We start from the raw sequence: 144179 nt of genomic DNA on the forward strand, positions 1-144179 counted from the left end.
AACACACACACAAAGTTCTATCAAAAGATATTAATAAATTCACAAAGGATTCACCCGGAGTGAAACTGATTCATTATTTAAGTAAAATAATGCTATCACTCTTTTAAAAGTATCACAAAGTATAGTCTTATAAAATGTTATAAAAGTTGAAGTTGATATTCTACAGTCTGTTGGGGTTTAAATCTTGCCTCTGGCCTCCTGTGTTTGTGTGCGTGTGTGTTTGTGTGGATTGCTTAAACTGTACTCTGGTTTCCTCCCACAATCCAGAGACATGCAGTGTAGGCTGATTGGCGTTTCCAAATGACTGGGTGTGTGATTGTGTGTGATTGTGCCCTACAATGGGTAAGCACCTCATGTAGTTTGCCCTGACTGACCCTGCCCAAAATATGTTGTATACATGATAGATGGATGGATGGATGGATGGATGGATGGATGGAAGATGTTCTGCTGAAATTGTGCACTTTTTTGCCAACAATCTTCAAAATCCTAAATGTTCACGCAGATGATGACAGATAATCAGGCCGGTGATTAGTATACTGGTGATGCTAAATGCTAAGTGGTTGAAACAGACGAGAGGTCACTGCTGAGGTTGTTACATAAACAACCAAATTTAAAATTGTATTTTTAGCCACTTTGCAGCCTGTTGCAGTAAAACATTTGTTCCCATTTTTTTTTTTTAATTTATAAAAAACAAATAAAATATAATTATTACATACAGTATAATGCCGGGTGTAGTGGTTAGCACTGTGGCAAGGCACCTCCAACGTCAAGGGTTCGAGTCCCACATTAGGTGTGTGTGCATGGAGATTGCATGTTCTCCACGTGCTGGGTGATCTTCCTCCTGGTGCTCTGGTTTCCTCCCACAGTCCAAAGACTATGTTAGTGTTTCCAAATTATCCATAGTGTGTAAATAAATGTGTAAATGTGTCCTTATGCCCCACCTAGTACCCCTGGGAAAGGCATGTACATGACCCTGTACAGGATAAGCGGTATAGAGAATGAGTGAGTGAGAGTGAGCATACTGCTCTGTATGCAATATTAATACACTTGTTTTAATACATTATAGTTTCTATAGTAACGGCTTACTGGACAGCACAGAGATTTACGATCTCCATTTCTTCTATGGGTTTATGGAACTTTTATAAAGGGCGTCTCCAGTATCAGCATTTGTAACAATAAGTTTTTGACCCCCTGTGAGTTTTTTTGATGACATCATATTTTCAGTTGCTTAGGGACCAGATAAACTGGCAAGCGAGAGTGTACACAGCTTTTATAACGTAAGGGGTAACATGATAACAATTTAACTTTTCTTAAGTTGTATGAAACTTAACCTAACATGGTCACTTATGCACTTATGTCTTTATTTATAACAATAATAACTACCTTATGCATCCTTATGTATTTCTATTGTTAATTATAACATCACATTACTATACCTACATCAATACATAGTTATACTTTATATTTTTAAATTTTGCACATTTGTACTCTTATTTGCGTAATTTTATTTTTATTATTATGTACAATTTATTCTATTTTTTGTTTTCTACTTGCGACTTAAAATTGATTTTAGTGCGTATTTGTTTCATCTATCTTGCAGGTATTTAAATTTTTTCTAGCCATTGACAGTCATGTAAGCATTTCACTGCACATTGTACTGTGTATGGTTGTGTATGTGACAAATAAAATTTTAATTTTGCATGATTAAAAAGCCTGAATTTTCATTATCAAACCAAAGATCATAATTGTTTGCAAATCGCGGTGGTGTAAGTGGACGTAATAAAGCAAAGTAATTCACTTATGATGTAATAATAATCACTCCAGGTTATGTCCAGCCCATCACACCACATAACTGTATGATTCGCTGTGTGTTATTTCGTACTTATGAATGCAAACAACATATAAAAATAAGAGTTCTATATTTGCTGTTTTTTGTTGTTGCTGTTTTTTTTTTTTCATTAAACAGCGATGAAGCTACGCCTCAAAATTAGGTCGAGAGTCTTTTGATTATGTATCAAAAAGGCATGAACAGAAAACACAAACACTACAAGCACACACACACACGCAAAACTGACACACTATCACAATCTCCAGAGAGCTAACATAGTTTATCACAGTATGATGTAATCCCCATAGCATTAAACACACACATACACACTGACACACACACACACACACACGATTATACACACATTCAATAAAGAAAAGCATCATGTTGCATATCACTTGGTTCCATTAAAAAGAGGTCTTTGTGTGGTTCGCTAAGCTATGCTGCTTGAGGCATGATTAATAAGGCTGTCTGTCAGAATAATTAATATTCAATGAACTCAGAGTGGATGTCTCTGGGCCTCAGCGACTTCACCAGGGATAGGCCTGAACAAGGAAGCCCTCTGGAAAATTCCTGCACATCACGCACTCTCTCCCACACACACACACACACACACCTACCTTGCACATCTGCCGTGTGTTTTGGAGTGTTACACTGGTTGACTTTTTGACAGACACAGAGGGATTGACACCTCCATGTACCCAACCAATCTGACTTTGCTAAAAAATAGGTACTTACACAGATGGACAAAAAGATAAGACGTAGAGGGGTCTACAGAGAGAAAGACGTGAGCCATTCTCCCTATTCTCTCTATTTTGGCAATATGACTCTGTGATATGTGAGCTGTGTTTTGCTGCATGAGAAATGGTGTTTAACAGCATAGGGAGCGTTGCCTTTTTTTTTCAAGACTATTGTGTTACATTTTAAACTGCTCAAAGCAAAAACATGTCACTGTAGCTACCGGCATCTATTATTTATTTACTCTTACTGTATAGTGTTACGGATATATTGTTATTAAGATATCACTATCTCTGCTTTGCTGTATTTACAATACAGCTTAAAATACACATTTGGGAATTTTCATTTAATTTTTTTTGTGCACGTTTTCCATTCATTCATCTAGGAACCTCGGTAGTCCAACTAGGGGTCGTGGGGTTTATTCCTATTTTTATGACCTCTGGTCAACATTCACATGCACATTTACACACTACGGGCAATTCAGGAACGCCAATTAGCCTAACCCGCATGTCTTTGAACTGTGAGAGGAAACCGGAGAACCTGGCCAAAAAAGTTTTTCTTTTGCTGGTTTATTATGTACTCCAATCCTGTACCTAATATACTGGCAATATACTGTATGGAAAGAAAAAGTCATAACAGCCTACAGCGAGTCGCCATGAAACATTATATACATCAACCTTTTAGCTACACTCTTTTACCATTTTTAAAAATTTACATCTGCATGTTGCTCTCAGCCTGCTCATCGCTAGATGTTTCCAGGAATATGCAATATGTTATATGGTTTGCTGTTATAGAAGATTTTATACTATCAGGTGGTGTGATGCAAAGCAACATTAAGCTAGCTTGGTTTTGCTACCAGCCTAAACCCAATTATTTTAGCCTTTAGTGTGATTTGTCAGTTATTGCATATTTTTTTATTTTATTTAATTCATTCAAGAATGTCATACATAAACCAGTTATAGTTATATTGTGGAGCTGTCTCACCTAGTGCTAACCTTATTGGGTGACAAATTTCTATATCAAACATAGTGGCAGCAGGTTATCATAGGCGGCTTGCTTAGTTTGACGCTAGCTGTTGTGAGGGCTACCGTTGGCTTTAAAACAGAAAGCTTCTTACAATAATAACAACATCCTTCATTTTCAATCTCTCTAGGAATGTGAACCTGCTCGTTTTCTAGGGTTGTACATTGGGTGAGCTTTATTTTAATTACTTATTATCAGTATTTTTTGTCATATGTATATTATAGGCGGCATGATGACTTAGCACTGTGGCCTCGCACATAGTGGGTTTCCTCCGGATGCTCCGGTTTCCACCTACAATGCAAAGACATGACGATTAGGCTAATTGACGTTCCCAAATTACTTGTAGTATATAAATGTTGACCTGAGGTTCTACCAAAATTGGTGTTCGGCTGCTTGGCACAGGTTTTACGCTGGATGCCCTTCCATTTTTTATGCATCCAGTGGCTGGAGTTTGGGCACTGGCTGGGAATTAAACCTGGCCCTTTCACATGGCAGACGAGACACCTACCACTGAGCCACCAGTGCCCCTGTCAGTGCCCCACAGTCCCGAGTTGGACTACAGAGGTTTCTAAATGGATGCATGAATGGATGTATATTATATACCAACACAGTGAAATTCCAAGGGGTCAGAGTGCAGGGTCTTCTTCTGGAAGTACTGTGTCCTCATCCATACAACACCTCCGTTTTCACTAGGTGGATTTTATTCTGGAGTTTAGCCTCAGATCTGTTGTAAAAGGTCTTTGCTTTAATATGATCCAAGACAGTGTTTGAAAAATGAATTTCAGGTTTGCTTTGGCATTACGCAAAATGGTTTAAATGCCTGGCACGATCTAGAAACGAGAGCATACTTCATCAAGATTTACAACTTACCTTGGAAAATATGATCTGAAACGCTCTGTAGGATTACTCAGAGCATTCACCGAATCCATAACCTGAAGCAAAATCATATTACTCTTTTACTGATCTTTGAATCAGGGCTAATTATAACCACATTACCACAAATGTCAGAATGCCATTTTAAAATGCAGCTTTAAGGTGTGATAACTACAGTATAACTATAGTTCACACTCACTACTCACTGTCACCTCTGTTTCAACTTGTCAACAGTCTTAAGTTTGTCCTGGTTCAACGTTAACTAGACTGATTTCTGTCTTTAGGCCGGGTCAAAGTTGGAGTGAATTCCTTTTGCAGCCATGTTTATGCATAAACATGTCCAAAAGTTCATAAACAAGGCAAAGAGACATCTTACACCTTTGCAGCACACACCAGGCAATTACAGCAAACCGACATGCTCAGAGGGATGTGATGAGAAGAATTGCGGTGAGACGGGAAGGCGAGGACAGCTGAAGTGGAGGCGCTTGAGTTTTGGGGAATGATATGACAAAACACAACACTCATCCTTCACCTACTGTTTATCGCCTCCCCCCTATTGACATTCCAGGCCTATGTGCCCCAGCAATCCGTGTCAATCCATGTCAACGGACACAGAACCCATTTCTCTCTCTCTCTCTCTCTCAGTCACTTTCTCAGTCACTCTGATGCAACCCTGTCATTACACAAAATGCTGTCTCGCTAGTTTGTTTGTATGTTTGATTGCAGCTGAATGTTGTGTCTCTCGCACAAGTCTACGTATATTAAAACAGTCTCAATGTGGTATAATCAGATACTTAACCACTCTCAGGGCAGACAGGCCTCGCAGCAATGCCACAGGAAATTGTTGCCAGTTAGCATGATTATCCAGTAACCGGAGGACTCGAGGCCCACTGTACAAACACACAAACAAACCCTTCTAGAGAAACTCAAATTAATGGTCTAAAGCTGAATGAAGTAGATTTCTGTATGTTCCGTTAGAACCAAAAACTATCATAAATCTTTCGACTTTGCGTATACTTTCAATTGAAATATTGTAGGGTGGCGCGATGGCATAGCGGTTAGCATTGCCGCCTTGCACCTTCTGGGTCCAGGTTCGAATTCCTTCCTCAGGGTCTGTGTGCATGAAGTTTGCATTTGCTTGGTGGGTTTCTTCCAGGTATTGTGGCCCCCTCCCACAGTCCAAAGAGATGCAGATTAGGTCAATTAGCGTTCCCAAATTAACCATTGTGTGTGCACCCTGCAATGGATTGGCACCCAGGGTGAACCCCGCCTCATGCCTTAAGTTTCCTGGGATAGGCTCCAGGCCTCCTGTAACCCTGCATACAGTATAAAGCGGTTTAGATAATGAGACAGTGAGTAAGAAAATATTGTAACTTACAGTTTAGTATTCTGTACAAAAAACACAGCTTTGGTATTAAAACTTAGCGCTGGGAAATAAAAGCAAAGTCATAGTTTGCTTGTAAAGTCTTGATATGTGGCGAAAAAGGGTTTTTATTAAAGAAAATCTTAAACTACTTTAGTATGAGCTACAGATGTTTTGTTTTTAAATAGAAAAGTGAGCTTATTTAACTAAAAACACACTCTACATGTCCCCTACTTGTCGCCATCTGGTCCACTACACACTGCCAGATCCAGTACTCGGGTGTGTAGGAACGTGTTCCTGTTCTCATCTTTTCTCATGATCTTAATGGGCGAAGGCACACAATAAGAGCAGCCGTGGAAATAATTAAAGATAGTGTAGGATAATGTGTTCAGTGGCGGCGCTTGCTACACCACTCATTTACTTTACTCTAATGACTAGGGGAAGAGCAATAAAAAAAGGAGAAGGCAATAAAGAACGAGGCACAGAGCGGCAAGCAATATTGTTTAAGAATTAAACGCCCCAAATATCTTCGGGAAATAAGATTGTTTTGCTGCGGATGGAGCTTAATTGACTCAGTCACGGTGGTTTAACGGGAAAAAGGTTTTCATGCTTTAGAAGGCTTGGCTCCATTTTTCTTTCAGTGATCATAGTAGAGAATAGTTTCTGCTTTTTTTCTCTTTCTTTTTCCTTGACAGGACCAAATACACAAACATAAACAGTAAAGCTTCTGCATAATAAACACACTTCAAGTATACTTTTTTTGTTAAATATATTTTGATAAATGTACTATGGGTAGTAGTATAATTTTTTATACCTTTACTAAAAAAAAAAATTTAACTGCCATTGCTTGTTTAGGGTTCCACTTTGTTTTGTCCACTTTGTACAGAAAACATGCAGGCAGGCTACAGTAGAGTGAATGTAGGTGTGTGCGGTACAATGCAAAAGACAGGAGTCACATCTACGGTGAATTCTCTTATCTTGCACACTGGGTTTTTGGAATTGGATTGGGATTCACCATCACCGTAACCAGGACAAAGCAGTCACAGAATGATGTCCTTAATGACCTTATGCCTGGAGCATGGATGCTAGTTAACCACATTGTATATTTGCAAATTCTATGCAAAGTATAAAACACTACTACTACTTCTATTACCTCTACTACAGTAAGTCCCCTGCGTACTAACGAGCTTCATTCCGAGAGCTCATTTGTAAGTCCAATTTGTTCATAAGTCTAAAAAACATTGTCCAGGTACTAGGATACTAACAACAGGCTATACACAGTATAAAACTAACATATTCTATGATCTTGTCCTTGTTCTTTAGAATCGTGCAGATGGTTGAACATTTTAAAAGAATGTTAAAAGAATGAGTCATCTTTTCACCTCACTCCATTCTCCGAATCATTTTCGCTCTTGTCTCCATCATGATTGCTTGGTGCTTCTTAGCAGTACCAGCTTCAACGTTACTGCTTGTACGCCTGCTTCCAGACATCCTGGACTTGTATTCCACTTGCAGAGGATGCAGGCTACATGCATGTGAACATGTATGCCAGACATGGGATCTAACTTCCGTGATTAAACCTGCGTGAATGCATGTTTGTATCTTAGAAAGTTTGTAACTTGAATGTTTTTATGTAGATGACTTACTGTACAACTACTACTACTTCTTCTTCTACTACTGATAATATTATTATTAATAATAATAATAATAATAATAAGAAGAAGAAGAAGAAGAAGAAGTTGAAGAAAGTGCAATACTGCAAAATAAAATTATTAAGATATTAATTAAAATAGCTAAATAGGCAAGTTTCCCCCCCCCCCCCAACCCTAAATTATTCATAATTCAAACGTGTAAGACTGTACTAAATAAGTAAAGAGGGGGGAAGGGTAGGGTTTGAGTTAGCCACCAATTATTAAACCCTACAGTGTTGTATGATTGGAGTTGTGCGTTATTGTAATAATGTATGCTCTATCAACTGAAAGACTACCCCGCACTTCTGAAAAGAAGCTATTGGACAAAGACAGCATGATATTTGCACACAAATGGCCTGTGTTATATAACAGCTGAATTGATGGCTTGTCCTTCGCTTTATCCAGATAAAAGATGAGTCACTTAGTATCAATTACAGAGTCTCGTCTACAGCCAGGGGCAACTGCGTAATCCCCCTTAACCCACACTCCCACCATACACACACGGACAATGACCGTGTGATACACAACACACGGCTACAAAAGGAGGCAGAATGGGCAACCCCGCACCACCCTGCCACCCTGCAGCCATGCTGAGATTCAGCCTTCTCCCTGCATCTCAGATATCCCTATACGTGTGTGTTACTTTAAAAAAAACAAAAAAAACCCTGGGTGTGTTTAATGGACAGGTGCATGCTATGATATTTGATGGCTACAGGTGGCACCAGTGGGGTGTCTGGACTAGCTGACTCCACCGAGCTTGAAAGGGTGGTGAAGTGGTTTCGGCAAGCCGTATTATATCTAGAACGGAACAATGGCCACTGTGACAAGGCATATAATAAGTAATTGGGACCGTGAGCCGGGATTTTCTTCATCGGGATCATTAGGCCCGGCTCTTGATTATGTTTCACTCAGCACATCCCAAAGAGTGCACGCTCTGAGCTTTATTTAAAGGCTTGAGTTCTTTTTTTAAGGCCCTTAAATTGCCCAAAGACTCCGTTTCAGTTTACTTATGACATATTGTACAAGTTCACCAACTCTCCAGTGTCCCATCAAGCTCACCACACACACAGTCACACACACACACACACACACACACGAGGCTAGGATTTAACTTTGCTTTCTGTGCTCTGGAATTTACATTATGTAAAAGTGGATAAAATACAAACTCGGCCCTGTAAATTTATAGCTCGCTGCTCTCTGCCATTAAAAATATGACTGTTTTCAGTCTGCATGCTGAAACCGGAGTAAGAAAATAGAGCAGACCACAGAGTTTACACTGCCACACCACAAAAGCAGCAAGCTCTCAGCAAGATTGTGCTAACACACTCACACACACACACACACACACACACACACACACACACATATATATATATATATATATATATATATATATATATATGTATATATATACATATATACACACACACACACACATACATACACACATATATATATATATATATATATATATATATATATATATATATATATATATATATATATATATATATACAACTTACAGTATATAGTGATGAATGTAGTGATGTGGAGCACGCTCTTGCTCTCTCTCTCTCTCTCTCTCTCTCTCTCTCACACACACACAGACAGTATCACACAAATACAAACATGGTCAGGCAGCTGCATTCCTGTGTTTTCTAGTCTCGGATGCTCTACTAAGTTTCTCCCATTTTTCCCTCACATACCAGCATGAAAAGTCATTCAAAGGAAATAAAAGTCTCTTGTCTGTCCTTTGATGTTATTTGTACATTTTAAAATACTTTCTTTCTATAATGTGTGCTTAGTCTATCAAGTTCTGTGCTTCATACTTTCTAAAAGCTGTTTTTGGGAACAAAGTAATAATCCACTTGATTCTCCTTGATTATACCCATGACTGTATTTTAATTGAGATTAAGACTAGGTAGCGTGACACCCACCTGAGTAAGCACCAGGCACGACTGGTACTGATAGGCTGCACAAATCTCAGAATGAAATCAGCCTCAGCCTTACTTCTAGACCATTTTTACCATTCTGTGTATTTTTCTTACCATCATTAATGGTCCTGTTTTACTCAATTCCACAATACAACATTTTTCCATTTTAAGACAATATTTAAAAGCAAAAAAAAAAAAAGAAAATCTAACATGGATGCCAAAACTATTTAACCACACACTCATAATTTCTTTGTACTTTGTTGTTGCTTTTGGCTGTATTAAGCCCTAGTATATATTATACCACAATAACTTCTCTGAAATCCATAACAGCTTTAATGATTATCAAATGTGTCCCTTCATTCCTTTGTGCCGTTGTCATTCATGTCTCCTAATCATAGCCTGGTTTACAAGATGTTGTCATTTTTTTCCATCTCCTTTACCATGATCTGTCACTTTTTCCCCTTCATTTGTCTTCTCCTCCATTGCAAAAAGACGGCCGCTCTTCGGAGGAGGAGAGCAACAGCAGATAATCTGCAGCTTCAACTCGCTCAGTGAGAAGAGCTTCGTGTAGCTACATGATGACTCAACACAGTAATTCTGTCATTAAGAGCTAATGCGCCCATGGTCTTCACTTTCTCTCTCTCTCTCTCTCCACACACACACACACACAAACTCATACAGATCGAGAGCTGTGGTGGTTCTAAGGGCTGACTGAGGGCAGACACAGGGCAGACTGGTGCCAGATCCCAGTGTAAGCGAAAGATACTAATCAAAGTAGTGGGTAGGACCGATGTGGTTGCAATAACTTTCTATATAAAAAAAAAAGCAGAAAGACGGAAAATCTGATGTTAGAATGGCTAGCTTTTATCTTTCAGTAATAAATAAAGCTCGCAAAGTCCTGCACATGCTAATATATTAACATTAAATAAATTGTCCACACAATCAGCCATGACATTACATTTGAGCATTTGGCAGACGCCCATATCCAAAGCAACTTACATTTTATTTTATTTTTTACTGTACATCTGAGTAATTGAGGGTTAAGGGCCTTGCTCAAGAGCCCAACAGTGGCAACTTGGTGGTGCTGGGGTTGTACCTGGGACCTTCTAATCAGTAATCCAATCTTTGAGCTACACCTGATGACATTAACGCCACCACCAGGTGGATCATTAAATTATTTACCAGTAATCTGGTGGCAGTATTCTGCGCACCCAATTCCCATCTGTTCCAATGGGGACCAAAGGCCAACCTGCCTGGCCAAACCACACAGAAAAGCCAATATAGCAAAAACTGGCCATGCCGAAAAGGTATCAAGAGACCCAGTGCATCACAGCCTGCCACGCAAAGGGATTAGCAGGCAAAGAGTTCAAGGATGTTAAAACAGTCTCCAAATTCTCCAGATCCCAATCCAATTGAGCACTAGTGACACGCTGGACAAACAAGTCCAATCCATGGAGGTACCATCCCACAACCCACAGCACCCAATGGATTCCAGACATCACAGCTGGCAGCACAAGGGGAACGTAAACCTAGGTGGTTTTAATATTAATGATTTTAATGTTAAGGCTGATTAGTGTATAATTACAGTGTTTAAAGTATTTGACGTTACTGGTTGTCGGCCACAGTAACAAGAGTCACAGGAGGAAACTGCTAGTGTAAGTACAATAGTGTTTAATACTAATTCAGCGTTTTCCCAGTGACATCATTGATAAATACATCGTTGATGATTAATTCAGTGTCAAAGTACTTTAAGAAAGTTAGCTTGATTGGCTTTAATTGTTTAGTTTGCTTAGTGAAAAATTGAAAACAAAATTAAGTTTGAAAGTATTTTTGGTAGATATCAAGCAAGGGCTAAATGTCCCTAAATCAGTGGCATTATGGGTAAAGTAGAACAATCATAGTGAAACCAGACCAACATGTCAACATCACATGTTAATTATAAAGATTATGTGGATGGATGGCTGGCTCTTTGTGATCATTGTGTATAATAATAATAATAATAATAATAATAAACTGCATGGGTGGAATAAATGTTTGCTTTGACTCTTAGGAAGCTATGGCTACACCTGCTAGCTTTGTGAGCTAAAAGAGCAATCTGGAAACATGTATGAAACACGAAAGTGTATTCAAAGCAATGTGTGTTCTACACTGGTGGGACAAAGAGTAGTGAAAAACGTTTAGCTCCTCAGGGGGAAAATGAAACGGCTTTTGATTGAATTAGAGAAAAGGGTTATGGCTCTCCTCACAAAAAAAAAACAAAAAAAAAAACAGCATGGTGAAGAGAGAAAAAAGGAGCGTGAGCAACTGATAAAACATGCCTCGGCTTGGTTCACACCTGTCTCTCTTAGAACATAACAAACCCACATAATTAAGACAATTTAGACTTGCGAGTTATGTTCCCAAGACACCCACAAAGACAGGCCCTTTAGGCTACATGCAGAGAAAGCGAGAGAACAAGGAGGAGAGAGAGAAAGAAAGAAGGAGAATTAGCTTTGAATGTCAGACAGAAAGTTAGCATAAAGGAAGGACGCACTTTCACACGAAATGTATTATGCATTGCATATGTTTATGTTCAGGAGGGATTTAGCTAAGATAAGCTCATCTGTAATCCAAACTCTTGTAGGGGATCAGGTTAAGGCACAATCCAATGCACGCACACACACACACACCTGTTGTCGGACAGCTTTTATGAGTAACCCATGTCAAACTCCTTGACTGATTATGAAATTGACTGATGGTTGAATCTCACCTGTTTACCTGCAGCTATTCTGCTCCTGTCACTCCCAGGAACAAGGCCTGTATCCTGCTCCGCATCCACCTGCAGCCCTGGGGGAAAGACTCCACGCTCCGTCAAGCCCTCAGATAACCTCACAGCTAAACACACATTCTCAGACTTTAAAAGGAGATACGATAAACACGAGTACATTAGTGTTTTCAATCAATCAGTCTTAGGCTGTGATTTTTAATTCATCTGCCAAGAACGTTGATATTGTTACTAAATCAGCCTCTAACATATCATTACATTTCCATAAGGACAAAACAAAAAAAAAGGGGCAACATATTTAGAAGAGGGCCTGGAGACCTATTTCAGGATTGTTCTGACATTGCTTCAACAAGTTCTGATGAAGACTTTAATGAATTTAAGCAGGTGCGGCAACGTATATGGTTCGAGATGGCAAAAAAAACAGGTTTGCCACTCCCTTACAAGGAAATACAAAAGAACATGCTTCATCAAGCAGAAAGCAAAAATGTTTATGAGTCGTCTGGGTATAAATTTAAATTTGTCAAAAAAGTTCCAGATCTCATTTTCTACACAGTTCTCCAGAATCGTTTGCTACTCACTGGAAAAAAAAAAAAAATCAGAAGATATAGCTTTTCATTTATTTACTTATCTTTGTTTTTTTTCAGAAGCTATGATTGAAGGCAGGAATTCTCAAAAGCCCAAGTCAGACAAAATGAAAAATAAAAACATCCGTCTCGCTCAAAGCTATGTCTGGATTCCCTTCTTGGGCAAAATCAACACATTTGGTGACATCAAAGGCAAACCTGATACCTTAAGTATAAGAAGATTAACACTTGAAGTGATCTACAGCTTAAAAACCTGCAAAGAATTTTTGGCAGATAGTGCCAGGAGGGACAATCGTCAATGACTTGGCACTACATTTATTTCACACAGTCTCGTATGATGCGTGAGCCAACGTCTCTGAAAAGGTGATTCAAGCCACGGCCTGGCGGTATAGCTGCGCTAAAATATGGGGAGAAGCCCAACCAGAACGAAGCTGCATGAACATGCTAGCAGGAAAAGAAGGTGTAAAAGAAAAAGCGAGTATAACAACGCTTACAAAACACTATTGTATTGCATTCAACTTGCTTTTCTACCTCGTGTCATTTTCTTTTTTCCGTAGATTATGTCAGATATAAGTGCAGCAATCATGCTGTCAAGCGCCTGTGGCTCCAAGGAAACAGGTGTTGTGTTTTACAATACATACAAAGACTGACGAATCAAAACTACGTCTTTGCTAATGCTCTCGATGTAGTTTGTCAATTTTGTGCTTGGTTCATATTGTTGTTATTCTGCTGAACATATCAAGTCTGATTAGCGTGTTGAAAAATACAAAAAGGTGCAGACATGATATATAATCCCTCAAAAGCTAGTGTCAATTACCAGTTGACAAAATTGTCTGGAAGGTTTGAACCCATAATTTTAAATGCTTTAAACGCCAGTGGAATTGCGATTTAATTTTCTAGACATTTTCTGTGTTCTTTTTTTTTTTTTTTTGAAAAATCCAGGTCAACCCACTTAAAGTAATTATTTACCTTATCCACATCTGTTTAAGGTTTTTTTAAAAATAATTTTTTACAGTGTAATCATCTTTGACCTAATAAAACAAAACAAAACCAAAAAAAAAGGATTACTAATATGCAACACACCCACTAATTGCTCATACAGTTATTGGGTGTGTTACAGGTGATTTAAAAGTAACTGGGTCGACAGTATCATATGTAGAGAAGGATGAGGAAATTATGTAGTATGTAATACTTCTAAAGTAATCTGAAACATCCCACACTCATGATAATTATAAGTCATAAAGACATCAGTACACCTAGACAAGCTGTTCGTAATATAGTTTGAACAATTAAACAATTAAAAAAAAAAGAGTTTGGATCTAAATGTTCTGTTCTTGCAGGCCGCTTGGGTTTGAACTTGTAAGGAAATCTAATATGTAGTGTAATATTTCATTTTCAAGAGTTATTAAGAGTACAACAGTTTGGATTTTGCAAAACCTGTTCACATTTTTGAAATACAAGGTATAATGACCAAAAAGTAAACAAAACTGCACAAGAACATCTAAACTTCCATTTTACACATCTCAGTCATGCAGACCACAATAACTTGTGATTGGTCTGCCTGGTAGCAACACATTTCTGTTTTTTACTACACTTTCATTTTTGACTTGAGTTGAACATCGTACTGACCAACTCCTTCAATAACTCTCATTTCGGCATTGCAGTCATTTTGGTAAAAGTCACTCCTCAATTTAATTCGCAGTTGTTCGTCATACATTAAAAAAAAGAAGGGAAGAAGCGTCTCAGCACAGTGGGATGGAAACCCCATCACCAACTAGGGGTTTGGTGGTGTAATTGCAGAGGGACACAAACACACCAGCAGACACGCTCACAATGCCGTAGGCCACTTGCATAGCCTACAGCATAGGCTCCGTGTAAACTTGTTGCAGAAGCATAAATCAGGTTTAAGCCACTGTGCAGCCTAATGTAAGAATTTTTTTTTACTTGAAATGTGAAAACATTTTTATTAAAGCAGTGTGGCTGTTTGGTAGTATTCATATATAACCATATATAACCATTCCTGAAGTCTGCAGCAAAGACACACTGGAAGCGAATCTAATCTATATGAATTGACACTAAAATGTTTTTTTTTTCTTAAGTAGAAACTTTCTAAATTCTAGTAAGGCAAAATGCATGTGGTATTTTGGTCATTCGAATTGACAGAATCCTCTGTAGACCCTGGTAGTTCATCAGCTTGCTACTCCTAGACTGTGTAGACCTATCTTCTTAAATGTATCACAACTCTAGTGCCACTCAACTTCATTTTCAACTAAGCCCGGTTTTCCAAAATGACAAAAAAAAATATCCTTTTATCTAATCATGAGTGACAGAATGTTCGATATGATGCCGTTCTCTCAATTCTTTTAGGAAAACCACCACAGATTAGGAGAAACCCATTTTCAGACCTCATTATATTTTAAAGCACCAATGGAATTCAGCAAATTGACCAGTATGGAATCACACCCACACACTGCAAAAATATTACATTCCACCTGCATCCACATTGTAGAAATGCGAGGATGGTCCACTAGGTGATGTCCAGAAATGTCTATCGTCTTGTACCTGTCATCTTACCGGCAATGTGCTAAAAAAAATGCGTGTCTTTGTGTAGGTGACCAGAGTGATTCTAATCCTCTCTCTGTCTTATTCTGTCGCAGGTGGGAGTAGACAGGTGTTAGAGCAATGCTGTCACCCTGCATCGACCTGTTCTGTGCCAGACACTATGGGCTCATGGGAAAAGAAGAAGAAAAAAAATCAGCTTCCCTCCTACATAGAGTGTTAGTGTATCTCAAGTGTGCGGATGAATAAAGTACCCTAAGGTAAAAGTATGCTTGCATGAGGAAGAGCGCAAGAGAGAAAAGTATAGAAAAGAAATACAGTACAAGACAGAAGTAGAATCTCACATTATACACACACAGTGAGTGTGTGTGTCTTCTAGTTGAGTGAAGTCCAACTAGAATATTTACATGAATTTCAGAGTTTTCTTTGTCCACAATCATCAGTGATTGCACTATATGATCATGTAATTTTATTCTCTTTTTTTAAAAATTAATATTACAACTAACTGGTGCAAATTATGTACATTATTTTCTTATTATTTTTATTTCATTAATGCATATTGTTTTAACCCCGTTAATTCACCTTAATGTTAATTCACCTTTTTGTGTTATTTTTTTTTAACCTAGCCCAAATATTATGCTTTTATGTTGTTGTATAATCTGTGAACTGTGTGCTTTAACATAATTTCTTTTTGCAATAAATACATTTATCTAGCTAGCTAGCTAGCTACTGTAGCTCTTTTTATGCTTTAATTACAGGATGCAGTGCGTTTGAACTGGCCTGGACTCCACAAGTTTGTGTTAAAATAAAATCTATGATATATCTTAACATGTGCTTGAGTAGGAGAGATTAAGGATATGTAAAATATTTTGTTATATAGCTTGGTCAAAAGCACAAATTTCCTTACATTAAAATAGAGAGATAGACATTGTGCAGGATCTTAATTATTAAGTAGTCAGGGGATATGTTAATGTTAATTATAGAATTCTAAAACTTTCTTAATTTCTAATGTAAAATTTTAATTGTATTCATATTATATATTATGTATGTTATTGTACACTATATATATATATATATATATATACTTACACACACACACACACACACACACACACACACACATATATATATATATATATATATATATATATATATATATATATATATTAAGTATATATATTATTCATTATTAAGTACAAACAGTATTAAGCTTAAGTACAAAAACATGTCTGATTTCAAACATCAGTATTTCAGTAAGATAAAAAAAAAAGTGACAGGGCAAATATCTGTATGCTAGAAAAGAAAGCAGCATTTAAAAAGACCAAATTTTTCATTTAAAAGAACACATTTTAGACTAATACATTTTTAAGCACATGTTAAGATCCATCATAAAGTCCTCACAAAGCCTGTGGCTAGTGGTTCTGCGGGATGTTTAGTAAAACTAAGAAATTATTTATAAAACTGCACAAATTGTACCTAAGACTATGTTACAATTAAGTAGTTCAATAATTGACTTTCTGCTTTTTATTGTATTTGTTTTTAATGGACAAATTGTTTTAAAGACAACCTTACTTTCCAACAGTCACCTGCATGTGCCCAAGACTTTTGCATAGTATATTCAATACATATACAACAAAAAGTCATCAACACTCCAAATCTTTTATTGTACATCCAATCATTACGAGCATCTTATGGTTTGGCACACTTTTCAAAAAGAAGTAAAACAAAAATAGTGAGGCATGAGATATCATAAACATTTAGAATACAAGTGCAGGTACAAACAAAAAAAGACAGTAAAGACAGACATTTAATATTATTATTAAATGGGGAGAAATAAATACAAATGCTACATCTTGGAGTGTGTTTTGAATAAATAATTATAAGATATATGCATCTTATCAAATAGTGTACTGAGGTGTAGAATACAGATTGATTACTAGGCTAAGGCAGAATATTATTTAAAATAGTAACAACATAAAATATAAACAAAAGGTTGTACAAAAGTGCAGTAAATTACAATGAATACATAAATAAATCAATGCTGTGGAAGTTGGGTGGACACTTGGAGTTTATTTACTTTAATTAGTCAAATTAGGTGTATACAAATTCAAATTACTCAAATTAGTTGTAAACTTTAATCTTGTTTAATTTAATTACGAACATTTTAAAAATCGTTTACGTTGATTACTCAGATTAGGCGGACACTTTAATCTTGTTCAATTTAATTTGCGTAATATATAATCTAAAGAGTAGTATAACTTACACTTGGGTTATGAAAATTTTTGTGATTACAAATATCTAATCATTAGGAACATTAAATGTTACTTAATTTACAAATGACATCAAATGCCTCCTTAAAATGGCAACCAAACACATGATGTGCACAAAATACAGAATGGAAACTTCTAACTTCTAAATTTCTTTAAAACACGATTAAAACTTCTTTAAAACTTCTTTAAAACTTTAAAACAGAAGAGTCCCTTAAATATCATGGAACAAAATCGTTTTTAAAATAAGAAGAAACTAAATTTCTTTAGAATATGACAGAAACCCCCTTTTTTAAAATACATTAATGGAAACTTAACACCCATGAAAAAAGACTGGATTTAGATACTGAATTGTTAAATTATCAACCAATTCATGAATTGCTTAAAGTACTCCGACATGCTTGCTGATCAGGAGAGAAACACACACATGATAGTGTCTGAATGTTCTCTAGTTTATTTACAGCCATTAACATGTTCTGGTGAAATTCAGCAAAATTAAGAGACAAAATTTACCATCATCTAGGGAAAATTTAAGGAGACATTAACCAAAACATAACAACTTATTATAAAGAAAAAAAGCTAGATATACTTAAGATGTATTTATTTAGTTGTTGTTGTTTTTTTAAAGTAAGACATTGTAAGCTCACAGAAAAAAAAAAAAAAACGTTAAGATCTCCTGGTGGATGAAATGATTCATCTTTTAAAATCCTTATTTTAAGGACACAGGAAGTATCAAAGTCCAATTAAACTTTTCAAGCTATCCACAGGGACATAAAGCAAAAAGACTTCTTAAGACTTGATTCATAAAATATTTGGGGAGAATGAAACTTTTGACAATCCCAGATAAAAAAAAAAACAAAAAAACAAAAAATAAAGTCTGGCATCATGGGAAAACATCTCTATGCTCTGATTGTTTTTTTTTTTTTGTTCTCTCCGGAGTCAGTCTGTCAGAGCGGAATCGCGTATCAGACCTGGAACAATGTTCTCGTTTGATCACCACTCTCCTGCTTTCATTCTGTCTAAAAGACGACGGAGGTTTAGTCATTATTTATCAGTCATTATAAAGAAGGAGCGGTGATGAAAATTCACTTCACATCAAACACTCGAAGTTGCAACCCACAAAAAGCACATGCTTAGCAACTCTGGTGATAGCTTGTTCGTTGCTACTGAATGAAAATTAACAAAGTCACAGTATGAGCTTGACAGCACTGATGCCTGTATTAGCATGAAAGTTTAAATGTTGGATTCTGATCTGTTTTGATAATGTGTCCAGATGAGGAGGTGAGTCTCACAGTCTGTTAGCTGTCCACGCTGTGTGTGGGCTGAAAAACAACTCTGGTTCAACAGCCCTGGAACAACAGCCCTGGCTCTGTTAATTGGAGACAAAGTGGTTAAGACCACACTACAACACTTTATTAGCCAATCGGCAACAGCCAGCATATGTGCTTGATAATATTTTATATTGATATTGGTCATCTACTACAGTAAATTACACTGGTGCCAGGACTAGTCATGGGGTAGTCAAATGGTACAGTGGGGAATGCATGATAAACAAATTAAAGCCAAAGTTTAAATAACAGCAATATTTCATATAATGATGTTTAAACAAGCCAAAAAAAAAAAAAACATGAATCAAGTATGCAGCTAAAGATCACATGCTCTTATGATGCATTTTTTCCGTTGTGGAGGATAACTGAGAAAATCATGGCAACCCGACACTTGTTGAATGGTTAAATGTCACAAGTGTGACAAAAACACCATATTATTTAGCAGACATGAAAGTCAGAGGCTTGGAGAAAACCATATCTTAGTTGGGTTCACATAGACATTACAGATTGTGCGGCGTGGGCGCGTGTTTAAAAACGTGTTTATATTCTCAGTGTGGTAAAGTGTTCACATTCCTACCATTAAATATGTTTGTGAATGTCAGTTCAGATCTTCATAACTTTGCCTGCATGTACTGTACACACATGGGCGTGTGTTAGTGTGTTTGTGTGTGTTACACAGGGCTCTCAGACACCTCATTAAGGCAGAGGCCGCCCCAACCGAAACAAATTTAGAACTATCCCGAAACTTTGGCTGGGATAAGAAAAGGCTCTCTTATTCCTCATGGGGCTTTGACAGCTCCGTCCTGCTCACCTCATCTGTTAGACTCCTAAACAGTATGTGTATGCTTGAAAGTGTGTGTCTTGTGTATGTGTGTGTGAGAGGTTTGACCCAGCATTCTCTCATTACTGCTCAGCATACTCCTCATACTAATACACTTGTGATATAGTCTGGCTGCTCCTTTTTCCAGCTCACATGCAGTCCTCCATCTGTTTCTTTTATAGCTGTTACCAAGGCACGATTTATTGATTCTAATTTCGACAAAGATAACAGTGTGATGCACTTATCTGTATTTGCATCTGTTTATTAATCTAAATATTCACATCTTTATTATGTTTGGATTTAAACAGAACTATAATTTATCAACAACAATAACCAGTTATTAATAAGTGTTTAAATGCAGATCAAAATATAAATATACTGTATATATTTTTTTTTAATGGGCACTGGTGGCTCAGTGGTAGGTGTTAAGCCTGCCATGCTGAAGGCTCGGGTTCGATTCCCAGCCAGTGCCCAAACCCCCCAGCCACTGGATGCAGTGCCAGTCCCAAGCCCAGATAAAATAGGAGGGTTGTGTCAGGAAGGGCATCCGGCGTAAAACCTGTGCCAAGTTGTTGTGCAGACTGGATATCCCGCTGTGGCGACCCCTTGCCGGGAGCAGCCAAAAGACCAACAACATATATTTTTTTAAATGATCATGTATGATTTCCTCTTAACAACAATGCAACATATAATTGCATAGCAACTATGATCAGCCCAAGCACTTGTGCCATTACCACCTGGGCACACCAGAAAGACAGTGGGCACCGTGGGGACATGCGTTTCTAGGGGAAATTTGCCATAATGTGATATAACAGAAGTTTATACAGTTTTATACTGTTAACAGAAGCTCATAGAATTTTTATATACCTTAGTAAGTTATTTTCTACTTTTTTTTGCATAAAATTAAGGCATCACCAAGGCACCGGTTGAGCCATGCCCATGCCAGGTCCCAGCCGACTTCAACCTGTGTGCTGATTTTCATAAATTTGTGAACATGTTTAGACCCCCCAAAATCCCTGAAAGCTAGAAAAAAAAGCCTTAGAAGAACCATCCCTTCGTGCACTATGATGTCATGGTGCTTGTGCCCTAACTTCGAATACTATGATGTCATAGTGCTTGGGCGTTAGATATTGCTGGTTTGAATCCTAGCAGTGACTCTTGTGATGCTCTCCTGTTAGTAACTCAAATGGTTAAAGCTTTGGATTACTGATTAGAAGGTTGGGGTTTCAGTAGTGCTATATCCTGGCTGACCCTGTGCTTTGATCTCAGCTTCCTAATCAGTATAAGGTGATATGCCAAACAATACTTTCAAGGTGCACGTGAACAATAATTGAATCTTAATCTACCAACTTTCTCAATGAAAAAAAGAAAGCTTTGTTGTTGTTTTATGCAAAGAAATTGTAACCCACTTTCTCTAGGTGCTGGATTTAATTAGATTACACTGGATTTCTCGTCTACCTGGTACAACTGTTTGCAGAGTTAAAGGATTTTTTCTTACATTCTTTCTTTAATAGGCTAAATTTAACACAACAGCATATGAGTTTGGAATGATTTTTGTTTCGGGTAGCCAGAAACATGATCTTTGTGTTAAAATTCACAGATTGGTGCCAAGGAAGTACTCAGTGCTGGGTAGCTTGGTAGTTCCGAGACATAAGTAAGATAGATGTATAGAAGGACAGATGGATGGAAAAACACATAGATGGAGGTGAGGTTGGAGAAAGTAAATGGGCCAATGGGTGGATGGCTAAAAGGATTTCTGAAAGGAGAGATTAAGAGTGAGTCAGGGTAGAGGACAGGACATGTCCAATTCTCTGTCTCTTTCAGGTCAATCATGCTTCTTCTTTTCATTGGTCTCAATCTCCACAGTGCACCTCTTCATCACCATCCACAAGGGCAGAAATTAACCTTCAGTCACAATTACACATTTAACACTTCACCTTAAGAACAATTACCCGTGCAAAGATATCCTGCTTCAGCTTCTATTAATTGCTGCTTGAAGTAAAATGTCAGTGCATATGGATTTTCTGCCAGAAGGAGTCTGTGTAAGTGTCTTTCTCTCAGCAGAGAGGGGATCGCTCTTTGAATTATTCATTACGGCTATGAGAGGAGGACACGGTCAGTGCCAGCGCAAAGAATTTACCAGCAGTTGTGTTTTCTGCAGGTAATCCAATCAAACTTCTGGCACTGGAGAATTGCATTCTTGTTCTGATAATCATTTTTATGTAGAGTGCGCAGTATGTTTCGGTATGCTCCTGTTAAATCCTGTACAGAAAATGGTTTCTTGACTGCTACTGCCTTCTTCACGGGTGGCCAGCAGTTTTCTATTGGGTTTAGATCTGGAGATGACCCAAACCATGGCTTCAGAAGATAAATACCATTGAACTGGTTCTTCACTAGTTTTCAGTTAGCTAGCACTCTTCATCCAGATAGACTCGAACTAATTAGTGACATTATCTCTTTTGTGCACAGTTTGCTTATATATGTTCTCCTGATACTTTTGGCCATCACTGTATATAGAGGATATTTAAGTAAGCATGCAATAATGATCCAGCACAAGTTGCACAGCCACAAGTCATACAATAAGCATTACAGTAACTTTCAGATAAAACTAGATTTTTTTTAAAATAGGAGGTCATGTGCTCATAGAAACTTTGGTTCAATCACCATTTATGCATACATAAAGAAAGTTATTGGTAGATTGCTACTGTATGTAGGGTGAAAATGTGTCTCGTCTGAATAGAACTTTTAATCCACTGAGCCAGTAAAAGTCAGTGCAGGGATGTCAGAGGTTAAGTGCTTTGGGAAGAGCCAGAGACTTTGCACTAAACTTATTCAGGCTGACTGATCTGTTTTGTCAGCTCATAGACACACACACACACACACACACACACACACACACACACACACACACACACACACACATTTATTTTTTTTCTCTATGTTACCATTTAATGTAACTTTACATGGATAGAAAACATAAAAATATATAAATAAGTACTAACTTTTTATCTATTATAACCTTTTTTCCTGAATCATGTTTTTAAATTGATTACGGAATTAAATTTATTTTAGCATATACAAAGCTGCATTCAAGTAAAATCATAATTTTTCATAAATAAAGGCATAAAAATCAACTGACATTTACAGAAGACTTCATGAATTCAAGACTTCACATTCAAATGTGGAATGTCTGATTTATGAAAACTGATAGACAACTTGTTATTAACTTGTGAAAGAGACACATGTGGCTATGGAAACTGTACACACAATCATTTATAAACACCACTTGCACATTACAGGAACTCAGTTGGGAGTTATTGCCACATTCCCTGTGCAGCCATTTCGGTATTTTTGGGCTGTTAAAGGGAGTTCCTGGGGGGCCATGGCTCCAGAGGTGAAGCAGGCAGTCCGATCATGGCTCCGGCGTACTGAGAAAACTTTCTACCTTAATGATATCCAAGCACTAATGAAAAACTAGGATAAGTTTATTAGTGTAGCAGGAGGATTATATAAGATTATAGAGAGAAATAACTGTGTTCTGTTATTCGGCGTAATCAAAAGTCCCGGTTTGACTTAAACACCCCTTATATATCTTGAAATTTCCTTCAGGATCAATAAAGTATCTATCCATCCATCCATCCATCCATCTTTCTATTCCTGCTTTCTACACTTGCTATAATCTATTATCTATTATCTGTTCCCGTATTCAGTGACTCAGTCACATCCCTCATCTCATGTATTAATGACATGATGCTGAGTCAACTGGCTGTAAAAATATTAAAAGACAAAAAAGTTGTTATGAATTTTGGAGGTTGAATGGAGAGAAGACTAAAGCTGGACAGTCATGCAGTTAGTGACGAGAAAGGTGACTTGAAAAGTCTCGAAAGTGGTTTTGTTAGAGAAAAAGACAAACAAGCAAACCGAAACACACATACACACATGAGTGGTAAGATGAAAAGGAGAGTGAAAAAGAGCTTTGAGGGTGAGAGGAGGTGAAGTATTGATCAGCCATTGACAAACACAATAGAAATTTTATATGTGATGTGAGAGGCCCATCCATAATTTATCAGAGGGCAAATGTGAGCGAGGAAAAGAGGCAGTGGATGGGGAGAGAGGACAGGGAATAGGAGCTATTGATTAGAGTAAAGAAGTGCAGGGGCACGCTGCTGCAGCCAGGAGAGACTGCACAGGAAAGCCATTAAGGATAGCAATGTTACCAGACACGGACAGATGGAGTGATGGGGTGGTGGAGAGAGAGAGAGAGAGAGAGAGAGAGAGAGAGCAACCCAGCCTCAACCCCTTTTCTCCTGTGCCACCTCACGGATCAATATGGCCATGTCAAAACAGAAAATGCATGCTTTTGCTCTTAAGTAAAAGGTGTCTAAGATTTTTAAAAGCATTGATTTGGAACGGGTCGATGAAAATCAGTGGAGATTTTCTCCCGTGCAAAGAGGGGGCAATAACACTCAGCAGATAACTGAGCAACAGAAGGATGGTGGCCGAGGCAGAGGAGGGGAACTAAGAGGAATGGAGAGGGGAAAACACTGCACAGGTTAACCGGAAAGGTCATCAGGGTCAAGGATTCACCTACGCCTTAACTGTCCCCAGTGGAGTAGGATATTCATTTAAGACAGGACAGAAGGAAAGACTGGGGGAGAATTACACACAGGTGCCAGAAAGAGAGAGAGAGAGAGAGAGAGAAAGAGAGAGAGAGAGAGAGAGAGAGAGAGAGAGGCAGACAGGCATTTTGCACATTAAAGAACAGACTTGTCTAGACACTAGCACTACTCTATATTCTCAAGAGACGCTGTAAATGAATTAAATCTCTTTCACTTTGGAATCTTGGGGCAGTCACTCCAGGAAAAAAAAAAGCAAAAGAAAGTGTTAGCAAAAGAAGTGTATAATATTATATAGTTTTGTTCTGAATTTGTAAATGAATCAACACATTACATGTGAATATACACCAGTTGCACCACAATATTTCTAGGATTAATTTTGAGCATCATGACAACAGAAGCTGTAATGCAAGACAAATAATCAGCAATATGAAATACACAGTAAAGTCAGAGCCAATATACACACAGTAAGTCATGGCAACTCATGGTCAGAAGATTTCGCCAAACTCGGGGGAGTTTGCAACGTCATAAGTTCTCTTAGTCTTCATGAACATTAATAAGAATATAAGAATAAACGGGAATATATACGCCTTCCACCTTCAGGTCCTGGGTTTGATTCCCACAACAGATCTGTGTGCATGCAGTTTGCATGTTCTCTGCATGCTTGGTGGGTTTCCTCTGGGTAGTCTGGTTATTTGTCACATCTTTACTATTATATAAAAAAGTTGACAAAGCTAGAAAGTATTTTTTTCATCACATTTTATCTTGACTCCTGGTGAAAGCAAATTAGTCAACGCAGTCTTATTGGAATACATACTTTCCATTTAGGTTCATGTCAGCCATCATGAAGCGTTTATTATATGTACTGTAGGGCTAAACGTAGACTGCATGCAGAAGGTCCAAAAATGAACCAGAAAGATGTCCAAGTAATTGCCTACATCAAGAAATGATGTAAAAGTTTGCATCATTTGATTAAGGAAAGATCTCAAGAACCATCAGATGCGAGAAAAAGCGAGCAGAACGAGACAGAGTGAATCATGTCTCGTAATCAGAAACAAATATCTCTCTGGCCACAAGAAGAGTGACTTCACTGTGGATCCTGCAAGTTTTATTCTCAGATTGGTTAGCCACTGGTGCGGCCGCAAGACAACGGAAACACGACGATGATTAGCAGAGATGGGGTGCGGTCCCGGCACACAGCCCAAAATCCCAGTGCTACCCAGAATACATGCTATTTGTAAGCTTTAATAAAATAAACATTCACAGTCTTCATTTTCAGGCATTCTATTTCAAGACAAGAAAATCAGAAGCGAAAATCAGAACCAGATTACTGAGTTTGTTTTAGTTTCCCGGTTTCTAAAAGTAAATTACATGACAGAAGAAAAAAAAAGAGATTAAAAAATAGCGTTTGGTGGTTCTTCTGATATATACAGTACAGTAAGTACAAGTTACTGACTCGCTCTTGTCCTGATTCGATTGCTACCTCAGAAAGTCTTGTATACTCTTGTTGGCCATTAGTTAATAGTGTCAGATCAGTTTGCAGATGGAGAAAGAAGACGATAGATGTGACTGAAAGACGCCTGAGTGCTCTCCGAGTGTTGTCTGTGCTACTTGATCTGGGCAGGAGAGAGGTGATGACAGTGTGCAATGGCACCGGGTGATATTTGAGGAGAGGCCTGATAGAAAGGTCACAACATACCCTGGCTGTGACAGAAAGAGAGACAGGGGAGGCTGAAAGAAACAGCAGGGGGCAGTCTGGACTTCCTGTGACACTTCCTGTGGCTGATTTCTTTCTAGGAGTAAATAATAATTCAGTCAAAGAATTTAACGCAGATGCTTCGGGTAGTCAGGAGCTACATTACAAAAACACATTCTGTAAATGTTCAAGTCTTGTAGGATTGAATGATTTTACTCTCGGGCTGCTATTAGTGTTCCACTGAGGACTTGTTTATGTAACAGACTGTGTATGGAAGGAGTCTCCAGTGTCAGCACAATCTATTGATTTTGTGTTTCCAGGTTTCTTTGTAACATGACATATGAGGTTTTTCTGCCTTATCAACTATAAGAATGAAAAGATAAATGCTTGTGAGTAACTATAGTTTGTATGTGTAATGATGTAAATGATCTAACTTGTTTCAAATACTTGTTTCTTTAAGCTTTAAGTGGATTTGATGATATTGGATTTGATTTTAAGTGGATTTGATGATATTGGATATTATTCTTCATTTAATAAAAATGGCATGAATCAATAAATCACTAAAGGTTGGGCAGTTCATAGAAAATATTATGCTTTGGGGGTAATTATTGTGGTTGAGTTGCAACATAGTGGTTCATAGTGGTTCATGTAACATAGTGGTTCAATGTACAGTAGATTTTAAGTTGGCCAAATGCCTTAATTTCCCTGTATAATAGAGTAACCTCAAATGTAACTAAAATGCAACAAATGAACTTGGATTATATTATTTATGTCTATTTGAACCGACTCAGTTATGAGTGCTAGCAAAAATTATATATATTATATTTATATATATATACTCTGTATTTTTTAAACAATCTTCTTCTATTAATTATTTCATTTATATTTATTGACATACATATCAATATCAGGAGTGAGATTTATGAATGTCCAAAAGCATACTCGGAAAATGTGCATTTATATTTATATAATGTATAAATATACAATATATATATATATATATATATATATATATATATATATATATATATATATATATATATATATATATATATATATATGTATACTTGAGTCAATGCGATAGAGTAGATTTCCAAAGATCTACAAACCTCAGTGCACCCCAGAAACAGCACTCACTACTTTTTAATAAGAAGCCTTGTGGCATGAAAGTTCCAAACCTAAGACTCACTATTTAAACAAATGTAGGTTTGTGGTATTAAAAATGAAACAAGATTTCCACAAATACATGCATATTAATAGCTTTCCTCTCAGCTGCGGCTGAGTATAATTGTCCAGAGATGTTGGAGTGGCTGTGCACACAGCTCCAGGCAGCTCCCGGCATCATAAATGCAGATGTTAGAGGCCTGATTAGATCTTTGTCCTAACATATGTTTTCAGCTGCCCCCTTTCATTAGTGCCGGGCATGATGTATGCAGAAATCAAAGATTATTACAGAAATTAGGATAGGAAAAAAACACCCGATAGCACAATTAAGGAAATTAAATTGTATACATTAGAGTCAGAGTGTAATAGAATAAGTGAATCAAGTTGTAATTGAAATGCACTTAAAAAGGATCATGCTGACAAATACAATTGTATCAAGGCAGTAAGGGAGCACCAGGACACACACACATGCAACAGCACCTTCCACTAGATTTCCTTGTTAAATCCAATGGGAGTGAAACCCTTGACATGCCGACTTAAAGAACCAGCATGCATCAGGGAGCCTCAAATGCAGATAATCTATTTACAGTCGGCTCGTCACCCGGGCCCCTTAAAGAACATTTGAGGATCTGAATGTATTGAAAGAGGTAAAAAATTAAAGGGCGGTGTAATCATTATAACCTCATCAGTGAACAGTCTCAGGAGACAAATAATTTATTTGGCTGTCCTTTGGAACGTATAAGATTACCCATAATCCCTGAGTGGTTGAGACTGTCTAATAACATTTTATCATGGACAGATCATGGAGAGTATTTATGAATGCTATTTGTGCTGCGTTTGAGTACGTTTGTCTGAATGTAGTAATTTATACCGTATGTTTAATGTGATAGCAGCTGCTTACTTACTTACAAAAACATTTATTTTTAATTCCTTCTTATTTTTTTACATGTGTATTATTTTATTATTATTATTATTATTATTATTATTATTATTATTATTATTTAAATTTGTATGCGTGTGCTATTTTTAATGTGTGTGTTATTTAATTAGCAATGTGTTATTAAATTAATTTAACATAATTTATGTTCTTTTGTGTTAAATATCACCTGGAACAAGACAAACGAAAACCATGTCTCTTTCTCTAGCTTTCTTTTTCATGCTGACCTTCCTTAATTTGTCTAATATTTCTTGCAGGTTCTCTTAATCCCTGACCTTTAAATGTTTTAGAAGGTTTTTTCACCTTTAGAGGACAAATAAAGTCATTGAAGATAGGCAAGAATATTTAACTATCAAATGAACCTCTAACACTCCAGTCAAAAATGAACTTATGGGTGACATATTGGTGCTATGTGTAGTGCTGGAATCCCACAACTCCAGGGTTTTGGATTTGATCTTGAACTGCTTTCCATAGGATTTTCATTCCACCTAAGTAAATCTGACTCCATGTCTGTTTTGTCTCAATCTGCAAATCTATATTATACCAAAGTCTAAGGAAATAGATATATTAATAAATAATTATAAATAAATAAATAAATACATACATACATAATTAAATAAAATCCCCTTAAATATTCTGCTTCGAATATGTTTTACAATTGTTTTAATGTTGCCTTAAAATGATGGTGGGACAAGACCAGTTTATTTATGTCTCATCCCAGTAAACATTCTTAAATCCTTTATCTCAATACAAAGTACAAAGATCTATAAACCATCTGTAACCTTATACATATACCAGTGCATAGATTTATAATCACAATAGACAATCTCAGACATGGATCACACTTCTGATGTGCAGTTTACTGGTTCACCACTAGAGGCACTCTATATCACTTTCAACTTTCTGTGGAACAGATATGAGAATTAAACATTCATCATTTGCCTGCTGCCCTTTCTCTCTCTCTCTCTCTCTCTCTCTCTCTCTCTCTCTCTCTCTCTCTCTCTCTCACACACACACACACACACACACACACACATTATCTCTTCATGAACATTATCTCTTAATGAATGCCACTTACACTTAGTCATGAAACAAATTAATGTTAAATTACTCATAGGAATGAAAATGTCTACAATGTGTTTTGCCTTGTGACAAGGGAACAGTTTTCTTTTTAATGAAGTACAGACCACATTCTGCCCACATACAACCCCAAACATTTTTAGCACCAACATCACACTGTTGCATGCAAATAGACACACACACACACACTGCTATGGAACACATGCACGCATCAATTATGCATTACGAATCTTGAGATATTTAAGTGCTTTGTAGAAGTTCAGTCTCTGAGTTGTGCCGTGTCATTCTGTGCTCTCTCATTACGGGTTATGGGTGTCACAACTGCATCTTCACAAAACTGCTGGTATACATAGATTGTGTGTGTGTGCCTGTGTAATGCTTCAGCTGGTGCCATCCTTGCAGTAAGTTCACACAACAAAAGCACATCTACTATGAAATTGTTTTTTTTTTTCTAAAGATTGCAAAAACCAAAATGAATATGCTTAAAGCGGTGTAATGACAATATAAGTGACTAAGAAGTTTAATGGGAATTTGAAGGAGTTTACTTCATAGGCTTAGAGCAAACTTTGTGAAAAATACTACACATGCTTCCTTTATCACCAAGCTACACATTTCCAAACTTGTATATGCATTTCAATATATGTAAATTGATCTCATATAAAGGAAATATATACTAACATGCATAGAAGCAAATAAGCCAAAATGTTACAACTTTTCTATTAAACACGCAGAATAAAATATTCCTATGATATAAGAAAACATTCTTGTGATATTTTATCATAAAAAATTTGAACCTACATTGGTAAATTAGTAAAGCTTTGAGGGCCAGTTACATCATAATTTTCACATATTCCAGCCTCGAACCTGGGTACCTTTACGAGAAGGTTACAATTTGACTATTGACTCCAAAATACTGCAATACCTAACTTTGGTACTGGCTATGTCGGTCACTGAAATTAAATTGCATTAAATTACAATAAATATAACCAGACATTAAAGGCAGTAAGTTTAGGACTGTATTTTTGTTTTTAATTACATGTTATTAAAATGTCATCATTATACTGTATATTCATCAAGCCTTAATAGTCAGGATCTCAGTGGACCTCCATGCCTTTTATTATAACATATTTATAGTCAACATATTACTGCATGAGTATATATATATATATATATATATATATATATATATATATATATATATATATATCGTTCTAGCAACCTCAGTAGTCCAATTAGGGACCGTGGAGGCCAATTGTGATCATTGTATTCATTCCAATTTTCACAATCATAGTAGGACCTTATTAACATTCACACATGCATTCACATACTACGGCCAATTCAGAACTGCCAATTAGCCTAATCTGCATGTCTTTAGTGTGTGGGAGGAAACCGGAGTACTCAGAGAAACATGCACACAGACCCCAAAGGTAGGAATCGAACCTGAACCCTGGAGGTGCAAGGCGTATACATGTTACATGACTGTTGTTACACACAAAATAGATTTGTTTGTACGTTTTTATTATACTGTATTTCACCATCAACTTGACTATAGTTTAAGGTTAAGTTCATTTTCAGTTACATATAAATATAGCATTGAGATACAGTATTTATTATATAAAAACCAATAATGTACATCATTCACATCAATATCCAGACATTAAAGCTCTACTAACAGAAACAAATGGGAGTATTTATGAGATAGATTTGGTTTGCGTGTGTGTGTCTGTGTGTGTATATGTGTGTGAGCAAATGCATACTAAGTATGTGTGCATGTTCGTAAAATTGCTAAGCCGCAGACATTGCAGGGTGTGAGTATGTATTTTGTGAGTCTGATTGAGGCGAAACATAGTCTTTAATGTATCATTTCAAGTGAACACAGAAGCCAAATGAAAACACACACACCTACACGTTGCGGCCTAATTGAAGACTGCAGGTTGCCATGCTGCTGGTTTTACAGGCACAAGAGTACTTTTGAAATCAATATTCACTCCAGGTTGTTTTTCTATCTCCAAATTAAAGCTGCCACTTACAAAGAGCTGACGCCAGACAGAGAGAAAGAAAGAGAGAGATCAGTAATTATCATGAAGGTTTTATAGCACTTCTTTGAAGATGATCATAAAAAAGGCATCTTTTATGTTCATAAAGAACAAGCTATTAGTTAATAATACCACCCTGAAGAGAACTGATCAAAACAGCCAATTAAAACACACTGATAGTGCGATGTAATAGTTGAAAAAAGGAAAGAAAAAAACCCCACGTAACTAAAAAAGTAACAAGTAAAAAACTTAGGATCACACGGTGTACCAAACGTTTTATTTTTTATTTATTTATACATACTCATATTGCTGTGTTCAGTAGCTTTCATTGCTATTTATGTCTTTTGCTATGTCTGCCACATAACATGCAATTACACGTATTTAACAATGTAACTATAACATACAATTTGCACGCCACACACCCTTTCAAACCCACCTTTGACTCTACTTTACTAAAGATGCCATTGACCATGAACAAGCTTAAGCCTCTCAATTTGAAGTCATCAATATTTCATTGCGAAAGCTCTTGTCAGCCCGACTCCTGTGCTCCACTCACTCCCACGTACAGCAGCTGATATATTTAATTGGTGGCCCGAAGCACTGGAGACAGACAGGACTCTGTTTGCTCAATAATGGATGCCCCAGACTTGTGCTAAATGCGAAGGCTGGCACATAGTGCTTGACTGAGATGGTAGGAGACTTCATCAGCTCCTGGGTCTAAGTAACAACATTTTAAATGAATACATGAATATATAAAAACTTGGAACATCTGTAGGAGGCAAGTTGTGCTAGTGATGTGGTTTATGGACGTTTTTTTGACTATATGAGGGCGACCTAGCTTCCAGGGTTGATCCTCAGGGTTTCCCCTGGGTTCTCCAGTTTCCTTCCACCTCTCAAATCCTGGAAAACTATATAAAAAAAAAAGACTGGGTAAGAATAAAAGAACAAAAGTTTATTGTTTATTTCTACAGGAGGACCCGTCTCCGCTTAGAGATAGGTGATTCTTTTTATACTCAAAATAATCTACACCCAGTATGTCCTATTCTCATAGAGTTCATTTTCCCATCTCTCTCCGAACAGATTTCTTTATCTTATCATTCACATTGGTGGCTACTTTTTCTATCTTGTTCTGGGATCATAGGCCTTGACCATCCACATCCAGCAAGCAAGCTTAATGCTTCTATAGTCTATGTGGCAAATCTCACCAAATTAATGGGATTTTTCATTACAGAGTGTGTGTATATATATATATATATATATATATATATATATATATATATATATGTGTGTGTGTGTGTGTGTGTGTGTGTGTGTGTGTGTGCGCGCATGCCTGAAATCATTTAATATTCCGAGATTATCTGTTAAGCAGTTAAAGTAGATGAATGAATGAAACAAATAACGAACAACTTATCAACAAATTTATAATATTTATAATTAGAATAGTTAATACTAATAACCACAGGCTTAAATTATTAGTCAATCTAAACACAATGCACAATACGCTCTTATTTAAATCATGTTGTTAAAGACTGTTATCTTTACCTAGAATTCATTGCAAAGTAAATCTTAAATCTACAGATATTTGCTTTTCCTCCAGGATAATTATTTATTTTCCTTTATTTTTTGCACAATTATTTTAAAGGGGACTTGGTGTAACAATTTTTACTTTTGCGTTTCAAGCATGCATGTGAAAACATACAAAAAACTAAACAAAAAAAACCCACGAAAAACAAAATAAATCCCTTCCTTTTTGACCAGTTGGTCCCTCACTTTCTGTTGAATTTATCTTGACAGGAGAGGCAAAATGCTCCAGAGAAACTATAAATCCCATCTTCTGCTCTAAAGATTATCCCATGGTTTAAAATTTTTAATTAGCTGGTACTGAATACTCCTTCCACAATTGTTAATTAGCTCTTCAAATCTTTTTATTATTAGGCTATTAGATAATGTACAATCAGACAAGTTGGTCTTAATAAGCTTTTCCAACATAAACATTCCTACAATAAAATAAGTGGTATAATATAAACCCTTGATTTGTGCTATAGAATTATAGTTTGCATAATAAAGATTTTGACAAGACAAGTCCAAACTTCCACTTAAGTTTTCACTTTTTGGACTGAGAGCAAACACACCGTGTGATGTCTACAGCTACTTTTATTCCCGTGAAAACGTACTGTAACAACCTTTTGAGGTCATGTCGAAACAACAGGGTGTGTGTTTGTGCATTCTGCGAATTAGAGGCAAGACTAAAGACCTGCTCGTGTATATCATTGCATTTGTCTGATTCGGATGTGTCCTAGTTAGGAACTGCAATGGGACTCATTTAGGTTGGAACAGAAATGGGCCGCTATTTAATTTATTAATGAATACAATCAGAGCAGGATGTTGTGATGAGAGAGCTGTTTTGTAATGAGTGGAAACACCAGGCCACCGACAGAGGCGTCATTGTGGCACTAAGAAGTTCATTACAAGTCCACTAAACAAAAGGCAAATGCACACACTGCTTTTAACACGCTATTTAGACTTGACAATACATATCAACTATTTATATGTGCCCTGATTGACACAAAACATAAAAATAATTTTTCAAAAAATAATTGCTCCCCCACATACATTTTCACAATTCCTGGCAAAGAGACATCGCCATCACATTAAAAATAAATTCATTCAAAGTCAATTTGTGGAACGCTTGATGATTCGGGGAAACAATATCAACTCTGCGCTGGGAATTGCAGATGTCTCCCCCCCCCCCCAACAACCCCCTCCCCCTTCACCCTCCCCAAGGCATTCCTTTGTCTTTCTCTTTTTCTGTGATTAAAAATACAATGATGAATGCATATTATTTCCAGATGAATAACTTGGAGGAGTTGGCAGCAGATAAAGCAAACAGTTGCAGCTAGTAGGTACTAGCTAGATCACAATTCACAATATGTCCATGTGTGCTGGCTCCATACGGATGTGGATGGCTTTTCAGAAACATTCAAATGAAATGACTTCAATGTGTAAAGGTTTTAATAATATTAGAAATAATAATGATAATAATAATGATAATAATAATAATAATAATAATAATAATAATAATAATAAGTTCCTATAAGGTCATAACCAGGGATTTGGAGAGCTTTATTTAATATGAAATCCCTAAAAAGCATAAAATTATTTTATAAATACATTATATATGTAATTTTCTTTCTTTTTTATTGTAAGTGATTATTGATCAAATCAATCAATAAATAAATACATTCACTTTTTTTTAAAAAGTATTCTAACATACATATTTATATATATATATATATATATATATATATATATATATATATATATTTTTTTTTTTTTTTTTTACTTTATAAAACTTTCTCCATTGTGGAACAAAAATATCTTTATTAAAACGTTAACTTATTAGTTTTTACTAAACAACAACAACAAAAATAATGTACAAGCTTCCAAATTTTGAAGACCCCAGGTCATGATGACTTTCCAAATATAGTATTTGCATAAAACATTTACATGTACATATGAAGACCTTTTTAAATCAATACCCAATGAACACAATTTGTCACAGTTATTGGCACCCGTGCATGTATAATTTTTTGCAACCTCCCTTTACCAAGACTGAGTTTTTAACATTATACTTGTAGTGATTAAAGAATGTAGAGCACAAACAGTTCTTGGTCCATGACTGGGATGAATGACCTTGTAAACAGCATAATTCTGTGGTTCCAGAAGCATGTTTTTATGTGGATTTGGAAGTATATTTTGGATCATTGGTCTGCTGGAAGATCTAACCATGACCCTGTGTTAAACTTCCAGACAGGCTCTTTACAGCTCCTGTTCATTTAAACTTAACATAATTATATAAAACCATAAATCTAAACATGTTCAGACATGGAGCCTGATTATAGCCTTTTAAGCATGCATCTTATACACCAATTCTAATATAAATATTGGATGAATAATCTATCAGAGCTCATCAGAGCCAATCCTGGGAGAAGGCTATGATTATGTTTTCTGACTGGAGTCTATTATGCAAGTCCTCCAGCCCTCAGAAAGCTTTTGAAATGTAACAATTATCAACAGACCCTGGAGTATTGATCTAAACAGGTGGTCAAAGCTCAATTGAATCAAAATCCATCTGATCCAGTCAAGCACAGCACTCCAGTACCTTCAGCTCTTTTACTTTACTAACAGCAATCACAGTCAACTTGCGTGGTTTGAAGGTTGCAGTTTTGTTTCATTTGAAATCATGAGCTTCTGTTTCAAAACCATGTAAACACCAAACCAAGCAGCGGCTTTTCCTCCTGAGAGGCAGCAGGTTAAACTTCCGAGATACACACACTCATACTACATGCAGTAAACACTAAGCGGAGCTCAGGACCTGAGTACCAGGGGAGGATTTTATTCCGAAGGCCCAGATAGAGCCTCTCTCCAGCCCCCAGTTTCCCCCAGAGCAGCCCTTGCTCTCTCCCTCTCAACTGCTCCCTGTAGACCCAGAGCACACATTCGGCCTCGCTCCTCTTTTTACCCCCTCTTTCCGTCTCTCCTCCCCTTCTTCACAAGTCAACTTCAGAGAGTCAGGCCCTCACACCCGCTAAGCTTTGATGCCAAAATAGTCCTGGAAGTTCCTGTCTTGAAAAGTGCCTCGGTAGGCCTAGATCCCCGAGCTCTAAGAGAGAGAGAGAGAGAATCTAAATCTGAGAAAGAGACAGAGAGAGAGACTGAAGTCTATACCAAAGCTGCACTCAATTGCTCTCCTTCACAAAGAATACATGATGCAGGATTAACAATATTATTCCCTGAATTAAAAGTGAAAGAGAATGCCTTAATATCAGAGCACACAGCTCACACACATTGTGATGGAATGGCTTAAAAGATTCTACTGTATATTGTTAAGATATGCCTGTTGATAGACCGTACAATTTAGACATAAAAGACACAGCTATACAGTAGTTTGTTGAATGAATTGCATACCGTACATCATGTGACCTTCCTCTTTACTTTTGCTTAATTTGTTATTACTTTTTTATTTTCAGCATCTTGCAAGCATATGAAAAAATATGCCTACAACGGCGCCGTCGAGCCGCACGCGTTCCTCGCCCAAGTGGAGCTAGCCGCCGACTACGCGGGTTGGTCCCCGGCGGAAACCGCCGTCCGGGTGGCCCTTTCGCTGGAAGGCGACGCGCTCCGGGCATTGGAGGACCTCCGGGCTGATGAGCGGAAGGACTGGGCGAAGCTGCTGCGCGCCTCCGAGCCACTGGGGGCGTTTGCTATGGACTTAAGATCTCTCGCGCGCCGGGGCTACCCAGAATTTGAGCACGCCCAGCAGGAGGAGCTAGCTCGTCGCGCGTTTCTTCGGGGAATCCGGCCGTTACGGCTGCGCGAGCACATCTGGTTAGCGGCACCGGCTTCCCTCTCTGAGGCGCTGCGCGAGGCCGAGCGCGCCGAGCCCATCATGGCTGAACACCACGGCGGAAGAGCGGAGCGATCTCCCGTGGCTCGGGGCCGCGCGGTAGGTGATCCTAGCCGGGGACAGGGCTACCCGTCGCGGCTAGGCCTCGACTCAGCCTCCGAGCTTCCGCGACGACGCCGAGGACAGCGTACCCCAGCAGCCGTTAAACTAGCTCCGGGGGGCGCTGAGGGGAAGCCGCCTCCCACAGCCGTTTTTGTTTCCCCAACTGCTGGATGTAACTTCCGGTCGGGACGTTTAGGGAATCGCGCGGGTGTGTACGTGGACTGTGGCCTGGACGACGTTTCGCTGCGGGCGCTCGTGGACACCGGCTCTACAGTTTCGCTGCTGCGCTGGGGCCTATTGGGGCGCGGCGAGCGCGGTTGTATGCTGCCGGAACCAGCGTTGAACATTCGCACCGTGTCGGGGAGTTACCTGAAGATACGGGCCTGTCGCACAGTGCGAATAAAAGTAGGTACAGTCATTCTTTCTCATCCATTCTTTGAGGCAGACATAGAGGATGATTGTATTTTGGGGTTAGACATTTTGCAAAGGTGGGGCGCGGTACTGAATCTCGCGGACGGCACTCTGTGCGGTAACTTCGGGTTAGCTAGGCTGCTAGTGCCCAAAGCGCAGCCGGACGTGTTAGTAGCACGCACCAGGGGGGCGGAACTTCCGGTGGACGCGCCAGGTAAACATCCGGTAGCCGACCGAGTGAAGATAATGGCCGAGCTGATAGAGCGTAGCAGCGTGGGGCTAAGTCCGACACAGACCGACACCGTGAAGTCTCTTTTGCACGAGTTCGCGGACATTTTCGCGGTAGACGAGCGCGAGTGCACTCATACCAACTTGGTGCAGCACACCATAGATACGGGTAACGCAGCTCCTGTGCGGCTACATCCGAGACGGCTCCCGTTAGCTAAACGGGCTATCGCCGAGCAGACGCTGCGGGAGATGGCCGACTCGGGCGTCATAGAGCCAGCGTCCGGGCCGTGGTCTTCGCCGGTTGTGCTGGTGCGGAAGGAAGACGACTCGTGGCGGTTTTGTGTGGATTACCGGCGGTTAAACGAAGTAACGCGCAAAGATTCTTATCCGTTACCGCGAATAGATGATGCGCTTGAACACGTGGCGGGCTCGGCGTGGTTTAGCTCGCTGGATTTGCGTAGCGGGTATTGGCAGGTAGAACTCGCCCCGGAAGCACGTCCTAAAACGGCGTTCTCGATCGGACAGGGGCTGTGGCAATTTCGACGCATGCCATTTGGCCTATGTAACGCTCCAGCTACGTTCGAACGCTTGATGGAGAAAGTATTGGCAGATATTCCTCGCAACCGGTGTGTCGTGTATTTAGACGATTTACTGGTGCACGGCAAGGAATTTGGGGTCGCGTTAGCTAACCTACGGGAGGTATTTTTAGCCATCCGGCGGGCGAACTTGCGGCTTAATCCCAAAAAGTGTCAGCTGTTGCGGCGAGAGACCGTATTTTTGGGACACGTGATTAGCGCCCAGGGGATTGCCACGGATCCAGCCAAAATTGCTGCGGTACAGAATTGGCCTGAACCGGTAAATGTGTCGCAGCTACGCACCTTTCTCGGGTTAGCCTCGTACTATCGCCGGTTCGTAAAGAATTTTGCCACGATCGCCAGCCCGCTACACGAGCTCACGAGAAAGAACCAGCCGTTTCGCTGGGACTGGGTGCACGCGCGAGCGTTCACCCAGTTACGGGAAGCTCTGGTTACGTCGCCTGTTCTAGAATATCCGGACGCGTCCCGTATGTTTATCCTCGACACGGACTCAAGCGATGTAGGTCTGGGGGCCGTCCTGTCTCAGGTGTCCGAGGGCCAAGAGCGTGCTATCGCCTACTTCAGCCGCGCGTTGTCTGGACCGGAGAGGAACTACTGCGTCACGCGGCGCGAGCTGTTAGCGGTCGTCGCGGCTCTTAAGCATTTTAGGCCGTATTTATATGGCCAGTCTTTCTTGCTGCGGACCGATCACGCTTCGTTAGTGTGGCTGCTTAGCTTCAAAGAGCCTGAAGGACAGTTAGCGCGCTGGCTTGAGCGGTTGCAAGATTACGATTTTATCGTTCAGCACCGAGCAGGGAAACTGCATGCTAACGCCGATGCTTTGTCCCGCCGGCCGTGTAGCAACGAGCGCTGTCGGCACTGCGAGAGGTTAGAAGCGCGCGCGGGTGATTGCGACGTCGAGCACTTTTCGAACCCCGTGAGTCAGAACAGTCTTCCTGCACAGTCCTCCGGAGCCCCCGTCGGTAACCAGCCGTCCGAGCCGGCGTGCAGCCGAGTTACTGCGGTGCCTAAACCATCGCCTATAGCCGTTGCGCCGGTGCCGCAGCTGGACGGTGAACAGTTAATCGCCGAGCAGGAGAAGGACCCGGCGCTGCAGCAGGTATTAGGTTGGGTTAAAGCGGGCCGGAGACCGGAGTATAACGCGGTCGCCCACCTGGGCCTAGAGGTAAAAGCGCTCCATTCGCAGTTCGACAGACTATCGTTGCGGGGGGGCCTACTCTATCGCCACTGGGAGCGGCCGTGCGGCGCTGGCGAGTATTTTCAGCTGCTGGTGCCGCGGACTTTGCGGACACGGGTGTTAGGTATGGTTCATGGGCACGCGGGCGCGGGACACTTCGGCGTAACAAAAACTTTGCGGCGGCTGCGCGCTCGGTTCTATTGGCCGGGCTGCCACACGGATAACGAACTCTTTGTGCACAGATGCGACGTCTGCACGGCAAAGAAGGGCCCTACCCAGCGTTCGCGAGCACCCCTGCAAGACTTTCGGGTGGGGGCACCTATGGAGCGTATGGGCGTGGACATTCTCGGGCCGTTTCCCATTTTCGATCGCGGGAACCGGTATGTGCTGGTGGCCATGGACTATTTCACTAAGTGGCCGGAGGCGTTTGCCGTTCCTGACCAGAGCGCTTCCACCACGGCTCGAGTGCTGGTGGATGAGGTGTTCAGCCGGTTCGGCGCCCCGGAGCAGTTGCACAGCGATCAGGGGCGTAACTTCGAGGCGGAGGTGTTTGCGGCGGTGTGCGAACGCCTCGGGGTGAAAAAGACCCGCACCACGCCCCTTCATCCGCAGAGTGACGGCCTCGTGGAGCGTTTCAACCGGACACTCACTACCCAGCTCGCCGTGCTTACCAGCGCCCGGCAGAAGGATTGGGACGAACATCTGCCCCTCGTGCTGTGGGCCTATCGCACCGCAGTGCAGGAGTCTTCACAGCTGACGCCAGCGGCGTTAATGTTCGGTCGCGAATTGCGCACGCCCGTGGACCTGGTGTTCGGCCCCCCTCCACAAGTGGATTTACCTACGAAGCCGGGGTTGGATTATTTTTGTTCGCTAAGAGACAAACTGTTCCGTGTCCACGAGTTAGCGCGTAGACACTTGGCGGACGCTGGTGTTAAACAGCGCCGCGTGTATGACACCCACAGCCGGGGACGAGACTTTGCTACTGGGGAGCAGGTTTGGGTGTATTCCCCTGGAAGGAAAAGGGGGCTTTCCCCTAAGCTTATGTCTCACTGGGTGGGGCCCTGCACGGTACTGGCCCAGCTCTCTGACGTAGTCTACCGGGTGCGGTTGACGGGGCGGTCGCGAGTGGTCGTGCTCCACCGGGACCGTCTCGCTCCTTATCAGCCCAACGCCAGCGAGATATCGAACTCTGTGGAGGCCGGGCCGCCTCAGGAGGACGGTTGCAATCCTCCTTCCTCTGCAAAGAGACTCTGGCGTTCACAACGCCAGCGCCGACCACCAGCACGCCTCCTAGACTGAGTTCGCCATGATGACCGGGGACGGTCACAGCTCGGGTGGGGGCAGTGTGGCGTGGGCGGGGTTTTGATGGGCTACCATCATGCTTTGCGGGAGGGATGGTTTTGTGTTCACCCTGTTGGGAAAAGGTGTTTAAGTTAGTGGCTTCGGCCAGAGGTGTGTGTGTGTGGGGGGAAGTGTGTTTTATGGAGGTTGGATGTGATTGTCTTCGTGTTTACTTTCTGAAGAGCAATAAATTACTCCCAGCCATTTGCATTGGGCAGCAAAGTAGCTCACTCGTCTCTCCAAGTTCCTGCGTGGCGGTGAAAATCACTACAATATAGATATGTCCTAAATCACATATTTATTTTTACAATTACATACTTTTAATGTAACCTTAAACAAATAAATCTGTTAAAAAAAGGATTATGAAATTAAGATTCTTGTGAAACAAGTTAGATCCTGTTATACATTGCGTTGTATCAACTATTTTGATTTCTTTATTAGACAAAAGTGCAGCTTGACATTAGAAAGTAAAGCTCATGCTTGTGTCTACCTAAAGGATATAATGTATGTACTTAATAAATAATAATAATAATAATAATAATAATAATAATAATAATAGACCTTCGACATGTGTACCCAAATTATAAGATGATGCTGTCCTGTTGGATGATTTGGTTCATGTTTATAGCTAGATAGAAAAGATTCATAGCGAATGACAGCAAAGAATTTCGCTGGACTGAAAAACAAAGCACTGAGGAAACAGTGACTAAAGACAGAAAGTGTTTTGGATAAAACCGTGCCAAACTGCCTGCTCCATATTTTGCTCTGGTCTCTTATGATGGCAATCTGCATGTGTTGAAGTGACATTATGTATAAAGCAGCATGCTGAGTGAGCCAGCCTCCTCATTACACCTGTACATGCTAATATTAGTGAGAAAAGGAGCAGGAACACATACTGGAGAGGTGGTTCAGAGAGAAAGAGAGGGAAAACGAGAGAGTATTTGGTAGCCACAAAGCCTCAAGATGAAAGTTCCTCTACCTGTCAAACAAACTGCTGGAACTGTGATAAATTAATGATCAAATACACTGCTGAGGCGTACAGTGGCGTGTCAGAATCCAGCAGTCACCAGAACCTCGGATTTACACAGCGAGCGAGCGAGAGAGAGAGAGAGAGAGAGAGAGAGAGAGAGAGAGAGATTGAAATGAGTAAAAGTGAGACTGACATCAAAACCTCTGTGCTTTGCAACGAATTTCCTGTGACTTCAAAGAAAAAGGCGGGCCACCATGACTCCCTTAAACAACCCATTGGAGAGAGGTTTCACAGTGACACGTTTAATATTTGAAGTGGGATTAGTACCGCATGCAAAGGGATGGACCCAGTGCCACTGAGACCAGTGTGTCTGCATGGACACTTAACCCTCATATTGTGTTCCGATCAAATCTGACCGATTTACAGGTTTCATCTCTAAAAAATGCAGTTAAGTTTATCCATTTCTCATGAGGTTCGATGACTTCAACGAAAATGAACACATAAAATAAATTAGAAATATTTTTTATAAAAATGTGTGTGTTATATGAAACCTTTATACACCCATAGCGTTCTGGCTCAAAAATGACCGTTTAATGGAAATGAATAAGTAAGACTACAATTAGAGCACATTTCTACATGCCTTTCCCACACCTAAATAGGCAGGTGTCCTTAAGTAGACACACACACACTTACTTCTTATGCCCCTTTTTGGCAACCCATACAGGAACCTATCAACAACATAATTTTTGCCATACCTGTTGAAAAACAAAACTGTAACATTGTTTCAATACACAGAGTATAACCCATGCCATATCCCGAGTGGATGACATCAACACTCTATTGTAACTATTTGAAGTTGATTTTGTGTGGGGTCTACAGATCCTGCAACAAATCTCCATCCAGCTTATGGGATGCGGACACTGGTCGGACAATTTTTTACACTACAATGTCTTTGCAGACCTTCTATATCCTGTCATGTGTGATTTGCTTTGATGTCCACCAAACAAGAGCAGCCAGAAGTCAACGAGACAAGCTGGGAAGTTTGGCACAAGTGGGTACAGCGCCTGCCACTGATTTACAAAACAGGTCCTGACATCACTGTTGATGAGCATCTTGTTTTCTTTAAGAGGACGATGAACATTTTAGCAGTATATACCAAACAAACCATCTAAATATGGTATAAAGATATGGGCAGTGCGTGATGTGAAGACATGTTATGCCTGGAACATGCAAGGGTACACAGACAAACCGGCTGAAGGTGATAAAAATATCCAATCAACATTAGGTGATAATATATGTATTATGTATTATTGTAGATTTATAGTTAAAATAAAATGATTGCCTCAAAACGGAAACCAGGAAGATTATGAGTATAAGCCCAAAATGAACACAACATCAGTCCATACACACTGCAATGACTAGAGGGACTGTGTAACCAATGTGTGTCAGGTGAGATAAGCATGAAACAGGGTGGGTAAAAAGAGTAAACAGCTAGAGCAAAAGGTCTAAAGATCACACTCACACGTCATCATCATTATCTTCTCATACAGGTCAGATATTTTCATGGTCTGAGTTCGGAAACACGCCAAAAAGAGACCAAAATAAAGTTTTTCGTTAATAATATATAAATGATGTGCAAATCTACTTTAGGACAAAGTTAATAGGTTTTATCAAAACGAGGTTGATTTGTGTGCGTGTGTGTATGTGTGTGTGTGTGTGTGTGTACACAGTACATATTATATAAAGATTTAAAAAATTAAATATGTGCATTATTTGGAACATAGTTAAAATTGGTACGATTGATATTTGGGACACAAGTGGCATGTGTCTGTGTCTCTGTCCAAAGACCAGCCCATTCGGTCAGATCCCACAGAAAAGCCAATGCAGAACAAATTGTCAAAAAGTCAGCGCTGCCCATTCTAAAAAGGCACCATAGCTTAGGTCTCCAAACTCTTTAAATCCCAATTTGATCGAGCACCCATGGGATGTGCCAGAAGTGTGACACATGGAGGCTCCAACACACAACCCACAGCACCCAAAAGGTCTGCTGAAAACATCCTGATGCCACACACACACCATAGAAAACCCCAAGAGGCCCTGCAGAGCCACGGCCTGAGGGGTTAGAACCCAGAGGAAACCTACCAGGCACAATAAGAACATGCAAACTCCATGCACTCAGACTGCGAGGCAGGAATCGAACCCAGATCCTGGAAGTGCAAGGCGACAGGGTTAACCATGAAGCCACCATGCCACCAGAGGTTCTGTATAACGTGGAGAATCTCATGGAAACATTGACCATGCGAAAGGTTTTCCCAGCGTTCCACACATAAGATTTGCTACTTGTGAGAAAATGTAACTTTTTGTTTGTTTGTTTGTTGCTTTTTCTGTAAACAACTTGCTTCCTGTTTTTCCTTGCATTCCTCATTGGCAGATGGAGTCCCTGTCCCTCATGTCAGTGTTGTCACTTTCTTCTTGGCACATTTCCATGTCTCTCATGTCATGATGCTACACCTCCGCTAAGCCGCTAATGACCAGCCTGTCTCCTCTCCTCTCTTCCGCTCCTCTTTGAAAGAACAGAGGGAAATTAAAATGATGTGTCTGAATTATGGATCCTATGACAAGACCGCCTCTGTGGAGCTCTTCCCCTATCTCCCTCTCTTCCTTAAACAAAGTTACTAAGGGTTCGTCTGCTAGCCTATTCCTTAAGAGCGCCACGCTGAGAAGTGAGGAACGACGAAGGAAGAAGGGAAACATCTCAAATGATGATAACACACAGTTTGATAAAACTGACAAGGGAGTCAATTAAAGTAGGCTGTCAAAGAAGGAGAGATATTTTATTAAGTGGCATGCTTCTACTTGCCAGTTACATCAAGCGACACATCTGCTAGTGGCAGTGGGGGGGATTAAGAGAGGACATGTGTCGCCACTTTCAGGGAACATCACTCAAAAATCTGCTTCATCACAACCACTGAAAAATTAACAGGCTTGGTATTAGGATGCTATTACACTTTTATGTTCATCAATCAATATCGATGGGGAAATAAAATCCCATACCATCACATCCCATCACATCTCATCACATCTTATCTCATCCCATCCCATCCCATTACAATTGTTCCTCCCACTCATTATAACACGACTCAGGGGATTTCCTAAAAGGTGGATCTTATTTAACACAATACTACATCTTCTAATGTCTTGGTTGTCAAACTTAAAACTCAAAGTTAGAGAGAGTAAAAAAAATATGATATTAAGAATAAAGTTTTGATTAAACATTCACCAAAACATTTCCACATCCTGTGGTGGCACATGTATACACTCTGCATAGTTATGATTTAAGTTCACATCTAAACCAATGGAAAAGAGAGATGGAACCTCTTCAATTTCCAAGCAAGCATTCCCAGATGACAGGCAGGCAGGGTGCAGATGGAGTTCTGAAACTGCTTCCTTTCTTTAATGTTACACACTTGCACACATACAAGATACACACTAAACTCATCTCACAGAAATGACAGAAATGACATGGATGAGATGGATGTTGCGTCAAATATTGAAAGTTAACCTGCTGATACTGTATAACAAATTTTAAAAAACAGTCCTATACTGTACTTGTCTCAGGACATTTTTTTTCTTCAATAATCTCAGTCCTGTTTGTCTTGCAGCTTGTCTACACCTGAATACTGTAATAATGTATTATGACACAGTTCCCTCCTGGCATTGGCTTTTTTAAAAGGATTTCTCATGTCATATCAGGTTTTGCTCATTACTCTACACTCATACTAGTGGACAAAAAGTCAATCATGTCACTTAAATTGTCTCTTGTGCGCAGCCACTATATATATGTGTGTGTGTGTACTGTATGCATATATACATTCACACACATTGGGGTCTATGTATGGAGCACATATATATATATATATATATATATATATATATATATATATATATATATATATATATAACTAGTTATATCTAGTTCCTTTTTTATTAAAATTCACCCATTGTTGTTTTTTCATTATTATTTGAACAATTGAACAAACTTTATTTTAAGAAAGACAAAAAAAGACATTGGATCAAGCATACTGTGGAAAAAAAAAATAGTGACATACTTTGAAGTGTTCAACTGAAACCTACGGAGGCATGGCATGTTTTGGAGAATGAAACTTTAATCCTGACACACTTCTGTAAAATCATGGCTGAGCATCTCGGACAAAATCACGAGACATGCAAAGAGAATAATCCACATGTCAGTATTATCTAGAGTCTTGTATGAAGGAGGTGTTATTCCCTCTGTGTACACAGGAGCAATGTGCACCATACATAATCTGTTTCATCTCCAACAAAAGCCCAGTCAGTGGACACAATAGGCCTGGTTCAAAAGGAATCCTGTCAACAGCAGCAAAAGCCAAAAAGGTGAGAAACAGTCGATAGCAGCTTGTCTGGGCGTAATAGCAACATGAAGTATGCTGCCTTCCATTTTATAAAAAGGACTAGGGCATTTATTTTATGTTTTTTTTTTTTTTTAATAAAACATACAGTTTATAAATATTTAATTTGTATATTATGGATAGTATTTATAAGCATGACTTCACTACTAGGATACCATGTCACAATTATATTATTTTTACAATTTTGCATGTATGTGTAAAAGGTAAAATCATGTGTCCTCACAACAACCCTTGGTTTATACATATTTCTGATAAACAGTGTATATAAATAATGTATAATTATATAAATAAAATAATCACCTCAAAAAAATAAATAGGGTATGGTTATAAGAATACTAAAAATAGCAGCACAAGAGTCACCTTGTATCTCCAGGGTTTGTGTTTTGAATTGTGTGTCTGGTCTGTGTGATTGGTTTCCCTGCACCATCTAAAGACATGCAGTGTAGGCCAAATGCTGTTTCCAAATTGTCTGTTGTCCTGCAATGGGTTGGCACCACACCCAGGGTTCCCCCTGCCTTGCACCCTAAGTTTCCTGATCTCCAGGCACCCCCTGACCCCACACAAGATAAGCGGTATAGATAATGATGAATAAATGGATGGATGGATGGATGGATAGATGGATGGATGGATGGATGGATGGATAATACAAACAAAGTTTTTTTTGTTATTTTGCATAAATATGATAAAGTATACTCTATACAAAGACTCAAATATACAGTAAAGTCAATACCCTCCTGTAATTAAGCACATGACCCAAATCTTTCACACATTTATACATTACACACACCTGTAAATGTGTCAGGAGAGTTGTCCAAGCCAGCATCTGTGCTAAGAAAGCCGTAACTACTACCAGAGACACCGCTACAGTTGATTTGAGGTCATGGTAGTAATCTCACAATGGTGAAACTTAAAGGCTTGGATGTTCATGACACATGTGGTGAGAATATCTCAGCTACAGAAACATCTGTTTAAAAAAAAAAAGAAATAAATAAAATGATAAAACCTCTCTTACAGCCACGTCACATAGACTTCATCTCGACTGAACTGACAGGTTTTGGCCCTTAAAGATATAGCACACTGTTCTAATGAGTCCACAGGAAACAGAGGAATTCTGCAGAGCACATGACTCAAGACGCAGCCGCTTTATTCCTTCCTATTCATCTCTCCGTCTCTTGCCTAAAATCTGTCAAATATTACCCATCTCTTAGTGTACATTTGCAGATGTTGTGAATGATATATGGACCCGTCACCCAGATCTCTTCACAAATTAAAGCCGCTACTGACCGCTCTTTCATCGCATATGGGCTTTTGCTGGAAGCGCCAGCCTCACAGTAGAGTTTCTGCAAACTTGATTAGCTATTCGGAGAAGAGTACAGCGTGTGTATGTGACTGCAGGAGGGCTGTTTCTCCAACTGTGTGAATATTTCACATTTTATTTTATTCATTTTAGTCTGTACAGCTTTCTTAGACATGTACGTTTAATGAATGCATCTCGGATCGGTTCTTTGTAGCACTCCTGAGTGAGGTACGTTTCTGTTCCGGATGAAGTTGTGAACAGTGACTACAATGATAGTTGGACAGAAAAGAGATAAGGTGTCTTTTCTTGTTTTGTGATGGCAAACACACGTACACTCAGTTACAACATGATGAGTGAGAGTTGAGTTTTCACACCAGATACACATCCTCAATATACTGTAGATTTTAAGAATAACTTAAAATAATAATAATAATAATAATAATAATAATAATACAATTTCTCTTTACCTTTAAATGAGTTGTTTCATGACTTAAGGTTCTTCCAAGTTATCTTTATAAATAATTACAAACTTGGTAACTTCATAACAAGAAAAATATTGCTTTATTTAATATTTTAAACAGGACCATCATTTTGGAGTCTCATTCAGTTAAATCTGTGAAAATAAGAAAGCCTGTTCTTACAATTTTGAAATGCTAGCAAGAAAAAGAAAATGCACACCGCCTGTGCTCTGTTTTTCCTCAAGGCTTAATTCCTAATCATTTTAGGACCCATGTAACGCATTCTTATTTCCCTATGATTATCAGGTAGATAAAACATAAAAACGAATAATAACACAATAATAAAAGTGATTTTAAAAGAATGTGATTTAAAAAAGAATGCGGTTCTGATTTTGTCACTGTTTTTATATATGTGTATGTCATGTGTGTGTATTAGCTCATAAATAAACATAATCTGCCTCTGGTTATAATGTATGAGTCAGATGGAGAACGAGTTACAGCCATCACCAATAACAAAAATACAGTATAAATGAAAATGTTTGTTTGATACCTTACAGGTTAGCAGTTTGAATGAGATATGCATGCATTTGAAGTCAAGAATTGACCAGGTCTCTAACAAGACAATGATCTTGTTTAATAAGACAGTGATACAGTTAGACATTTAATCTGCATGACATATGGACAAAATGCTAATAGGTTACAGAGAAAGAGGGGGAGCATGTTAAAGCAGGCATCAATTGAGAGGAAATAGCATTAGACATGAAGATTAAACCCATAAAGAATATTTAACTCATGATAATTAACTCCAGTGCAAATTGTCAAGAATTCATGCAACTCACTTTGTAAAAAGACTTACTTAAAAAAATAATAATATTATATATATATATATATATATATATAATTTATATTATAATATTTGATTTGTTCAATTTGGTGGATTTTTTCTTTTTAGATCTACTGTTATCCTGACCAGAATAAACCAGTTACTGAAAATGAATAAGTAAAAATAATATAAAGCATAATGTATAGTTTAATGAAGTGAGCAAAATCTTATCAATAGACCGAGTCATGAAAAAAAAGTTAGAAAAACATCTTTCCCTTGATGCTCTCCTCCACCAATGTTGCTCTTTCTTATTGTACAACAATTACCAATTAATAATCAAAAAAGGAGAAGAGACAGCACGGTGTCTTAGTGGTTAGCACTGTCGCCTAGCACTTTCAAGGTCAGGGTCGATTTCTAGTCAGGTTTGATTCCTGTTTTTGTGTGCATGGAATTTGCATGTTCTCCCCATGCTTACGGGTTTCCTCCGGGAAATCCGGTTTCATGCCACCGTCCAAAGACGTGCAAATTGGGCTAATTGGTGTTCCCAAATTGGCCATAGTGTCTGAATGTGTGTGTGTGTGTAAACGCAGATGGCTTGGTACCCTCTTCAGGGTGTACCCCGCCTTGTGCCCTAAGTCTCCTGAGATAGACTCCAGGTTCCCTGCGACTCTGTATAAAGGATTAAGTGGTACTGTATCTTTCCATCTTTCCAAACTGGTGCTCAAGCTGCAGGATGTTTATTTTATGGTTAGAAAATCTTAAATTTCAATCCCAGCGGATTGAAATTTAATTTTATTTATTGTCATTTATGTCATAATGTCATTTATTTCCAGGAGTCTAAAGATCAAAACTTGTTGTGTTCTCTGATGCAGGCAGTCATTGACAGGTATGTGGAAGAGGGCAGATGGAACATTCCATGAGATGCAGTCAGCCAACTTTGCTGTTTTGCTGTGTGACAACTCAGGGGCCAAATTTTAGGAAAATTGTTCATACCTTTTGCTACAGCTCTGAGATTTGTGTAAATTCCAACATACCTGACTGGCCTTTGTAGAATTCCTCCTAGTGAAATCATGCTAAAGAACCCCATACTCCTTTTTAGAACCTAACAGCAGTAAAAATTTGTAAGACCAGAGGCAGTCACTAGAGTCACTAGGTGAACAAGAGGGAAGATGACAAGCCTGTGATACGTGCTTCCCCCCATTTCGCCTTCCACTTTGATTCCTGCTCCTATGGTGATTGTAAGGATTTTACGATATCTGCATACTTACACACGTTCTTTCTCCCCCTTCAACTGTGCACCAGTTCTCATTGTTATCAGAGTAAGTTATGTGTGACAAACGCCTCGAGCGAAATCACCATCAAAGCGTCAGTTGGAAAGGAATCACGACGGCTCTAAGCCTCTTATGCGTGACACATGTCACGTTTTGAAGTGTGCGGGGGATGAAAGTGGCAAGAAAGTGACAGATTTTTGCATGGACAGTTTCTTTCTTTGCTTTTTTTTTTTTTGTCACAGCCATCATCAGCAGAACTCATAATGGAGACTGGAAAGTGGCAGGTCAGGGACTCACTGGGCGTCTGGGCGTCCGTCTGCCCACTCCTATCTCAGGGGTCTGAGTGCCAAGCAAACGTCTGCCTCTCCTGGCTCAATCTCTTTTTTTTATGTACCTTCACCTAAAATTATAAACAGCGGCCTTGTGGACATGTTGGTTATTCTATGTTAGTGATCTGGTTATGGTCATGTTTTGTAGGCTGATTACAGTAAATAAGTAAGTAAATAAAAAATAAATAAATAACACCAAAATGAACCAATTTCATGCAAAATTTAAAGAAGTACAAAATGGATTTAACTGGATTGCATACAAACTAAGAAACGATAATCCCAACCTTCACCCATCTTGAAGCATATGTTAACTTTTTACACAAGCTGGCTTATGCAAATTCTTTCCATAGACACTGTTTGCAAACAGCATTATGAATGTTTAAATATACATGAGTGGAGGACGGTTGTTCATAAACGTCTGGTGTCAATGAGAAACATTTCACACATTGAAATTATGACACTTTTTATTTTTCATTTTGACATAGATGTTCTGAGAACTACAGGCTCTTCTGTCCTTTTCCTGGGCACCTTTGGTCTTATGTGGCATGACACCACAAGACGTCTGTGGGGTGAAGGTGCTGTGGTGTTGGGCACTAGGGCTTTGCTAGCAGATCTTTTGGGTGATGTGTAATGTTTATTATTTAAGCAATGATTAATATATTTTTACATTTTCATACCTAAATGATCTTTCAACTAAAGACACCAATGAAAGGCACATTTTGATAAAAAAAAAATTATCAGTGTTAACTTAAAACATAGGTGTCAATAAATATTACTGGCTTAAAAAAATGTGTGTTTCTCAGAATTCAGCCACAGTGACAGCTGTTTTTTTTTTTTCCAAAACCACCACAAAGATACAACCTGCATAAAAGCACACGGTAGTAATGGGCCTTTACGTGGTTTAACCAAAGCAAAAACTCACACAGTAGCACCCTTGTGGAAAACACATCCCTGTACCAAGTAGAAATAAAAGACGAGAGCACTACTCTGCACCCCTGCACAAACCCAGCAAGTAATAAAAGATGGCATCATGCGTTGATGCAGAGCAAAGTTTCTCGTTGTTCAGGCTGAAGAGCATCTCGTAAACAAGTCACAGGATGGCTGGTTTTTTAAAAGTGGCCTTGGTTTTCAGTAGCAGCAGAAAGCCAGAGTGCCACTTCTCACAGTAGACTTTCCTGCTTCTACACTCTCAATATCTTTATTGTTGCTTGATATGTCACCGCTGCCTACATCTCCTACTTACTCTCCTGCTTTGCTTGCTTGCTTTAGATTCTTCCCTTTTTATAAATTATTCACAGTTCCATGTGTTTTCTCTGTACCCGCACCTCCATTGTCTAGGTACCCATCCCATCTTGTGAAAGGGCTTCTGCTTTGAGACAGAGTTTGTGAAATGTAAAGTTAGCGTAGCTGTGACAACCACCTTCTAAGCACTAACACTTGCAAGAGATACCTCATACTACAGGTACCTTTCATAAAGAATGCAGTAGGTACCAAAAAAAAAAAAAAGGATGCATTATTTAAGATATCCAAACACACCCCAAAATAAAAATGGCATAGGGAAACAGATTGGAAATTAAAAAAATGGGAAATATATTCACAATGCTATTTCCTAGATGTAGCTTCATTATTCTTGGCAGTAATATAAATTAGATGAAGTGACATTTGTTAGGATTTTGCTTTATTTGCTGTACTGTATACAGCACAGGAAGGTGATGTAAATAGCCATATGAGACGGAATATGATTACTGTCCAGACACAGGAGAGCTGACCTGATCCCAATTAATCACACAAACCCGGAGAGAACTGTCACCTCTCATCTACATCACCATTCCTCACTGTCTGTCACTAGCCCAGGCTTTTTCCAGCTTGTTCATATTCCCTCTCATATCTCTTTCCTTCCTTCTTTCTTGCTCCCTCCACTTTTAAAAAAAAATAAATAAATGGTTGACAGATCGTTGGACACTGGGCCCTACATTCCCTTCCATCTCACCAGGTTCCCCAACCACCAAGGGTAGCAGCGGCAGTGAGGACGGTGGTTGGATTCCCCGAGAGGGCAAGGAACAATGGCGGCGCTCCGAAGTATAGCCTATATCCTCCTCCCGCCATCAAAGAACATCCCCCCCCCATGTAACACGGCAAAGAAGCCACTGAACCACACACCACCAACATCAATTGGGAGCTTTCAAGAGTAGCCCTGTTATTTATTCCGTCTGTCTTCCTACCCCGAGCTAACCTCTCAGATCTTCACACGTTGGAGGAAGACAAGGCAAAGTGTTGAATCGTTGGCGCTCCTATAAGCCTGTTGAAGGATATTCTCTCTAATAAGAGGATCTGCTGCCACTGTTCCAGGGCTACAAACACACTAGGTTCTCCAAGGTTCTTTGCCACAGATGTACTCCAAGAAGAGTGATACAATACCAGTAGTTTTGGTTTAGCAAAGAAGTGAAAGCAGCATATACAGAGATATAGAAACAGGAAAAAAGGATACTCTTTTCTAAAAGTATTTTTGTTGAAATAGTATTTTGGTCTTAATTAAAGTAGTGAAAGGAAAGTGCAATAGCTTCTTTTATATCTTACCATTTTGCAGTGACATTTAATGATAATTCCAGCTTGTGCTTAGTTACAGCAGAGACTCTGCATGTCTAGTCAGCAAACTACAAGATGACATGATTAATGAGGCTGATGGTGGCATGAGAATGAAAGTTCAAGCTTTGGATACTGAGTGTTTAACAAGTATATAAAGATGATAAGGTAATAAAGATGGACAAAAAAATTAAAGCATTGTTTTTGTTGTCTCTAAATGAAACAAGGATTAAATCAGAATTTTCAACTATTAGGAGGTTGTCAGCAGCAGGATGTTTGTGGGTAAGGTGGAAAACCAAAGTGAAACCAGACCTCTGTGTCAATTTAAAGATGATTAAACGTATAAAAAAAGTACTACTGAACTTTTAAAATGATTCTGTCTGTAATTTGACTAGAAAGGAAAGAACAAATCAAACAAAATGTACATCACTTCTTAAGTTAATGTCATGCTTTTTTTCCCAGGGAAGAGCAAATGATTGTCAGCTATCATAACCAGCACAATGACACATATTCCCTTGCTTTTAACATCCATGATATTAGCTGAGATCAAAATGTGGCAAGTGCTGATGAAAGTGACACATTGCATATAAAAGTCATCCCACAGCTGTGTGTTGAGTTAACTTTATATTACCATTTGAGCATTCTCTTTGAAATAGGAGAACTGGCATCTCTAGAAATCATAGCGGAAGTCGGGGGACTGCATAATGCATACTGTTCTGACTCTGCTGTTCAAACAGTTGTTCTCTAGACTTTTATCCCAAACTACTTCCATCCGTTCAATTCCTCTTCATTTTACTGCATGCCATTTACTTTCAGTCCATATTTTTAGCATTTGTTGCCAGTTTCTTAAAAGAAAAAGTATGTGCTGGCCTTATTTTAGCCAAACTAGTCCAGCACCAACCAGCAAACTAAACAAGAACATGGTAACATCTTGAAATTTATCAGTCTTTTTGGAATTATAATTGCATCTATTATTTTTTTTTTCACGGTTTTATTGCACCAAACTAGCCTGAACAAGGTCCTGTCTGTCTACTGTCTTTCTAGTATATTAATCTCTGTCATTTTTTATACTTACTTGTTACTATTTGACTCATTGAATGATAACTGTAATGATGAGCCTGTAAAACAGCCAGAGCTGAGGTTACCAAGGGGCCTCCAGGGCCAAAGGTTGACTTGCAGGGGACTCAGAGGGAGGACAGCGCAAATTAAGAGGGAGTCCTCTGGGAGAAGAGAATGGGAGGTTCCTTCCTGAGCTCCATCCTCGATTCAGCACATCGACTAGCGCCGCTTCTAAACCACCCCCCCCCCTCCCCCCCAGCTTCTCCTCCCGAACTCCACAGTGCTGAAACTTCTTTTCCAGTCTATCGCTTTGTTAATGAGCCCCCATGTGGCTTCCAACATTTAAACTCTTCCTGCAATCATCAGGTGCAAGTGTGTCGGGAGAATACTCAGAGGATAGTTATTGTGAGGAAAGAGATTAAAGAAACAACAAAATTTGCATTTTTAATGTCTGTTTTACCAGCGCTCACCAAACTCCGTGTTGCCCCAGTTTTGCACTGGGGCTTGGTTATGGTTGTGTTTTTTTTTTTTTCCCCCAATTAATTTATTTTCTCTTTTTTTCTTTTTTCTATCGTATTATTACATTAGATTTTGTTAATAATGTCATTAATGAATGAGTGATGAATGAATAAACAAATAAGCCAACAAATATATTTATATTATAGATAGATGCTTTATATTTAGACCTTTTGTTTTTATCTTTTTTCTATAAGCAGTTATCAAGCTTATTTTTTTTTGCACTGAAGCTTGGTTTTGATTGATGCTTTTGTATAGGTTTTATTAAATAGATTTTATAGTGATTAAAATATTTTACTGCACTTTTAATATTTTTAATATTTCTTTTCATTGCTCAAAGGGGCTAAAAAATAGTAAAAGATAAAAAATTCAATTGCACCATATTTATCAAACAACTAAGCAAACCAACAAACCAATGAATCAAGCAGTTGTCAATTCCCTCCAAAGTGTATTGCAACAAACAGCAATCAGTTGAAGGTGTACATTTCAGTCCACAGCAATGCCAGGCACATTGCCATACAATGCCCCAACTACCAGCCAGAGCCAGTCACTGGTCAACAACTAGGTTGTTTCAAACATTCACCTTTCAAACATTCAAATCTATCAAGTATGATTCCATTAAGATACTTAATATACAATGGCAACTGTTCACTTAAGGTGGGACTTGATTAAATTCCTGAAGGAGATCTAAGGAATGGCTTTTCATAATACCCATTGCCACAGAATGAACAGGGAATGAACAGGGACAAACAAAATCCTTAGACAGTGAGTCAGAATAAGCTTCAATTAGCAACCTAACCCCATGATCACCCACCTACTGACCACATCCTTCTGTCCTGTTATGCCAAAGCACAAACTCAGACAGGGTGGACTGGGTGTTGGAGAGAAAAGCATTAAACAAAGGCACGTGTCTGCCTGCATGTCATACGAGACCACCAATTAAAGTCACTTATTGATGGAATAATATCCAGTTTCTTAATGGCAGAACACAAAGGGCTTTAAGAGGATTAGCTTGGGTGTAACTCAATCTTGTTCTCTCAGGCACAAATCTCTGCTCGATCATTCCTGGAGTCCAGCTGTATCTTAAAGACCTCGTTTAGAAGAAGAGTGTGCAAGACAGACAGGAATAGAGGACCCAAAAGCAAACAGACCTGACCACAAGTGTATGTGTTAGACTAAGGACTCTATATACTGCACCACTCTCTGGACCCTGAACAAAATCACTAAGTTATAGGGTCAGATGTTTCTAAATCCGAATGAATTGCAATATTTGAGATCATGAAAAAACTCCTTGATCTATGAAAAACTCATGCACAAATGTTCAGTCAGCTTCAGTGACATTCGTGTGAGTGTCTAAGTTAGACAAGTGTTAAATAGATTAGCATTAATGTGATACACATGTTAATGGAAAAACTGGAATAACCTCACAGATGGTTCCGTGATATCTTGCACTTTTTATATCGTCCCCCTAACAACCCATTATCGGGGCACTTGCTCAGACAAAGTGTCTGTCTGATTGGACTATTTTTATAGGCTTCAGATTTTAGGAACACATGTCCCATCACTAACTAATCCTTTATATCTCAGTATTCACCCCCTTCGTTTCACATTTCAGGGGCCAAAGCGAAAATACTTTAAAGCCCCAGTCAAATCATAAAACATATTAAGACTAACTCAAAGGTTAAGTGCCGACAATGTCTCTGAGATCACCATGGCTTTTAAAATGAGGGAAGGATCAAAAGCTAAACAGGCTATAAAATGACATCATCAGGATTTCGAGAGTGACTCGTCTCAGGCTTAGTGATTGCTGATTCTTTTTCACAGGTCTTGTGTATTCAAAGCTCCCCACTGTTCCAGAATACCAGCTATAGCCAGCTTGTGGCTAGCCAAGGCTGCTAACCAGCTGGCCAAGTATCCACAAAAGCCTGAGTGACAGGATAAGTCCAGAGGCTCCTGCTGCCTTTCTGCTACTTGTGGCTACACATTACCCAAAGAGCTCACATTAATTGCCCCGTTTGGCTGGTCGTTTTTAGCAACAAGCTCCGCCACAGTAAGACTGGAACAAGGCGATCCAAAACCCCAAATGGCTCTATCTAAGTTTAAGCTGGCAAAGTAAAGCGTACTTTTCCCACAGGGCTCCTGCTTGGGTCGCCAAGCTACATGCATATACACAATGGCCGGTTATTAAAGGACCATGCTGTGGATCTTTTGCTACATTTGATCTGACCTGAACATGGAGCAAAGTGAGGAAAACGGCATTGTCAGGTTGTTGTGGCAAGTGGTTTGGCGGCACCAGTTAACGCAGATACTGCATGAATCTGGAAAGATCATGGAGGAGATGTGCCATGCAGCTGGGTTATTTACCTTGCGCCAGTGAATAAACACATTTGTTATTATTTGGATACAGTCCAAATATGCTAAATTTGAACATAATCTTCAAGTTTATGATGTTACACTACTTTTTGTAAGACAGAAAAGTATTTTAAGTCTTGCAAAAGTAAACACTCCAACAATAAAAAACTGCTCTTATTTCTTGCTCAGTTTTTTTTTTTTTTTTACAGCAGCTTGGCAGTCCGTCACTGGCAACAAAACCTCTCTATGATTTCAGGGCACTGTTGATAATGCCAGCTTGGCTTGGACCCATCTGGATATGGACCGGTGGGTGTCTACTTCTCTGGGTCCAGGAGTAATGGAGCCTGCTGATGGTTGAGACATGGTCACACTTCCATGGGTTATGAATATGAAACCTTTCACTGTGTCATCCTGCCATGTTACCAAGAGTAGCCTTGGACTGTGGGAATGCAAGTCTTACTCTGTGTGCCAGGACAAGCAGAGGCCTCTCAACAGCTGGGGCACTGCTACTGGAGCCTGGCTGAACAAGAACGAGAATCACGGACATGGGGCACAGCATGCAGGATAGGGATGTCTGGTTTAAAATCTGTGCTATGATGAGAAAGGCAGCTTGAACGACAGATTCTGTATAGTTTGGATATGTTGGTCAGGTTATGCTAAGCTTAAAGAGGTATAATGAAATTCTAGAAAGTGCATGTTTATGAGGTCAGCCAGGATTGCAGTGTTTGTAGTTTCCTGGCAGGCTTTCACCTTTTTCAGCGCTACTTAAAATGCTCATGTACTGTATACATGCGAAAAAAGGATAAAGTCTGGGACCAGTTAGGTAATTGAACTAGACCAAAAGAATGCATAAACATAGCTCATGTTCTTCTGGTCATAGAAATATTGTCTCAAAAGGCAAAAGTTAGATCACATAATGTTTTGACCATGAACATAACTATATTGGCTGCTCACAATATCCAAAATAATTAACTGAAATCACAATTTATGTAACTCATGATATCTAATGAGAAATCCATATGAATCCAAACATGTGTTGGTTACTTAACTATCCACTAGTCTGAGAATCTTGAAAGTTGCAACCTTACTGGCATTTCTCCCTTTTATGTATTTCCATTTAAGTGGTGCCCAATGGGAACTTCTGAACAAAGCTTTGAGCTTTTCAAAGTAGTATAGTAGCATAAAGTAGTGAGTATAACCACCAGGGGGAAAAGGGTTCATGGCATCTTATATTTAAAATATTTTTTAGAAGAGTTTTGCTTGAAGTAGTTAGTGAGAGGTAAATGAGCTACTTTGTGGAGAGAATCCAGAAATGTGTGACTGGTCATTTGCTATGTTGGTCCTTGGTTTTATCCATAGATATACAGTGCTATGCAAAAGTTTTGAGCCCCCCTCATTACTTTATATTTTGCTTCCAAAGAGCCAGACTTTCTTGTATTTTTAATGTAGTCTTGAGGAAGAGTTCTCCAGGATTGCTGCTTTTTGCTCTCATTTTTGACAATATTTGCTTCTCATTTTCAGCCCAGCCCCTGTACCTGACCAGTTTCATAGGAATGTTTTTTTTTTTTTTTTGAGTCACACAGTGACCTATAAATCAATGGAGCATAAAACACATATTGTATAACTTAAGGCATGAACCAGTGAAAAAAAGGAGCAAATTATTGCACGTTGATATACCGGTGATGCTCAACACTGAGTGGCTGGAACAAACGAGAGGGGAAATGAGGTAACTGCTGAAATTGTTAAAGAATTGTATCTTTAGGCACTTTGCAGCCTGTTGCAGTAAAACATTTGTTAACATCGCTTTCACTCTCTCACTCATCTTCTATACTGCTTTATCCTGTATTCAGGGTTGCGGGGACCTGGAGCCTATCCCAGGAGGCTTAGGGCACGAGGCGGGGTACACCCTGGACAGGGTGCTAATCCATCGCAGGGCACACACACACACACACACACACACAATTTGGGGATGCCAATTAGCCTAACCGGCATATCTTTGGACTGCGGGAGAAAACCGGAGTACCCGGAGGAAACCCACCAAGCACGGGGAGAACATGCAAACTCCATGCACACAGAGACGGGAATCGAGCCTGGCCGGGAATCTAACCCGGACCCTGAAGGTGCGAAGCGACAGTGCTATAACATCGTTTTAATCTACATTATTCAATCTGAAGAAATGAGGGATGGATTAAGACTTTCACAGTACTGTATACTGTATGTATATAAATATTTCTTTTTAGATTAAAAATAAATAAATAAATAAATAAATCTATTAAATTTGAAAATAACCCACATAAGTACATCCGACAAGTAAGTGGAGATATGTCTCCAAGAATACTTCAAGAATAACATTGCAAGTATGTGGTAGAGAAGATTTATGGAAATACACATTTCAGCCATAACAATCTCTAAGTGAACATTGCTCCAAAAGCTGCTTCTTCATCCAGGTTCATATCCTGGATTTAAAATGTGTGTCCCATGTGTATGCCTGGGCCATGGATTTAAGAGTATCACATTTACCATATTTGGTGGTTTATTATAATAGTGTAATAATACAAAGCAAACATATATACTGTGATTCAAAATAATACATACATTTTAGTACACCCATAACACACAAAACTGTCAAGATTTTCATGACAAACTTTTGAAATAATTTTTTTTGCATACCTACAAAAACTATTACTTTGAGAACTATCACTAAAAACAAGTAAACAAGCAAAAACAATCAGTCATATCCATATACATATGCATCCATGTGCAGATGAACCTAAAAGGAAAAAAAGAACCAGATCGTGTACTGAATATCAATTTAACATACAAATTGAGTCATTTGAATCTTTGCAAATTAGCAAATGTAAAACAATTTTGCGTCACAATGAAAAAAAGTGAACTACAAAGCACAGAGTAGGTAACTATACCCTTTTTACTTCCTGTGCTTCCTGTACTGGATCATAAAAGATGGACATTTTTAAACCAAGTCCTGGACCCAATCCAAAATTCTAGTTTAAATGACTTCCCCGTCATCTTAACCACCCTTTCTGCTCTCTTTCATTTTAATCGCTGTTTGGGTCAGGCTGGAGCCGTCTCTCTCACGGTATTAGCGCTTAGCATTAACGTTAAAGACCCCAGTCTGCCAGCTGTGCAGCAACGCCATGCCATTAAGGCCAAAATAGGTGCTTGGACAACACGGGGTAAAAGTATGCATGTCTGTGTGTTTAAGGGGGTGGGAGTCTAAGTGGAATAATCAATTGACACCCCCTCCCCAGGGGAGCTCAGCATGGCATCACTGCCCTCTAGTGCTGAGGAGGAGAAAGGCACGGAGGGAAGAGCAGAGCAGATGTGGTGACACAGCCTCTCCGAGTTAAACAGATAATTGGCCTTATTGATGTATAAAAGATATCCCACTGAGCCTTCCAAATCTCCATTAGTGAAGGAACATCTAAATTGTTCATGAGCTGCTTCTGAATATAAAAAAAAAAGAAACAAAGATTAATAAGACCTTTATCAATCCATCTTACTCTCTGTGATTGTGTGGGTTTGATTTTTGTCAACAATTTAAAAAGCTTTTGGGATTCATTAGGCAAAATTAAACCTGAATGAACAACGTAACTCACGAATAAAGTGAGGTTAATCAACATACACTAAACACCCATCCCCCATCCTGAATACACAAACAGATATACACACATACTGTACGTATACACACACGAACACACACACGCACTACTGTAAGTAATGACCTATCCTACCTTTTCAGCACTGTCTCGTGTGTGTTCTGTGTTGTTTTATTAATCAGGAGGTCTAATGCCTTTTGATTTTTCTATGATTGAAGTTCTATACCAGTGGAGACTGCAACACACTTTCTACATGTGTTTCATGACTATACCATGTACAACACACACACACACACACAATGTACTTTCGATTTACCCAATAACAAGAAGTCAGTCATAAGACTTATTAATGGGATGAAACTTCTAGTACTAATATAATTAATTTTTTTTTTTTGTGTCGAGTTCTTAATATTTTTCAACCGCACATGTCTGAGGTCCTACCGCCTTTGATGAAAATGAATTTTCTCTATTTCTATCCTGGGTTTAAACTTTAAAACCTCGATTCACTGTCTATAAAACTTCAAATATATTCTATTTCTGAAACCGATAATAAAGCACTCGAAATATACTGCATAACAATCTTAAAAAAAGATAAGGAAAAATAATGCATGGGTTTTTGGGGTTAAAAAAAAAAACACGCTATCTTTAAAATTAAATCCAGCCCCTGGATTCTTAGAAGTGTGTACACATTTATATATTTCTATTCAAATGCAAGGCACATAATTATTCATGGAGTGAAGGCAGCTGAACCGTTGATGGGCGCTATCAGGAAGGAATGACACCCCGTTAAGTTAGAAATTCTCTTTGTGTTAGAGAGACTTCTCTAGTTAATCTTGCACCTTGCTTGATCTGCAATGTTGTAATTGGGATGCGCGGTGAAACGGCCTGTCTTATCGGGCTCGGCGGCAGAACAATGAAAGAAATGAACATCACACCGTTAGCTTTCTAATCAATTCTGTGTGAGCACATTCAGAGGCAGGGTTGTACTTTTTAATGAGGGCACTTTTTTTTCCCTCGCTCTGTGTTCCTGAAGCAGTGAGGATTACAGTGCCAATTAAGTAAACTTTTACTCGAGCTGAAGCGATCTCTTTACTTTGGACTCAGAGTCGCTTGTTTGCTTTGTGATGTATCTTGTAGGGGCGTAACGCAATGCCACTATCTGTATCTGAATCACTTTAGTGCTTCAAATAATTGTATGTGTATCAGTGTATGGATAGAAATCCAAAGAGTGCGTGGCTCTAGAACTCCCTCAAGCTCAGCTACATCACTCCAGTTCATAATAGCGGTGTTTTAACTAGAGATGTGAGCGGGACTTGCCTGACAGTGACATTTTATAACAGATTTAATTGCTTCTTTTGTATTTGCCCAAATGTGACCCATTATAGAAAATCTGGTATTTTATAATAATTCAGTTTGCGTGATTTGAAATATATGTATTTTCATATTTCCGGTTCATGTAGCTCCAGTTTGAAACCAAGTTTTCAAGGTTATTAATGTATCATGTCCGGTTGTTGAGATATGGCCAGTATAATTTTTTTTTTTTTTTTTTTTTTTAGGGAAAAAAAGTCTAAATCTTACTTTTAGAATATTTAAATTAGGATTCTGTGATATAGGAAGATAGAAAAAAACCCTCAGGCTCATTTTGACACCAGGATTCCCTGCTAAATCTAAAAATAACTTTGCCAGCAGTACAATTTTATAGTAAAAAAATCTTGTTTTTTTTTTTTTAATCTAAACTGGAGAAGCCAGTCTGTAAATGCCCATTAAAGTGTTTTAAAACAATGTTTAACATTAATGTATTCTCTATTCTGTTAAAGAATCAAGAGGGTAGGATATTTATTAACTAATAAATATACATAAGTTTACATAAATAGTGTATTCCTGCTTAGTTATATCCCTAATATATTGACAATTTGTACAAATAACATGTATCTGGGTGGAATGAAAAGGAATATAGATAGATTGGGTACATTTCTTTTGGGTCATGTGGGCTTGCAAGTTGCAAGTCACATGACAGAGTGATCTTCCATGTCATGACCCCTCTGCATAAACAGTCCAATGATGAGGCCGATCAGTTGTCATGGTGACCTTGCAGTCACCGCCGTAACCCAGCACCCAGTGGGCAGAACAGACTCGACCCTATGCCCTGCATTCTGCCAGGTACTCTGGCACATCCTAATGCATCCGAATGTATTCTCAAAACTTTAACAGGGTCACGACAATACTTGAACCTATTTCAGTTAAGTTCTTTTATGCACCGTGAACAAAACAAAATGGCAAGTAAAAGTGTCATAGACAAGACTGCACCTTTTTTGAAACCTACCGATTGTGAGGATCATGACTTCATCTGTTTTCCAGCCTCTCTTTTTGTGCTCGCTCCCGTATTTTGCGGTGTTTTTGATAATTTAAAGTGGCTGTGAGAAGAGAGAGGGGTGGATGTCATAGCACTTCTCTCAACTACCTATATTTACTGCTGAAAGTGAATTCTTGATGAGGCCGGTGATATCAAAGGCTCCGGGATCAAAGCACCTCTAATAAGCTACCCACTGTTCTTAGAAACCTGGACTTTTTTACTGCACCGTGCCTCTGTGCTGCCTCGGGTTTCTTCGCCGGAGTCGAGCAAAAAAAGGGGGGGTGGTGGTTGGGGGGGGTAGAGATGGTGAAAGCAAACATCTGTAGTCACATTGTCATCCTCTAGTCTTTAATTTGTTCCTCTGTATGGCTTTGTAGAGGCAAATGTCCCAGTGCAGGCTGTTGGCTGTTGCTTTTTGGCTGCTGCTGTTTTTTAGCCCCAAATGAAACGGGCTTGTCATTTCTAAAATGCACACCTGATGCATCTCGCACCGCAATGCGCCCTGGCAGCTGTTACATTTGTTTTGTTTTCCTAGTTTTTACTCAATGTGCCAGTGCAGTTTATGATCTGTGAAAAATGGAGGTGGGATATTGAGAGAGAGAGAGAGAGAGAGAGAGAGAGAGAGAGTCCACAGAGCCATCATCTGACATCTTATCAACAATCGCAACCCGGTTTGTAATTCAAAACTGAAAACAATAAATAAATAAATAAATAAATAAATGAATGCTCCTGAAGTTGCATTTAATAAAATATTATGAAACATTATAGGCTTTAAAGGTGCAATGGAATACATTTGGGTTCTACTACAGCGAGTAAATAAAAAATACAGGAAGGATTTGTTTCACTTTTCATTTCTGCCCATGCAGATAAAGCCCAGGCTACCAGAAACTACAAACATTAAAAACTCGCGAGCCTTCAATGTACATTTACATTCACATTTAACCATTTGGCAAACTCTCTTATCCAGAGCAACTTTAAAAAAAGGGCTTTGAAGTTGCCATCATTATGATATACACTGGTTTACTAGGTAGCCAACTTGACATTTTATCAGTCAAATATTTTTGAGAATGATTTTTATTTATTTATTATAATTTTTTTAATGGGTGGTGGTGGGGTGGGGAAGTTAACCCCAATACCTAAAAAAACAAAAAGCTCTTTAGTCATTGCTTTAAGATGACTTGGCTGTACAGAGAATTTCATTACCTAGGATTTGATTTTCACAGTTAAGTCATTTAAATACAAATAATTACAAATGTCAGTGCAAAATAATATTCCAATAATTTTACTCCAGCTACACAGTGGCTTAGTGTTTAGCACTGTTACCTTGCACCTTCAGGTCCTGGGTTCAATTTCCGCATTGAGTCTGTCTGTGTGCATGGAGTTTGCATGTTCTCCACATGCTTGGTGGGTTTCCACCAGATTAGGGGAATTGTCGTTCCCAAATAGTGTTTGACTGTGTATGTGACTGGAGGTTCTACCATAGTAGTACAAAATGGTCACCATTGGCCTCCATGGTCCTTGGTTGAACAACAGAGGTTCCTAAATAGATGGATAGAATTTTACTTTCCTTAATCAGTTAGAGGGCGACACGGTGGTGTAGTGGTTAGCACTGTCGGCTTGCACCCCCAGGGTCCGAGTGCGATTCCGGGCAAGACTCGATCCATGTGTCTGTGTGCATGGAGTTTGCATGTTCTCTCCGTGCTTGGTGAGTTTCCTCCGGGTACTCCGGTTTCCTCCCCCAGTCCAAGGATATGCAGGTTAAGCTAATTGGCGGTCCCAAATTGCCTGTAATGTGTGAATAAGTACGTGCGTGCGTACGTGAGTGTATGTGTGTGTGCCCTGCGATGGATTGGCACCCTGTCCAGGGTGTACCCTGCCTTGTGCCCTAAGCGTCCTGGTATACAGTAGGTCTCCGCAACCCTGAATACAATATAAAGCGATATAGAAGATGAGTAAGTGAGTAAGTAATCCGTTAGAACTGTAAACCAGATTTACTTATTTCAACTAACGTTGCTCCTCTTTTGACTTTTCCCCCTTTTTTTTCAGTGATTGTGACTGTGTATTATGTTCGAGATACATTTACACATATATGTTTTTTTTTAAACAGCTACAACCCGCATGCACCTTAAAATATCCCCATTCATAGAATGACTTCCTACAGACATATACAAAACAAACCGCATACACTAAGTCCTCAGACCATGTCATCCTTGTCTCCCCTGTCTGTCTCTCTACACGCACATGCACACACACACACGTACTTACCAGTAAAGCGGGAAGTAATTGAGTGTGCCACGCAGTCTTTAAGTGTTGTCTCCTCCAAACAGCTCCATGATTAAGAAAGACAGATGATTAGAGGCTATACAGCTGACTCGGAAAAACACATACTCACACAGACAGAGAGAGAGAGAGAGAAAGAGAGAGAGAGCAGCATGGATGATTAAAATTTAATGGTAATGATATGGTTATGCATGAAGCAATACACTGGGGTTAAATAATGATAATAGCTCCTCACTCCCTTCTCTCTCCACCTCTGTAATAATGTAGTATGCACTGCAACATGATGTTAAAATTACGGGTTCGGTTAGAGGCATTAGTGGCTGTGGCCTCAACACATATCCTTCTTGGTGCACGGAGACACGGGGCATAAGAAAGGCGGTTTCTCCATATTCCTGGTTCCTTAGTGTATATCATTATACCAAGCAGAGCTACTCAGACCTCTTGCTTGCCAGCCTACTGCTGCCTTAAACGCGCAATGCCTACTGTAGCAACCCTGTAAATATTTTACATATCGTTAGAAAAGCCTGAGATCATGTCATATTGGGGAATAAGAATAAAAATAAACGTTTGCCTTTAAGATTTACAGAATTATTACCTAATATATTTGGTTCTGAAAAACGGCTGACAAAAGTGATTATTCATCTAAATTCTCTAAAATGTACATTCATATTTAAAGTTTTCCAGCATCATGTAAACACTTGCAGGATGAAGGCCTTTGTGGTTTGTGGTTTCTCCGGAGCATTTATCTTAGTAAATTAAAAAAATGTAAAAAAAAAAAAAAAGTAGTAAACTAAGTAATTTTGCTGATGTTTCATATCAATAGATGCTTAAAACATTATATAATTTTTGTCCGTGGTACATAAAATACACTACAGTACACATAAAGTACTATAAAACATATTAGAACTGGACTATATAATAAAATAGATTTTGAAAAATATTCAACATTACAAATGTTACTACTGCTTTGCTTTCAGATGAACCCATAATGACCTGAGTCACGGGACATTCATTGCTAAGTAATAAACAGAACATAGGGGTTAAGATGGCACTACATCTGAACTCATGTGGTCAGCTCTAGTAATTTCTAGAGACCTGGGGTTACAAATTATAGCAGTTAGTAGACCTTGTCTATCCATTTATCAATCTGTGCATCCTTCAATTGTATCAGTTCATCCATCCATGTTGAACTCGTGGTTCTGGAGGTGAGTTTGTGTCTCTGTGTTGTTCAGAGGGCAGTTCAGGGGAAGTTGCCCCCTAAGGCAGAGTATCCATCACGGGGCTTCATGTAGGGAACAAGGGAATGAGAAAAGGGGCAACAGCGGCCTCGGGCTTTCTGACTATCAGGCCATGTCTGGGGTTTTGGCATGGGGGCCTTGAGGTCGTCAGCTGGCTCTTTATTGACCTCTGAACTCAACGTCACCTTAGGTGGCTTATTAACCCCAGCACCTATACACACACTCTATTAGTGCTAAAGAAAACACACACAGATGTGATTGATGCGTCGTACTTTGAATCACAGCACCTCCTGACAGCAAGTCGATTCCTCCTACAGCGTAATACACATATTTAGAAATAGATAACTTCTCAAAGCTATAGCTGTCAATCAGAACAGGCGAACTGCCAGAGGCAAAGTTGGATGCATTTTGAAATACATTTTGTTTTACTGATTTTATGCGGATACATGCATGTAGATATATAAAAGTGCATAGATATCTTAAGAGAAATCTAGGAAGTAACTATACTATATTTTAATAATAACAGAGAAAGTAATGTTATAAAATAAATCAATAAAAAAAAATATAGAGCACAAAGTTTTAAAAGAAAAAGTTAAAAAGTCTGCCGAAAACTTTTTTCTATATATATATACACTGTAAACCCTAATGTTGTCTTTACTTATACAATCAAGTAATGTTGACTAAACATTACTTAAAATTTTGCATTTTGGACCCATCACTTAAAAATATAAGTTCATTTAACTTATTTACCATCAAAATGCATAAACTTAAGATTTCAAGTGTTGTGAACTCAAAATCATGATTAATCCTTTGGGGGAAAAAACATTTTCAAAAGGTCAATTTTCACAAATGTGAATGTGGCGTGGGCGGGGCAGCGGCTGACGACCAGCATGCTTTGCGGGGATGTCGGTGTGTTCACCATGTTGGGGAAGGGTGTTTGGGTTAGTGGCTTCGGCCCTGTTTGTGTGTGTGGGTAAGGGGTGATGTGTGAAATGTGCTCCGGTTCATGCTGAGGCTGAATTGGATGCTGGTTTCTGTGTGAATGAGCTGCTCATTCCGTACATGTTGTGTACCTAATAAAGTACTCTCCAACATTCTTTCCAGCGGAAAATTGTGGCATTTTGTCAATAAAAAAATCTATGATAAAAATGCTGTTCATTGTTTTATTTCAGTACGGTGTGCACAAAGCTTGCAGTCAAATATAAGAACATTGTTTAACAGGTTTAAGTTACATTTTCATGTTGAGTTAACTTAAATATATAAGTACACTTAAAAAAGAATTATACCAAGTGAACGCAATTTTTTAAGTACATTAAATAAGTGCTAAGTTTGTTGAACTAAATGATTTAAGTACAGTCTACAAAATCGCCAAGTTAAATAAACTTAAATATGCAAGTTTTGGAAGATTCCATTACTCAATTAAATTGAGGCAACGAGTTTACTCAATCAAATTAGTCCAATTAACTTATTAGGGTTTTCAGTGTATATAAACTTTACAGACTTTACATATAATCTGCCAAATACTCAAAATAATGACAAGTCTACAGTACTGTATTATAACACAAATACATACAATATATACACCACATTATAATACTTCATGTTAAAATATATTTTTAAAGAAATATTCTGGTCTGCCAATGGTGCCAAGCAATACGATTAAGTAAATAAGTGAGTCAGTCCAGTCTACTTTCAGTGGCAGTACAGTTATTAATTTGTCTACGTGCTTTTGATCCTAATTCAGATTAATATCCTAACCTCTCCTTTACCCTTGCTCCTATTCTAACCCATTTATTTCACTCACAAAGGCGGCCATACACATCGTACCACACCCATGCCTACACACATACATACAAACAGATACTGCATATACATTTATAGACACACCTCTCACCCATATGCATTTTACCAGACAATCAAATCAGAAGTGCCTCAGGATATTTGGACACATAATGAGCTGTACAGATCAAGAGTAAAGTGTGTGCATGTGTGTGTGTGTGTTTGCGTGTGAGAGATGGCTCCCGCTCCCAAACTGCCACTAAGGAGCTTTGGATGCCCATTCAACAAATACAAATTACCTTCATGTCAGCACCAGAAATAATCAAAGGAAACAATGTATGGGCGGAAGTTGGTTCAGGATCAACTTCTTTGAAATCAACAACGAGCTTAAAAAAATTGGACAAAAACTTTGGAAAACATAACAGCATTTTTTTTTAAATTAGCAATTTGTCATACAAACCTTAAAAAAAAATTGGCTGATGTGATGCGATGTTTGGCAACAAATCCAAATAATTTATGGGAATAATTAATAGTAATAATTGGAAAAAATATGTCTTATTCATACAAGACCAATCAAACCATGACTTAGAGCGACTTACCTTTTGTCTCATTTTACATCTTAGCAGTTGAGGGTTTAGTACGATGCTCTGACCGAGGTGGCTAATAGCCCACTGGGGACATTCCTGTGAACATTAAGAGAGTGGAACGCATGATCATTAAAAAAAGACGGCAGATACCTTGTCACCAACATGAGGAAGAGACGCATCTGTCTGTGGTAACTGTAAACACAGTTATTTATGAACTTGGCTGGGAGTTATTGTCCTGACCTCGTTTCAAGCCATTTCCACATGTTTAGTCAATTAAAGGAGTTCCTGGGAGGCTAGCATTTCGGCCAAGAAGCAGGCAGTTTGATCAAGGCTTCGGTGTACTGCAAAAAACGTTTCTACCAAGCACTAGTGACATGCTGGCATACATGTGTGTGTATATATTTTGGTTCTTAATTTATTAGGGAACTTATTAAAAGTTTTTTTTTGCCTAAGAATTAAAGTTGCACTGGTCAAAGCAAACAAAAAAACAATCTCAGAATTGTGATCTATAATTTCTTATTATAAAATACCTGAAGGATACAGGACAAAACACACACACAGCCTTTTTAGACTAATTTCATGTAAATTAATAAAATTGCACAAGAGCCCATAGTAGAACTGATATCAAACAGAATAAAGGCCAGGAGAATTAAGCACATGTTTGTTTTCCTTTCTGTTACCATTTCAATAAAACACTAAAACAATTTCTCTAGGTAATTTTGCCTCGCTTGTTGGACCAACTTGCAAGAAAGTAAAACTGATGGAATGTTTAAAAAATAATTTGTATATATTCAGCATGAACAAGTAAGTTTCATTTATAATGCTAAAAGAGCACTTTATTCTTGCTGTCGGTTTACGACAGCAAAGGGATGATTATTGAATTATTACTTATTAATTACTGAATATTTTTAAGTAGCACTAGATGTTCAAAATCTTGCCTTGGACTCCTAACCCATAGTGAGAATATTCAATATAGAACTGTTTACTACAGTGTAATAATGTATCTATTACAAATTTATAACAAGCACATGAATTTGTCATTTTATGTTTATTTTTTAATGCATGGTCTATATCACATGGGATTGAACACAAAGTTGTAGGATGAAATTAATTTATTCTTAATCAGTCAGAATGAAAAATGAAGACGGCATGAACCGATGTGATAAAATGTTTCTAAAGAATCAATTTTAACATTTTGTTTTCTCTTGGTTTTTATTGCTATGACTCAGCAATTCAGCAAGTTAAATATCAATAAAATAAACTAAAACATTATCTGCAAAATAACACACATATTATATATATATATACTGTATATATATATATATATATATATATATATATATATATATATATATATATATATATATATATATATATATAATTTTATACCTTCAGATTTCGCTTGCATTTAATCATTTACAGTACTGTGCAAAAGTCTTTAACCATCCCTCATTTCTCCATATTTTGCTTCTTGTAATATCAATGTACTCTTGAGAAATAGTTCTCCAGGCTTCCTGGGAGACTTTTTGGACTCTCCACTCTGGACTTTTATTTTAAGTCCAATCACTACTGTACCTGAGACGTTTCAGAGAAATGTTGTTTTTTAAGTCACTCAGTGACCTATAAATCATTTAAATAAAAATATAAATCAACAAATAAAATCATCTAGCTTAATCCAAGAGCCAGTGAGAAACATGTGCAGATGACAGATGATCAGACCAGTGATTGGTGTACTGGTGATGCTGAATGCTGAGTGGTTGGGACAGACAAGAAGGGAAACGAGGTTGCTGCTTAAGTTGTTACAAAAACAACCATTTTTTTAAATGGTGTCTTTAGGCAATTTTTAGCCTGTCACAGTAAAACGTTTGTTCTTATTTCTTTAATATGGGGCAGGGGTAGCTCAGTGGTTAAGGCATTGGACTACGGTTTGGAAGATCTCAGGTTCAAACGCCATAACCACCAAGTTGCCACTGTTGGGCCCTTGAGCAAGGCCCTTAACCCTCAACTGCTCAGATGTATAATGAGAAAAAAATGTGGGTAAGAGCGTCTGCCAAATGCCTAAATGTAATATAATCAACATAATACTTTGACAGATTTGTACTTTTACTTTCTTTCTTTTTCTTTTTTTCGAACTGCACAATGTAAAATTGCAAGTAGTAACTCAGATTTTCTTTCTTTTGACACAAAGAATTGCTTTTGTATTTTTGGATATCTTGTTTGAAAAGATTTGTTTGTCAGTAAAATTGTCAGTAAACAGGCCTATTTGGGGATCTGTTTAAACATACAGCAAAAGCACTCACATCATCCCCAGATGTTTGGAAGTACAGTGTGACCAGAAAGGTCACAGCTTCAGAATGGGTGCCAAGGGTGATTAAAACATATAGTGAGTTAATGCATCTGACACAATCAATAAAACCTTACTTTTCTTTTTTTCATTTTTTACTTTTCTGTAGTTTCTCACATTTGACATATTTTTAGTGTTAAAGTTCATCTAATTTATTCCAGAATGAGAGAGAGAGAGAGAGAGAGAGAGAGAGAGAGAGAGAGTTGGAACAATAAAGAGAAAATATGGTTGTGGGAGCCACACTTTTTACTCCCCATCTGACTAAATTCAGATGCACAGTCTCTCTCTCTCTCTCTCTCTCTCTCTCTCCCTCTCTCTTTTTAAGGTTCCACACACACACACACACACACACACACACACACACACACACACACACACACACACACACACACACACACACACTATAGTGCAGGAGCTGTTTCACACCAGGTCTGTAGCCGACATCAAAAGGACACGGTATGATGATGCACACAGATCTTTTTGCCACTACAAAGAAAGAACAAAAGAACAAACATGAAAGTGAAGTCAATAAACACATGGCAATTAATAAAACATTTTAACACCAAATTCACTACAAAGGCCCTTTTAATAAACACAACACAACAAAAAAGAATATGTACAAGCAACACCTGATTTAAGGCTTACTTTGTTCTGAGTGTAGAGTCATAACAGTGGGATGGCACTCAAGGGTGAGGGTTACTGTAGAAGAAAGCGAAAATACCAGCTTGCACAGGGATTGCATTACAGAATGGTTATACTACAGTATCTAAGGCTAATAATAGTTGGCTATGGAGTCTAAAATATGATCTAATGAAAAGGTGAATGTTAATGAAAATGGGATTTGATGAGTTTTTAAATTGACCCTATTCCAGAGTGATGGGTGCCCTCGGGAGGCAGTGTTATGAGCTGGGGTTGCTTCAGTGTGACTGGCAGTTGGTCAAGTCTAACCTCAGCAACATTATGGTGCAAAAGTCAGCCGGCAACCTGAATGTGCTGAACGACCTGGCGAACTAATCATTTTTTACTGAATTTAAAGTGATAATTCTAAATGCACAATGCTTTTCACAAGGTTAAATGTGACTATTTCTAAAGGGATAAAATGACTGTGGTGATCATTAACAAATAAAAACTATACATTTCATGTCAGACACCATGGTTGATTATTATTACAAAAAGCATGCCTACAAGAAATCATAGGCTTACATAGGCTATATGATATAAAGCTTGAAACACGTCTCCCTCTCCTTATAGGGAGGATATCTAAAGATGAATGCAAGGGCCTTGACATCTCGCCTGAGAGCCCTGCACACTGCATGCTGTCCCTCCCGCTGTCAAGCGGTACACATGTTCATTTATTCTGGTTAAACTTTATTTAAAATAAAAGAGCAGATCTTTTCCTTCACTCAGGTTTCCGTCATTTATCTTTTTTTTTTACATGATAACAAAAAGCATCAATCATTTAACAAACCATCATAACTTCTACCAAAAATAAAAAATAAAAAATAAATACCCCCCCTCCTCAAACATACACTCCATTCACACTTTTATGCGCTTTCAAAGAGAACCACATAAAAACCTTTTACTATTAATAATTCTAAGAGTAAAAGCATATTTGGCTTATATTTAGAAATAGCCTTGAAATAGAATTTTATTAGAAGCAAAGCAAGAATATCTGAACTGTAAGACCACTTTCACTTTCTTCCCCAATTATTTAATAAATAAATAAATAAATTTATATGTATATATATATTTTTAAATATAAATAAACTATATAAAATATGCCCTTAAGTAAAGGTTTCAGCAACAATACAATTTGAACATGGACAAACAAAATAAACTATTATTTTGCTCAAGAATGAGGAGCAAATATAGTGCCATATGTATACGTATATGTGCTGTAAACAAATATTTGTAATCTGATTGTGTATGTTTGTGCTTTTCCAATCCATAGTAATAATATTTAGGCACAATAGGTCAAAAAGACAGAACAAAAATTTACAGATTCTGGATAAATATGGAGAATTCATCTTTAGTTAGACTTTGTACTGTCCAAAGTTGCTATAATTATAGTCTAAAGAATATATGAAAAAACAGGAAAAAAAAATAAAATAAATAGATAAATAAATAAATAAATAAATAAATAAATAATATATTGTATACTGTATATAGCCTATCATGCATTTAGAGGAGACTCAACATGAGACCTGCTAAACCACTTAATCAAACTCTTAATCAAACTTTATCAAACATCTAACAGCAATAAATATGAGAATATGAGCTCAATATTGCTGTTTACAAATCATATCATTTTTTTGTTTGTTTCTTCTTAATGAAGAGGGCAGTAACATGATCAAATAGTTAATCATTGGCTTTAATGAAGCCAACCATTTATTTTATAAACAGTTAATGTAGTCTCATCCATCTGTTAAGTTTAAAAAAAATATTCCAGAGATTTCCCTCCTTTAGCCATCCATCTTAAGCATGATTATTGAAGTAACTCATCTGTGGTGCAATGTGTGCTAAATCAACTGGACATTACTGATTTATGAATTGTTTTGTTTTCTGTGTAAAAACATTATAAAAATCGTCTCGTTAAAACAAGTTTTAGTATTAGGTAAATACAACTGTGCCATTATTTATTTAACAAATGTAAAAAAAATAAAAAATAAATAAAATCATGCAGGCACTACTAAGTACCCTGTACTGCTTCCATAGGATTTAAGAGGGTAAATTCCAGCCACATGCTGCTAATCATCTGCAGCTCTTAAGAAATTCATCTTTAGCAGGTGGGCAGGGCTCTATAAAACCAGAAGTTTTAGTTTGGATTTGGTTTTGGCTGTTCGTTGGCCTGGAGAATTCAGATATGTGTTAACACAATGCCAACAGGGAAATACATAAGCAATGGTTTTAGGGAAGTAATTGTTGCTGCACATCAATCTGGAAAATATTATAAAACCATTTCCAAACAATTTAGAGTTCAACATTCTTCAGTAAGAAAGATTATTCACAAGTCGAAAACATTTAATATACTTTCCAATCTTCCTAGAAGTGTATATCTAAGCACATTCACCACAAGATTAGACTGGGCAGTACTCAGGTTAAAGTAAAAAACAACAACAAAGTGCTACATCTCATTTTGAAAAATATAAAGCTTTATCATGTTAAAGGGTAAAGTCAATGACAGCACAATTAGAAGAAGACTGAAGAAGTTTGGTTTGCTTTGAAGAGTTGCCATGAGAAAGCCTCCTCTATGTAAAAAGCTCATGGTATGATCTACTTTAGCTTTAAAGCTAAAACAAAAGCAAAACTTTTCAATCTTTATATTTATATCTTTATATTTAACAAAATATATTATATTCAAACTTCCATAACCCATTTGTTGGCTTGATATCATTCCTGATGGATTTACTACAATTACTGAACAATTTACAGTACTTCCTAAACTAAAGGAATGAGGGGTGATGGATGGATTCGTGTTTATCGTCGAAGGAATGAGCGTTACACCGAGGCCTGTACCCTGGAGCGGGATCGATTTGGAGGTGGGGTGTCCGTCATGGTCTGGGGCGGTATATCACATCACCATTGGACTGAGCTTGTTGTCATTGCAGGTAATCTCAATGCCTTGCAGTACAGGGAAGACATCCTCCTCCCTCATGTGGTACCCTTTATGCATGCTCATCCAGACATGATCCTCCAGCAGGACAATGCCACCAGCCATACTGCTCGTTCTGTGCATGAGTTTCTGCATGACAGCAATGTCAGTGTTCTGCCATGGCCGGCGAAGAGCCCGGATCTCTATCCCATTGAGCACTTCTGGGACCTGTTGGTTCGCAGGGTGAGGGCTAGGGCCATTCCCCCCAGAAATGTCCAGGAACTTGCAAGTGCCTTGGTGGAAGAGTGGGGTAACATCTCACAGCAAGAACTGACAAATCTGGTCCAGTCCATGAGGAGGAGATACACTGCAGTACTTCAAGCAGCTGGAGGCCACACCAGATACTGACTGGTTCTTTTGAGCTTCCCTTCATTCAGGGACATATTGTGAAACATTTTTAGTTTATGTCTTATGGTGTTAACTCTTAGTGTTCATACAAATATCACATTACACATTAAGTTTACTGTAAGTAAAAACAGTTGAAAGTCAGAGGACGTTTCTTTTTTTGCTGAGTTTATATGCTTTAAAATGAATGAAAATGATGGGCATTTAGGTCAAACAGGATTTGTAATTGTGCTGAATACCAAAACCCAGTTTAAAAGGGAGTAAAACTCTGTATTTCACTAAATACTCTCCTGATACACTTCCGCACTTATCTCAGTGTTTCACTAGTGCTTGGAAAACATCAAGGTAGAAAGTTTTCTCAGTAGCCATGTTTGGACTGTCAGCTTCACGTCTGAAACACGGGCCTCCCAAACAGTCCAAACATACAGTATGGTTTAATGGCCCAAACATGTGGAAACAGCTGGTGCAAGGCCAGGACCGGATGTGGCAATAACTTCCAGCTGAGTTTCTGTAATGTGCAAGTGGTGTTGTTGAATGATTTTGTGTCCCCACAGGCAGATGCGCCACTTCCCCAAGTTGGCCAACAAGTTATTTTCAAGGTGTTCCATGTGCTAAACGTTCACAGGAATGCTCCGAGCCACCTCGGCTGGGATCGTCATTCACAGACATACTGCCTTCTTTTAAATGTTTTCCTGCGGCTAGGAGTCTCACCACCTTACTATGCTTGAAGTTTTTCGTAAATGTTGGTTTTATGCCTCCATTCACAAGAAATTCCATCACAAATTCTGGTTTGTCTTGAACGCCTCTTGTAAAATAATGAAAAGATGTAACGACATTTAATTAAATAAACCCTGCCGTGACAACGCTTCAACCTCTGTGGGTTCCTCAAGATAAAATGTCTTCTTGGCATTGAGTAGTCCTTTATAAATGTTAACTCTAATATTCCAACTTTTTCTCTCATGCTTTATGTAACAGAGCACTGCCAGATGCAATAGTAGGGGGAGGAAACTTGGATCCTTAGGTTTGTAAAAATTAATGTTGGTTTACCACTGAGGAAACTAAAATAGGAAGCCTGTGAATAAAAATAGGAGACACTACACCATTGTATTACAGCAGCTAGACAACTTCCAGTATTCTTGTAATAATAGACGTGATTAATACATTCGAAAATATTGTTGGCACATCAAACTGAACCATGAGGTACTAAACCTTATTACATAATGACTAATTACATATATTTTACAGAATATTGGTCTTAAACAGAGACCTTGCAGAAATGTGTATGTGTGTGTGTGTGTGTGTGTGTTTGTATGTATGTGTCACAGCACCAAAAACATTGTAGCTTAAACCACCTTATCTCTGTGCAATCAGATTAGTGAGGGATTGGTGGGGATCTAAGCTCCATAGATCACAGCCAGCCAGGATTAAGATGATTAGATTATCACTTTGCATCATATTATCCCTTAAGCAGTATAAATTGTTTTATTTTTTATTTTCTCCATTTTCCTACTACGTTAGACTATCTTCTTTCTCAGACTATTTCCACTCAGACAAGCACGGACAAACAAATGTTTTTAGCATTCGCTGCACTTCACTTCCTGGAGCTTCCAGACGGGGGTGCTGTGTTGGGTTGCGCATTTTGAAAACTACTCATTGTATTTGTGTGCATGTGTGTGTGTATGTGTGTGTGTGTGTGTGTGAGAGAGAGAGAGAGAGGGAGAGAGAAAGAGATGGCATGGTGAGAAGCAAAAGAAGGAGTCTGGAATCAAGTCAAGCTAATCATGCATATAATTGCATTTTGACACTGGGGACTACTGGGACCAGACCTTTGACTAGCAGGTTATCCAGGAAGCACTTTAGTGATTAACAAATGGAAATGCAAGGTCTAAACTTAATTAGGTGAGATATTTGGCTGAGAACCTGCGGGACCAGGCAGGTTCACCTCAGACCGCCGCATCCACTGCCCCGTGTGAAATGAAATCAAACAGCAGATTTGACGCTTTCTTTTTTTTTCCCTTGTGGTCTCGAGCGTCTCCATCCCAGCTGAGACCTCAAAACACTGTCATTCAAGTCGGTCACAATACCATGCCTGCGGTCAGCTCTGGAAAAACCTCACAAACCTCACACACCTAAGTACAACTATTGAAATGGATGTTCTGGATCGTTACTCTTTATCTCTTTGATTTTTTTTTTCTTTTTAACTTGCAGTAAGTGACTATAAACAACACTGACACTGTGCTACGGTTCTAATTATGATCATCTGCAGTGTGTGCGTGTGTTTATACACATAGGCAGTTTAATACGGCTTTCTTAGTTTTTAAAGGTCCAGGTTTGTTAGAGAATTATATCATATTACATTCTGAGCTCATAAAAAACACTATTAAAGGAATACTCCAGTGGATTTAAAGATAATAGCTCAGTGGTTAAGGCATTGGACTACGGTTCGGAAGATCCCAGGTTCAAACCCCACAACCACCAAGTTGCCACTGTTGGGCCCTTGAGCAAGTCCCTTAACCCTCAACTGCTCAGATGTATAATGAGATAAAAATGTAAGTCACTCTGGATAAGAGCGTCTGCCAAATGTTCAAATGTAAGTGATTACCACAGACATGAAAGTCTTTGTACTGTAACATCTTCTCAGAGCTGACTTTTAAGGAAAAGTCTAAGGACAGTTGTTGGTTTAATAAACATCTATCTATCCATCTATCTATCTATCCATCTATTCATTCATCCATCCATCCATCCATCTATTTATCTCTCTTAGTCTTGAAAAACCTATCAGACAGTCGCAGTTGCTGGGAAAAAAAATGTTTTTGACCAACATGAGTTTTTACCATTGAGTCTACTTTCATTCCTAGCTACGCAGGTACTTCTTGCCAAGACATTACAAAACATTCTACATATTCATCACACCAGCCATCAAAAAATTGCAACAAATCTGATATTTAAATAAAAAAACCTATATTTCCAGAAGAAAGGCCTGCAGGCTACATTGGGCTGTGTGGTGGAACAGTGGTTTAATAGTACTGTCGCCTTGCACCTTAAGGGTTGGGGTTTATGTCTCACCTTGGGTCTTTTGTGTGGAGTTCTCTTATATGTTCTCCCCATGCTTGGTGGGTCCCTCCCGATTTCTACTCCGGTTTCCTCCCACAGTCCTAAGACATGCAGTTTAGGCTAATTGACGTTACCAAATTGAGCGTAGTGTGTGTGAATGACATTCAGGTGGATCAACTGGAGAACTATAATATATGGCATATGTTGATAAAAAATACTTTTGGCCACCATTTTATAGCATATATTGCCAAAAATATTTAAGACTGTTATGTTGTTTCTCATTTCTGCAACTTTCTTTCATTCAAGTGATATTTATTGATAAATAGATACATAAATAATAATAATAATAATAATAATAATAATAATAATAATAATAATAATAATAATAATAATAATGTGTTCACTGATTAGGGAAAACATTGATTTTATTCACAGGTTTGCCATAAACAGTATGTATTCTTTAATATCGTATTATTGAAGCTGCTTTATTCAAGAGGTTTATTAACGGTGGATCATTTTTTTTCCCTTAAGCCTTAAAAGTGATGAACTTTACTTGTGGTTCCGATTCCTTCGATAAAGCAACATTTCAGTTAAGGAATAATAGATGTCAGTATTTTCCAAAACTGCACAAGGTTTTTCAAAATTAAGACACATTTCCCAGCATACTTTTATAAAAAGTTAGATATTTTTTTATCTGTTGAGAAAGAAAAAGGTAGAGAGAGAATTCCTTAAAAAAAAAAATCTGTGCATTTTGTTTTAGTATTTCAGTCACTATGTGGACACTTCATGTGCTGTACTGTCAATATACAAGTACCGAGAAGAGAGTTTTAGTTAGAACACACACACATACACAGACCTGCACAGTTCATATGCACACTCACATACACACTCGTCTCTGAAAAGTGGCCTCTGAACACGGTTATCTACTTTTGCACTTTACTAATTCATAGCCAACTCACCCTAAGCTTACAGGACACCGGCCTCCCTGTATACTTTTCCCTTTAGAGTTTATCTAGCTGCACACACACACACTCTCTCTCTCTCTCTCACACACACACACACACACACACCTGTGCCCCAGCCTGGTGTAGTCTGTCTTGTATCCTGAGCGTTTGTTTTATCTCAGCCCCGTCTGTAAATAATTGATCCCTCCGTCTGCCGGGCCGTGAAGCCCACTCTGTCCGGCCCAGCTCTATGACCACCTTATGATTTATTATTTAATCTTTTCCATGTCCACTGCTCCTTTAAAGACTGAAAGAGCAAGCCGGAGAAAGCAGAGAGAGGGAGAGAAAGTGTGTGTTTGTGTGTGTGAGGGAGAGAGAGAGAGATAAAGAAAGAAAGAAAGAAAGAAAGAAAGAAAGAGATGACCGACAGGGGATGAAGTCCAAAAGAAACATGAATAGTTGTCTTTCTTTTTCATCTTGTTTTATCGTTAAGCATACACATTGATTTTTATCTTCTCCTCCTCTTCCTCCTCCTCCTCCTCCTCTCCGAGACCCAAACACCAGACACAACATGGAATTGCAGAGCTCACTGGCCGGCTAGAGAGGGTCAGCTGGCCACAAATGCGAGAGAAAATGCATTTCTGTGCTCTGGGCGCTTCAAACAGCTCTCACTGATATGACATCACATACGATAAATAGTTAAGGCAAGACTGACTCGCTGTATGCCTCGTCTGAGTCACTGACCAGCATGTTCAACTCTCAGCAGGAGAGTTTGTGAGTAATGGACAGAGAAGAAACTCCAAAATATACACACAACTTCTGAAAGTTACTTCTGTTATGTGCAGGTTTACCCACAGCCTACACGGTTTGGATCAAAGTTACCCTACACTATACAGCCTAGGTTTTTGGTTTTAGATTTATATCCTGTATAAAGACACTTGTATTATAGAAATAGAAATTATATATATATATATATATACTCAGCAAAAAAAGAAACGTCCCTTTTTCAGGACTGTGTATTTAAACAATAATGTTGTAAAAATCCAAATAACTTTACAGATCTTCATTGTAAAGTGTTTAAACAATGTTTTCCATGCATGTTCAATTAACCATAATCAATTAATTAACATGCACCTGTGGAATAGTCGTTAAGACCTTAACAGCTTACAGAAAGTAGGCATTTAAGATCACAGTTCTAAAAACGCAGGACACTAAAGAGACTTGTCTACCGACTGTGAAAAACACCCAAAGAAAGATGCCCAGGGTCCCTGCTCATCTGCGTGAACGTGCATTAGGCATGCTGCAGGGAGGCATGAGGACTGCTGATGTGGCTAGGGCAATAAATCGCCATGTCCGCACCGTGAGACGCCTAAGACAGCGCTACAGGGAGACAGGAAGGACAGCTGATCATCCTCGCAGTGGAAGACCACGTGTAACAACACCTGCACAGGATCGGTACATCCGAATATCACACCTGCGTGACAGGTACAGGATGGACACAACAACTGCCCGAGTCACACCAGGAACACACAATCCCTCCATCAGTGCTCAGACTGTCCGCAATAGGCAGTCCATGAGGAGGAGATGCACTGCAGTACTTCAAGCAGCTGGTGGCCACACCAGATACTGACTGGTACTTTTGATTTTGAGCCTCCCTTCATTCAGGGACACATTGGGAAACATTTTTAGTTTATGTCTTATGGTGTTGACTTTAGTGTTCATACAAATATTAACACATTAAGTTTACTGAAAGTAAAAACAGTAGAAAGTCAGAGAATGTTTCTTTTTTTTGCTGAGTATATATATGGAGAAATTCATTTAGAGTTTCCAGCCTCAAAAATCACCAAAAAACAGCAGCTCAGATTAGTGCCGTTGTAAAGCTTTACAGATCATATTTGGCAGACACATCTTAATATCAACTGTTCAAAGAAGATTATTGCATATTTTTGATGCCTTCAGCATTGTTTTATAAAGTGGAAAAAAATAATATCAAGAAAAGCAGTGTATATACTACTGGAGGAAACCCACCAAGCACGGGGAGAACACGCAAACTCCATGCACACAGAGACGGAATCAAGCCTGGCCGGAAATCGAACCCGGACCCTAGAGGTCCAAGATGACAGAGTTAACCACTTCGCCACCGTGCCGCCTAATCTTAATTTTAAAATCTTAATTCTAATATAAGACAAGTCCATGCACTTTGTGTTCTTAAAGAAAGATCATGTCCCCGGTCCTCCTCCTGCTCCTTGCATTTTGCATAAGAGATGCTCTTCATTATTCAAGAATGCTTTTCTACAGGAAGGTGGCAGACACTTCCACAGACGACAGCCTCTCTCCCTGAACAAGGTGGCCCTCAATTATGCAAGCACACACCAGCGATTCTGTATCTCATTGTGCTCTGTGTGTGCGTGGGTGTGCATGTGTGTGTGTGTGTGTGTGTGTGTGTGTGTATGTTTTTTCATACTGCTGTCATTCCGTTTGTACAGCATACTCTGAAGCCCTTCTGATGCCCTTCATGTCAACTCAATATTCAAACATTAAAAGCCTTTAAAGCATCTAGGCTTTTGTTTTCTCTAAAATAATGCCCTCTGTTTTATTATGTTACTGCTTTAATGGCATCAAATTACACATGTACTCCACTTAAACAAATGACTAACAATTATTAATATGACTACAGCTTTTATTTAAGAGTCTCCAGCCTTGTAATTCTATCTTTTGTACTTTTTTACACAAGGAAAGCATGTAGGATGAGGGACTTTTCCACTTTGCATTTTGGTCTCTATGTTCCTAATCATTATTTTTTCAATTGGGAAAGTTTACTGACTTTGTACTTATGTGAAATGTACCTCAAATTATAGAATGACTCTTGTGCTCTGACTGATATACTTTAAATGCATGATCATGTGGTTATAGAGGCAGTCAGTGTTTAAGCCATTGATCAACAGATCAGTTTTTGAGCAAGACCCTCAACCTCAATTGCTAATATGTATAAAAAATATAAATACAAATTGTTTTGATTAAGAGTATCTGCCAAATGCAATAACTAAGCAATAAAAACTTTCCCCCACATTAAGGTAGAAAGTTTTCTCAGTACATCGGAGTCATGATTGGCCTGCCTGCTTCACATCTGAAACGCTGGCCTCCCAGGAACTCCTTTATTTTGTCCCTAAATGTGTGAAAATGGCTTGAAGAGAGATCAGGGTTTGTACACAGGATATGGCATAACTCACATGCCACAAAAACAAAAATGCATTTTTAATTTCTTCTTCAGATCCTAACAATGTACTTAAACCACTAGACTTTTTTCTTTATTTTTATATTAGGTGTATGACATTCAATCTGATTTACATCTACACTAACCAGGACTAGTACTGTTTTTATTGGTTATCTGTTCAGTTGTATTTAGCTAGTAGTCACATGAGGCACCTTACTTAATAAAATTAAGTTGTGTGTTTTTTCTCCCTAGATGGGCGAATGTTATAGCGCAAATCTTATTTGTAGTACAAATCTGGACAAAAAGCAGTTTTGCTAAAGTTCTGTTGGAGTTTCAACGTCACATGGTCTTGTTGTTTGAACAAGCTCATTTCTAGCCATGAAAACTTAAAGGTTAACGAAAAAAAAAAAGAAATTGGCTGACACCCAACTAAATTAGCAATATGCCAGCATTTTGTTTCTCACACCTGCATGGAAATAGAGCCCACATTGTTTATCTGCATGAAAACACTCCATGCAGATGGAGCACAGAAACAATTAAAACCCATTCACACCACATTACATCTCACTTGCCTTCCAATCACCATCTCCAGCCCTGCTTCTGTCCAAGTGTGTTAACACGGTGATGCTTAGAAAATTGTATGTGTATGTGTGTGTGAGTGTGTGCTTGTGTGCTTGTGTGTGTGTGTGTGTGTGTGTGTGTGTGTGTGTGTTTAAATTTAGAGTGTGGAATAGTTTCGTCGGAAGTGAAGAAGCAAGAGAGGAATTTTCAGCATGATTGGGTTTTCATCTGCTATTAACAGATACAAATAATTTATTTCAGGTCGGTTTCTGTGAGCTTTGTGTGTATGTTTTTATAACTTGGTAAGGACTAAATGTCCCCATAAGGATAGGAAAATCTGTCAGTTTTGCCTTTGTAAGGAGTACACTTGCATAGTAATTGTATTATTTAAAAAACAACAACAATGTTTTCAGAATTTCAGGTTTGATTTAGACACACACACACACACACACACACACAGCTCCCAAAAGTGAAATTCTTGCAGTTCCCTAGAGATTGGCCCGGACTGCTGGCAGCTACATGTCCGCACTCATGAGTGAGCACAGGAGGCTGACAAATCCATTCTACTGTGCCTCTGTGACAGATAAATATTTCACACGCAAATAAATAAAGGATGCTCTCTCAATGGCTTTTCACAGTCCAGTGCTCATGCACACCCACACACACACACACACACACACACACAAGACCAGGAAATCTCCTCACACTCCCCATCCACAGCGAGACAACTTCCTCATCAGATATCACCAACCAACACACATACACACAAGAACACCCCCCCCCCCCCCCACACACACACACAGCCCGCTCTTATAAGTTCCAAAGCCGTAATCCCGAACTGCTTCGATCCTGTGCCGTCAGGACACCGGTAACTTTCTTCTCTTCATCTCTCCCAACAAAGAAGCAATTAATGTGCGACTGGCGGAGTGCGAGTGCAGGAGTGGAGAGGAAGGCCCTCCTATTGTGTCCGTGATTGTCCTTTTTTTCGCCTGATCAGAAACTACCTCGCTCCCATTGTCGTCGAGTAATTACTATAATGTCTAAGATACATGTCGAATTATAATGACTTCTTTTTTTTTTTCTTTTTTTTACTCCTTCACTCCTGTAATACCACCTGGGGAAGCAATTACACGAGCTCCCCTGAGAAGCGTAAAAATAATAATACATTTCATTTAATACTAGATTAAGTGGAGAAGATGTCTGCGCTTGTAATAGGCATTGCTAAGTGTCTGTGCCTTCCCCGTGCTCTCTGCTTCCTTATGAATTACCTTACTCGAGTCGATTACCACTCCACGGTCCTTGAGGAGAGAGGTGTGATAAGTCAATTAAAAGGGTAATTAAGAGATGTAACGGAGCTTTCCAGGTTTTTTTTTTTTTTTTTTTTTGTCTAGGAAAGCATTTGGATGAGGAAACTGTTGCTTTCCCTATTGAGATATAATGTGTCTGAAGGGATAGCATTCAAATATAATCTAGAAGGGGTGTTCGAGTCAAACTGGGACTTGGGATTGTACAGAATAACAGAAAACACTAATAAAACCTACCTTTTTTCTCTACAGTATATATCACCCTCCTGCACTAATCCACTTATAATAATAATAATAATAATAATAATAATAATAATAATAATAATAATAATAATAAAAATAAAATTAATAATAATAATTATAATAATCCACGCCGGCCTCCCAGGAACTCCTTTATTTTTGTCCCAAATTTGTGATAATAGCTTGAAAAGAGATCAGGGCGGTACACAGGATATGGCAATAACTCCCAGCCGATTTCCTGTAACGAGCGAATTGTGCTCTGGGCAGCATGAGCCTGAGCATTGTCCTGCAAAAACTGGTTGCCTTTGGTGATCGCTGACGTTAAGTGTCTCATCACTGTACTGAGCTTGAAGTACCACCTTATTCAACATTAGCAGGTGAAGTAAATAACAATGATTATCTAATTTCAGTGGTACTCTCAAGACATGGACTCTTGAACATCATCTAAGATACAAGGTAAAGCTTCCATGGATTGCATTTGCTTGCTTTTTGTCATGTTTCTTAAACCATCAACTCAATTCGTGCAGTGGAGGTATTTTGCCTGCAGTAATGTTTAGGTACTGTAGATAAGTGACATGTTAAAGTAACATCAACATGAATGCCAGAGCCCTAGGTTTCCCAGCAGATTTTTGTCCAGAGCATCACACTGCCTCTGCTAGCTTGCTTTCTTCCCATAAAGTATCCTGAGGCCATCTCTTGCCCAAGAAGTGATGTACTGTTCTTAAAACATTTTGTAATCATAGCCAGCATTAATTAACAATAATTAGTCTTTTATTAGCTGTTCTGTGGGGTCAAAACAAATGAACTTGGCTTTACTCCTTATTCAGGGCTCCCAGGACCCTGTCAGTGGTTAACTGGTTTTGTTCCTTGGACCATTTTTGGTAGGTGCTAACCGCTGCATCCTGGGAACACACCACAAGACCCAGTCACAATTTATCCCATGTCAAAGTCACTAGGATCATCACGCTTGCCCATATTTCCTGCTCGAAAAACAAATCAACCTTGAGAACTGACTTTTCACTTAACGTCTAATATATCCCAGCCTTGATGGTTGACATTGTCAAGAGATAATTAATATTGGTATTCCCCTTTACTGTCAGTGGATTTAATGTTATGCCTGATTGTTGTAAGTCATCATTATCGTCATCATAATTTTAATTTTGTCACAATTTGGAATGGTACATGAAGTTATTTTTTTTTATTTTTTTTTATGAAACTTTATTGAGTTGCAGCATTAAAGTTATTTATTTATTTATTTATTTATTTATTATCCAAGCACTGTTTCAACTGTTGAACTTGAATTAAGGTTTGTTTTTCAACTTACCGAATTCTGTTAGATCCAGTTTGGGCCCGTTTTGAACATACAATTTTTAAAACAAAAATCATTAGGTCCCTACAAATTTAGGTCTTGGTTATGTTATTACAAATATATCACTTATAGTATTGTATTAATAGTTAATTATTAAGCCTGAACAATATTCTTTGTGCTTATCTGACTTTATTGTTAAAAGGATTTGCAAGACGTTACAAGACAGCAGTCATATTTAAACAAGTTTGATAATATTATGCATTTTAAAACAGAAATCCACCATCAACTAATTTCTCAACACTTTAAAGGCCATTAAATATTTACAGAAGTGCATTTGCTGCAGCTCTTCATTTGTTCAGAAATAGGGCTTAAGGCACTATTTGACTGGACCATTACCAACATATTAACCAGCACTATGTTAATTTAAGGAAATTTGAAATTTGTATTAACTATGACATTTACAAATTCTTAAATATAAAAAAAAAAAATTGCTAAAGGTTTGCGCGTGCGCGCGCGTGAATGTGTGTAGGACATTTTTTTGCATGTGACCTTGACTTTGCATGTAAGAGGTCACAAGATCTAAGAAACATTTACATCCAGGATGGTTCACTCATTCCAATAAAGATATGATTTCAAAATGTCTGAGAGATAATTTATAATAAAGCAACCTTATAGAAGAAATACATCCTGATAGGAATAAAAAGGAACAGTCTGATCAATAGATTTAACATTATCTTTCTCTGTCTCTCCTCTGCTAACACACACCTTGCTGAAATATTAATCACAGTTTTCTGTGGTCTACGATGTAGAGACTGGGATTGAGAGACTTCTGCTGCGTGAGTCTGTTCTGCTTCATTACGGCAGCATGTGAGCTCAGAACAGATAACGAGAGGCCAAACAACTCCGCAGAGACCCAGACCTGCCTCATGCATGCTTATACACACACATATATATACACACACACACACCTTTTGACTCTATCTCTTTGCAAATCCAAAGAGAAAACTAGGGCTATATGATACACCCCCACAATGCATGAATGCACTTCACATTTTCATAACACACACACACACACACACACACACACACACACACACACACACACACACAGCTATTTTACCTGCATGCTTGGATTTACAACAGTGTAAATTCAAGAATGTTGCCTTATTACCCATCTTTCAGATTATTTATTCATTATTCATTTAATTTATTTGATGTGTTAATGCTGTTTTTCATGAAAAGTCAAATATTTGTATATCACTTAACATCCATATACTGTGCATGCCATGTTATTCTTTTAATTTTAGTAAAAAAAAAAGTGTTACGACGTGTACTTATTCATAAGGATATGAAAATTGAGTATGGGACTTTGATAATTTGATAATAAAGGCAATTGAATATTTTGCTCCAAGGAAATAGTTTTGGAAAGGTACATTTGGATTAATGGTTGGTGTAATTGTATTTATTTTGTTTTACCTCCCTTGCCATGTGTGCCACAGGCCTCTGGATTTCTCCTTCGTGTAGGAAAGATTGAATAAAAATGATTTCTGGAAAGTCCAGTGGCTTTTGCTAATCCCTAATTATGGTCTTAAGGGTTTCTAATATTTCACTGATGGCCTCCATTTATTGAAATAATCCCCTATTTATTTTTGTCCTTTAAATTGGTTTCTTTATATCTTTCCATTTTTAATTAAGTCATCATGGTCAAACCATGATGCACTTCTGACCACAACGTAACTCAAATTATGGCATATTCAGTGTGGGTTTATTTATGGTGAAATTTGATGTCCAGGCTACAAAAACAAAAATACTCCAGCTGCACACTTTCTTTTTTTTTTTTTGCTTAAGAAGGTGTGTAAACAGTTAGTAATGTTTAAATGTCTGTATGTTTTATCACATTAAAAACATATCCAGCGGTGTTTAAACTTCAATATACTGTATATTCACTCACTGGCCACATCAAACAGAGTGTCAGTATGATAAAGGAAAGATGATTTAATTGACTTTGTACCTTGTATTGTTGTTGGTGCCAAAAAACTATTGATTTACCACGCAACCATCTCTAGTTTACAGAGGGTGGTCTGAAAAATAAAACTTATCCAGTGAGTATCAATTCTCTGGGTGAAAATGCCTCAGGTCAGAGGAGATCGGCCAGGCTGGTTCCAATCTATAGAAAGGCAACAGTAACACAAATATCATCTTGTTTTAACTAAAGTATTCCAAAAAGCATCTCTGAACACACAACACATCAAACCTTGGAGCAGGTGGGCTACAGTAGTAGCAGAAGACCACACCAGTGCCACTCCTGTCAGCTAAGAACAGGAAATTGAGGCTGTGGTTCACACGAGCTCACCAAAATTGGACAATAAAACAACTTGGTCTGATGAGTCTCAATTTCTGTTGTGACATTTGGATGAGTAGGGTCGGAATTTTGGTGTAAACACCTTGAAAACATGGATTCATCCTGCCTTTAGTCTGGTGGAGGTGTAATGGTGTGGGTGTTCTAATCTTGGTACACTTTGGGCCATTTGGTACCAATTAAACATTGTTTAAATGACACGGCCTACCTGAGTATTGTCGCTGACTGTGTCCATCTCTTTATTACAACAGAATAACACATTACGTTACAAAGCTAAAATCACATCTCAATCCGATAGGGAACCTTTGTGTTGGACGATGTGGTGGAACCAGAGATTCGGCTCATGGATGAGCAGCTGATGATGCAACTGTGTGATGCTATTATTTTAAATATAGGCCAAAAAGTTTCCAGCACCTTGTTGAATCTATAAACTAAGGCAGTTCAGAAGATAAAAGGGATCCAACCCAGTGCAAGCAAAGGTGTATTTACAGTACCTGGATAGATGGATGAATAAAAAAATCCGACTTAATGGCGTAGTGGTTAGCACTGCGGTCTCAACCCTCCAGGCTCAAAGATCTGAGTCTGTATGTGTCGACTTTTAATGTTCTCCCCATGCTTGGTGAGTTTCCTTCAGTAACAGTCCAAAGACATGCAGTCTAGGCTAATTGTCTTGCCTAAATTTCCCTGTACTGTTTCATGGAATACTATAGTCTCAAGTGACCCTGTGCAGGATAAGGAGTGTAGAAAATGAATAAATGAATGAATCACAAAAACAAATATGTTTTCAAATATAAGCAACCACTGTGTTGAGTTCTGTGCAACTAGCCAAAATCGAAACACATTTAAACATATGTTTGAATCCTGCTGTTTTTGAGGGAAGCAGTGGTACCTCAGGGATGGTACATCCTTGCATTCCTCCATCACTCACACTCTCTCTTATTTTCACTCTGTTTCTTCTTCCTCACAGATGGAATGGATCAAAATGATGTGAGCTGACACGCTCATTCGAACCTGAAAGTAAGTACGAACTCAATATTCCAGCGAGAGTAAAGAAGAGTGGGTTAGAGAGAGAGCCACTAGAGGAAGAACAAGAAACCTAGCTGCTACAAAAACACAAGGATGGATCCTGAAAAATACAAAATAACAAAGGAAAAAAATAGTACACCTTGCTCTTTTGACTGCCCAATTTTTTTTGATTGCACTGATTGAACAGATGCACTGTTCTGGTTGCTCAAGAGAGCTGATATTGCACCTAGTGGTCAAAAATTTTAACTCCAAATACTGTTAATAGGGACTAATAGGGCAATAAAATCAAGCTGCCCAATGCTGGACAAGCAGGTAAAAATTGTGTTAAGTTGAAGGGAAATGACAGCAAAGATTGTAATATAAGCAAATAATCTAAATTTGATGATCTAATACATTTGAACAAAGGAAGGTAAGTGTATATGGCATGTGTGTGATGTAAAGATCCATTTTGAAACTCCTAAAATCTGTAATTTAATTTAATTTATCCCTAATTTGCAGAACTATATTGTTGTTGTTTTTTTTTTTGGCTAAATGAATATTTTTCTTTTACTGTGGTTCTTCTGGTTTCAGATTTCCCATGAAGCATGTTAGTAGTTGTCATCTCCATACCCCATATCCAAAAAAAAAAAAAAAGAAAAAAAGTATAGAAGAAAAAATACAATGAATGGCATCCAAGGACAAGACAGCAAACAAACGTCCAGATGAGAGGAACAAGTGATAAATCCCTTTATTAACTCTCTCTCTCTCCATCTCTCTCCCAGGGCTGTATGTAAACCCTTAAACCCTTGTCGGAACACCACTCAAAGGCTGGCGCAATCTGTTCTCGGCCCTGTTCGGGTGTGTAGAGGTTGCACACCTCCTCCTTGCCTTTTGTCCCTCTGCTCTCCGTCGCTTCAGGCAGTTATTAAATATGCACCTTCCAGGCCGATCTCACAAAACCAGTGCCTAATCTCCGGCGGAGCCTGGGACCCCCACATATGCAAATCCACATCTGCTCTGCTTCAAAGAGGAGAAGAAGAAGGATTACAGCCTTGCCCAAAATACACCCCCATGCACAAACACATACACACACACACCTGAAACAATTTTTATCACAGTACACCATACAGCCAGATTCATACACACACACACACGACATCAAATTAACACTTCTAAACTTATATACACGCACACCACACATGTTTTTAGGAGCTCACACACTCACCATCCGCTTAAACACTCTTATCCTTGTTCTTATCCTCCTTCATCTTATTGAGCTGAATGAAATCAGATGGCGAAGAAGTGGCCCCTTTGTGCCAGTGCTTAGCACTCCCCATTGTGAGAGATGACAAACCAGGCGGCTAAAATCTGCTCCTGGACCCCGGGCACATCCCGAAGAGGGGATGAGAGCAAAAAAAAGAGCATGTGAGGGGTCTTCATAAGTGACACAACCCTGATCTAGCCCTAAGCCATCCTTCAGTGCTTATTCAACAACGGATTACCAGATATCAAATCCTGAGGACAGCTTTATCAGACGCTGTCCATGTCCCTCTTTTACTACTAAACCCACAAACATCACTACTGCTTCGGAGATACGACATCAGGAGAGAAAATATTAAACATCATTTAGAAATATTAAACCAAATCATCCATGTTTATCTCATCGGATCAGGTTCAGTTTTTTCCTTATAAGTCGAAAGTGGAAAGTGGTTCTTCAGGATCACCATACTTTTTGCTAATGTCACTGGTATGGAAAACAAATTAATATTTCAGACTGTAAGTTGGAACTCCAGACCACTATAAACTTGTTATAAACTCCTAACTACTTAAATTTGAAGGAAAATTTTTACATTTTACAGGTCCTTCAAATCCCAGGATCCATCAATTCATTTAAAAATCTTTAATCTGGTAAGAACCTTGGATTATGTCAAGCAAGAATGTATAAAGCTCATAAGTTATCATAAAAACTTTCAGGATTCATTTGTAAATAATCAGGAGGAAGGTAAAGGGGTTGATGTTAAAAGTCTAGAATTACCATCATTCATAAAGTATTCAATGAAATTTAAATTTAACTCACGACATTTGCCATGTTGTTTGGTGTTTGGACCCCGAAGATGCCCCAGCCTCCCATGGCTAGGGGTGAAGAAGACCAGAATTGGCTATACACTTTGGGTAGGGAGGTTTTTATTATGAAATATCAGGTTATAAAATGTCGTATTATGAGGTTCATATTACATGTATGCAATTTCGCATTATGAAATGCATTTTCTTATAGGAAATAATGTAAATGCAGATAATCTGTTCCAGCCACCCAAACATATTACCAATATCACCAATTTCTAACATTATATTAATTTATTTATTATGAAATAAAATGTGAAATAAATAGACATTAAACCTCACTTAATCTTGATTTATGATTACTGTTTAAAAACAAAACTGAAAGTGGCGCCTGTTTCTTCTTATTGCCATCCTTGCTAACATGCTTGGAACCCATGTTGCTCTGTCTTCACTAAATCTTCCACAAAATGCAAACAAAAAAACAAAAACAATAAATAATATGTAAACTCGCTTTGCATAGCTATCTACTGACGCAAACAAATTTTAAATGGCTTCCGCAAACTCGACAACTTAGCCGGCCCTCAGTTCAACTTGGTTCACCTCGGTTTTGTTCCTTCGTATGCCAACAATGCTTTGCATGCAAAGCAACTTATTTGCAAAATCCCACTTCCTAAGGTGAAGAGTCTTATGGCAGGATGTTTATATGCCAAGGTACCACTGTATTTTGATCTCTGGCTATAGATAGGTAACTTAAGTGCACATGCAAATGTATTATACGTACATTGGATATACATTGATTTTGGGATATGGTCTAAGCAACTCAGAAGTGTGAATAAGAATCGGCAAAAACTATTAATTAATTCATTAATTTGTGATTTATGCCCATCATTGAGCTAAGAGCTAGTTATAGCATTAAGTTGTTGATACGGTCTTGGATTCCAGGGAATGGGTTCCCGAGAATTTTAGCTCGATAGCATTGCAAAATACCATCATTTGTTTGTACATTATTTACAGTATGTATTTGTTTCAGCTTATTTCCTATAACATACTTCATGCACATCAAATTCTAACACCGACCTGTTAATATAGCAATGTGATAAATCTGTGTGTGTGTGTGTGTGTGTGTGCGTGCACATGTGTGTGTGTGTGTGTGTGTGTGTGTGTGTGTGTGTGTGTGTGTGTGTGTGTGTGTGTACATATGCGTGTGCTTCGAGGGATTTGAGAAGAGCTGACTTTAAGGTACGTCAAGCGTGAGATGTAAAGAAAGCAGATTTGCATATTTAATTAAGTTATCAGCACACAAAGCAGAGTGCATCCTCCAAATCTGCAGAGTCAACAAGCCCTGTAATATTATACCCTCCCGAACACACACACACACACACACACACACACAGATGTAAAGATCTTAATTAACATGCTGCACAAGACATTCACACTCCATCACACTAATAATGTCAAGCTTGCCTCTTTTGTCTGACACTGCTCACTCTCAGGAAGAATACAAATAAAAGAAGAGTGAGTATGAGAAAGTCTGTCTGAAATATGGTGTGTGTGTGTGAGAGAGAGAGAGAGAGAGAGAGAGAGAGAGAGAGAGAGAGAGAGTGTGTGTGTGTGTGTGTGTGTGTGTCAATTGCAAGCTCTCCTCTCATTAGCTGGGCCACGACTGCTATCATTGTTCGGCTGTGTTTGAAATGCACCAAGGGATTTTTCTTTAATCTCACCCATCAAAGGTAACACACACACACACACACACACACACACACACACTGGCTGGATTAAGCCTTCAGTAAGGAGAGACTAGGCCCATTGTAACCCTACAAGAACTCACACACACACACACACACACACACACACACACACACACACACCAAAAACATGACACTTCTGCACGAAGGTGCCATATAATAAATAAATAAATAAATAAATAAATAAGCCAGGGAGTCTGACATTATGTAAGTATACTAGTCAGTTCTCTAGCTGGCCTGTTTTTTTTTTTTTTTTTTTTAGTTTTTTTTTTTTAGATTTTTTTACATTAGCATTTCAAAACATTTTATTTTTATGAATATAAAAGATGTAGGGGGTTGATCTTAAGATTTTAAAAGTGAATAAGATATTTTCGGGCCATTATTATATAGCCATCGTTGTTATATAGCCATTAGTGTATAATGGCATACTGTATCTTTTTTATAATATCCAAACTAATTTCAAATAAATAAAAAACAATACGTTGTATATAGCAGTAAACATGATAAGAGTAATTGCAGTATTGTGTAAGCATTGTTGTACATAAACTGCTTATGAATTGAGCTAAATGTTATTTAGAAATGTTAAGCTAATTCATTTACTTATTACCTCATTTGATATAAACCTATATAAGTGTGAATAAAACTAATGACTTTTCAGTCAGTTAGCTATTAAGACATTAGAATTAATTAAGACTTTGTTACTTGGTTCATTTTGGGTTGCTGTGTTTTAGCAAATGGAAACACTTTGAATGGAATTAAATCCGATGATCCAAACATAAATTCAAGTGTATTTCTGAATTTGTATTTTATTATTTTTTTAATTTATGATTTCAAATATTCATTATTCATTATTTAAAAATGATAACAATTATTCAATAGATAATTAATGTATCTCGGCTGGAACGATGGCGTTATGGTGTAACTGTGGCCTCACACCTTCAATGTCAATTGTTTAGGCTCCCCACGACCTTGTACTGTATAGAATAAGTGGTATAGAACAGAAAGAAGATAAATGTATTTGTTCTTACTTTATTCACAATTGCTCTTTATTTAATACATTATTTTAAAACATTTTTGGAAGTGGCTTGACTCAAATCAACCAGGGACTTTCCATACACAGCAAGTCCTAAAAAATGTATTGCTGTAATTCCAAATCAAATTTACATTATTTCATTGATTAACATATGACATGTCAAACTTTTTTGTTATCTATTTATAATCACTTAAAATGTTATGATATGTAAAGCAAAGAGAAACGTGTTGTGAATCATTACATGTAATAAAATGCCCAAAAGTAATTTTACATTTGTAATGTTTTAGGTAATGTACGTACATACATACATTTTCTGAAGCTAATTAAGCTTCATAAAATGATGATAGAAAATATGATGTTATAGGAGTGATGATAAAAAAATAATAGCAATTATAAATAAATGAATGACATCCCAAGGACAACGTGATAAAAGTGACAAGGATGTCTTATGTACAGTATATATGATGGTGTAAAATATAAGGTGAAGAATGAATATGGATGTTTTGCCTTGATCACATAAAAGCAGTGATTTCATGGCAGGTGCATTAGCTTGTAAAACACAAGCTCTCTGGTCACTGAGGTATTTGTTTCCCAGAAGCCTTTGCCATTGTCACGCTCCAGTGCCAGTGGCTCGCCGAAGCCACTTGAGTAAGAGGTTGACAAGGGCATAGGAATGGGATGAGGGAATTGTGTGGGTGTGCGTGCGCGCGTGTGTGCGTGGAAGAAAGAAAGAGTCGAGGATAGGGGTCAGGATAATGTGGTTAGGGGCATTAGACCTCCGTAGTGATGAAAGCAGGACCTCACTGATCAAATTAAAGTAAAGCTGCGCTGGAGTGTGGCTGCTCAGGGACTTAGGAAAGTGGGGATTGTAATGGCCAATGCAAACACACAGAGAGGGGGCATAAGCCTGTCCATGCACACACAAAGAAATTAGGACAGAGGAGAGACAAGGCCACACAGAGCATCATGAAGAAATGCGGGTGTGTATCTGCATCAGTGGGTTCAGTTCTCCAGAAGCTCTTTTTTTTTGCATGCGCATCAAGTCTGGGAAATCCATATAAAGCTTGCATTAGAATTTAAGTAATTATATATATATATATATATATATATATATATATATATATATATATATAGAGAGAGAGAGAGAAAGAGAGAGAGAGGGAGAGAATATTATAATTAAATACATAAATGATGCATTTTTTTTTTTTTTTTTTAAAAGGACCAGTCTAGCCACGCTACTTTTATTCCTGTAAACATTTAGCAAGTGGAACACCCAATCCTTGATACACACCATCATTCACCAACAACACCTGCACATTACAGGAGGAATTCGATCAGACGTTATGGCCACATTCTCCATCCCGACCTCACTCCAAGCCATTTTTACATATTTGGGCCATTAAAGGAGCTCCTGGGAGGCCACCGTTTCGAATATGATAAAGGTAGTCCAATCATGGCCCTGGAGAACTGAGAAAACCTTCTCCCTTGATGGAATCCAAGCACTAGTGAAACACTGGGATGAGTGCATTAGTGTAACAGAGGAATAGAGACATAAAGGGAGTCTTTATGCGCATAACCGTGTTCTGTTATTCTAAACAGAAGATAAAAAAAAAAAAAAAGTCCCGGTTTGACTTGAACATTTTAATTATTTATTTATTTTTGTCAGAGTAGCACTTTAACACAGCTAACATAATATCTTTAAACTAGCACAATGAGCTAGCTAATGATTCCTCATTTCACGCCAAACACTCCAATAACACTAATTAACGCACCTGGTAACTGGTCATGATCTTTCATTCCTGCCCATGTGAACGTGTCTAACTGCACGTGCACTCACACGCCTTTTCAACACATCACTTCAAGTGGCCAGAAAACAAAATAAAACTAAATCTGATTCTAGATTTATTTATGCTGGCGTGTTTTCTCACAGTCGTAAAAACTGTGTGTGTGTGTGTGTGTGTCTTGGGTAAAGTTAACGATTGAGGCTAAGCTGAGACAGACAGGCTAAGCCCAGCAGGCTGCTCTAAAAGGGGGGAAAAAAAGTGAAACCCTGAGTTGCTTCAGCAATTACGAGGTCAGGAAAGCGAAGAGGTGTTCACACACAACACAGGAATGCAAAAACAAAGGAGCCTTTCAGGGCACTAACACCCTAGGTGTTTTCATAAAGTGTGCAGTTTTGTCAGCTGACATGCACACACACACACACACACACACATAAACACAGGGAAATGAAAGATAACGACTGCTGCCTACCAGGTGCTTTAATTTAGTATGTGCTGAGCAGTTGAGCTCTACATGCTGTGTGTGTGTGTATATGTGTGTGTGCGCGCATGGTTGTGTAGCCATCTGCCTTAGCTTGATTTGAAACTAAACTGGCTCTTTGGCGTATTCGAGGGCAGAGGTTAAAGTTGGAAGTTATGAGCTATAAGACAAACACACACACAATCCAAATTCACCACAAGACATCCTATCATTGGAGGAATGTGTGTTTGTTTAAACCTTGGCGAGGACCAAAGGTCCCCATAATGATAGGAGATTGTCAAGTGCCTTCATAGTTCGACAAAATATATCAAATGTTCTGACAATCACCCAGTCGTCACATTTTTTTTTTCTTTGACATTTATAAAGGCAAACTATTTTTTTTTAGTTACAAAGGTCAATCTTGGTTTAGGTTTAAGTCCAGTTTGTGCTTGAAACATAATTCTCCATGAGATTGCAGAAACAGCAGCAAAACTGCAGAGGTACTTTTCACACACTCACCTGCAGAGGTGATGTACAGCTGGAGGATTAAAACAGACGTCCACTAGATGTCTAGTACAGTATGACCCAAAAACATGCCTGTCCATCAACGTTCAAAGTTCGAACATGTTTACTCGTATAGCAAACGCTCTCATTAAAACTTGCCTCTGTTGGCACAACTGAAAATATTTACTAATTTAGACTGTACACAAAACATACATTTCTGTGAATTAAGACTATGTGAGAGGTTTGACCCTATAATGATCATATAAAAAACAGTTAGTGATACTAATTAATAATGCAATAGGATGTGATTTAAAATGCAGCGAAGGATAGTTTGCTTAGTCAGCAGTGGACACTGTTGGTATACTGGATCTAATATTTACTACTGGTATTTTATCACAGGGACACTGTGTTAATTGTGTTGTGTGGCAATTTCAGTGTTTGACTGTGTCCAAGTATGTGGGCCTATTAAATCAGACCATGATCATTGTATCTGGGTTTTTGGCAGAGGTAGCTGAATTACACAAACTCAATACATGATTTAAAGTACAAGTAATTGCGTAACAATGCTCAAGTTCAAGTACTAAGTCCATGCAAAAAACATCATATAATATATATCAAATATATTTTAAAATCAGTATTATAAAGTGTTTTAAACACAATTAAAGTTGATGCTGTTGACATGAATGTGCGAGTCTAGTAGAAACTGATAGCAACGAGATTTGACATTAACAAAATGAATAGCAGGGAGCATTGTTACCAATGAGAATTACTTCAGTAGCTTATTTAGCTACTTGCTACTATTCATTTTGTAAAATAAATAATAAACACAGTTAAACGTGGCCGTACTGAAAGCACACAGAATACAATATGGTTAAAAGATGTAACAAAACTTTATAAATATAATGTTATGGAGAAAAAAATGCTTAACTAGAGTAAAGGATTAATTGTACTTTGTTACTCACCACCTCTGGGTTTTTGTCAATTTTAAAGATTGAATCATTCAGTTACAGTATAATAGGTTTATTTTCCCAGATTAATGCATGGATTTTGTCCCTATTTAAATTATCTACTTTTTCTTATCAACTCTACATCAAATTATTTATTCCATTTTAGCTAGCATCTTTATTTTTAACTTGGCATTGTGATAGCATGTCCCAGATTACACCTAAAATCACAGTTCATCAACATGTCATCACTTCTAACTCCTAGGAAAGTTCCAAGTTTCCAGAGAAAGTTTTTTTTTCTTTCTTTTTTTTCCTCCTTTTCTCCCTTCCATGTAGTAGGAGCTTTAACTAAAAGGTCCTGCAATGTTAATTTTATTATCTAACTAAAAACATATTGTGGATTTTCTTAATTAAAGTCATGTTTGATGCACAGTGGCCAAAAAAAAATATTAAGACAGCATGTGGCATGTATTATAGTTCTCGCTGTGTCCAAATATTTCACTAATTACTTCTCTCCTATCTGGCCGAAGACTTGTGCTAATTAGAATCAGCTGGTTTATTTAATAAATAAATAAATAAATAAATAAATAAGTCAGCAGGACTTTCACTTTCTTAAGCCAGAGTGTCCACCTTTAGCACAAAAATGGCTAAAACTTGAGAATTCTCAAATGAAATGCGAACTTCTGCAGAAAAGCTATAATAATAAAAACTCTTATTATCTTCTAATTATTTATCTATGTAAATATATTTTAATACATTGAACTTCACATTTGTCTCAATAAATGTTGCATTGTTAATAATAAATAAACATTATTGCGCAAACTTATCAAACAAAAAAAAACGGTCCAAAATATTCTAATTTCAGACATCTGTGTTTAGTTAATTAAATAAATATGTATTCACTGTTTGTGTGCTAATCATTGCTGTCATTGCTAAATTCCTTGTAATTTATTATGTAATTTAGTTTGAATCAGCATTATCAAAGCTCAGGAGTTGGCTCATGAGAGCTGTTTTGCACAAGAATTGCATTAGAATCCGTGATCCAGCTATTGTGCCACTCCTTTGGCAGATACAAGCAGTAATTTGAATTTCACACCTGCTTTATGGATCAGATTAGGATCACTACTGTTCCTGGAAACAGATCAAACACATTAAAACTTTGAAAACCGTCTGTACGGTATATGACTGAGCCAATGATTCATGTAATTATCTGAAATTGTGACTTTTTTTTCCCACAGTTAGACTGGAACATTCAATCTCTCTAAATATAAATTGCGTCATTCACAGCAGTTTTGCACTACCTCAATTGCACTACCACACTAAGGAGTGTTCGTAATTTATAACTTTGGCCTAAACAAAAAACTGATTTCAGATCAGTGTCCATTTTTACTGCAGGAAAGGGAGTGTGACTAAGCACTTTGCCAGTGTGGTCCAAGAGCAGCTATTTTCTGCTTGTTTGGTTAGGAATCCCAGGTTATGGTGTGGCCTACAGCTTCATCCAGCCACAGATATTCCTTTCCTTTGAGCTGCTATTTCCACCAAGGACTCTGGCAGTTGGTTTAGGGCACCGTCTCTCCCTGTGGCTTTCAGTTGCTCGCACATAGCCCAGCCCTGTATTTGTGGTTGGCCAAAAAGCTACATTTAGCATGCTACTGACAAAATGAAGCAGAGGAATGACACTTTTACAGAGACGATCAGTGGTTATGCTGGATCAGGATGTAATGAGCCAAACAGAACTGACATACTTAAGATGAAGGATAAATGTAAAATACATATAATACAAACCAACATGTGGTCGCCAAACAACACAGTCAATGAATCAAACAATGACTCAGATTTAAATATGAAAAAAAAGTATTTATATTAATTTAGGTAGAACATTTATAGTAAAATTGGAAATATATTCCTTTCTTCGTGTATTTTTTTATTTGGATGGCCTGCATTATAATAATAATAATAATAATAATAATAATAATAATAATAATAATAATAGCATAGTAGGTAAAAATACAGTAAATTAGCACTTTTGAAATAAACTTAACAGCAAACAATAATATTAAAAAGTTATCAATTTATTTTTTGTAAATGTAATAAAATTTATTATATGTTTGTCATATTTTTCCCTTTATAAAATAAAAAATATATATAATATTAGCAATGAGAAAAATTAGAAATGATTTTCTGATTTGTAAGATATAACTCTAACTAACAGCAAACACTAAATAATAATTTACTCTTTACCTTTGTAATATATCTTATACCATATTTAATACACCATTTTTTTAAACAACAATTTATAATTTAGATAGAACCTATTTTCATGTATTATCATAAACCAATTTTGAAAGTTACATTCATTTATACATTTCATATTCTACTATTAATTATATATATATATATTTTATCTTAAAAATTAACAACTTACTATTGCAAAGCATATATATATATATATATATATATATATATATATATATATATATATATATATATATATATACTTTGCAATAGTAAGTGTATATATATATGTATACCGTATATTGCTTGTGCACAACATGCTAACTTTGTGTAGCACAACTGCAGAAACTTTTCATGAGGTCTGGTTCTATAAAGTTGGTTAAAAAGTAAAGTCTCTTCAGTTATGCTGAAATGTCCACAAGACAGGCAGACCAGACTGACATGTGTATGCTGGAGAGTGTGTGTGCACCTGTGTGTGCAGTGAGGGGGTGTTAGCCAAGCTTAATGTTTCATCTTCACGGTTAGGAAAAGAAAAACTCTTGTGTTAGATACAGAGCTGCTCCGAACACAGCCAACATCAGCCATGTTGAGAAAACTATCCAGCTACACAATTTGACTTTGGCTCTTCAATGACTGGTGCACAAATGTGGCCGGCACACACACATACGCACAAAATCATAGCCAACTATCCAATGCTACTTGCTGTCTGTATGGCCTGGAGGGCAGATCTCAAACTGCTGTGGTCGTATTTCTTTCTGGTGCGGAATCTTGTCAGAAACTGGGAAGAAAAGCCCAGCATCCGCTTGCTGCATGTCCACTGCAAACTTTTCACCAAACAAGATCGAGAAAGCCAAAACTCCAAAGGATGTTAGAGAGCCACAGCTAATTGTCAGGCCTAAATGATGCAAGAAGCAGGCAGCGAGTTACTCTAAGGATGAATCAGAATATCTCAGTGCATGGCTATACACTCCAAAAAAATCAATTATTAAGCAGCTATCATACCCCATAGTATGAAAATAAACACACAAGGGAAAGGGAAGAAGTGTGAGAGAAAGAGAACAGAGCGGAATACTGATGTTTTAGCACGAGTCCGTGGTGTATTAATAGGAATGATCACACAGAAAGGAAAAGAGAAAGAAAGACAGACAACTCCTGCCCAAAAGTAAGTCCATTTTAACCTTATGCTATACACACATACCACTGATCTAATCATCCTCAGCAATATATGACTCAAACACAATCAAGAGCTAGACAGACAGACTTGTGGGATTTTTTTTTCCTTTCCCAGGCGCAGCTTGAAACCCACATGCCCTCGAGTAAAGACACCTGAGTTACGCTCTGAGAAAAATATGCAGCCACATAAAGAGAAAAGATGCTTGGAAAATATGTCTTGTTAATCAAAGAGTAGTGAAAACTATCTTAATCTGGGGCCTGAAGAAAAAAAAAAAATGAAGAAATCAGAAACGACAATTTAAATTCCTGTTTTGTTCTATATTAGAGATGACAAAAAAGCTAATGGTTAGCATTTTATGATTATAAGCCGATAAACAACAGGCAACAATAGAGTCTTTTAAAAATTTTCCAAATGGCACTTTTTCAGCTTTTTGGGTATTATGTACCTTTTATACTTCTACCAAACTTTAAAAATACATCAGTAAGTTGTTGTTGGTATTTTGGCTGCTATCATCGAGGGGTTGCCACAGCAGAACATCCGATCCACACATAATTTGGCAAAGGTTGTGTGTCGGGTGCCCTTCCTGACGTAACCCTGACATTTTATCTGGGCTTGGGACCGACACTGCATACAGTGGCTGAAAAAAAGACATCAGTAATTACTTATTTTATATATATGTGGGCCATGTGTCTTTTTGGAAATCTTATTTAAAGTTAAAAGGCATAACAACAAAATGTTTTGCTATATTTTTTTATTTTATTGTGTCATTGTAAATTTTAAGTTACTTTAGAAATGAAAATCAATCAAAGGTGCACAGAATTTTATTTCATTTTTATGACCAATAAGATGAGAAAATTTATCAGCAACGTGGTTAAAATATAAATGAATACACATTATATAAGGGTTAGCTCCAATAGAGCAATTTGATTGGATGAGAGTCCTTCTATGAGTCGGGATAATGGACAGTAACACAACTGGGACTTTTTATTATATGCATCATGCCCCATCCCATGTGCTCTACAATCATTAATTGCACTGTCAGACGCAGCCTGGATGAAAGTAGGTCATTATTTAGTATTGAGGAGAGAGCAGCTGCCTGCCAAAAACACATTCAAAGCCAGGCACCGAAACACTTTCAGAAAGAAAACTAATTTGATAAAAGTTATGTCATACTAGTATTAAAAACACATTGATTCCTTAAAAATTGCTTTTAAGTAAAATCGTATCTGAACTATCAGCATTCTTTTATTAATGGCTACTTAGAGGAACTAGGCTAAATCCCGAACTTCTCTCCAATGTACCCAAGACCTCATCAAAGCCATAATATCCAGCAGTACAAAACTCCCTCTTACAAACATATTGGTTAAATATATTCGAATAAAATCATGTCAAGGTCTGACAATTTGGTGTCAAAATAAAATAAAAGAAAATGAATATGCCCTGAACATTATTTAATATAACTGTGATTACTATGGCATGCTTACTCTCATTTAACCTAATCATTGTTAGGCACATTAGTATTCAGCACTTAAAGAACTTTTTATCCTTTTAAGCCTTAACCCCAGCCTGAGTTGTGTTCGACTGCTGGTGAGCCAGCCAGCTGTCTGTGATGAGAAACAGCCTGAGCCTGGCCTTCCAGATGCCCTCACAGTCTGCGTGTCTCGGGCTCCGTGCCATCACTTTACACTGATAGCTTTATGATTTATGGGTGTTTGGGCTAAACGAAGATCCAGAAGCAGACATTTGGCAGTGGGTCCAAGCATGATGCATGAAAAAAAATAGAAGCTTCTGTAAACCATATGAAATAAGATGGAGAGCGAAGTGACTGGTGACCACAAGGGGGTGCGTGCCCTGGAGTGTGTGGGCTCTTAAGGGATGCGATTTCACAGTTCACTTCAAATCTCTTTTTTTAAGTCCTTTAGTCTGGTCCAAACTCTGAGCTGCTTTCTAGATGTTAGATTTTGCAGCAAGAGGTTCAAAGGGTCGTCAGAAATAAGCTCCTACATCCTAAAGCTTTGCACATGATCCTGCTGCTGTAAACTCAGACACTGAGCAAGAGAGAGAGAAAGAGACAGTGAGACAGAGAGAGAGAGAGAGAGAGAGAGAGAGAGAGAGAGAGAGAGAGAGAGAGATTTGAGAATGATAACTTGGGGAAATTGAGCCAGACAGAGTTGAATCCCCACCTGCTCAATAGGCAAGGGCTAGATGTCACTACCTGGTGCTATTCTTGTTACCTGGATTCTTGAACACTTACTGTATAATTCATGGTAATCTAAAAAAACAGTTTAAATTCTTTAAAATTAGATTAGGATCTCAGCCATGAACACATTTCCCTTTGCATCATTTTCTATCTTTCTACTTAATACAACTTTATATTGCCTGTTATAATAATACATTTTTATGAAATTTTTCAGCAATTTTAAAGGTATAGACCAGTGTGATGATTGTATAAGCAAACATAAACTTCAATTTACTTTTACTCATTCATAGACAATTATTAATATAAATATTTATTCCCAAACTTTAAAGAACAGATATACATATATGACCTTGTTATGGACATCCGTGTTAGCGCCGACCTTGGGAAAATCAGCCTTTAACTTCCGAATTCTGAGTATACCAGATTGCAGCAATAAATAAAATAATAAATTTTTCTTTTTTTTCTTTAAAATTTCCAAAGCATAAGACTTGATATTATACAGATAATGTGATTTTTTTTTAGGTCCACCTCCCTGCGGAAAGACTTATTTTATTCAAAGGAAAATAAGATTTTCATTTTTATGTCGAATTAAACGTTTTCAAAATGGTCAAAGATAAGAGATGAAACAGAATGGTCCAATAACTATGACAATAATAATAATAATAATAATAATGCTCTACATATAATACACTACCTAGTTGTTTATAATGATACCCAGCAAAACTATAGATCATATTCTAGCTAATTAGGTTATTCAGGGTTAGCTTGCTGGTAATCATTAGCAGTTGTGGTCATGTTTAGCTAAAGTTAGCCGATTTGAAATCATCTGCTTTTCCCTAAAAAATTATTAATTTACATTTGGCCTCCTTTTAAATAAATTCAAAAATTTGAACTGAACTTTTGTTTAGTTCCATTTTGTTCTGTTTTTATATGTATGGAATTTATATAAAGTTCAGGGGAAAAAACTGCAGCAAAATAAAATAAAAAAATCAAATTAATATTTGCAGCAAAGCAAATAAACATACTGTATAATGTGATTTTTTTTTATTTAAATATGCGAAAACGATTAAATACTGGCAAGCTTTATATCTTTTTTCTCTCTTTTCCCTGTCCTTGTCAGATTCACCACCTGCTCTTTGAGGTGTTCTGGAAAGGAAAAGCTAGGATAAGAGACTTGTGTGTGTGTGTGTGTGTGTGTGTGTGTGTGTGTGTGTGTGTGTGTGTGTGTGTGTGTGTCAATTCTCAGCAGTGAAACTTTAGAAGGCCCTGACAAACCTCAACTCAACAGAAGACAAAGAATCCAAGATTGCTCGGCACTAATTTACGAGCATGGAGAACAAATTCTTTATGTCATCGCAGCAGAGTTTGAACTTGTGCTTGAGTTCCAGCATGTTGCTCCGACTTCCTCAAAGTGATTCTGCCTGAGACAAGTAAAAGCAGGAATTTGTAACTCATATATCATGCTGTATTTCATCGCTGTTTGTCAGGTGCTCAGAGATATGGGCAGATATCAAGATTGGGATAAGTTTCTTCAAATGCCAATTCAGGCCTGGAGTTTCAGTGGTTAGGTTTCAGATATCGCTGATGTTTATCTTGTCTTTCCTGCAGTTAGTAACATTAAAAAGGGATTTATTGCTCAAGTAATTATAGGTCTTAAGGTGAAAAATGATTTAAAAACAAAAACAAACATAAATTTAAAATCAGTGTTTACTATAATTCTGTGATTTACAGTAAATTGGTAAATTGCCTATTTAGTTTATTTAGCTTAAGTTCCTGCTGAATTGTTTAAACAGTAATCTTGATATGTCTCTCAGAGAAACACAGATCCTAACTCTGGAAAAAAGGACCTTATCTTCATCTTCCTCTCCAGCTACAAAGAAATGAAATGGATCCAAGACAAGAAAAGCGAAAGAGCAGAAAAACAGGGTGCTTTTTATACTCTGTGAGTTAAATCACATTCAGACCCTTACCAAGTGGCTGTGGTAAGCTAAACTATTATCAGACTAAACTTTTTTATTTTTATTTTTTTTTATCAGATTAAATAAATAAATTATTCACTTTATAATACTTTGGAGAGGTGTCAATATCAGAGCCAGGAATTGTTTATGCATCCAGAAGATCTTTACAGATTCTAGCTCTAGTTGTTTATTTACCCTTCACAGTCTATTTCACCTTTAAAGGACAACGTTTCCTGGACCATGGACATCCTCCTGACTTGTGCATCCTGCAATCTGAGATTTAAAGCTGTGATTTTGTGTGGCATTTAAAAAACATTAATGTATTAGTGCTGTACACAGAAATTCCTTCACTCATATTCTATATTGGTTATCTTGTACAGGCTCAAAGGAAGCCTCGAGCCCAGTCCAGAAAACTTTGGGCACATGGTGGGGAATACCAGGAACACAGGGCACACACAGTCACACACTATGGACAAGTTGGGAATGCCGATTAGCCTAATATGCATGTTTTTGGACTGTAAGAGGAAAACAGAATTACCGGAGGAAACCCACTAAACTGGAGCCACAGTGTTAACCACCTCACCACAGAGCTAGTTTTATACTTTAAAAAAAAGCAGACTGTGGACCAACATTTCCATAAAATCCTTAGATCTCAAATAATACATACAGTATATACAGCTCTGGAAAAAAAATAAGAGACCGTTGCTATTTACTCCGGACAACTTATGGAATGTCATCAAAAGGAAGATGGATGGTCACAAACCATGAAGCAAAGCTGAGATGTTTGCTTTTTTTGCAAAAAGAGTGGTATAAAGTTACTCTGGTGGAAAGCATGCCAAAATGCATGAATGCTGTAATTGCAAAACCGGGGTTATTCCACCAAATACTGATTTCTTAATGTTATTTAGCCAAACAGTTTACACAATTTGTTTACAGATTATTTGCATTTTGACTCATTATACTCCATGATCTTGGGTTATTTTGATGTGTCGTAATGTTGTCATTTCCTTTAAATATACACTCAGAATAACTATAATAAGTTATATTTTTAAGAAGAAACTAAAACTGATTTAAAAAAATTGTGTGTAAAACATGTTATATATTTTTAATATATTTTTCACAGCACCAACACCACTAAAGAAGAGAAGTTAGAAGAAGATAAAACATGAGGTAAATGTCCACTTTTTAAATGTTACAGAAGTATTAAATGTGTAACCATTGAATCAAAGATGGAAGTTAAAACGATTATTTCACTTTAATTAATTAATCTAGAATAAACAAGTTTTCCACTAGAACATGCTAGATTTTCCCTTAACTAAAGTAAAAGAAAAAATTATATAGTTGATAGTAGTGCGTAAATAAAGTTGGGTATATTTTTTAAACAAGAGACAAAGACATGTACAAGCGACATTCAAATCAAAGCAGGACTTTTGATTTTGTGCAGAATAACAGAACACACTTATTAGAGTTAAAGCTCCTTTTATTCCTCCCTCTATTTTTCTTCTCCATGTATGAGGTTGTGCATTGTTCTGCAAGAGCAAAATGCCTTTGGTGATCAAAGCAGTCTGTTTTTTTTTTTTGTAAAAACATTTCACTGGAATGTTCACCAGAATTTTACCAGCAATGGGTTTTACGTCCTCGTTTCAGAGAATTTTCATCACAAGTCCCGCTTTGACTTGAACACCACTTGTAGATCAGTGTGATGTATATTAGTCTAAATGGTATGTTTTTAAACAGAAGTACTATTTTACCAGCCTGGTAGACTTTATAGTAACAGTCACACTTGTACTTACTTGTATACTATAATGTCTTTTTTAGGCGCCAGTTTATGGGATAGCAGTGTACACTTGCTCTGCACATTTGTCGCATCATCAAAAGAAATTACGATCATTATCTAGTGAAGCATGGTACTGTTGGTCATGGATATTCAGTGTCCTGTGTTCATTTAGACTGTCACTGCTTCTTTAAGACCTGAGAAGGTCTGCACACACATTTGTATGGATCCCACAGTTTGCAGGAAACTGAAGTGTGAAGGTGTGCAATCTTTCAGATCCAAAATGTCACTCATTAGATTATAATACAAAAGTCTACTTTCCACATATTAACTGTATAATACTTTTAGCAGAAGTATTGTTTGTGAGCCTGTTGACTAATAAGATCAATTCAGCTCATTGCTTATGATCTTGTTACATGTCATTTGCAAAGTAAACCAGGTTGAGTTTAGACTTCATGTCTTGTCAGATCTGGCAAATAAATGTTTCATTAAAATGGTAATGTGTGTATTTTTTTTTTGTTTATAATTCGGTGTCATTAGATCCATTGACCTGAATTAAAATACCCCTTGAGTAAAGGGTAAATATATATATATATTTTTTTTAAAGTGTAACATTAATTCTATGATGGAGCAGTATGAATCAAATTCAATTAAAATATTTAGTAAATGCAGAACATTTTTTTTTGTTAAATAATAGTCTATTTTTCAGTTTCTTCTGCAGTACCTTGCATTTCAGTTATATCTACTCAACTATTTTACTTATCTTGCATTAACTACTGATTTTCATTACATTTACTTAAATTTTGTATATTATTGTACTAAATATAGTTATTCAGGTTTACTTAATTCTTTTACTGACTTGTACCCAATTCATGAAGTATATTTTACATGATTTTGCAACTTATTATTTTTTACTCTTTAACGACTTATATTTACTCAATATTTTAAATGAAAAAATGTTTTACCAAAAAAATTAAATAAAGCACAGTTTTATTTTTGAGTGTATTGGCGAGATACTTTATGCTGTATTCTGATTGGTCGAAGGTACTCTGTCGAAAGTTTGTGGTTCTTTTAGTGTTATTGTTTCTATACAGTAGTGTCCCAAAAAATTACACATACAGAGCAAAGCCAGGACCACTACTTAGCTAATATGCAGCAATTCCTGTGTTTTTGTAAAGAACAGAGAATCATATGTGGTCCTTTTGTCATGTTTCCTATTAATTCCCAGTGCAGCCTTAAAATAAGTTCATGATCAAGCCATAAAAATGATTTCTTCATATTCATCTTTTGGTAAAGCCATTCTTAAATGCCTTGTGTAAAGACAAATAGGATAGAAACTAAGAATATAAAGAAATAAAGAGTGATGAGTGAGCAAGTGTTTATAGCTGTTCTAATGGAACCTCCTGTTTTACAAACACTCCACAAACTAAGTATTAAAAAATATATAAATTTCTAAAGTATCAGTATCTCCATTGATTATGTTTCAGTTTGAAAGATTTTCTAAAACACGTTGAGGCTAGATTTGTCAAGGTCCCCCCCAGCATCTTTATCTGGCAATAGAAATACCTGACGTGCCACAACAGTATAATAAATATTAATCACCTCAGTGAGTTGGGAGACCAGTGAATCATGTGTAGTATATAGAATATTGTTTTGAAGTAAGAAAAAGATGAAAAGGACATTGTATGCACATGAAAATTGGTTACTGCTTGTTTAAAATGTCAACAAAGATAGCGTGTCCAATACATCACAGGACGGGACAAAAAGGACAGAAAAAAAAGATAATTTTTTAACGGTTTACCTAACATCTTGTGAGCATAATTATTAGGATTTGTTTATTCTTGTCTTTCTAAAAAATATCATTAAAAATATACATTAATCCCATGATATCAGACAATGTATTAAGGCAACAAACACCCAACACAGACACCTCATTATCTTTAGAGCATTTTTTGTGTTGCTCAAAAAGATTTATGGAAGACTAGAAAGGAATAAAACAGTTCATTTTATTTATTTATTTATTTATATATATATATATATATATATATAAAGCCCATACAAACCATACTGATGCTAGTTTGCTTTATTTATACACTTCCTTTGACACGTTTGCCACAGAAGCTGACCAATCAGAAGACTTTCCTCATTCACAAGCTCATGAGTTGTAATCAAGTGCAGCTGTTCCTCATCAGACCATTAGCTTTAAATATTTTTTCAGCGCAGCATAAAGGGTTGTTGCTAAATTTTGCTGGTTTGCATACTTTTCTTTAATAAATGTTTTGAGCCTTGATTTGGCCTTTTGATTTTGTTGTTGGTCTGATTTTATTGATTTATTTAAGCAATCACATCCTCTTTGTTTGTTGCTTTTTAAAAATTAGGAGTTAAGAACGTCTTTCTCTTAACAAATGATTAACAATTGTAAAATAATTATGCAAAAAGCATTTTTTGGGGGGGGCCATGCATAACTTTTTTCTTTTTTTCTTTTTTTACCAGTTTTATTTCACGATACAGGCTTCATGTAAAATAATATTTTTTTTTACTGAGTGAGTTTCCACACTGAAGTTTACCTTCACCAACCACAAGGCTGCCCTTCTAATACTGGTTTAATTGGCTAGACAGTAAATATACAGTATTTAGTCACTATTCAAGGTAACAAGCTATTGTATGTGTTGGTAAAAATACTGAAATGCAAATGATGTCAACCAAACCCGGGCTAGCATTTTCAGATGGTATGGGTTCTTTCTGACTTGGCAAGCCGCCTTTTTTTTTTTTTTTTTTTACTTTTTAGACTATTGAGGGTGCTTATTGTTAACTTTAAAAGGAATATATAATGTTTAAAAGTCCACCATTTTACATAGCCATGAGAAACATCATAATGAGTGCATGCAATTTACTTAATTCATGTTCTCAATCTGTTTTATATGCAATGCAACTTTTAAATACAAAATCAGGTGATTTTCTCTTGGTGAACTATACAGTAATGGTCCTCCATTAGGATGGGTTACAGAGACTAACTGAGAAAAAAGACTGATATTAAGGATTTGGATAAAATCAATAAGAAAACATAGATATAAGTGTATTTTAGAAGAAATCACAAATTGTTGGAATATATTTTATTAATTCAATGAACCGATATGCTGTATAAATGTCAAGCAAAGTCATAGCAAGGCTATATTAATGGATTTTTTTTCTTTTAATTTGTTAAACTGATATAAACTTAGGGGTAATTTTTAGACAACCTAAAAACAATCAGTGCATTTCAATTACTTATAATCTAAACCTGATGTCCCTGAAGACATGCCACTGCATTACATACTCACACTCTCACAGAAGTCATATGCCTCGGAGACGAAGTAATTTTTAGAGAGGTCAGTTGGAAAGGCTGCAAGCTCCAGTGGGTGTGTGAGAGTGACTGAGTGGGGTTAGATAAATGACCCAGGCCCGGAGTGGTGCTTTGGGACATAGCCTGAGTCTACCCCCCTGTTTCTGCCCTGCTAAGTGGGGCATTACTGGGCTGCCAGGGGCAGCAGCATATGCCACCAAATCCCTAGTGAAGTCTAGCGCCAAGTAAACAGAGACCCAGCTAATGGAAGACTGCCTGCGTATGACCTTCAACTGCTTCCGCTGCCTCCTTCATTCTCACTCCATTATCTCACTCTCTCTCTCTATCTCTTCACTGCTCAACACTGGTCTTCAATGACCCCCCCCCCCCCCCTGCCTTAAACATGTTAATATTGCTGTTAATACCAGCCTGTAGTGCAAGCTGTGCTTAGACTGATATGCATCCTCAGAGACATGAAAGTACATTCAGTACCCCAAAAGAACATGAACACTGGTAATTAAACCCATTTACATTTTTTACACTGGTACAGTGTAAAAACACAGTCTTATACCATTTTCCAGTTTGACAATTTGGTTTATGCATTGTCCATTATGACTAGAGAAGGGAGCTCCAGCATGGCTCTCATGACACTCACTTACTGAAAGACAGATAGGCAATACATGTGTGATTATTTTTGCACATGTTTTTTTTTTTTTTATCATAACTGATCCCATGTTCTTAGTGTTTCAGTAAAAGTGCACATTATTGATAAATGGCATTAATATACAGTCTGGGTGAAAAAGAAATCTGTGTATTGGCTGCTTTTGCTGAATGGTCGTCTTGTTCTTGATTTCACAACAAAAAGAAACAATTAAGTTCATAATTAAGTGTATATTAAGTGGCTCAGGTGATTAAGGCTCTAGGTTGTTGGTTTGGGGATCTGAGGATCCGGAATTGAGCCCTGCCATCATTGGGTTGCAACACCCCATACTACCCTTCGACTGGATTCCGTCCCAGTCTTAAGCCCGGTTAGAAAAATAAGAGGATTGCATCAGGAAAGGGGATTCCCGTGTAAAACCTGTGCTAAATTGTGTGTGGATCGGATGGTTCGCTGTGGCGACTCCTTGACGGGAGCAGTGGCAATACATTAGTGTTCCCCCATGGTATTTAAATCTCACTTACTCTCAAAATGACAACATTTTCACTTTAACAGCTGCATTCAGAGCAGATAAAACTGTCATTACTGAAGCCATTGTCCTTCAGTGCTCTTCAGTGGCACTACACAATCATTCCAGCACATTTATCTCTCTTTTACATGTTTATAATTAGCCTTTACTTTGTTCCAGAGCTTGCGTATGTTTCAGAAATTAAAAAAAGGAAAAGAGTGATTTGTTATCATTTATGAAGCCCTGTTTTATCTTTTCCTCTGATGGTGCCGTACTGCCCAGCAGGTAAGATGGAGAATGAGAAAAATTACAGTTTTGTTGTAAAAGCTTTTCTAGGCTGTGATGGATTTCTCTGATAGTTGTTTGGAAGTGAAAGAAAATATGAAATGAGGCTAATTTTCATGCACGCTGTGTATCTACATACCTAAAAGAGTGGTGTTGTCGAGAGATTTGTTTAAATATCCTAAAATGAACAGAGGATGGGTTGATGACCATCATATCAGTTGCATGGTGCATGTTACTGTCCTACTGTATCATAGGTTTCCAGAACAAACCAGCATTAACACTGCATAAGCCTGCTTCTAACAATAGTCATTCATGACGTTTTAATTCTCCACAAACAGAGTTTGAGTACTTGTTTTCTAATGTAAACCAGCCCCCAGAGTATCAAAGCACAACTAAACATTGGTTCATTTGTTCGGCTTCAATAAGCACTTAATCCTGGCCAGGGTTGCAGTGGATCTGAAGCCTATGCCAGGAACACTGGGTGTAAACAAGAATCACAGTGTGAATACTCACAAGCCACAAGTTCACCGATTTTGAACCTTTTATCACAGAACGAGAAGTTAATACTGTAATGTATACTGTTGCTAATGCTACAGTGTCATACTTACAGAACTTTAGGTATTTATTTTTGAAATTCCTTGTGTTATCTTTATTTTATTTTTATTTGCTCTTCCTTCTTTTTTTGTCTTTTTTTCGACAGTCGATCCTCTGAGTGGTAGTAGCCTGCAGAAAAGTGAGATGCATCTGGATAGATTCAGATGAAAATCTGTCCCTGCCCTATAGATGGATGGATGGATGGATGGATAGATAGATAGAGATATAGAGATGGATAGATACATATCTTAATGAGACTAGGAGATCTACAGTCTCTGAGCCAAAACACACACATACACATGCAGGAATGTCTTCCCTAGGGCTAAGGTGGAGTATTTCACTAGGCTCAAAGACTACTTTTAAAATTACATGCACATCTTGTAACTCGCTCATATTTTCTTATACAAACAAAAGAAATTTCATCTGAACATGTAATAATAAGATCTATAATAAAATCTAATTGGACTGCATTTGCTGTAACACATTCACACACACATAAATGTGCTTGTGTGCACACATGCATGCTTCTGTATCTATTATCTTTCAGTATCAAGAAAAAGACATGAGTTTTATAGAAATGGATGCATGCTGCACAAGTATACATACATGTATATACATGAGAGTCAACCAAAAAACTCTGTACAGACATTAGGAAAAGAAAATATACACAGTATAATGTACGTATATTACATTAATATAATATTAACTATATATATATATATATATATATATATATATATATATATATATATATATATATATACAGTGGTGTGAAAAACTATTTGCCCCCTTCCTCATTTCTTTTTCTTTTGCATGTTTGTCACACTTAAATGTTTCTGCTTATCAAACACCGTTAACTATTAGTCAAAGATAACATAATTTTGGGACTCCAGCGAACCACAGTGAGAGCCATTATCCACAAATGGCAAAAACATGGAACAGTGGTAAACCTTCCCAGGAGTGTCCGGCCGACCAAAATTACCCCAAGAGCGCAGAGACAACTCATCCGAGAGGCCACGAAAGACCCCAGGACAACATCTAAAGAACTGCAGTCCTCACTTGCCTCAATTAGGGTCAGTGTTCACGACTCCACCATAAGAAAGAGACTGGGCAAAAACGGCCTGCATGGCAGATTTCCAAGGCGCAAACCACTTTTAAGCAAAAGAACATTAAGGCTTGTCTCAATTTAGCTAAAAAACATCTCAATGATTGCCAAGACTTTTGGGAAAATACCTTGTGGACCGACGAGACAAAAGTTGAACTTTTTGGATGGTGCGTGTCCCGTTACATCTGGCGTAAAAGTAACACAGCATTTCAGAAAAAGAACATCATACCAACAGTAAAATATGGTGGTGGTAGTGTTATGGTGTGGGGCATCTTTTCTTGGCACACTTTAGGCCCCTTAGTGCAAATTGGGCATCGTTTAAATGCCACGGCTACCTGAGCATTGTTTCTGACCATGTCCACCCCTTTATGACCACCATGTACCCTTCATCTGATGGCTACTTCCAACAGGATAATTCAGCATGTCACAAAGCTCGAATAATTTCAAATTGGTTTCTTGAACATGACAATGAGTTCACTGTACTAAAATGGCCCCCACAGTCACCAGCTCTCAACCCAATAGAGCATCTTTGGGATGTGGTGGAATGGGAGCCTCGTGCCCTGGATGTGCAGTTGTGGAAATCTCCATCAACTGCAAGATGCTATCCAATTAATATGGGCCAACATTTCTAAAGAATGCTTTTAGCACCTCAGGCTTTCAATGCCACGTAGAATTAAGGCAGTTCTGAAGGCGAAAGGGGGTCAAACACCGTATTAGTATGGTGTTCCTAATAATCCTTTAGGTGAGTGTACATATACAGTATATGATACGATATATCTGTGCAGGTCATTCACTAGGTACCCCCTACAGTTCTTGTGATCATTTTGACCATACGTTGAGATCTTGCGTGGAGCCCCAGATGGAGGGAGATTATCAGTGGTCTTTTATGTCTTTCATTTTCTAATAATTGCTTCCACAGTTGATTTCTTCACACAAAGATGCTTACCTATTGCAGATTCAGTCTTCCCAGCCTGGTGCAGGTCTACAATTTTGTTTGTTGTCCTTTGACAACTCTTTGGTCTTGGCCATAGTGGAGTTTGGAGTGTGACTGTTTGAGGTTGTGGACAGGCATCTTTTATACTGAGAGGAGCCTCTTAAAGAACATGTTACAGATCTGTGAGAGCCAGAAATCTTACTTGTTTGTAGGTGACCAAATACTTATTTTACCAAAGAATTCCCAAATTGCCCGGAGTGTGTGAATGATGTGAGAGAGAATGTATGTGTGTGCACCCTGCAATAGATTGGCACCTTGTCCAGGGTGTACCCCACCTCGTGCTCTAAGGGATAGGCTCTAGGTCCCCGCAACCCTGAATACAGGATAAAGTGGTATAGAATATGAGTGAGTGAGTGAGAGTGATATATGCAATAGATGAGTAAATATTTCTCAGATCAAGTGCATGGAGTTTGCAAATTTTCTTTGTGCTCACACAATCCTTCACAAGACATGCACATTGGTTTAAGTATATATTTTTTCATTAATTTATTTCTTTTTTGAGGAGTGTCCAGTGTCAGCACTTTATAGCAGTCAGATGAAGTTAGGTTTCTTTGCACATTTTGTAATATAAAAAAAATATTATTAATGATAATTAAAAAAAGATAGCATTAGTACTTAATGAAAGCATCTTGCACCTTTTTTTGGTATGAAAGCAAATTAAACTACTCAAACATTACACATTCTGTCACTTTGTAGTGAGGCTGCACATTTTTCCATTAAGCATTTTATATTACTACTCATGCATGCTTTTTTTTTTTTTTTTTTTTAACTATCTTGCCCTCTGTAGCCTATAGAAGCTTTCGGGACCAGGACTACTGTATAATCAATAATGTACTACTGGAATCACCCTTCCTGTCTGTGTTAAAACATACCGAACTCATTAGGATGTACATTGGAAAGTGGGGCCAATATACAAAGATTGCCAACTAAAATACTGTCCTGTCTCATCTTCAATCTCTTTAGAGATACTTTGAATTTGAAATCTATCATTTCAGCCTTAACTTGGATATTCAAAAAGACTTTTTCATGGCTCACTGAGCTCTGTAACTCTAACTAGCATTCACTAGGGGATAAAATAGATGCCTACAGTATGCTAGGGGTTTGAGACAATTTACTTTGGCGTGGTTTCTTATTTTTAAATGTTTGAGTTGTAGGTGGGGTGTAGAGATTGAGCTAAATGGTTAACAATAGAGATAGACAATAGTCTAAAAGCAAGTATAGAGAAATCTGAATGTATTTAAATATCCATACTGTAATGAACAAACCATTGGTGAAGAAAAAATCGGAGATGACATGAAGAAACGATGAGGGAAACCAGGGTTAAAACGATAATGTTTGTGTGTGAGAGAAGTACCATGGATAATGGAATTATAAATTGTTACAATGTCAAAATGTTAAGGATTTTAAGCATGAACAGACTGGGTCTTTAGATGAGCTCAGGGTTGGATTTATGGTTGAGGCAGCAGTTCTTGGGTACAAATCGCCAGCATCCATGTGACATCTTATGAAGCAATTGTAAGGTGTTGGAATAAATTGTTTTGGGGAAGTAAAAGGGAAAAGAAAGTCCTAAATGGCGGTAGAATGTCTAACATACACCTATGTATAATAAAATTTGGTTCCATTCGGGGGTTGAATAAAGCTTAAGGGTTATTTGGTTTGATCCCCTAAGAGAAGTATAAATAGAAAGTGTTTATGGAGAGCCTTGAAATAGATTAGTTCCTCTGATTCTTTAGATTCCATGTACAAAATACTCTTCAATTTAAAGAATACTTGAGCAGCCATCTCACTCAAGCATTTGTTTTACTCTCTTTATAAAGACCAAATTATTAATGCTATGCTTAAACTTAAATTTAATGCTAACCTTAATCTTATATCATTTCATTTATTTATTTATTTATAGGATCCAGACAAATTTGTCCCCACAAGGTCAAAATAGTCAGATTTTCCAGTCATTGTGGGACATTTGGGCCCCACCTAAATATAAAAACAAGCCTTTCAAGGCATGTATAAGGAGGGGGAAACGAAATGAAAATAAACACATCATCACAGCATATCAATGACACCCTGAGTCTTTCCGGGTCTGTCTCCCAGCAAAAGCCTGTTGTGACACAATCATTACAAATTGATTGCAAAATAGCTAACAATCCTGATTAAATCATTAAATTCTTGTGTATGCTTCAGAGAACAGGGGCAAAATTAACTTCCCACCAACCTCATTTTTTTCCCCTTTACCCCAATACGAAATAATGATTTTCTGCCAGTCTAATTACAAAGCCAACATCTGATCAAGCCGGCATCCAGAGGGGATTATCACATGCGCCAGTATTAGAGCTCATTACCAGCTTGAGTGCAGAATTATTACATCTTGTAATTGGATGGTGAGATTTATATACAGATCAGGCTGGTTTCTGTAAGATTGTAATTACAGGCTCCATTGGTTAGCTACTTATCACTCTGCTGCGGGGAGAGGAAGAGAGGCAGAGACAGAGGGAGTGTTTCATTAACCCTTAACCCCACATAGGGAAAACCCTGTACCAAACACACGGCTGTGATAAGAACAACAGTTCAACGCACACATAAAACTGTTTATTACCCTCTACCCAATACCCAGTGACCTCCACTCCCCGCCGAAATGGGTGTTCGTTTAATGTAGACACTGCTGGGCAATTTTAGTTCATGTTGCAATGGTGTGTGCGTTTTTCCGCTTGGCTGGGATCCATTCTGTAATTAGCAGAAGTAACAGTGTGGAATAAGCGCTCATCTGCTTACTATGGCTTTTAAAATGGGCCGGGCTCTTTACACTCATGTCCTGGAGTGTGTATACCACCCTTGCTTGGTATCTCAATATATCTTGGCCTTCGGAAGGCATGGGTTGGGTGGCTACATTTCTTTCTGAGCAATAAAACGTGATGAAATGTCTGATCATTCTAAAGTCTAAAACATTAGCAGAATTATACATAATTCATACATTAAACGGCAGCATAGAATACTTTTTGTTAGTTTAGTTATGTTTATTATTTAGGAAGAGCCCTTCCTTGTTCTTATTTACTTTATGTCAGCTTTGCATGTTAAAAAAAAATAAATAAATAAGAAGAAAATTAACAAATCCATATTTCATATTGATTTTACCAGAATGTGGGTTTGACTGTAGACTGAAGACTCCTTTCTCAAAATGCTTTAAAAAAGCACAGAAAGCTCCAATTAACAATAACTTGTAAAAATGTTTAATATAGTTTATTATATATCATCTATAGCACTTAATCCTGTATACAGGTTCACAGGAATCCTGGATCCTAACCCTTGAGGCATTTGGCAGACGCCCTTATTCAGAGCGACTTACATTTTTATCTCATTACACGTTTGAGCAGTTTAGGGTTAAGGGCCTTGTTTAAGGGCCCAACTTGGTGGTTGTGGGATTCGAACCTGAGATCTTTAAAGCAGTAGTCCAAGTCCTTAACCACTGAGCTAAACCTGATGTGCTAATTCATACACATACAGTGCACACTCATTCATTTTGGGACCTAATAACACCAATTAGCCTAATAGGCATGTCTTGGACTGTGGGAGGAAACCGGTGTACCTGAAGGAAACCCACCAAGCACAGGGAGAACATGCAAACTCCATGCACACACAGAGGAGGGAATCGAACCCGGACCCTGAAGGTGCAAGGCGACAACGTTAACCACAAAGTCACTGTGCTGCGATATACTCCAGGTACAGTAAATATGCAATATAAAAGTAATTATGCTATAGACCCAATCAGATGGAACGTTCTATTGTACAGTATAATTTATACAATAACCCTCCCACATACACGCACACTATACAAGCACTGCCTTGGTAAAATTAGACATTTTTAGAAAAACATATTTCTTGATAATGTAAGACATACACCCAATATTTACTATGAGAAAAAGCGGTATAGGAAAAAGCAGGAAGAAAATAATAAAATAGAGTTGCTGTATTCAAGCTGGAACATAAACTCATTTATCTTTTCCCACAAGTCAGCAGGATACCATGCTAGCTGTTGTTGAGAGAAATGGAAAGAAGGAAATAACAGCAGCAGCAACAACAAAAAATCTTATTCAAGTCTGTGCAACTTTACAAGTTTCTTTTTCTGTGCATGAAAACCAGGCCGCTCAGAATCGATACAGACTTCCATTTTATGAGACAAGGAGTTAACTTGTTCAATTATGGCACAGACAGCTCTATTCTTTTGTAACAAGTAATGTGGGTAGGGAAATCGATACTGACAGGCTGCCTGCACACTGCCTAATTTCATATTACCTCCAGCCAATGGCAGCTTGGCTCCATAATGAAGCTGTGCTGAGCACTTCATTATGGAGAAGGAGGGGGGGGGAATCGATACACACATGGCTACACGCATACACACACACACACAGCCTGGGGAGAGGGGTATCAGAAGCTTACTGAGTGTGTCTCGAGGCACAGGATGAGGCTCAAAGATGCATTAAAGATGAGCTTGAGGTAACGGATTAGGGTGTGTATATAAGTGTGTGTGTGGAGGGTGTGTGAAACTGATGTTTTGGGAATTACACTGTGGGGTTATGCTCAGGATCAATGGTCAGGATCATGATCAATGTAGCATGCAATCTGTAAGCAGGTTAAGTCTATGAACATGGTTAAAGAAATTGAAGTTGAAGTGAGTTAGTGGTTGATTTTTCAGGTGCAGATGAAACAAATTAATCTTGAATGTAATGATGCTGGTTATATGTGACGCATATTTTGATTTCGTCAATAAAAAATTTCATGAAGAAGTCAGAGTATACAAGGTCATATATAGGCATAAAGTCGCAATGCAGCTTGGATGGGATGCTAGTATATTAAACTAATGCTGCTCCTCACTGCTTCATTATGTAAATAATATATATAAAAAAAAAGAAAATGTATTAAGAGGGAAAAAAGCAAAGTAAGTTGTGAAGTTAAGAAGGACGTGGAGTTCGGGGAGTAACTGGGGGGAAAATACATATAAACAAAAAACGAACTGAGACTACAGATATTTATTTTTTCATAACTTTCCACTAAGTAATCCGCTCTTTATTACTCCCATTAATAATCATTACCAGGTTAATCTTAGCAAGCTGTGACAGGCATCATTTAGCACCACATACAGCACTGGAGAATAGGCAATTCATAAGAGGGCAAGCTGTACTGTAATGTGTAAAAATTCCATTTAGCATGGTTTAATCTAAATAACCCGTCCACAGTGCTGCATTTATTTTCTGTCTTTGCTACAGAGTCGGAGCTATTGAGCAAATCTGACTTTTATGAGACGGATGCAAAATTTGGAGGAAGATTATCGTCAGTTATGAAGCAATAAACTGCATGCATTTATAATGTTTAGTACAATTGAGAATATATGACACGAGTCTGTCTAAATGACTAAGACTATTCTATCAAACAGCAAAAGAGACAGAATAAAATAGTTTTATTTATAAGCTTTCATATAGAGTTACATAAAACAAATGTCTATGAATATATAGAATAAAATTAAAGCTAGCCTCCTCTCTTCAACGCGCACTATGAAATCTTGTGGACTTTGTGTTCCAGCACATGCCGTTCATTAAACATTGGGTTCTTGATCTCAATAGGTTTGAGTTTTTCTTTTCTTTTTTTTTTCAAAAATATATATATATATAAATATATATTGTTAAGCGGGAGAGGTGCAGGCAGTACTTGCTGGACACAGCCTGCTCACAAAGCTCAGACAACTTCAAACTCAGGCCCTTTGATCAATACAGGATCGTGTCTACATTTTTTGATGTGCTTCATGAGACTGTCTCATTCCCTGATGGGACACTTGATCTTAGGCACTTTATATTTATGCTTGCTAAACCAGGGAGCAAGAGAATGCGTTAGGGATGAAGGAAAAGAAAAGTAAATAGAGCAAGTGTAGAGAAAGATGAGGTGAGATTGGGGATTCAGGGGGATATTCGGACGCTGGAGGATGGGAAGTCTGCAGTGCAAGGCTTGCTGTAGGAACATTTCATGAATCTACTTCTATCCTTCCAGACTAAATCGTTATAGCAAAGGAAATGCTGGGCTTTGTGCTATAAAAAAATTTTAGTCAAGGTATAGAAATGGTAAAGAAAATGTGTTTGGGATTTTATAAGACCTGCTAAAACTAAATTTCTTTATGTATCCTTTCTGTTAATTGTAAAATAATAGGTTAGGTAAAAGCTTGTATTACAGAATTACAAATTCTATGTGTGAATGTGGAAACCCAGTGAAACCTCTTGTCAAAAATGTTATAAGTGCAAATACCATGTTAATACTGGCCAACCATTAGTTCTTGTGTTCTAGCAAAAAAAAAAAAAAAAAAAAGTTCCTAGCAATGCAAATTCTATTAAAGTCTATTTATTTATTTATTTATTTACTTTAAAACTGGGTATCTGCGACATGGTGGCCCTTATTAACAAGGTCACAAATATTTTATTTATGGCAATTAACTTTTGTTTCTTGATCGGCATTTTCTACATGACCATTAATACCCAAGGACACATCAGACTAGCTGGTGCTGTGGTCTGGACAATACCATCATCTTTTACACTTTATGCAAATTCTAAAAGTTTTCAATCTGAATTTCATCCAGATTTCCAGATTTCATTTGTGTAAAAGGCAAAAATCTTTTCGTTGTTCATTTCCTTAATTATGCTGAGGAAAGGTTCCGTGTCACTGTCACAATGTCCTTGAGCAAGAGCCTTGAGGTTGTCAAACTCCAGGTATTAGTCCCCATGTTGTTCAGCATCTGTGCAAAAACAAGTACAGTTCAATGTTGTAACCAAGGTCATATAAAGCATGATATAGTCATGCAAAAGATACCCAAGAGACTATCTACTTGCTGCTGTAGATATGGCCACATTTGCAATACAGTTCAAATGGATCCAGACATTAAATCTATACCATGACAAAACAGGTTAATTAGCAAAAAATGCTACAATTTGACAAGACCTATCACTAAGGCCTCACTTAGCACAAAGCAGAGGGTTCACTCCATGGTTCCAGGGATAACCCTTGACCTGGGCCTCTGACAGTGGTGTCATCTGAAAGGCCAATCACTTGGAATCAGCATCCCTACCCTCCTCCCTTTACTCCTCATCGCTTTAGGGACCCCCAGTCACTTATGACTTATTCATGTGGGTCTCACATTACACCAATAAATAACAAATATGATACCCTCTTAACCCCTATTCACTTTCCATAGCCGCCTCACCCCGTAATAGCATCATCCCTCATATTTGCTTTATGATCCAGAAGGCACTCTTGAGGCTCAGAATCATAGCTGTAGCTGTCCTTATAAAAGCATTCAGTTGGAGAAAACAAATACTGAGTAGTCTGATCTTTTCTGTCTTTCTCGGTTATGCCGGTGTGTTTTCTAGTCTGAATATTTTCATCAGCATCACTCGGTCCCTGTGGAGTCCTCCACTTTAAACACTTAACGGCTAAATAAATAATGACAGAAGCAGCACACTCAATGGAGCAGAGAAAGAAGGAGCGAGATTGAGCTTTCTCTCTATCTAGTCAGGCGTCAGGTCCTGCCCAAACCCCTTGGTAGCCATTCACAGCTGGATTATGGGTCTTTAACTACCACCCAACCCTGAAATGGTACTCCAGGGCTGTAGAACTACAGAGGAAGAATGAGACTGAAAATCACAGTTAAAAAGTTTCCAAGATTGTCATTTATGGACATATTTCTCCTTTAGGTTTAGGTTTAAAAACAAGGATAAACTTAAATAACAACCATGGAATCTTTTGGGTTGTGTTGTAGCTTCAGTTTATTTACAACAAATATGTGAATGGGAAAGTCATCAATATAAAAACAGTAAAATAATGTAAAACTCTGGAGTAGAATTGGATTAGCATTATTCCTACTGTACATCTCATTGAAATTGCTGGTTAGGTTTTTAGTAGTTAATAAAATAACTCAGCCATGCTTTAATGGCACAAATGATACCAATGAATCAGCCTCTGCTGAACGGTGAACAATGCTGCTAGTCTGACCCAGCAATGAGGACCATATGCTTCTGTGGGTAGACAGAGGGGTTCTTCAATGATTCTTTGGTGGGTTAATGATCCTTAGCTACCACATACAGCCTTGTGACACTACCAAGTAATGTGTTGAAACAGAAACCCAAAGCTATTTTGTGAAGCTAAGAACCCTTAATTATACCAAAACCCATTGAATATCTTTTAAGAAACTGTTTTCCAAGAGTAAGCATACAGCTTTAGAACAGATGCCAAGAAGCTTACAATTGGAACCATGACTGAACCAAAGTTCAGGTTAATAAACAGAACACAGTTTTGGTTTTCTGGTGCCATAATCTTTTTGTTTCTTTGTGTAGGTTATCACATGCAAGCAGACAAAACATGAAACCTTAATGCAGAAAACCTTTAAAAAAAAAACATAATATATTGTGTTTTATAGAAATATTTAGGGTATTTAGTTATTTCTGTTGTCAGTTTGTTGGCTGATGCTGAATTTCTGTTATTCCTGTAAGAAGAATAACATTGTTGCCTTCTTTCCTAACATTTTCTGCAAACATTAGACTTAATGCCATTGGATTTAAGAATACAATGCACCTTTGACACATCTGCACTGAGAAACTTGGCTAGGATAGTTTACAATCTACAAGATGATAAGTGTACTGTACACTGGAGAGATGAACCAAGGGCTAAGTCTTTAAAAAGGAAAACACAAACAATAAAAGTCAGCACTTCATTAGACAATTAATCTTGGATGTCATTAAAGCCTTTGTCTTTTTTTTATTGTAATAAAGGTTATGCAAGCTGTTCTCAGTGAACCTGAACGACTGTATCCCAGTGTAATCGTTTTTGGTTGCAACTCAATTGAAGTGGATTCCTTCAGAATCTACCATAATGTATAAATAAATTGTAACAAGTTGTTTGCATTTTGTAGTGGAAGGCGGGAGTGGATCCAAGACCAGGCGAAAACTGAGTGAGCATAAGACAGAGAGAGAATGATTAATCACAGGACTAAAGGTGGGATTTCTTTGAGCTTTGCACTCTGCTATCTGTCATCATTCAATATGACTATATCCCTTAATCCATCTTTCTCTTTATGTCTTTATCACCTGCTCATCTTAGATTAGGTCCACTACTATTAGGTCTCTCTCTCTCTCTCTCTCTCTCTCTCTCTCTGTCTCTCTGTCTCTCTCCAATCCAGATCTATGGGGATATTGCCTTATTGAATCATGTTTAATTCTGCCTCTTTTGATTGATAAATTGCCTTCACCTTGTGCTGGCCAAGCTCATGTAGAAGCTAACAGTGATAACACATTAAGATGCATTTAAGGAGCTTTGTTTGAGAATTGAATCAATAACCCACTTTAAAATAAAGCTTGTTGGGTAAACCATGCACGTCAGACCAAACACCCCCATAAACACCAAGGACACACAGAGGGCTGGATAGTCTTCTAAAAACACTCAGTGATCTAGGAGAGAAGAGCTTGAGGATTCCAGTCCACCTCAGAATGACATCTGGACATCAATATGGCTCCCCTTCTATGTGATGTGATGTGATGCTAAAAGTGCTATTGATTTTAGATGGATTTAAAAGCACTGCTGGGAGCAATTGAAACTAAACTTACTGCCCAGCGTGTCCACAGCCATCATGATGGATGAGTCCTGAGCTACATAAACAGATGCACCTAGGAATGATGAGTTTATTTATTTTTTTTATGTACAAGCCAGGTAGAGATTTCTGCAAGACAAAATTTATGTTTACATGTGAAACTTGGTGTAATAAAGATATTTTTGCTTATCCAAGGTTATGTGAAAGGATGAACAGGCATCTGCGTGAACACATATACACTTAACCTCTATTTTATATATTAACCTGATTTTTTTTTTTATGTAGATGCTTTATTATTTTAGTTCTGTAACATTTAATCATAAATCCAAAAAACAATAAAAACTAGCATAAAAGCAAACCCAGCTAAATGTTCATATGTACAAACAACTGGAAACAGACAACCATGCACACTTGTTTATTTATTTATTTTTCATCCTGGTCACACCCCATACTTATATAATATTGATTAACTTGTCAACTTTGTCTCGACCATCAAGGATTTTTCATTTCTCATTGTAAGTACCACACATTATGAGCATGAGTCAATGATGTGTCTGTGTCTGTTATAATTACAGTTATATCCAAGGAAAAGGAGGGAAAAAAAGCCTAGTCTAGTAAATAAAAAAGGTATAAAATAGTTATGTTTTAAAGAGAAAATGTACATAAATCAATATCTAAATATATAATAAGTATATTTAAAATCAAATTTTAAAACTTTTTTTGAGGATCAATAATTATTGTCTCAATTTATTGCTTAGTCAAACATGGTGTTTATCCATCGATCATTATACACAATTTAAGAAAGTACCATTACAGATATTTGAACTTTTATATCTAATCAATGCACTGCATTATGAGGTTGAAAACATAAAATAAAAGTCAATAAAAGATACATGCATGAAATCATGCAATTGATTACCCACATATCAATATCATTGCCTGTTAAATGAGCATTGCATCACTGTATACCATCAGTGTTAATAACAAGAGGAAAACAATACATCATGCTTTTTAAATGGCTCAAAATAAATAAACATTAAGGATAAAACTGCTGTAACACGTTCTATAAAGCTTATGTTCATAATTTATTACTAATGAGTAAATCTTATGATGCTTCCTAAATGCTCTATGAGCTTGTGTTGTAATGTGTCACTAAAAAGTGTCACTATTCATAATGACATATGAAGTGATATATTTGTGATCTTTATTCCAGTTTAACAGAAAAAGAAAGGGCACTACATGTATTGGTTATCTCACCTTAAACAAACAGGAAGCTAATTGATTTTCTCATTTTGTAATCTTTTCCTGCCATTTTGGTTGGTTTGTTCTAACTATAAGTGATCTCCCTTTTTTTCCCTAATTAATCTGGAAATGGTTATAATCTTAATATTTTCTAATGTTTCTAGTATTTTTGGCATTGTTAAGAAGAATTTAAGGCCATTCATCCTCCAGAATCTGGAACTATGATTACCAAATGCAATAATGCAAATTTTTTTGGACCATTGAGCCAAGGTAAAACACTGCTGATGTTGTCTCTGGTTCAGGAGAAGCTTGATACTAAGAATGCAACAGTTCTGGCCCATTTGCTGTGCGTGGTGGCTCTTGATGCACTAACTCCAGCTTTACTCTAAGCCTTGTGAAGTATATCTTCTTAAGTATGCAATTATCTCTGTTACTTGTGCACCTTTTCCTACCCTGTGGGTACTGGGGTAGCTAATGGTTAAGGCATTAGACTGTAGTTTGGAAGGTTACAGGTTCAAACCCCAGGATCACCAGTTTGCCATTGTTTGGCCCTTAAACAAGGCTCTGAACCCTCAACTGCTCAGATGTGTAATGAGATAAAAATGTAACTCGCTCTGTATAAGGGCATCTGCCAAATGTACCACACTTTTTCCCATGTATATGCTTAATTACGAACAGCCAGCCTTTTAGCCATTACCTTCTGTGGGTTATCCTGCTTGTGGAATTAGGCTAACCATCTTCTGGACAAATGTCAATCAGCAATATTCCCCGTGTGTGTACTGAACTATACCTAGAGATACATGGTATTTATATAGTACGAATAGTAATAATAAAAAAAAAAAATTCTAATATCTTGTGGCACTAGATTCTTGATTTTCATGAGCTCATGAGCTATAAACTGTTATCAAACTTAATACAAGGAAAGGCTTAAAATTTTTTACTTTACTGTACATTTAATGAATCTAAAATATGAGTTTTATGAGTTTTTTAGATGCACAGAATATGGTGAAATTAGTTTTTATAATATGATCACAAATTGATTGAATTGCTTTATATTAGTAGGGCTTGATAAGATATTATTTTACAAGGAATCCATACCATGGTAATGTTATGCTTTATGAATACAGGCTTTATAGTAGGGTTACCTAAACATTCTGCACAAAGTTTATTAGATGAGACAAGATATTCTTGAAAGAAATATCCTGCAAGTGTAGATGTTTCAGTTTAGATAAACCATGTCTGGCAATACAGAGAAACTGACCACGTGCCAGAATGCACTGCGTGTTTGTTGTTGGTCTGTTTACTTCACATTAATTGAGCAAAAAGGGCAAATTGATCAGTTATGCTGAGATCAAACAAGACGTGCGTGTATCTGAGCTGCAGAGCGGCTATAGGATCAAAGAACTTACTCGACCTGAGCAGGTGTTTGAAGGAGCATAAAAACAGCAAATGGAGGTGTGTTGGTTTGAGAGATCTAGGGCAAAAACATCCCATTAGAAACCAAGCAGGTAAACAAAACAGGGCTCCTTAGGGACCCGGCCTCCAGAAGAGGGGTTACACACACTTTGAAGTGGCTAACAGTATTCCCTTAGCTGTGGAGAGGAGTCTATTTAAATAATACACACGCGCACATACAGGGAGTGTAATATTGAGATAGGAGATGACAGGGTTTTTTTTTTTTTTTTAAAGAAGCATTTGGGAATATTGGGACAGATGATGAAGGAAACCAGATTTTCCCAATTTGATTGGTCAAAAGCTGTTTTGTTAATGTACTCATTCTAATAAATTATAATTTATATCATAATAAATTTAATATAAGAAAACATATTAATCACTAATGTGGTAACCAGTTTGGTGAGAAGGTGTTGAAGATGTAAGGTGGGCATCTCTAGATTTTATGCTCTGTAAATTATTCTCAATCTATAATCTGTAATAAGATTAACAAGGTGTGACAGATGCAAATGTAAAACAGATTCATCGTCTACATTTATAGATAACAGGAATTAAACATTGTTTCCTGGACTATTCTCCAACACTAAATGCAACTTTAATGGATTTGTTGCTCATATTATTTGCAATTTGTAATCCTTTGTAAATTATGCTGGTACAAGAGGGATATAACACTTTGTCATTTATTGTTATCAAACTAATCATTTTTGGGATGAGAACCATAACTTGGCTGCATCACACGTCAGACTTTAATAGTTTCCCCATATGTTTAGTATTAGATGGATTAGAGATCCAATTTTCCCTGCTTTTCACCTGATATTACCCAGTGATTAACAGTTTACAGTAACAGGGTGTACAAGTCATACCATTATCTTGTATCATTACACCCTTAAGAGTTCAAAATGGTCTAAGAAGTGATGCAATAAGACATCTGGAAACATCTAGAGATGTAGAAATACTGTATGTTCCGGAGCCCCAGAGGCGAGTATTGGTTTGATGGAGAGCTGAAGTGAGATGGGGAATAGAGTGTGTATCGGCTTCCTAAAAACATTTTGACACTTTAAACCTACAGCCGCTTCCAGCTCGTAAATACTCAATACGGAATCAATAGCAGTCAGTTTTAAGGAGCAGAAACAGAGCCATGTGAAATACAGCCATGCAGAGAGCTATGGATTTTATGACACCAGATACTTTGAAATGCAAATATTAACTTATGCTCACTGTCCTTCTCCTGCTGCTGCACCTATTGATCGCCGTGCACTGACGCTATTGATCATTGAATATTTAATGGTGATAATTAAATTTGAGAAGAGCTGGACTTGGAGCCATTTCTTCAGTCACCGCACAGATACTCAAGAGGACTTTAAGGTTTAATTATGCTCTAATGTCGTATCAATCACTGAATGATGTGCAATTAGGATTATACATGCACTCAAATGTAAAATAGTCAGAGCACAAATATTTAAAATAGGGCTGTATAGGTTTTAACATAAATCATTATAATCAGTGCAAAATAATCTAAATATTTTTACTAATATATTTCAGCAAATATTGCACACAAGTGTAAAAATCTGTATGTAATCTGGATGCAATCATTTTTTTACAGTTATGATTTTCATACCAAGTATAGATTTGATAAAACGTTGTCCTGCTACAAGTGACATTACTAAAGAAGATGATGCAAAAACTATCAGTGAAAAATAATTTTTGGATATCTCTAATGTCACACACACACTAATCGAATTCCTCTTGGCTCCTCTTCAGCAGTGTTACTCATTCCAAGAGTTTAAAAAAATGGCTAGAAGGGGGAAAAATCTCTCTAATCGACCATCATGATTTATGACATTAAAGAGAAGGGGAAACAGCTAGAGGTTGCTGTAGGGATTGCATTAAAGGGCATCATGCACTGCACAGGCCAGTGTTAAACAAAGTGTCAGTCAATAGCTCCCTTATTGGTGACCACAATCAATGCATTACTGACGGAGGAGGCCAATTAAGACTATTGACCGTGGGAGGGGCAAGACAGGAGGACTGGAGGACAGGAAAGATGAGGGGAAAAACTGAACACGACTGCAGGAAGAGAAGCGTACAGATAAAATGAGAGCATGAAAGAAACAACAGGGAGAGACCAGGAGACATCACTTAAAAAAATAATCACCCCCTCAGCCTCTCCACCAGCTTGATTTCCTTTCCTGAGTGTCAAGATTTCAAACACCATGTTCCCACATCAGCAGCTCCCCCCGGGTGCAGGCCGGACAACACGCTGATGGAGAGCAGAGGCCGTCTATCTCCCAGGAGGAAGAGCAGGTCAGGGGTCAACCGGGTCCTGTCTGCAGCCGCTTTCTGCTGGTGACGTGAAGCTGCCAGTGGGAAAGCTGCTCCTCCTCTCTTCTCACCACACACATGGCATGTTAATGAGGCAAGGTACACTATTTATGCTGCCCACTTTGAACGAACGTTTAAAGTGTGTGTGCAGGGGTAGACCTCAATATTTTCCTAATTTCATCAGCATCATATAGGTGAACAGGTTGATTAACCAATGTACATGTAATAATATAATATGCTAATTATAATTATCATTACCTTCCCCATATAACAGAGTGTGATGGTGTTGTGCCCATCAGAAACATGGCAAATTGTATTACTTTTTTTTTTTTTTAACATAAACATTATTTTTTTATATTATTAAACTTTAAATATTATTCAATATTAAATTAAATATTTAAAATTATTAATATAATTAAAGCAAAATGAGCACATCAAATTGTGTCTGTATAATAAGTCATGTCCATCATACCCTTACCTGTAATAGGATTGTTACTATAATATATATATATATATATATATTTTTTTTTTTTTTTTTTTTTTATATATATTTTATATATATATATATATATATATATATATTTATTTATATATAAATATATATATATATATTTTTTTTTGGCTTAATCAATGATGCAAGTACAGAGACATAAGAATTAATGTCATATCCATCTATCACTAAGTTCTTTTTATTACATTCATAGTCTTCCCTTTGCACTGGTGTCCAAACTAGCCGACAGGACAAAGTCAATACTGAACTCCTACTCTCCATGTAATCCACGCTGATGTCAGTGATTCCTCCAAGTGTTCCTTTACATATAATTTCCATTCTTATCAACCCATGTGACTACACTAGACAAAAAAAATCCCATTCCTTCCTGTGTAACTATGTCCTGTTCCCAAGGACAGAGGGTCACAGAGGCCATCTGTTTAATGTCAGTGGTGCTTGCTGCTGTACTGAGGGGTTATCGGCACTCAGAGCTATCTGACCTTCCCCTTCAGCTCCAACACTCTAACACCACACACATTTCCAGATACAGGACGCAAAGTCTTCTATGTGTGATGTGATGAGCCCCATTCGCCCTTCAGTGTTATTTTTTCCCCCTTATTACTAATAGGTGTGTCCAATTTTCATATCTTTTCACATGACTTACAGGTTTTCTTACATTTGTAAGTATAAGCAGATGTCTATACTATGTGACCTGGTCACAGGTTTTGTTCTTTCAAATGAATTTAGTTTTATTTGAATAGTAGATTTAACCATGGATATCATAACAAGGTAGTTTAGCAGAAATCTTATTGATATTTAAGGTTATCTCTAATGAGCAATAGAATAGAATAGAAATATAATCGAAGATTTTATTCAAGGTCTGAAGTATGGCGTAACCCATTGTCACCCCATTATCTACTTTACCAAGTGTGTGTTTGAATCTAACCAGGGATGCAAGTGAGTACTGAGTAATCATGTATGGCCCTCTTGAGGCAGCACCTCATACAGGACTGTGAGACATTGGTGGAGCATTACACTACTGTATATCCTGAGCCACAGCTTATAGGAGAAATTCCTCCTGATTGGATATTAGGTCATTTTTAGATGCTCCTCTGTGTAGGTAGGGTGTTTTTAAATGAGCAAGAGTGTTTGAGCTGCTAAACGAATCAGTTGGTGTGTATGTGTGTGTCCCTGCACTACATAGTGTGTTATTGTGAGTGATGAGGTGAGCGAAGGACAGGGTGGGCTAGAGAGAAGTATTTTCAGTGTACTCATCTGGTGCACCCTTCTCTGATGCATTCTCCTGGTTTGAGTTTTCTGTGTTTTTAGAAAACAGTTGCGCTTGATCCCTCTTACATAAACCTTGAATGTGACGACCAAGATTACTGAGTGTAAAGTAATAAAAGTGTCACTCTGAGAAATGGATAGATGTAACAACACAATAAGTTAAAACCATGTTTGGAGTTGAGAGCTACACTCTTTCACATAGATCTGACATGGCAGTGAGCAGAGCTTGTCAGAAAGGCATTTGAAAAATGACCATGTGGTGGGAAAGAACACACAGAAAAAGCACCAATCATGCGGAGAATGACATGAACCTCGGCAAATTATGGGGTTACCTTTCCAACCTTTCCATCTGCTGAAAGAGATCCATCGCTCTCTCTGTCTCTCTGTCTCTCTCTCTTTCTTGCTCACTCACTAGGTCTTTCTTGCTCTGTTTTTTTTAATCACACATTGCACCCATATAAGGACAGAAAAATTAAAGAAAAGACAAATTGAATATTTTTTGTGGAATAAAACTGTTACCTAAAGGGCTTTTATTTTGTAAAATTTTTATTTTTATTTATTTTCTTTATGTTTAAAATGTTGTATTAAGAATCCTTTTGATTTATTTAATTTCATTATTTTTATATTATAGTATTATGGCTGAAGTGAGAAAATTCTAAGAAGGCATAATATCAATGATGCACATACAGTGAAGGTGCCACCTACTGCAAATGCTGTATGCCAGTAATAAATCAAGCCAGGCTGATTAAAATCCACATGTTTATTGTAAGCAATTTATTACTAATTATACTGGCACTTGATTTTCAATAAATATCGCAATACTAACGATACCATAATTTCATGATTCAGTGACAAAACTACACTACACTATATAGCCAGAAGTATTTGGCCAAACTGGCAATGACATTGTATTCAAATACGTATTGGATTAGTTCAATATGAAGTCGGTCCTTCTTTTGCAGCTATAACAGCTTCCACTCTTCATGGAAAAGCTTTGCGCAATATTTTGGAGTGTTTCTGTGGGAATTAGTGCCTATTCATTCTGTAGAGCATTTTTGAGGTCAGACACTGATGTTGAAAGGCTGGCTCACAATCTCTGTTCCAGTTCATCCCAAAGGTGCTCTATGGGGTTGAGGTCAGAGCTCTGTGTGGGCCAGTCGATTTCTTCCACATGAACTCATCAAATCAAACCATATCTTTAAAGTCCTTGTTTTGTGCACTGAGGCTGTCATGTTGGAATAGAAAAGGGTCTTCCCCAAACTGTTGCCACAAAGTAAGAAGCATAGCATTGTCCGAGATGTCTTGATATGCTGAAGCACTAAAATTGCCCTAGATTATCCAAAGGACCCTCAAACACAAGTTGTTCAAGTCATTCTCTGACACTAAGAGCAGTTCGTGGAATGTAATCAGTAATAATACACAGTTCTGGTAAATGCTTTATCCTGATTGGTCAGAAGATTTGCCAGTTGCACAACAATATATAATATGTACAACAATACATGATATGTTCAAATTTAATAAATAATCGAATAAGATTGGAATAAATGTCATATGAAATCTTAAAGGAAAATGATATTTCATATGCTAGAAGTCACTCTTCACACGTTAAGTATCATCATCCTGGTTTGATTTATTTTATTAATAATCTTAAAACCCATGCTTCAAACCACATGCAGTCAAGCTGCTTAACGCTCAACCTATGGAGAACCTGCAACTGTGTATCAATAGTTTATTTCAATAAATGCTATCTTGTATATAATGGTGATGTGAATAAAAATAAGAAAGGTATTTCCCGCTGTAAAATGCAGAAAACAGAAATTCCTTTTGTAAATAAATAATTCATGGGCAAAAAATGTGGTATCATAAATTTGGTAATTATAGCGCTTCAGTGTTGCATTAAAATGATTACTAAATGGAACGTGCTTTTTAGTGCTGTCTCATTATTAAAACATGGTACCACTAGAGGCTACTGTTTCTCCCTACTGACTAAGATTTATGAGGCTGTAATACATGTCTGCAGTGTACATTTTGTATTTTTAGGCTAAATTTAAGTTTGTGTTTGGTTAAGCTTGTGTCTATATTTACTTTCAGCACCTTATGGTCGCGCTGCAATAACTGACACTTTAAATTTAAAGCCTTGCACACACCATAACACAGTTTAACAACCATTTCTGACTGTATCTCCATGGGCTTATTTTATCATGTTTAAAGTAAATAATAATAAACCTGCTGAAGGGACTTCATTCACTCCACTTTTAACAAAAATAAAGCGAAACCATGCACTGACTGCCTAACAGAATCCGGCGTGTTGGAGATCTTAAAAACCATATATCAGACAGACCAGCAAGGGGAACAAATATCTTAAAATTTGTGTATTGCTTTTCAAGGACGTAACCCACTACTGGAGCTCGTATTTTTGTTAGACGAGCTGCATCTAAATCAATAAAGGGGGAAACCCTTGAGATCTGATCCAAGCTCCTTGATCTCCAAAGTAAGTTTGACAGTCTGCAAATCAAAAATTAGCACTAACCCCAGCAAGCTGTTGCTGCGTTTGAAATCGGATGACGTATGCCCATCTGAGCCAAGGTCAAAAGCTGCGTAAAAGTGATGTTCGGGTCCACTTTACAATAACCAGCGAATCTGCCAATCAAAGATATATTCATTTCACCTTCTGTACAGTTAACAACACTGTTTGATGTTGGCAGATATACAACATCTGCTGTAGATAAACAGAGGTTCTTGTATAAGGGAAATAACCTCGCTCAGGACTCATTGTATGCTACATAACTCAAGGCATTTAGAAGGAGAAAAAGAGATGAAATGGTTGTCTTTGAATGGCGTTCTCCTGTAACCGTGGTGTGCTAACTCCAAAAATGCATGACATCGATTTTAGAGCGCCGGGTGACATTCCTGGTGTCTTACACAATGGTGTAACAAAGCCAAATCTCTGTTTGGAATTAAACGGCATTGTCTTTTTCTTTTTTCTCTCTCTCTCTTTTTTCACAGAGCTTCTGCTTTGATCATTTTATAACAAAAGCCGTTGAACTTTTTGCTTTAGGCTGGATGGGACATGTGAGATTTAGGAGGATCCTTTGAATGTGTCAATATAATGCCTTGGCAATAAACTTCATACCGTTTTATGTCTCGCTATCTTTCTTGGTAACTTTGAGAAGCAAGGTGTGGTAAGCTCATATTAACTCATGTAACATATGTGTCCGGGAGGGGAGTGTGTGTTTTTAGTGCTTGAAGATGATCCTGTCAAGATAAAGTAGGTAAATCCCAGACACATCAGCAAAGGACATGAGTAGGACTGTTGTTTTTTCCATCTGAAAACATGGAAATAAAACGTCTTTAAGCCCAGAGGCATGATACCACACAGCCACGGAATGGCAGATGAAAACCAAAACGTGTGGAGGAAATATTTTTAGAGGCATCTGGCTTGCGTTTGGAGGCCGACCGTGGAGGGGAAAAGCTTGGGCCGCAAATGAGGTCCAGAGGCCCTTGCAATTGAACTGTCACCAGTGGAAATGCCGCTTTATCCCGCTGAGGCACGGCTAGACAGCAGGGTATGCGGGCAGGCTTCCACAGTGCAGGCCTGTCTGTTCTTAGTTACCTCCAGCACAGCGCACTTACCTGAAGATGAAAGCAGTCAAGTCAATTTTGCTAAACCAGCAGAATAACCGCAGATAAGTGATGATGACTACCAATTGGTCACTTTCGCTTTTGCCCAAATCCCTGGGATGAGAACCCGAAACATAAACGTGCCTGCGATAATGGAGCGAAAATGAGTATTCGTTGGCTTTTTTTTTTTTTCTTTTTTTTTTGCACATGTAACCCAAGCTCGAACTCTCCCGCCCCTACATGCCTTGTCGTTTTCCTCCTCCTCTGGAGTCGCCACAGTCGACAAGCTGAATCAAAAGGGAAAGGCAAAACCTTGCTTTTCAATTAGGACAACTTCTCTTTACTAATGCTGCGTGGTACCCAGAGCGAGGCTTTGAAGTGAACACAAGTGGAAAAGTAAATTTGACATTACTACGGCCTGTGCTTCTTTAATGCTCACAGAAAATGAGACTTAGCCCTGTGTCCCTATGTAACTTAACCACAGAAGCCAGACTGCCGCAGAGAAGATCTGCTGGAACCCTGAGATGAACCGAAACCAAAAAATCAAATAAATAAATAAATAAATAAACTTTTTATAAAAAAAAAAAAAAAGAAACAGAGATGGTAAGAAAACAAATAGAATTAAACATCAATGCTTGGGTAAGCATTATGTTCTCTAGCTTAGTCATGGCCCCTCAACCTCATACCAACTCCGCCTTTAAAAAAAAAAAAAAAAAAGTGAGCGAGAGGGAAAAACTGGTGCTACCTCTCAAAACAGTTCATGCAAACAAACATCAAGCGCTGCTATTTGTATTGGCAGCACTTTTCACTTAACCACCATCAACCAGCTGCAGATGGGACTTCTCCCAGGGGACAGAGAGAAACATAGAGAGAAAGACTACAGGCTGAAGAAAGAGAAAACACTGTTAAGCGAAGAATGAAGAGTACTTATAAAATTAGGAAAAATATCCAGAATAAACAAATCCACTAAACTTGTTACAATTTGAACCATGTACAATGCCACTATTGATGTAAACCATGGTACAATATGATCATAATTAGTGTGGAAGTAATACAACACTGAACGAAGTAAACAGTTCAGTTACACTGGTTTATCTTCCTTGAAGACACACATGTCCCAAGGCCTTTTTCCGAATGATGAACCATGTGCTTTTGTATGCACACGTGTTAGAACATGCATCCATGAGAACATATAAACAAGAAGCATGTTAAACAAATGTACATATGGCAAAGTACACAGAATTAGCCACAGGCATCATACGACATACACCAACCTGTTTTCTTTTTCCATGCTCATACACACATGTGCATGAAACCATGAATACACATGTGCATGGATGCCAGGCTATCAAAGTGTGACAAGTTACAAATCTCAGACAGCAGCACTGATGATGGTTTTACAGCAGTCTGTAGTGGCATCTGCCAGCTATTGAAGTCTGTATATATACACACATGCTCACACACTTCAGCTGATGTCTGTATTACTGTCACTACATATTGCTCTACAATGAGCCCCTAACTCTAAACATAAATCATTTGGCTTCTTTAGTTTTTCATTCCTCCTTAGTAACCAGTCAAAGTTTTTACTCACACACTAATTTTATGAGGATGCAAAAAAAACAGAAAACCGCTCCATTGTCAGTACATTTCTTATTACATTTTTAAACGAAAAACAAAAGAGGGTGGCATAGCGGCTTAGAGATTAGCACTGACGCTTTGCACCTCCGTGTTCGATTCCCGGCCAGGTTCGATTCCCAACTCTGTGTGCATGGAGTTTGCATGTTCTGCCCGTGCTTGCTGGGTTTCCTCCCACAGTCCAAAGAGATGCAGATTAGGCTAATTGGAATTCCCAAATTGCCTGTAAAGAGAAATCAGTTTGTATGTGTGTGTGTGTCCTGCGATAGATTGTCACATTGTACAATCTATCGAACTCTAAGTCTCCTGAGATAGGCTCCAGGCCCACCTGTGACCATGGATACGGGATGAAGTGATATAGACACTGAGTGAGTAAGCGAGGGAAATAAAATAAACTGTTAAGTGAACAGGTTTCCTCCAAGTACACCCGTTTCTTCCCATAGTCCAAAAACCTAGCATTCCCAAATTGCCCGTAGTGTGAGTGAGGGTATGGTTGTGTGCCCTGCGGTGGATTGGCACCCTGTCCAGGGTGTACCCCACCTCGTACCCTATGCCTCATAGGATAAGCTCCAGACCCCCTGCAACCCTGAATACAGTATTAAGCAGTATAGACGATGAATGAGTGTAAGTGAACAACAGGTTATAGTTATTATAACACAGAACCTAACATTTTAAATAAATAAATAGTTTGACTTGACAAATTGTTATGCTTTAAGACAACTGTAACATGCCACCAGGCAGTAACTCCACTGATTCATTTTCAATAACAGCATGGCCCATTCTGCTTTATTCGTTGCTTATTAAAATTAATTTTCAATATTGCAAAAGGTTTAAAAATTGTCCTGCTCAGCATACTGTGCTTCTGTCCAGCTCATAAACCACACACAAGCATTTAATGAACACCTATTATTAAAAAATGTCAGTGAATGAACCCTAACTCATTACTATCCTCCAGAGGCTTTATTAGAAAATAAAAAAAAAAGGGAAAAAGAAGCTATAGTGATAACATTTTCATTTTGATTGTTTTAATAACACTGCTAAAGTCTCTCTATGGTCAATTAAATCTGCAGCTCACACAAAGTTGATTTTGGGCTTTACTGGGCACTCCTATGACCACATTCATAATCATTTGAGCACTGCTTATTGGAATATTTATTACTTTCTTTTCCATTTTTAAATAACCTAGCAGTATTAATACCTGGCCAGGAAGGAAGGCACATAAGGGTGTGTGGGATTGTGTGTACAATAATTCAGGACCTTGTGTGTCGAGGATTCATAGAAATATATCAATATCATCTATATCAGCTTTACCTAATGAGATCCGTCTTCTACATTTCTGAATGCCCCCCCCCCCCTTCATCGTTCTTTACTTTTATTATTATTTAATAAAGAAAATAAGCTATAAAAGCTTTGTGAAATTCATTAAAGCAGCATGAGAAATGTATTAAATGTGAAGTTGAAGCCAGCTGTTGGTTTAACCTTTCTGAATCCTAATAATCCATATGCAAGGCTAACAGATGAGCTAGTGAGCACACACTCTAATAACCTAAGACCGAAATTGTGTTATTGTGAACTCGCAACATTTTGTATTAACTATACACTAGGGTTTAACTAGCAAAGTGCTTTTGCAAAACAGGCTTTAAAAAAAGGAAAATAAAACATGTCTTGACTTCTTTTTCTTGAATGTTAAATTATAACTAATATAAAGTGATCTAATTAAGTAATAAAACATGCTCTTTCAGGAAAATACTAAACAGTGGGGTGGTATGATTTGCTTGTGCTGTGCAAAGTGACTAATTTCCAATAACGCATGTTTTGATGTCTTTTATCTAACTTCCTTTCATTATCCCATTGGGGATTGAGAAATGGTCTCATTACGGGTTCACTCCGGTTATCATTTGTGTTATAAAAACAAAACAAAATCTAAAATGTTTTAAGGTTGTCTGCATATGTCTACTTGTCGATCTGACTGTTGACATACAGTACAACAACTGTATCATATCTGTGTGTTGATCCAAGCTTCTCATTAGTGTGATATCTTAAGAACAAGTAGTTGCATGTTTCTAGGATTTAGATGGAATTAACGTTGTAACCTAAAGATGAAGCGATTAGATTTTATAATAGATCAAAACAGGGCCAAGGTCACAGTTGGAGTCGGGTTCTGCTTTTCTTTACTTTCTAGAAGTCTAGAAAAACTTGCAGCGCGTCAGGTTACAGAAAACCTAAAAATTAACAAATATCTAAATGTTATATACCTTGCACAGCCATTCATTACTAAGTGTCTAAGAAAGAAAAACTGGGTATGATGTCTGGGTGAGCGAGATGGAAAACTCCCTCTCTCCTGTCAATCACATTGACACTAGCCAATCATGTTTATGTGTTCACACTAGGCATCAAAAGATGCAGTCAGCAGCTGCGCATTCCTTGGAGGAAGTACGTGTTGGCCCTGGCTGGTAGCAGTCGTTTGATAGGTAAACGCTGGATGGTAGCTGGGAATTGTCCAAGGTTATATTAGAAAAAAAAATCAGGAGAAAGTACAGTAATTGATAATATCAAGGTTTAAATTATTATTATTATTATTATTATTATTATTATTATTATTATTATTACTACACATACAAGGAAATTAATAAATTCCTTCCAATTGATCACATATGGTTTTTCAACTGCAATATGGTATAAATCTATTTAACCCATCCATGTTAGAATATCTTAATTAGATTTTATGCTGGGCACAATTTGGTACAAAAACATGTATTAAAATAGTTCGCTTTCAAGCACTACCAGTAGGCAATCAGTATCTGATTTCAATCTTAACTGCAAGTTCAGTAATGCCAAACCAAAAATTCACACTGCAGCCCCGATAGCTGTTAGAGGACAAGGGACACGTTGACGTCTCAGAGTTTAGACCGACTGGCTCCTTGGATCTAGTGAGTGTGAAAAATGATATGGGCGAATGAAGGAGCTGGTCAGTGCACCCTGCCTCTTCAATTAAAGCTGCTTTGAGTTTCACCCTCCCCACTTCGAACTGCTGCTTATACATAATGCATTAGTGGGTCCATATGCACTTGGGCTATCATGCACGCCCTTGTGAGAGGCTCAGAATCCTGTAAGCTATTCTGAAAGTGCATAAGAGAGTCTGACCTTCCTCTGCACCACTCTCCTCCGCCTCAGGTGTGTCTCATGTTCTTGGGAGGCAAATAAATAGCTTTAATAGGCCTAGATGTATGAGTGCTGTGATCAGCGGATTATCATAGCTGTTCAAGAACAACTGCACTATGTCATGATTTTATGTCGGCTACCATAATCATGGACTAGATCTTGGAGTTCAGTCAAGATTCAAGTTATAATATTGCACTAGTTAACCCAATCATTTTAACAAGTACATGTATTATGGTTTTGAATATATGCCTCTTAAGTTTTCAAAATAACATTTTGGTTTAATAAGAAAACATTTTGTTCCATATTAAACTAAAGATTCCCTTTCCTTAAAAATCATGCAGGATATAAAATAAAATGAATTGTTGCATTTCTTTGTGCTAAATAATAAACTTTTTCTGGCATCTTTCTTATTCAAGATTTTACTACATTTTAAATCATATATAAAATTGATGTTCATTTATGTTTGCTAATGAAGAATCAAATTTTCTAATAACTCAAATGCATAATTTGGCTTGCTGGTTAAGAACCCTGTTGTAATTAAAGTCCTGAATAATATATATATATATATATATATATATATATATATATATATATATATATATATAATCTATCTAGTAAATTTATTATTATTTATAGTGCTTGGCCTCTTTAATTAATGAAAACACAACTAAGCAAGAAAATTAAGCATGGCTTTTATGATTAACAACTTTATTTAACAACATTTATTTAATTAACAATACTTTAAAGGTCCAAAGTCAAAATGTCATAAAATTTGCTTGAGTTGGCATAAAAGTAAATCAGTACTATTTGGGTAAATTTTTAATAATATAGTACACAGAATGTTACGAAATAGTTCTCTAAGCTTATGACAATAAAACTGATTGGCTTAAATCGTCCATAACCAATTGTAATTTATCACAGTCTAGTGTGACTTAGACCTTATTATGATATTATTTGAACGTATTGGAACGTATTTAGCCTCACGTGCTCGTAACACAATTTAAGACGCTTGGACACTTAAGTTTCTCCCCAGTGCTCATCCCAGGTCCGTGTCATGATTGCGTTGTCTCCAGGTGGACCATGGCACTATAAAGTATTCATGGGCCACGGGCCAGTCATTGTAGGTCATACTCGTGTTTTTCTTTGTGGCGTTATCTTCTCGACACGGGCGCGCGCTCTACTCGCGGCTCTTTGGCGCCACTCGAAGAGAACGCGTGTAATCGCAGTGGGATCTGCGGCCAAAGAGCGTTCGGCCCTTGTACAGCAGGAGTAGTGAAATATTGTATTCTTTTCAGATTATCCGAGGCAGCGCTAAAAATTTGGAAAGATCGCGAGGGGAGTCCGGATAAGGCGTGGGGTTATTCCACTAGGAGAAAAAAATAAATCATTATCCAAGGCGATATAAACAAACTCCACAATGCCACTGTAATGAAATGAGGATGTATCCACGAAGTTCTAATTGCATTATCTCCAGGAGATAATATAAAAGTTTCCCCAATGTTTTATTCTAAGCATGTTTTACATGATTTTTCAAGTGCGCAACCTTGTATACAATGCAAGTTACCTCCCCATGACATTCTATATCTAGACATAAAAATACATATTTTAACCCCTCACCCACCCACACACAAACACACACCTCACCCCTTTTTCCCATAAGTGTGAATTTTGATGCCATTGCTCAGCTGGTTAAACAAGACCATTTCCATCTGTTAATTGACGCGATTACGCACTTGTGCGTAATGGTCGCGGAGGTCCCGAGCTTCACATCAATCACTCCTGTATTGACCTGGCAGAGGCTTTTTTCTGCGCATGCCCAATGGGAGCGCTCAGTCATTTAATAAAGAGCAACCTACGGATTGTTTGTCTGCCATTATCAGCTGGACGCAAAAAGTATTTATAAAAAAATGAATGAATGAATAAATAGGGGTAGCACGAAGTCTTACATATCAAAATGTGATATGAAATATGTTTCTTATACATAAAGAAATATTTAGTATAAGTAATTATAATCAAGATTCATGCGGTGCATGCGTATGAAATGTATTTTTACAACACTAACATTTTTACAACTATATATAGTTATTTATTCGTATAAGAACTATAAATTATCAAATAAAATTTACACAAGCTGACCATTTTTATTTTTTTTTTACTTCATTTGCGTTTTCTGACTTTAACCACACTGACAGAATGGTTCCTTTATAGCTTCACTTAAAGATTTAAAATGGTCTAATGCCCAAAAAAAAAAAAAAAACATCAGGAGGATGGGGGGTGTGCAAAACACATCTCAGGAAAATCGCACTGTATGTGATTGGCAAACACATTATTCTATCCGAGCGTCCCGGGATTATCGTGACGTCACGCCGGTACCCTGCATGGATGAATGCTAAAGAACTATAGAGGCACAAAATAATGGCACAAGCAGAAGTCCATATCTTGCAAGTGTTACGTTATCCTTTAAGCTTTCTTCTGCACTAGAAACAACATTTATTTATTTATTTTGCACTTGATTAGGATTTACTCTTTTGCTCCCTTTGGGGGATTATACAAACATATAAAACTAAGGGGCAGGCGTAAACAGACGCACATCTTCTTAAGTACAGCTATCTATTATTGAGAGAAAGGCCGAGTGTGGAAATGCGCGCAAGACGGTGGATTTGATCCAGATTTGCCTCCAATCGATCAGAGGAGAAGATTATTGCTGATGGTAACCAAAGACGCAGATATGTCTTTCTCTCAATTTGGATATCCTTACAATGCAACTTCTCAGGTAAGCAAAAACGAGTGCCTTTATAAATTTTCCAAATATTTCAACCATGCAATACCTTCGTAAGATATAGCTCACCTTAAAATACAATATAGGTCATTCACTGTAGTTGTAATAAGTTGTTGTCCGCAACATCTGTCGCGTTGTAGCCCATGCGTAATATTAGAAACATTGCTTAATTTGAATTATGAATGAACTTGCGTGTTGTTGTGGGGTGACAAAACCCTGTGTACATTACCTTTAAGGTGTAATTACAGACTAGAGTCTCGGCTCCTCCCTTTACACTATAGTGTGCATTAAATTTGATGGAGCCTCCTCAACTTTTAACCATGTGCAACCTCAGGACTATAAACTTCAACCGGTCTTTATGTACTTATTTTAACACTTTTTTAGTATACTTTCTAGTGGGTGAAAATACAAAGCATTTACACAGTAGTCTCTGAAAACACGAGTTGCATCAACTTTTAAGAGTAATATTTATTTCCCGACTTGTATCTAAAAACAGCATTAGAATATCCACATGCAATATATAAGAGAAAAAATTACAATTTACTATTTAAAAAATATAAGAAGTCTTACCTTTTTATTTTAAGCATCATCATTATTATTAATATTATTATGATTATTATTTTACAATTAACATAGAATGTAAATGATGTACACAAGTGTCTTATGACGCATTAAAAAAACAAAAATAACGTCTCCTTCCGTGATTTTTTTTTTCTTCATGCAGTTTTTCGTGTCGTCAAAGCCCAGTACGACTTGCTGCGATTCGATTTCCAGGTCGGTACCGGACGGCTCGAGCGCTCCCCAGGCCGCCTCCGCCGCCGCCGCCTCCTTCTGCTGCCCGCCCGCCTGTGAGAAGCGGCTGGTGTCGGGAGCGCGCGCAGAGCTGAGTGCGGCGCTGGGTGTCTACGGCTCTCCGTACGCGCCGGCACACGCGTACGCCAACTACTTCCAGTACGGAGCGGATTCCTCTGCCATCTACTCCACACTGGTACGAACAGAGCGCAGCACAAAAACATGGAGACATGGCTCCTCGATCGATTAATCCTGTCCGTGCACGATCGATCACTGTACGGTGTTTAGGACATCAAGCATACTGAAGTAGTAACATGTAAGGGATAGTTGTCCAAAAGAAAAAAAGCACAACTGTTAAAAAATAGGTCACTGTATGGGTTTATTGACTAGATTGTAATCGTAGTTGATCAAAAAAAGTAGCTTTCTGTTCAAAAAAAAAAAAAAAAAAAAAAATATATATATATATATATATATATATATATATATATATATATATATATAAAATAATTAAATAGTTAATTAAAAAACATGGATTACAAGAGATGTACAGCTTATAGCTTACATAAGTATACATATATGCAAGTATTTATTTATTTATTTTCTGTTTTAAAACTTTTTGGCGTCTGAGTGGCTCTCTGTCCTGTCACAATGAATAAACATTCACCTGTAAAAGTGTTTTTGAGCTATCTAATTCATTTTGGTCCAGTTAGACCTCCAAACACCATAAGAGGTAATTTATCACTAAGATTTTATTTAACATCTACCAAATATCCTCAAGAACTCAAATGAACTAGTTCATGTATACTAAACATGAAGGACACACTACACACTCTGTACATTTAAGGCATTCCAAAAATACCTTTTTATAAGGATGTATACTATTTATTTATTTATTTATTTATTTTTAAATTCAGGGTATATTCTTAGAAATAATAGTACATGTTTAATATGTATGTAACTGTAATTATATTGTTTTGATCCTTTACAGTAATTTGTATCCTTTATGTAGCAAAGGTATAATTTTTTGGTGTAGTGATTTTATAAAAAATACATAATTTGTTAAGAATTTCAGGTTAATTAATGCATACAAAGTACAAATAATGTTTACTTGATGGTAGCACATATAAGAGAGTATGCTTTGCTATTATCTGTATGTAATAATGCTCTCTATTGCAGAACCCTCAATATGATATTAAAGAAAGCACAGGAAGCCTTCACAGTGGGATAAGCCAGCCCAATGCATACTATTCATATGACCACTCACTGGGCCAATATCAGTATGATAGGTAAGAAAATGTTGATTGCAGAGCTTTTCTATTCTTTGAGATTTTTTTACTATGTAAAAATGTGCATTTTCATTCATAATTAATAAGCCAAACTTTCCCAGGTATGGGACTGTCGACTTTAACAGCTCAGCCAGAAGGAAGAATGCTACACGCGAGACAACAAGCACTCTCAAAACATGGCTTTACGAGCACCGCAAGAACCCATATCCAACCAAGGGCGAGAAAATCATGCTTGCCATTATCACAAAGATGACCCTTACCCAGGTGTCCACCTGGTTTGCCAATGCCCGGAGGAGACTGAAGAAAGAG

General features: G+C 37.7%; 1 protein-coding gene across 1 annotated transcript in view; it reads left to right on the forward strand.

Annotated features, from left to right (window-relative positions):
• The first annotated feature begins 141675 nt into the window (after nt 1-141675).
• The window catches only part of irx6a (iroquois homeobox 6a), a 5320-nt gene continuing 2816 nt past the window's right edge, over nt 141676-144179 (forward strand). Inside the window, exons 1-4 of the mRNA XM_053493106.1 lie at nt 141676-141786; nt 142517-142780; nt 143761-143870; nt 143972-144179. The exon at nt 143972-144179 is cut by the window's right edge and continues 88 nt beyond it. Of these exons, the coding sequence (XP_053349081.1) occupies nt 141721-141786; nt 142517-142780; nt 143761-143870; nt 143972-144179 (648 nt within the window). The 5' untranslated portion in view covers nt 141676-141720. The remainder of the gene's footprint in view (nt 141787-142516; nt 142781-143760; nt 143871-143971) is intronic.

Source organism: Clarias gariepinus, chromosome 3 (genome assembly GCF_024256425.1).
Source record: "Clarias gariepinus isolate MV-2021 ecotype Netherlands chromosome 3, CGAR_prim_01v2, whole genome shotgun sequence".
In the NCBI taxonomy this organism is placed as follows: Eukaryota; Metazoa; Chordata; class Actinopteri; order Siluriformes; family Clariidae; genus Clarias; species Clarias gariepinus.